The 144,179-nt window shown below is 43.6% G+C and overlaps 1 protein-coding gene across 2 annotated transcripts; it reads left to right on the top strand.

Annotated features, from left to right (window-relative positions):
* The first annotated feature begins 24,572 nt into the window (after positions 1-24,572).
* On the top strand, positions 24,573-136,063 carry Creb3l2 (cAMP responsive element binding protein 3 like 2). Of its 2 annotated transcripts, none has more exons than XM_042677247.1 (12): positions 24,573-24,982; positions 84,111-84,327; positions 100,470-100,645; positions 102,997-103,084; positions 106,085-106,269; positions 109,035-109,181; positions 111,113-111,171; positions 112,292-112,360; positions 128,128-128,227; positions 128,500-128,626; positions 130,177-130,393; positions 132,703-136,063. In XM_042677247.1, exons 1-12 carry the CDS (start codon positions 24,881-24,883, stop codon positions 132,776-132,778), a joined length of 1,563 nt encoding a protein of 520 aa, XP_042533181.1. In that variant the 5' UTR covers positions 24,573-24,880; the 3' UTR covers positions 132,779-136,063. The 2 variants fall into 2 exon arrangements, with proteins under 2 accessions (XP_042533181.1, XP_042533182.1); XM_042677248.1 differs by lacking the exon at positions 24,573-24,982 and adding an exon at positions 83,977-83,994.
* The last annotated feature ends 8,116 nt before the right edge of the window (positions 136,064-144,179 follow it).

Here is a 144,179-nt window from a genome sequence, read left to right as displayed (position 1 = left end):
AAAATCCTTTCCCACTTTTGCGTCATTACTTCTGTTTTCTTTGTTTGTAACAAGTGGCCAGATGTGATATATTGGAACTTCCCACTCCACCCCCAGTGAGACCTCTGGACCAGAGTCTCCAGTTACAGATAGATCCAAGAGCAAACGAACTCGCCAAGGAAGAACCCTCACAGGCTCTGCTCTCTCGGAGCCATTTTCTTGTTCAAACTGTGCAGCAGATCCCAAACATTGGAGAAGCCTAGGCTCTCCAGCTTCCGACATTTCCAAACATCCAGTCACCAAGTGGAGCTTGCATCCAAGACCTGGAGCCCAGCGAATCTCTGCCTTCTGTTGGGATGGGGGATGGCTGCCCTCACATCTACTCATTTTTATTTTCTACCTTAAGTCCATAATTTACAGGGAGTGTTTTCACAGTTATAAATCGAGGACAAAAAGATTTCCTCTTACAACAACAAGTTAAAAAGACAAGGCCTAATGGAATCTGCAGCGTGTGCTCCCTTGAAGGCTTGGGTTGAAGTATTAAGTTCGTGGAGCTCAGGTGTCCTAGCCCACTCTGGTCTAAGATGAAAAGAATGGGGTGCAATCTTCCTATGAGGATCAGAGAACATCCTTCTCCACAGAAAAGCCAGTTTACCCTTTGGTGGGCATCAGTGTGACTCACACCTGTAATCCTAGCCACTCTGGAGACTGAGGTCTGAGGATCTGGTTTCAAGGCCAGCCTAGACAGAGAAGTCCATGAAATATCTCTAACTCACCAGCAAAATGTCAGAAGTAGAAGTATGGCAAAAGTGGTAGAGCACTGGCCTTGAGAGAAAAAGCTGAGTGTGAGGCCTTGAGTTCAAGCCCCAGTATTGACACACAAAAATAAATAAAAATACAATCCAACAGGGGTAAATTTTATCAGTGATCTTGATGTGTACCTGTTGAAGAAAGATTTTTGGAAGATTCAGGCGAGGAATATAACTGAACCAGCCTGGAGAGAAATGCTGTGCAGAATAAGCCCTTTAAAAAAAAAATTTGGTGCTGCTAATGGGGCTTGAACTCAGGGCCTAGGCACTGTTTCTTAGCATTTTTTTGTTTTTGCTAAAGGCTGATACTCTACTACTTGAGCCATAGCTCTATTTCTAGAGAATTTTGCTGGTTAATTGGATATATGAGTCTCATGGACTTTTCTGCTTGGGCTAGGTTTGAACTTGTATCCTCAGATCTCAGCCTCCTAAGTCCTTAGGATTATAGGTCTAAGCCACCAATGACTGACTAGCCTACACAGTTCCATGTGTCAGAGCAACTACTCTTCAGGGTTTATCTTCATATACCCCTGCTTTGAAGCTAGGAACATCATAAATAAATAAGTGTACAAAGCAGAGAATAGGAACAAAAAATCACTTTCAAATGGGATTGTACTTCTGATTTTTAAAATTAATCATGGTATCATTTGTTCAACCTCTCTTATCATATGAGCAGCACAGATTAAACTACATATCAGGCTGACAAAATTCTCAGAGTTTGACAACATGCCCTGTCGGAGAGGCTGTGGGAAAGCAGACCTGCTCAGGCTGCATTGATGGAAATGCAAAGTACTTCAACCCTCATGGAGGGAAATTTGGCAATGCTGAGTAAAATCACATATGCATGTATTCATTGATCCAGAAATCTCTGCTCTGGGAATTCATCATTGATGTACATTTGCAAAAGCATAAAATCATGTGTGTGCAAACGATTCGTTTTATAAATTATTCATGCTTTTGAAACACTCCAACAAATCCAGAAAGGATCACCTGCCAGACACCATTTTTCTGAACCCATACCTTCAGTTAGTCCATTCCAGTTACCTTCAGTTAGTCCATTCCAGTTTGATTAAACCAGCTGTTACCTCTTGGTAAGGGTCTGACTTGTGTGGGCATGAACTTACCATTGTACTTTCTTTGCCAACAAATATATTTGCTCAGATGCATTGTTTAGTGGTAAATAATCTCAACACACTTGACATTCATAAATCTGCTGGTAGAAGTTTGCTGGGAGCAAGTAAGGAAAATCTATAGCAAAATGCTTTATTTGGTGAGGGCACATACCGTCCGCTCTATGTTAGAAGAGTTCTCAGAAGGTCACTCCAGAGCTAATGAAATGATGGAGGTTAAGCAAGAAATAAGACTATATCTGCTGTCATCTTATTGAGTGCCAAGAGGTAGTGCTAGACGACTAGCTTTGGCGAGGATAGATAAAATCTCTGCTGCTTTGTTGGTACATTTAGCAAGCGCCATGGTGGGTGAGTGCAGATGTCAGCCGACACCTGTGAGATAGGTCATCATTTTCATAGAGCACCAACTTCATGGTAGATGTCATCTGGGTGCCATTTGTGTGGGAGGAGTCTGTCTTCACATTGTGTCCATTGTATCCATTGTGATAGGTCCATTTCTTATACAATTGCATGACTAGGAAGGCACTAACCATGAGTTAGCCTTGATGTTGACTTTAGACAACTTCTTCCTTCATTCCATGTGGACCACCAGTGATACCACCCACACATGATCAGTGGGAAGACATTACTGAAGGCAGTTCCAGTGCCGAAGCCACTGGTGTTGCCCTTAGTACATACCCAAGAACTCTAGACTTTGAATGAATTTTATAAATATCCTGCAGTATTAGCAGAAAAAAACTACAGTATAAAAATCACCTAATGGTGATTTTTTCATATTACTGTTTCACAAAATGTTCACCAGGATCACCAGGAGCATCTGATTTAAAAAAAAAAAAGCTGCAGTGGCTGGTAATTAATTAATCCTGGAGTATGTTCCAGATATTAAGAAGAAACTTCCAATCTTTACTAGCCATACAACGGACAAGGGTCTCATATCTAAAATATACTTGGAACTCAAAAAATTAAACCACCCAACAACAAATCCTCAAAGAAACAACTGCCCAATAAGTAAGTGGGCGAAAGACTTAAAGAGAAGCTTCTCTGAAGAAGAAAGAAGGATGGCCAATAGACACATGAAGAAATACTCAACATCCCTAGCCATAAAAGAAATGCAAATCAAAACAACATTGAGATATCACCCCACTCCAGTTAGAACAGCAAAAATCAAGAACTCTAACAACAACAGATGCTGGAGGGGATGTGGACAGAAAGGAACCTTACTTCATTGTTGGTGGGAATGTAAACTTGTTCAACCACTTTGGAAAGCAGTATGGAGGTTCCTCAAAAGACTTCACATAGAGCTCCCCTATGACCCAGCAATCCCACTTTTGGGTATTTACCCTAATGTTTACAAAAAAGACCACACTAAAGCTACCAGCACAACTATGTTTATTGCAGCATTATTTACCATAGCTAAGATCTGGAACCAACCCAGATGCCCCTCAGTAGATGAATGGATCAAGAAAATGTGGTATATATACACAATGGAATTCTATGCCTCCATCAGAAAGAATGACATTTCCCCATTTGTTAGGAAATGGAAAGGCTTGGAAAAAATTATATTAAGTGAAGTAAGCCAGGCCCAAAGAAACATAGGTCCCATGGTTTCCCTTATTTGCAATATCTAGTATAGGTATGAGTCAAGCGGAAAAAGTCAGATAATGTGATGTTAGGAAAACGAACCCTCAAATATGTATTTTAATGTTTTTGTTTCTTTCATGCATGTGTTTCTAACGCATTTATAAGATTATTTCTTTGTTGCTTTGTATGTCCCTCCCCCACAGTGTAACCCCCGCTTTCGCTATATTTGATGTCAGTATAACATGTGGAGGAGATGGGGACAAACAAGTCGTTTAAGGATTCAGGTGGACCTGTTGCAACAATGAGAAGTACAAAATGTCATGTCAAAACCAGCTTTACAATGTTGGTGTGTGTGGGGGGAGGGGGTATGATTGGGTGGGGGGGAGGGGGGAGGCTGGGAAGGGAGGTGAAGGGTAAACAAAGGAGGAGGCTGCAATGCTTGGTAAGAAATGTATGCATTATCCTGCCCATGTAATTGTAACCCCTCTGTACAGTATGTTCTCAAATAAAATAAAATTTAAAAAAATAAAAAATAAAATCAAAACAAAGAAAAAAAAAAAAGAAGAAACTTCCATTGAAAAAAACAAGAGAGAGGCAGAGAAAGAGGTCACTCAACAGTGGCTATGGCTCTGTTTAGTGGCACATCGTCTCTGGCCACAGAGTGAAGGACACAGCAGACATAAATTGCCTTTCTCCTTCCTTTCACACTCCTGTCAGTGATCCTTGTTTACTGAATCAGCTCTACGTGCTTTTAAGACAATTACAACATACTTTATCTGACATTTTGAATCATCGTGAGCATGAAGATTTGAATCTGTAACACAGATCCTTGTTATTACCAGTAATGAAATTTGCCAGTGCCCTTAGAATATTCTGTACAAAACAAGTTAGTAGGAGTGGTTTTAAGGATGAGGAGGACAAAATAGATCCCACATTCTTAAAATAGATTACACCATTATCCACCCACATAAGGTGAGTGAACAAAGAAATGTCAGTATTAGAAAATATAGTGAAGGGGGCTGGGAAGGTGGCTCAGTGGTAGAGCGCTTGCCTTGCATGCATGAGGCCCTGGGTTCGATTCCTCAGCACCACATAAGCAGAAAAAAAAGCCGGAAGTGGTGCTATGGCTCAAGTGGTAGAGCGCTAGCCTTGATCTGAAGAGCTGAGGGACAGCGCCCAGGCCCAGAGCTCAGGCCCCACGACCGGACCCCCCCCTCCCAAAAAAAAAGAAAGTGTAGTGAAGAAGACAGAACAGTGGCCTGGAGAAAGGAGACACAAGAGAGGATGGTCCTGCACTGGGACCTTCTTAGATTAGACAAAGCTTTTCTCTGTCACTCAACAAATACATGTGCAGAAGAATAATTAAAAATGAAGTCATCTTGGTGCTAACAGTTTAGACCTCTTTCATTAGTTATCTTTTTCCTTTTCTGAGAGGATCAAAGCCAATGATAAGAGCTCTTTAATGCTCTCCTTAGTGTATTTTCATAGGAGACCAAGTCCAGTCAGTTTTTAGATGGTTGAACAAATTCGTATGCCACCAATAATATTCAGAGTATGCTAATTTCATGTCAATTTCTCTAGCCCTAAATATTGTCTATCCAAAGTGGCTAGCACTTGTAATCCTGGCTACTTGGGAAGCTAGCAACAGGAGGTCTGCAGTTTGAGGTCAGGTAGAAAAGTGAGAGAGAGAGAGAGAGACCCCCATTTCAACCCATAGTTTGGCATAATGGCACACATCTCTCAATCTAGCTGCATAAGAGGCTGAAAATGAGAGGTCAGGTTCCAGAGTAACCCAAGCAGAAAATTCTGAGGTGAAGAAAGAAATAGAAAGAAAGAACAAAGGGCTGGGAAGGTGGCTCAGTGGTAGAGTGCTTGCCTTGCATGCATGAGGCCCTGGGTTCGATTCCTCAGCACCACATAAGCAAAAAAGAAAAAGCCGGAAGTGGCGCTGTGGCTCAAGTGGGAGAGCGCTAGCCTTGAGCTGAAGAGCTGAGGGACAGCACCCAGGCCCAGAGTTCAGGCCCCACAACTGGACCCAAAAAAAAAAAAACAACAAAAAAAGAAAGAACAAAAAAAAGAAATTAAGAAAGAAAGAAAGAGAGAAATAGAGAGAAAGGAAGGCAGAAAAGAAAAGGAAGGAAGGAAGGATGGATGGAAGAAAAAAAGGAAGGAAAGAAAGGGAAGTAAGAAAAAGAAAGGAAGAGAAGGAAGGAAGGAAAGGAAGGAAGGAAGGAAGGAAGGAAGGAAGGGAAAAGAAGGAAAGAAAGAGAAAGGAAGGCAGGAAAGAAAAGGAAGGAAGGACGGAAGGAAAGAAAGGGAAGTAAGAAAAAGAAAGGAAGAGAAGGAAGGAAGGAAAGAAAGAAAGGAAAGAGAAAAAGAAAGGAAGAGCATGAAGGAAGGAAGAAAAATTTGAGACTACATCTCAAGGGAAAGAAGCTGACATGATGGTACAAGTCTGTCATCTTAGCTATGACAGGAAGCCTAAAATAGGTGGATCAAAGTCTAGACACATGCCTGGGCAAAATCAAGACCATATCTCAAAAATAACCAACACAGAAAAGAGCTCAAGAGTAGAATCCTTACCTAGAAGTAACAAGGCCCTGAGTTCAAACCCCAATACCTCACAGAAATTTTAGATAGCTTAAAAAGAAAACTTTGGCCAGCTATAGTTATTCATCATTTATAGAATTTTGAGGAAAAAAAAGCAGAAACAATTTAGAAGGGTTCTTTTTCTACTTGTACCATAGCCCTTGAGCTTTTCTATCCAAAGGTCATGGAAGAAGACAAAATGGTAGGGAAGTGGGGGAGGGAAAGGATAGTGGGAGATAAACAAAGGAGGGGGTAACAATGCCCAACACAAAAGGTACTCATTACCTTACTGATGTAACTGTAACCTCTCTGTATAGCATCTTTACAAGAAAATAACTTTTTTTTTTTTTTTTACAAAAGACAAAATGCATGCAGGTGTTAACAGATAATCAGATAATAACTGACACATCCTGAACTAAAACTGAACATACAAGAAAATAGAGAAATACAGGATGCGGAAAAGCAACTCCTGGGAGCTCAGAGCCAGCCAGGCACAGCAGTGGGCTGACTCCTAAGGCCAAGGATAGAAAGGCATGAGGGAAGGATCAGTGTGAATGAAGAAGGAAGAAGACACGGAGAGAATGCACAGCAAGCCATCCAACTGGCCACTGCAGAGCTATTACATGCCCATTAGTTTTCCATGACTGTGAAGGTAACACCCAACTTGTAAAGAGGAAGGATTTAGTGTTAGCTCTTAGTTTGGGAGATGTCTGTCCATTATGGATTGACCCCATTGGTTTGGGCCTCTGGCGCTCATTATGGAAGAGCATGCTGCATGGGCATCCTGACATTGCTTACCTCATAGTGGAAGAGATAAGAAGAGGGACCAGAGTCCCATTGGAAAAGGGCACCCCCCCCATCACTGGAGTAGCTGCATTTAGCCACACCTCTTAAAAGGTTCCATCCTCTCCCAGCAGTGACAAACTAGGGTTCAAGACTTTCACACAAACCTTTGAGACCAAGACTATGGCAGATGGTTTGTGTAAAATTAAGATAATTTGTCATCACACTCTGCAGCTTGGCTTCTTCAAGGTTTCTATCTTGTAATGTGATGATCATATTCCACATGCAAGACCCAGACACCCTCCCCAAGCCTGTGGCTTTGGCTATGTTTAAAACACCAATTTTAAGTATAATGCTTGCTTTATTCATGGTAGCCTTAGAAGGCTTCTGTATGGAAGGTGGGCTGGCGGTGAGTGGAGTTTTGGGGGAGTAACTAGGTCATGGGAACACTGTCTTCATCAATGGATCCGTTGATGGAGTCATAATACCATGGCATTATTAGGAGGTGGTGAGTGGAGAGTTAGAAATGGCAAGTCACTCTAGGCATAACTTTGAAGGGCATAGCTTATCCCAGATCTGTCTGTCTGTCTTTCTGTCTGTCTGCCTGTCTGTCTCTGTTTTCTTTTTTTGGGGGGGGGGCCTGAACTCTGGGCCTGGGCACTGTCCCTCAGCTCTTCAGCTCAAGGCTAGCACTCTACCACTTGAGCCACAGCGCCACTTCCGGCTTTTTTTCTTTTTGCTTATGTGGTGCTGAGGAATCGAACCCAGGGCCTCAGGCATGCAAGGCAAGCGCTCTACCACTGAGCCTCCTTCCCAGCCCCTGTCTCTGTTTTCTAGCTGACCCAAGGTGAGCATCTCTGCGCCCCATTCCTCACCTTATCCTCACCAATCAATCAATCCACTAAACCCTGGGTCGGATTCTCCGAAACTTCAAGCCACAATTAGCTTGTATGTCCTTTAAATTATTTCTCTCAGGTATTTGTTACAGCAATAAAAAGTCTGGTTGACATAATTTCTCTGATGATTAGTGACACTGAGCATTTTTTTGATATGCTTGCTAGCCATTTGTATACTTTAAAAAAAAAACAAATTGATCCATCGCTTAGTCTTACTCATGTTATTTGTTTGACATGTTTATTTATTTGCTTATTTATTTTGCTATTGAATTTTTTGCATTTCTTATATATTCTGGATAGTAACTGTCAGATATATGTTTTGTAAATATTATCTCCCATTCTGTAGGCTGTATATTAACTTTTTTTTGTTTTCTTTGCTGTGCAGAAATTGTTTTTCCTTTGGTTTCCAGTTATTTGGAGTCTTTTCCAAAAATTTCATTTAATTTAATATCCTGAAGTGTTCCCTTATGTTTTCGTCGAGTAGTTTGTGTGTGTGTGTGTGTGTGTGTGTGTGTGTGTGTGTGTGTGTGTGTGTGTTTTAGGGTAGCAGGGGAGGGGAGGTAGGTCATGGTGCTTGAACTTAGGGTCCAGACACTGTCCTTGAGCTCTGTTGCTCAAGGCTAGTGCTTTACCGCTTTGAGCCACAGCTCTACTTCCAGTTTTCTGGTGGTTAATCAGACGTAAGAGTCCCATGGACTTTCCTGACCAGGCTGGCTTCAAACCATAATCCTCAGATCTCAGCCTCCTCAGTAGCTAGGATTCCAGGCATGAGCCACCGGCACCTGGCTTTTCTAGTAGTTTTATAGCCTATATTTAACTTATTTGGGGATATATGTTTTGTAGAACTGGTGAAAGAGAGAGAGATACCTTCTACTGTCCTTTAGCAAGGGAAGACCCAATTTGCCTGGCACTGTTTCTGTCTCTGGCATTCATTTATCAGCTGTCACAAATATTCATGTTCAGGTTTCTGTGTAGCCAAAACTTTTCAATCCATGTAAATAGCAAAGAGCATGCATGTTGTATCACCTGGTGAATGTATATTCACTTTTGAAAGACTCTGCCAAGTGTTTTCAAGTGATGGCTCTTTTAGACATTCTCAGTAGAGCAAATGAGTAGTTCTGCATTATCACATCTTCACCAGCACCTGCTCTTGTCAGTGTTCTGAAGTTCAGCCATTTTAACAGGTATACTTAATTTGAAATTCCCTAATAAAATCGGATGTTTATTGTTTTCTTCTGTGCTTGTTTGGCATTGGGGTACCTTCTTTGATAAACAGTTGGTCTGGTCTTTTATCCATTTTTAAAATTGAGTTTTCTTAGTCCTGTGTTTAAGAGGTTTGTTTTTGTTTTTGTTTTTGTTTGGTTGTGGGGCGTGAGCTCTGGGCTTGGGCACTATCCCTCAGCTCTTCAGCTCAAGGTGAGCGCTCTACCGCTTGAGCCACAGCGCTACTTTCAATTTTCTAGTGGTTTATTGGAGATAAGAGTCTCATGGACTTTCCTGCCCGGGCTGACTTTGAACCATGATCCTCAGATCTCAGCCTCCTGAGTAGCTAGGATTACGGGCGTGAGCCACTGGCGCCCGACTTTGTTTAAGAGTATTTTAAAAATATTTTTAACCTTGGTTCTTTGTATTGCACTATTTTTCCACAATCTGTGGTGTTTCTTTTTCTCTTAACAGAGCAGAAGTTTTAAATTTTACTAAGTTCTACTTTTAAGTCAATAGTTTTCATGGATCCCTTTGGTATTATGTCAAGACATTCATCTCCAAATCAAGGCCATCTAGTTTTGCTTTTAGGCTATAATCTAGAAGTCTTATAGTTTTATGTTCTACATTTAGGCCTGCAATCCATTTTAAATTAATTTTAATGTGTAGTCTGAGTCCTATTTTTTTCTTTCCCTTTCCTTCTCTTCCCTTCTCCTCCCTCCCCATCCCTCCCTCCCTCCCTCTCTCCCTCCTTTCCTTCCTTCCTTCCTTCCTTCCTTCCTTCCTTCCTTCCTTCCTTCCTTCCTTCCTTCCTTCCTTCCCTCCTTCTGTCTTTGTGTCTTTCTTCCTGTCTTTCTTTCATTCTTTCTTCTTTCTGATGTGGGTAGACTTGAATTTAGGAATCTTTTCCTTCCCTTCTCTTTCTTCCCCATCTTTTTCTTCCCCATTACATTCTTCTTTTCTCCCTCCTCTTTTCTGTTATTTTCTCATATATTGCTTGCACTTGAGTAAATAACTAGTTTTATCAGCACCATTTGTGAAGACTAACTTTTATCTATTATCTTGCCTTAGTTCCTTGTCAAAGATCAGCTGATGATGTGGGTTTATTTCTGGGCTCTTGTTGCATACTATTGGTCTATGAATCTACTCTTTCACCAATATTTGGTGAAATTTGGTTTCTTACAATTTGGTTTACTATAAAAGTTTATAAGTTTATAGTAAACTTTGAATTCAGCTAGTGTAATTTCTTGGACTTTTGTTTCTCTTCTGTACTCTGTCTTTTACTTTTCATATAAGCTTCAGAATTAGTTTGTCAATTTCCTCAAAAGAACATTTTGAGATTTTGATTAGGATTGTGTTGGGAATAACTTACATCTTTACATCACTGAATGCTTTTTTTCGCTAATTACATGGACCATATCTCTGTGTATTTAAGATTCTTCTTTTTATTTCTTTCATCAGAGTTTTATTATTTTTCTCATATACATCATGTACATTTTTGTTAGCTATAGATGTATCTAATTTTTAGTGCTAATATAAATTGATTTCTTTTAAAAATTAAATTTGAATTGTCTGTTTTTGCTCTACAAGAAAATAGTTGGCAGGATATGGTGGTTCATGCCTACAACCCCCCGCATTCTGGAGCAGCCCAGAATGATTGCACCTCAGCAACAAAAAGCTCCTGAAGTCAAGATTAAACTGAGCTACACAGTAAGATACTCTCCCTTCCCCCCCCAAAAAAAAAGAGGGAAGAAAGAAGAGGACAAGCAAGTATTTTGACTTTTGCTATCATTGCTTGCTAGTTCCAGATCTGGTGTTGATTCCTTTTGACTTGTACATTGACTCACAAAGACAGTTTCATCCCTTCTTTCCCCCACTTGTGTATGTTTTCTTGCATTGGGTTACCCAGAATTTCCTGTAAAATGTCGACTAAGAGGTAGCATCCTTAACTTGTTTCTCCAAGCAAGCACCTATGTTCTCATTAGGTGAATGTTGCATTTGATAGAGGTAATGCATTAGATACAGATTGCACATTAGATATAGTGTATGCCTTGAACAGAGCTTTTTGCAAATGCTCTTGACCAGGATTAGGAAGTTTCCTCTATCACTAGTTTGCTAGTTTTAAGTTTGTTTTTTACTATTAATGGTTTATATTTATTGAATGTATTTTCTGTGTCTAGTGATATGTCGATATGCTTTTTATTCTTGAGTCTGTTGGTGGCATTGATTTTTCCAGTGTCTAGCCAGCTTTTTGTAGGTGGACTAAATCCTGTTTAGTTGTAGTAGATGAGATTTTCAGATCCATTGTTGGGTTTGATTTGTTGCTATTTTCTTGAGGTCTCTGCATTTATGTTCATGACAGATAATAGTGTGCAGTAGTCTTTTCTTGTGATGTTCATATCTGATTTGGTATTACAGTAATAGTCATCTTCTATTTCCTAAAAGCCTGTAGAGAAGCAGAGTGATTTCTCCTTAGGGAAAAAAATCTGGTCCTGTGCTTTCTGTTTTGATTCTATGTTTTAAATAATCTATTCAGATTATTTTCTTTTATGTGTGAGTTTTGCTACCTATATCCCATTTTATCCAATTATCCCATTTTACCCAAGGTTTTCAAACTTGTAAGCATGGTGATTCATAATATTCTATTATTATTGTTATTATTATTATTTCAGTGCTGGAGATTAAACTCAGGGCCTTGAATATGTTAGACACACACTCTACCATTGAGCTACATAAGACTCTGCCCTATGTTATTCCCTTCATGTTCACATAGTCACTAGTGATGATTTCTTTTTCATTTCTGGTGTTACTCGTGTATGTTTTCTCCTTTTTTTATTCTCTCTCTCTCTCTAGCTCACTCACTCTCTCGCTCTTGGTAGGCAAGTGCTTTGCCACTGAGCTACATCTCAGCCCATAATGCATGGTTTCATATTTTTTTTCGGAGTTTAGTGACCTAGAGATTTAGCACGTATTATATATTTGAAAAACCAGCTTTTGGTTTTTATTGGTTTCCTGATCTCGGTTTCATTGATTTCTACTTTCACTTTTATCGTATTATTTTGGCCTTTGATTTATTTATTTTTGTATTCTAGTTCTGCCAAGTGGAAGCTCAGATGATTAATCTTTCTTCTTTTCTTTTATATGCATTTGATACTTTAAACTTACCACCAAGTGCTGCTTTTTTTTCTTTTTATGCCAAAATTTGGGTAGGTTGTATTTTCATGCCATTTAATTTAAGATACTCCACAATTTCTCTTGAGATTTTGGACCCATCTGCTTATTTAAGATGATCTTTTAATCTCAAGTATTTGGATTTTCCTAAATTATATTTGTTATTAATTTCTAGTTTAATTCCATTGTGGCGCAAGGGTATGCTTTGTGTAATTTCTCCTCATCCCAAACGAATGTGGCTCAGAACAAATTTATCATTTTTGAGTGTTTGAGTTTAATATGCATATGTGCCTTTCTGCTATTGGATGATGTATTTTTATAGATGTCAGATAAATCCAGTTGACTGATGGTGCTGTCCAGTTCAACTATATCCTTATTGATTGTCTGCCCACTGAACCAGTCATTACTGATAGAGAAACATTGAAGTTTTCTAATGCAGCCTTGAATTCTTCTTTTCTCCTTTCAGTTTTATCAGTTTTTGTCTTATGTATTTGTTTGGTGGTTTGATGCACAGTAGGAATTATTATGTATTCCCAGAGAACTGACTGACACCTTTCCTTGTGTGTCATGCCTCCTGTGGACCCTGATAATCATCTTTGTTTGGAAGCCTGCTTTGTCTAAAGTGAATGCAGCTACATTCATTTCCTTTTGATTGTGTCAGAGTAGTGTCTTTGCCCATCCTTCAACATTTTAATGTACGTGGTGATCTTTCAAGTGAATTTCTCATAGACAATTTTAATTGTGTCTTATTTTTCTTTTTATCTACTGTGGCAGTTCTTGTCTTTTAATTTTTATATTTAAACCAAGGACATTTGAAGTGATTATTAATATAGACAATCATGTCTACCATGTCTGTTACTGTTTTGTGCCTACCAATTCTTATTCTTTGTTTCTGTTTTGAACTTCCAGTCTTCTGCTGCCTTGGTGACTTGTTTAACTGAGCATTTTACCTGATTCTGTTTTCTCTCCTTCATTAGTAGATCAATTATATTTCTTTGTTAAGAATTTTTTTTTCTTGGTTGGCATTGAGTTTTCTGTATACATTTGCAACTAATAGCCCCCCCCCCCTTCAAATAGCTCTTTATTAGTACTGGGGAAAATAAAAGTATTTTCAATTCCCCTTCCCTTTTCTCACAACATTAAAGTCAGTCATTTTGCTGACCAGTTATTGTCATCACTATCACATAGATGGTTGCTACCATTGTGAGTTTTGATTTTTTTTTTTTTTTTTTTTTTGTCAGTCGTGGGGCCTGAACTCTGGGTCTGGGCGCTGTCCCTCAGCTCTTCAGCTCAAGGTGAGCACTCTACCACTTGAGCCACAGCACCACTTCTGGCTTTTTCTGCTTATGTGGTGCTAAGGAATTGAACCCAGGGCCTCATGCATGCAAGGCGAGCACTCTACCACTGAGCCACCTTCCCAGCCCCCCATTGTGAGTTTTGATCTTTCTCCATGCTTCCATCAGAAAGAATGACATTACCCCATTCGTAAGGAAATGGAAAGACCTGGAAAAAATTATATTAAGTGAAGCAAGCCAGGCCCAAAGAATGTAGGCCCAAAAAATGTAGGTTTCATGGTTTCCCTCATTTGTAATAACTAGAATATGTCTGTGATATTCTTAGCAGGGGATCACAATAGCCCAGTCGCTAAGTACATTGGACCATAGATAATGAAGCATGTCAACATGAACTCCAAGAATTGGAAACAAAAGGTTCTTATTATATCCTGTATGCAGTAATTTCTACTTTTTCCATACTGTTTTTGTTTTCTATATCCTTTGTCTTGTATATAAGATGATCTGGAAGGGAAAAGGAATCACAGAACAGCAGGACAAAGGATGAACTAATGCAACAATGATACTCACTAGAATCTATGTGGGCAATGAACTTTACAACTTGTGGGGAGAGGTGTGGGGAATGGTAAGAAGAAGATGAGGGAGGGGGTAACAGTGTTTAACAAGAAATGTACTCATTACCTTACTTAAGTAACTGGTCTACTGGTAACAAATGTCTTCAAATTTTTTTTCTGAGGGGGAAGTTGGGGCTGGAGCTTGAGCTCTGGATTTGGGTACTGAACCTGAACTAGTGTGCTACCACTTGAGCCCCAGAGCCACTTCCAGCTTTTCTTGGTAATTTATTGGAGATAAGAGTCGCATAGATATTCTTGCCCAGGCTGGCTTCCAACCATGATCCTCAGATCTCAGCCTCCTGAGTAGCTAGGATTACAGGTGTGAGCCACCAGTGCCCCCATCTGTCTTCAATTTTTATTTGTATGAAAAGTATTTTATTCATTTATTTTTTTTTAAAAAAATTGCTGGAAATATATATATGTACATATATATATATACATACACACACATATATATATATTGTGTGTGTGTGTGTGTGTGTGTGTGAGAGAGAGAGAGAGAGAGAGAGAGAGAGAGAGAGAGAGAGAGAGAGAGAGCATGGGGCTTGAACTGAGGTTCTTGCACACACAATTGGCTTGCTTGCTCAGAGCCAGTACTCTACAACTTGCGCCCCTCCTCCTGCCCATATTTATGCTTCCAATGGCTGTGTCTCTACTGAACATGAACACACTTATTTCTTGTCCTTATCCACTTTAAACTTCAATAGAAAAACAATTCCCACTGTATTAGGTGTTGTGTGTTACCCTGAAATCCTTTGAACTATACGAGGGATGTGTATACCATTTTATGTAAGAGAATTGATCATGCCTGGAGTTTTGTATCTGTTAGGGTATCTGAAACAAAGTCCCCATGATACTGAGGGACAACAGTAGTGCATTGCATTGACTGTAAGATGCAAATCAAAGAATAAAAATGGAAAGAGAAACCCTAAAAAAACAAACAAAAATCAACACCAAAAAACCATCACCAGAAATGAATGAAAATAGCCCCCTCTACTGGAGATAATGGTGGCATGGTGATCATAGTGGAAAGTTCTAGAATACAAGCAAATCTTTAGGTATTTTTACACCATTTTCTTCTTGAAAGTATACATTTTTAAAATGAAATGAAATAAAGTGCATATTTTTTAAGTAAAATTAGGTCATAAAAATAGAATCCCTGAAATAGAAAGCAATGAAAATAAATGAACATGATTGTATGTGAAGTAGGAAACAGTGCTGCCAGAAATCTTGCCTTCTGATAGCAGAGGAAAAAGAGAATTTTCCACATCGAGTAACTCGCCATTTTCTCTGTGGATGCCAACTAAATATCAATTTAACTTACTGCTTTGGAAATTACAAAGATTTCTAGCCTCTGTGTCAGGATCCAGGGTCAAAGAAAAATGCTGTATCAAAAGATTCTCCTAGCTCTTCTGTTCATAAGAGGTTTATGAAAGCTATGTTAGGAACAGTGGCAGATTTATGTGTGTGTGTATATATATATATATATATATATATGTGTATATATATATATATATATATATATACAGTATGGATATCTCTATGTAATCTATAAGGATATAATCTATATCTAAATATGTTATTTTATGATTACATAACTTCAAAAACAAAAGAATTTGCCAAGTGACCTTTGAACCTAGAACCCTACATCTTTTCTTTTATCCTTTATTTGCATCAATTAGTTGTACGAGGGAGTTTCATTTTGACCTGTCCACTTAGGCATATAAATAGCAGATCAGACTCAATGCCTCTTAGCATTCTCCCTCACCCTCCTGGCTTTACAAATAAATTTTGTTTTACAATCTGCATTGTTCACAAACTATTTTTGACCCAAAGTATTTTACCCACCTTCGTTCTCTCCATTTGCTTTTCCCTTTCCCAACTCTCTATTTTATATCCCAGTCATATTTCTTTTAGTGTATGCTAATTGTTCAAAGGGTTTTCACCATGGCATCTCACATGTACACCATATTTCACACAAAGATATGCAGCGTTTAATCAGATTGACTCCCTTGCTAACACTTACTTTCCCCATCTCCACTAGCCTTATTATTCAACAGCTTTCGGTGGGTTTTGTTTTGCTCTCTTTATTCACAGATGCAATGTATTTTAGTGCTGTGCTCTCCCTAATGTTCATCCCTCACCCCTCAAGCAATCCCACCATTTGTATACATATAGACAGATACAGAGATATATAATTCACGTATGAGAGAAAACGTGGTACTTTTGTCTTTCTGAACATGGCTTGCTTTAATATGATCATTTCCAGTCCCATCCATTTCCCTGCAAATGACATAACTTCCTTCTTCTTTATGGCTGAATGATATTTTATGGTATACATGTATCACATTTTATTCCATTGTGTACACATACCTCATTTCATTGTGTACATGGACCACATTTTTTATCCACTTATCAATTGTAGGTTTCTCGCTGTTTCTGTAGCTTGGCTATTGTAGCTAATGCAGCAATGAACATGGGTGTGCAAGCCACTGCCATTCCTTCAGATACACACAGCACAATGATGCTGGATAGTTCTCTGTGCTGATGGTTATAGTGGCCACACTGGTTTTACATGTATACGAAGAACATGTAAGGCTCCTTTGCCTCCAGGTCTACCAGCCTACCAGCATGTATGGTTTGTCTTTTTGATGATGGTCATTCTGATTGGGGTGAGAAGAAATCACAATGTTGTTTTAATTTGCATTTTCTAGATAGCCACGAACATTGACTACTTCTTCATGTATTTATTGGCCACTTAGACTATTCTTTCAAGAATTATCTTTTTGCTCCCTTTGCCCATTTATTCATTGGGTTGTTTATTGTTTGGACATTTTTTTGAGCTCCTCTCTGTTCTTATCAATCCCTTGTCAGATGCAAAGAGTTCCTCCATTTGTAGGTTATCTCTTCAGTCCAGTGGCTATCTTATCTGTGGTACAAAAGCTTTGTGGTTTTATGAACCCACTTGTCTATCTTTGCTCTTACTTGATGACTTACTGGAATTCTATTCAGGAAGTTACTGCTCATGCCAGTGTGCACCAGTGCTCCCCTGTCCTTCCTGAAATCCTCTCAAAGTTTCTTTCCACTTTCTGATGTCTTCTTCAATTATTTCTTCAAGGTTTGATAGTTTTCACTAAGATGGAGAGCAAAAGAAGCTCTCCTATTGCTGATTAGAGTATAAAATCTGGGTTTCTATAAAGTGGAACATGCATGTTAATCCCACTGGGTGGATATATCCAAGAGATACGTGGGCAGGAGTTCCACAGCGCAGCCTTCACAAAAGCATTTACAGATGCATACCTCGATAGTCCTTGTAGTTTTGAACTTGGAGCAAACCCCAAATTTATAGATGAATCTATAGATGAACTACAAGTGAGTGGATAGACAGTGATAGAAACAGGTAATAGAATACAGAAAAGAACAAAATGCAAATACAGTTGATTCTCATTCAGGAGAATTTTCACTCTGTACACGTTTGTGGTTGTACAATAAATGGCGTTTTCATTGTCATTCTGTGGGCTCATACAAAGCAGTGACAATTCTGTTACCTGTTCTTCAGGCTCCCAGTGAGGTCAACCATGACTTTTCTGCTTCTGTTCACATTCATTAAACAAAGCCAGGTTTTGTGATCTCTTTAATAAACATTTCCCACATTTTTGTTGGTAATTCTCCAGTATTATACTTGTATAATTATACTTGTATAATACTGAAGAACTATTGTGTTCCTAAGTGCATAAAGACTGAGTGCCTTGTGGGGAAAATATTTTAAATAAGAAGCCATTAAACAGGAACACATAAGTGTGTTCTACTTTTGCTCTTTATTTATTTGTTTTTATTTTTTGTTGGTCGTGGGGCTTGAACTCTGGGCCTGAACACTGTCTATCAGCTCTTCAGCTCAAAGCTAGCGCTCTACCACTTGAGCTACAGTGCCACTTCCGGTTTTCTGGTGGTTTATTGGAGATAAGAGTTTCAGGGACTTTCCTGTCTGGGCTGGCTTTGAACCACAATCCTCAGATGTAGCCTCCTGAGTAGCTAGGATTATAGGCATGAGCCACCAGTGCCCTGCTTGCTCTTTTTTTTTTTTTAAATAAAGAAAAAACATTGCTCACTTCATATTATATGTATATTTATATGTTGGCTTGTTTCCATTTATTGGCCAGATGGTAATATTATCACCAGAAACTCACAGGAACCTAACCTCCCTTTTTCTCAGAAGCCGTATTTCAGTATTGGATAATTTAGTATTTTGGAGACTTCATAGAACATAGCAACTGTGAACCATGAGACTTGAATCTCCGTGAAGTATGGATGAGTGTCATCTGTGGAAAATAAAGTCAGTGGTGGTCCATTTTCCAGACAAGGCATCTGACCCTGAGTAAAAAGCTGCTTATGCCACAACTTAACAGCATATGGAGTGATGGGCCAATCAGAAGGTCCTTGCACTCACAAGTTCCCTAGATAAAACAGAATAGGCAAACAGGATGTCAGAAGTGGGTGGGGTACAACTTTCAGAGGGAAGAGCTGACCCCTATAAAATGACTCTGTCGGAAAGCACATGGCACAAGAGCCTTCCCCAGCACAAGAGAACAAAGTGGGTGGTGTGGAGACAAGAGCCTCTTCTAAGATTCCACCAACCCCCAACAGGTGTCTGTGTTAAAAATTACCTCATAGAAGGATTTTCAAATTGGGGGACAGATTGCTTGATATAACCTTTCTGAGTGTCTCTGCCTACCAGCCACTTGCTCTTGTACAGCTTCCCTTAACCATTCGCATCTTGCTTTCTCTATGTCTCCAAATCCATTCTTTTTTTTTTTAATATTTTATTTGTGAACATACTGTACGGAGGGGTTACAGTTACATGGGCAGGATAATGCGTACATTTCTTACCAAGCATTGCAGCCTCTCCTTTGTTTACCCTTCACATCCCTTCCCAGCCTCCCCCCTCCCCCCCAGTCCCAATCCTTCCCCCCCCTCCCCCCCCCCCCACCGACGTTGTAAAGCTCATTTTGGACATGACAACTTGTACTTCTCATTGTTGCAACAGGTCCACCTGTATCCTTAAATGACTTGTTTTTCCCCATCTCCTCCACAAGTTATACTGACATCAAATATAGTGAAAGCAGGGGTTATACTGTGGGGGAGGGACATACAAAGCAACAAAGAAATAATCTTATAAATGCGTTAGAAACACATGCATGAAAGAAAAAAACATTAAAATACATATCTAAGGGTTCATTTTCCTAACATCACATTATCTGACCTTTTCCGCTTGACTCATACCTATACTAGATATTGCAAATAAGGGAGACCATGGGGCCTATGTTTCTTTGGGCCTGGCTTACTTCGCTTAATATAATTTTTTCCAAGTCTTTCCATTTCCTAACAAATGGGGAAATGTCATTCTTTCTGATGGAGAATTCAATGAATTCAATAGAATTTCATTGTGTATATATACCACATTTTCTGATCCATTCATCTACTGAGGGGCATCTGGGTTGGTTCCAGATCTTAGCTATGGTAAATAATGCTGCAATAAACATAGTTGTGCTGGTAGCTTTAGTGTGATCTTGTTTGTAAACATTTGGGTAAATGCCCAAAAGTGGGATTGCTGGGTCAAAGGGGAGTTCTATGTGGAGTCTTTTGAGGAACCTCCATACTGCTTTCCAAAGTGGTTGAACAAGTTTACATTCCCACCAACAATGCAGTAAGGTTCCCTTCTGTCCGCATCCCCTCCAGCATCTGTTGTTGTTAGAGTTCTTGATTTTTGCCATTCTAACTGGAGTGAGGTGGTATCTCAATGTTGTTTTGATTTGCATTTCTTTTATGGCTAGGGATGTTGAGCATTTCTTCATGTGTCTATTGGCCGTCCTTCTTTCTTCTTCAGAGAAGTTTCTCTTTAAGTCTTTCGCCCACTTGTTTATTGGGCAGTTGTTTCTTTGAGGATCCAAATCCATTCTTTGAATCACCAATGTCTGGATTCCACTCAAGAAATAACTTCTATTGGGAAACAGCATGAGAATATCTTTTTGGTTGATGAAAATGTTCTTTATCTTGACGGGGTGTTGGAAATTACCACCAAACATGAGTCTTGATTTCATTTAATGCCCGCTCACCACTTCCCAGCCATGGCTTCGGGTTTGCATCTGCATTGTCCATCTATCACCACAGGATGGTAGTGTTGCAGAGATGATCAAATTCTGGCTGAAATCTGAGTCCCTGGGAAGTGCTCCGTTTCTGGTTGTGTCCCCTCCAACCTCCTTTAAAGAACCTTTGTCCGCCACGGCCTTCAGCATTTAAGCTCTTTCCTTTCTGGTCCCACTCCTGACCCCCTGTTCCAATTTCCTGAGTACTTGATGCCCATAGTCCTTCACATTGGACCCTCTTAGCTGGATTCAGTGACTGGGAGAAGGTCACACAGAGGAAAGTTCAAGAGAGGAAAAACCAGTTATCTGCACTTGATGTTTCTAGAGGAAAAATCTGAAAACACAGAAAATGTGTGCCGCTAGAGAAATGAAAATGCCTTGTCCCTTTTCACCCACTGGTGATAAGAATGAATTCAATCGATAAGGGAACTCTGGAGGGATTTACAAGATGTATTATTAGGAAGGAAATGTACAAGGTAGAGGTGAGTGTATCATAAACACCAAACTTTCCTATATGTGTGGGTTTGCATAGGGTTCTGAGTAGAAAGAGAAATATGGGAAAGCACATCTCGGCTTTCTGCACTATTTACTTGGGATTGGCTTGGGCATAAGGGATTAATAGGGAAAAAGAAGACTTTCAATAAAAAAGAAATAAGATTCAAATAGTGAGGCACTGGTGGTTCACGCCTGTAATCCTAGCTACGAGGGAAGTTGAGATCTGAGAATCATGGTTCAAAGCTGGCCCAGGCAAGAAAGTCTGAGAAACTTATCTCCACTAAACTACCCAAATAAGCCATTAGAAGATCTGTGTCTCCAGTAGTGCAGTAGAGCCTTCAGCAAAAGCAGCTTAGGGACTGAGAGAGCCCAGGCCCTGAGTTCAAACCCTAGGACAGGCATTTAAAAAAAAGAGATTCAAATAACAATACATGTAACATTTTAGTGTTATTTAAATTGAATATTAACTTGGAAGCATATATATTGTGTACATAGCTGTATACATATATACATATCTTTGTACATATAAATCTAATCTTTTCCTATATGTTTTCTGCATTTTAATGTTATGCCTAGATCTTAACCACATTAAAAGTATACCTGTCTCCTCATCTGTTCTTGCTCTCTCTCTCTCTTTCTCTCTCTCTCTCTCTCACACACACACACACACACACACACACACACAAACATACACACACATTCTTAGTCCAACAGGGTTGTAAAATAGGGGCCTACTAAAATAAAAATTGTTTTCAAACAACCAACTTTCTAAGAGCTCTAAAGAAGGTGTGATAGATGTGGGGGCTGTATCTACTGCAGATTCATGTGAATAGGAACGCACACTCCCTGTGGAGCCTGGTGATGGCGCTGGGGGGACGGTTTTGAAGATGTCCTGAGGACAGATGGCAGGAGTGGAGAATGGCCAGTGACATGGAGCAGTGGCTGCTCCTACCTGTTAGCTCTCTGCTTTCTTGGTGATTCTGCCACCTCTGATCTTGCTAAGAGATCTCTCTTGCTCACCTTTATTTTTAAACTAGATTTTTCAAAGGGTCACCTGGCTCTTTAGGCTTTCAACAGGCTCTGCTGTCAGAAATTGAGGGAAAGAGATGTTTCCTTAATTATAGAGAGAGTGGCTTCACCTGAGTCCTCTGGGGCTGCTCTCTACCAACAAGCCATCTCTATTAAACCCCCAAATAGATGTGCCTTGTAGTGCTTTCCAGTTCTAGCCAGAAGTTGGCAACAGCTCCCCTTATTTCTTCCTAAGGAATGAGAGGTTAGGACTTTGGAATTTCTGTCTCTCTCTCTCTTTTTTTTTTTTTTTTGGTCGTGGGGTTTGAACTCTGGGCCTGGGCGCTGTCCCTCAGCTCTTCAGCTCAAGGCTAGTGCTCTACCATTTGAGCCACAGCACCACTTCTGCTTTTCTGAGTGGTTTATTGGAGAGAAGAGTCTCATGGACTTTCCTAGTTGGGCTGGCTTTGAACCGCAATCCTCAGATCTCAGCCTCCCGAGTAGCTAGGATTAAAGGTAAGAGCCACCAGCACCGGCTTTGGAATCTCTTTTTATTATATATATATATATTTATGATATATATAAATTTATTTATTGTTGGTTGTGGAGTTTAACTAGGGCCTGGGCACTGTCCTTGAGCTCTTTTGCTCAAGGCTAGTACTCTACCACTTTGAGCCACAGCGCCACTTCTGGTTTTCTGGTGGTTAATTGGAGACAAGAGTTTCAAGGACTATACCACCTGGGCTGGCTTCAGACTGTGATCTTCAGATCTTAGCATCCTGGGTAGCTAGGACTATAGGCATGAGTCACCAGCACCTGCCTATGAAAACTTTTATAAAGGAAGGATGTGCTCATAAAGTAGTCTTTCTATTTTAGCAATAAAATAATCTCAAAAGATCCCAGACAGGACAGTAGCATAAATGATAAACTGCTTCTGCTTCTTTTTTTTTTTTTTTTTTTTTTTTTGTCAGTCGTGGGGTTTGAACTCTGGGCTTGGCTCTACTGCTTGAGCCACAGCACCACTTCTGGTTTTCCAGTGGTTTATTGGCGATAAGAGTCTCACGGAATTTCCTGCCTGGGCTGGCTTTGAACCATGATCCTCAGATCTCAGCCTCCTGAGTTGTTAGGATTACAGGCATGAGCCACTGGCACCAAGCAAACTGCTTCTTAAAATCAGCATAGTTCTCAGACATCTGCCTGTCCTCACCCACTAAAAGATTTTCAAAGGAATAAAGTAATACCTAACATGTGAATGTACCATCACAAGAGATAACACCTGGAGCCAGCTGATAAAGGCTCCTTTATATATAAGGTAGGAAAAACTATTTTCAAGATCTATTCCCTGCCAAAGAGGAATCAAAAAGAGGAAGGAAAAAAATCCTACAATTGGGGATTTTTTTTTTTAAAGAATAAATATCTCTCTTTATTCTAAACAGGATGGGCAATCTGGCTCTGTCCATCTCTTAGCCCTCTTTCCCACCACACACTGCCATGTTTATCTTCCTGCCAGTCACCAACACCTGCTTTTCTCTAAATCTCGTTTCACTGAGATGGTGATAAATGGTCACCGATCCAGGAAAGAACTCTGGCTAGTGTTGGGAATATCTGGCCTGTCAGTACTGAGGTTTGAACTCAGGGTCATGTATTTACTAGGTGGGTGTTGTACTACCTGAGCCATGCTTCCAGCTGGACTTTTTGCAAGTTGTTTTGGAAATGGATGGTAGCCAACTTTTCTTCCTTGGCGGACCTCAAAACCACAGTCCTCCAAATCTCAGCCTCCTGCTAGTTAGGGTTATAGTTGTGAGCCGCTGGCATCTGGCTCTGCCTTTTACTTTTCTTGGTGTCAGTTAACAGTTATCAAAACTTGGATGGTCCATTTATATCTTTATTGCCTGACTCTACTCAGATTAAAACTGTATGAATGGAACAACATTAGCTCACTGTTCTAGGTCCTAAAAAAGCACATCATTAGCTCTTATCAAAAATACCTGCTGAGTGATAGAAAAAACAGAATAGGTGAAGCCTATGTTAAAACACGTCAAAAGGGGCAGAAAATATAAAGAACTGACGATGACAGCTAGAATTCCGCTAACATAAGTTGATGTGAAGAGGTCTATTTATATTTGTGTATTTATAATTGATAATCTACCCAAACATATACATATCCACAAGCAAATATACATATATCTGTGTACTTAAAAATATAAACAGGGAAGCCAGACAGTGGCTCGTACCTGTAACCCTAGCAACTCAAGGAGGCTGGATCTGAGGAAGGGGGTTCGAAGACAGCTGGGCAAATTATCTCCAGTTAACCAGTAAAACGCCGGAACTGGAAGTGCGGCTCAAGTGGTTGTGTGCCAATTGTGTGAAATAAAACTACCTATACGCAAGGTTACTCGTAAATATTTCGTATAGTCCTTAAGTCTGCCTTTTCTCAGGAAACTGCCCACTGCACTCTCCCTCCCCTCCTCGGGGTACAGCGTTGATTTCTACGGATTCTCGGGGAGGGCACTGAGCTCGCCCTCCCTCTTTTATAAAAATGTATTCTTGTCGCTAGTTGATTGGCGTTCGCGCCCCAGATTTTATCTCTCATTGGCCTACCTTCCAGTCCATCACTTCCGTGCCCAAGCATTCTATTGGCCCTCTGTAACTGACCTCCGACTGCTGGCCAAGCTGGGGCCGGAGGAGTTCCCCGGTGACGTCAAAGACGTGCCCCGCCCACATTCCGACACCTGGGCGGAGATTTCCCAGGGCCCTGCTTTTGTGGGCGGGGAGAATCGGAGAGAAAGACTTCTGATTGGGTCCTGCGGGCCAGACAGGCATGTGATTGGTCACTGCCTTTGAGGGAGGTGGGGCCGCAGCTGGGCCCTACAGCGAAGCTGGGGAGCCCTGGGGAGTCTCAAAGTTTGTGTCCGGAGCGGCTTTGAGAAGGGATTTTCTTGGGATGCGTGCTGATCTGTTGCCTTCCCTTTGGATGCACATCCCGCGCTAATCCCTGCAGCCTCGGGTCGGACCCTTGCGAAGACTTGGGTCCTCCCGAAATCCTCAGGTCCTGTAGGCAGGCAGGGGACACCCGGAGAAAGAGATCCTAGCGTTTCCACGGCCGCCCCGGCCCTCCGCATCCTCCGCCCGGCCCGGCGCGGCCTCTTCTGCCCTCAGCACCCTCGGCCCCGCGGCTTCCACCCCCATGGAGGTGCTGGAGAGCGGGGAGCAGGGCGTCCTGCAGTGGGACCGCAAGCTGAGCGAGCTGTCGGAGCCTGGGGACCCCGAGGCTCTCATGTACCACACGGTGAGTCCTGGGCGGCGGCGGGGGCTGAGGGGCGTTGACGTGTGTGTGCGTGTGTGTGTGTGTGTGTGTGCGTGTGTGTGTGTGCGCGCGCGCGTGCGTGTGTGCATGTGTGTGTGCGTGTGTGTGCGCGCGCGCGTGTGTTGTCATCGGAGTTGCAGCTGGAGATCTGGGGATATGGGGGTAGGATCCATCTGGAAAAGGGGGCCTGGTCCAGAAATGCAGCCACCTGGGGGAGGGAGAAGGGTCTAGTTGGTATTTGAGCGGTGCAAGTTGAACAGCTGGCGCCTCGAAACTTCCAGACGAGTGCCATTTTTGTATTCCTTTAGTAAATACTCTTCCCTGAAGTAGTTGTTGTTTAAAAACTCTGTAATCTCATTTCCTATTGCTAACGGTACTGTAAGGAGGGGAAAGGGAGTGTGTTTTGAGAATAATGCCTCTGCTTAGTTTGCTCTTTACAAAAATAGGTTCACGAACGGGTTTCAGTTCCACATGTCATTTTTGTTGAGTGCCACGCATCTTAATCAGTGGCACCCCTTCCACCGTGCTCCCCCACTTTCCCAATCCCACCCTTCCCCTCGATTTAGTTCAGACAACTTTATTTTCTAAGAGCTTCTGTCTTTCTAGTTAAAGATGCCTTAGATTTCAGCCTAGTATCTTCACAAAATGAAGGTATAAAAATCAACTTCAGAATGCTTCCTTAGGAACAGATAGCCTGCAATTGAGTACCAGCATGAATAGCTTATTAGCCTGCTCCAGGATTTGTCTTTTTACAAAATCGTTTCTTTACTAGTTTATAAAGAGGTTTCAATTCAATCTATCAGTGTGAGTACAATGCATCTTGATCAGTGTCATCCTTTCCACAGTTCTCCCCATCTCTCCCAACCCCAAACACTCCCTCAGTTTAGTTTGCCTTGCTTTTTGTGGAAAGGTTTTTTTTTTTTTTTTTTTTATTAGCCAAGCTAAAGTAGAATTTTCTTTCCATCTGTTTTATGTCTTTCTTCTTCCTCCTCTCTCCCTGATTACTTTCTGATTTCCATTTTAAACTGTATGCTGTGTCTGGGTGTGTTGGAAATCCTCCTCCACCTAGGAGGGAAGCCTCTTTGGCGTCTTAAACTGTAAGGCCAGGAGATCTGTTTCCTCAGTCTTCTGAGGAAAGGCCCTGCAGACAAGTATGGAAAATCTGAGGTGGCTCCGTTTTTTCAGACTGACTTTCAGCAGGAAGGTGGGGTCAGCTCATGAATTCCTAATTCTGGCTGTGTCCCCAAAGACCTCACCCACCATGCACATTTCTCTGATGAGAGTTTTCAACTTTCTAGGATTAAATTTGCAGAAAGGGGATTTTGTTTCAGAAACCAGCATTGATAACATTACTTTGTTCAAGATCTCATTGAAGTTGGGGGGGGGGGGGGCGGAAGAGGCAGGAGGGAAAAGGGGAGGGAAGGGAGTGAAAAGAGGAGGCCTGGCTATTTTCTTTTGGGGTTCTTTCAATGGGTTACTACCAAGATATTCGAAACTTTTGCAAAATGGCCAGCAGGCTCCACCTCTGGGGTTTTGCTGCTAGCTGACTGTTATTTTGGGAAAAGGGATGGGGCCTCTGTACTGATTCTCACCCCAGCATTTGTGTAGCTGAGAAGGGTTTGTGTTTAAAAAAAAATGCAGTGTTCAGAGCTGAGAGGGTGTGGCAGTTCATGTTGGGGCAAAAGCCAGATGTTCAATGTAGTGATCATATGAGCTTTGCCCATGGAGCGGCTCGGAGGAGACCATGTGGGCTGCATTAGATGTCCAGCCTGCCCTATGAGGAGCTTGGAGCATATTAGCTCACAAATGGCTAGTGATGAGTGGGTGCTCCAGATGTTTTGGTAGACATGAGCTACATCTTAGTTCTTCTCTTTTGCTCTTCAACCTACTGATGCTTTACAAGGGGAAAATGTCTCATCCAGCAGCCATCATGCTCTTTGAGCTGATGGGATGGGTTATGCACTGACACCCATGGGGCTGTTCCTGGACTCAGTGTCTTATACAGGAGATCACAGGTCAGAGTTGGAGATGCTACCTGTGCCTGTCATGAACTTCAGGACAAAGATCTTGGACTGGTTCTAACTAACAACTTCATGAAAAGTTGCAGGGGAGCAGACCTTGTATTCCTTAGGTTGTCTGTTGTGGTAAAGCACTGAATATAGGATTATTTTTCTTCTAATCCTTTTCTTAAAAAAAAAAGGCAATTGTGTTCTCTACTTAGACAAGTGTCTCATTCTGAGCTGTGCACTCGTAAATTGCCCCCCCCCCCATTATTGCTGCTAGTATATGTGTACTCGTATGATAAGAATATATGTTAAAATAAACATTGGATTTAGTAACACAGACAACTGGATGGTATTCCTTTGAGCTAAGGGGGATTTAGCAGAAATGTAAGCATAGGTAACTTTACCCTCTGTTGTTTGACCTCTGTTGGGGTTGAGGTGCAGAGCTGGTTATGATTGCCATTTATCCATGATGTAGAGATGGCCTGGCCTTTGGCTGAATCCCTGTGTGGAAAACAGTGTCCAGATTTTATTATGCATTCATTCAAAGATAGTTATGCTTTCAATTACTACTTGTTGACTATTTTAATATTTATTGACTGTTCTAAGCCCTTGGGATACATAGATGAACAAACTCAAACAAAAATTCCTGACCTTGCAAAGCCTACATGTGTGTGTAGGATGTGTGTGTGCACATGCACACACACATGTGTCCGTGTAGGTATCTGAGTATGTGCACACTTGTAGGCGTTAAGCAGGAGAAAGTTTATAAACAGCAAGTGCGAAATGTAATAGAGAAGTAAGCAATATGCTAGAACTGTGATAGAGAAAGTAAAAGTAGAAAAGCGTATTGGGGATAGAGAATTCAGGACAGAGAAAAGGCGGAGGTAGTATCGAACTGTTGATCAGAGATAACTATCCGGGAAGACATTTGAAGGAGGTGAGTGTTTAGCTGAGCAGGATGAAAAGCCAGGGCAGAACTCGAGGTGAGCACACCTTGACATGAGCTGGTGCTAACTCCAAGTTCTTTCCATTCCTTTGTTTTGGTGAATGATTTTCCTTGTAAAGGAAAGGAGTCTTTTAGGAAAGACTCAGGAAAACTTTTCCGAGTGAGTGGATTGGGCATTGTCCAGGGCAAGGAGAGCCTGGGGGTTGGGGGTAGATTATAAGTTGAACAGATGGTAGCAGATGGAGTGTTTATCACCTGTGAGAGGGGGCCTCCAGCACACGCCTGACCCTCCCCCCACCCCACGGGAGAGCCCCAGTCCTTGGTTGGGTGCTCTACTGTTACATCCTAAAATTTTTTTAATACTTTTGAGATAGGGACCCCACATTCTATTTTGTGTTAATTCCCACAGATTTATTGCTGGTCCAGCTGGGAGATATTATGTAGTGCTTAGTTAAAAAATATGTATATGCCTGATTTATTTATATAAGCCTGATTTATTATATATACATATATATACACACATAAGCTTACATATCCATGTAAGCCTGATTTATAATAAAATCAGGCATATATACATACATATATATATATATATATATATATATATACACATACGTATGTACATACATACATACTGTTCATCTCTCTTAATGGGCCCAATGAGTGAGCCATTTATTTTCTATTCTCATTTTAGATGTAAGAAAACCAAAGCTTAATGCATTTAAGCATCTCAGCTTGGGCCCCAGAGCTGAGTGGTATCATGACCAGGGTTCGAATCCAGCAATATTGCCATATTGCTGTAGAATGGAAGAATCTCAATTTATAAGAAGTATCTAAATGAGAAGAAAATGGGAGAGGAGACGGGTGTTGACACTGCCCAAGAGCAGCTAATGTTTAACTGAGGCTAACAGTGGCCACCTCCACACCTTCTTAGCCTGACTACTTCTAAACACTCCATTTAAGCAAATCTATCACACCTCAGACTTGAAAAAGTAGAGGAATGTTCCAGTTGCCGAAGACTGGGATTCTAATGCCTCTCAGATACCTTCTGTGATCCATCCCATCAGAGACAATGTTTATTCTCTTTTAGGTAAACTTCTTGATCCAGAGAGACAAAGGCTTACTGGAGAGAGGTTTAAAGTCTACAGAATAATGAAGGATAGGGCATGTAGATAGGGCAGTTGTGAACTTGTCATTAGATAACAAATTAGTAAAGACATGGGCTTTCTCTTGAAGCCCTGGAGGTTGAAAGAAGATTGGGAGGCTCATCTAGGTACTGTATCATTTACTATTGTCAAATGTGTACTTCCTGGATATGTTTAGAAAATGAAGAAATTGCAACTCAAAGGTATCATCCAAAACTAGACAAGAGGCTGTTTTCACAGGGGTGGTGTGACAATGGTCTATTAAAACACAACATCTTAGCTGGGCACTGGTGGCTCACGCCATCTCAGAAGGCTCAGATCTGAAGATTGAGGTTTGAAGCCAGCCCAGGCAGGAAAGTCCGTGACATTCTTATCTCCAATAAACTATTCAGAAAAAGACAGAGTGGCACTGTGGCTCAAGGGGTAAAATGCTAGCCTTGAGCAAAAGCAGCTCCAGGGACAGTGCCCAGGCCCTGATTTCAAGCCCCAGTACTGGCACCAACAAACCCCATAAAACCCCCCAAAACCCCATAGCTCAACATCTTTCGAGTTGCTGTGGCCTTGGGTGAACATGGGGGAACTGGCAGTGATTGGCCATGGTGGATGGGAGTGGACAGTAGCTCTAGAGGGACACTATGGGTGATAAACCTTGTGATCTTGCTCACTCCTGATAGCCACACTTAGCCGCCTAGAAGATGATGATTTCTTTCAGTTTTTGCAATGATCATGTTCTTAAAAAAAAAAAAAAAGCAACCATAAGATAGTCTTTGCCAAGATGACAGTTGCGGTTCTGCTTGTATTAAATGTGCTGTCTGTATACAGCCAGTTATTTGTAACATATTTAGTGGTTATGCTGTTCACATATATCTGATCATTTCTTAAACGGGAAATGGCTGATCTCAGATAGTGGTAGGCAGGGAGTGAAGGGCCTGTTCCGCCCGCTGGTATCTGAAGGGGAAGCATCTGGCTCCCACATCCCACACTGATTGCTAAGAAGGAGTTAGCTGATCTCTGGCTGAGGGGCTTCCTCTTCCTCCCAGTGGGCCCAGAGACTGATAGAGTTCCAGTGGGTTATTAAATCTGGGGGTTTGATGTTCCTGCTTGGGGTTATCTATTGTCTCCTGGCTAGGTTCCCAAGGGGGAATAGTTCCTCTTGGGCTGAGAATGTCATTGCTTATGGTCAGCTGACCTCTGCCAGCTGAATGAACACAGAGTTCTAGCAGGACACAGAGTTGTGAAGTATATGGGATTTGTCTTCCAGGCTTTCGTTTGACCTTTCCATAGCCTTGGATCTCAGGCCCCTGGCATTCACTGTGATGTTCTCTTTTCATCTACCCCTTTTCAAGCTTTGCTTACATTGAAGTTTTGTATATCCTGGGTTACTCCTAAATGGACATTTATACTGAGCCATAATTACTCAAAGTCAAGAAGGTGAATTGCTAAATGAAAAATGAAAGGCACTAGCCAGGTAGTTGAAGAACATGGGGAATGGGAGGAGCACCCCCAGCACCCCTGTTACTCCATACACGTGACCCTTCCTCACAAGGCAGCCCTGCACCTATGTTGCTAAGTTATGTTTGATTTAAGAAGTCCCATTGGCTTTGCCAGAAAACAAAAACAGAATAACATGAACAACAACAACAAAATCCCACCCTTGATTCCTTATTGTCTCTGAAATTGTTCTCAGGGTGTTGGGGAAATGACCCAGGCATAATCCTGACAGGGGGGAGGACTGAACATAGTTTTATGTTACAATGTTCCATGGAAACAAGGAGCTTTGGTGTGACAGTGACTCTTGCCGGCAAAACGAGGCATTATATCTACAATAATAATCAAATTTATTATATTTCTTGCAGATACAAGTATCCAAAACACTGACCCAGTTGGGCATATATGAGTCAATGATTACCTTGAGTCACAAGCAACCTAGAAACATAGCCTCTTGTCTGGTTCAGTGATTCCTCCGTGTCTCCAGGGTCTTTGGTTTCATCCATCTGTGTTTTGGAGGATGGATGGATGGAGGAGGTGCAGATTCAAAAAGGACAGTATCTAGGGGAAGAATGGAGTTGTCTAGCCCTGTGTCTCCTTTTTTTTTTTTAGTGATAGAAGACATTTTTCTTAGTAGTCCCCCAGCTGACTTTATTTAGAGTTTTATTTGTAAATGGCCACCTGATTTGTTTGATTAGTCATTTGAAGGTGGAGACTCCCTCGGCAAGGCCATTAGCACAGTGATTTAAGTTGATAGTCCTTAGTCAAAAGATGGGGTTGTGTGGGGTGCCGGTGGCTCAAGCCTGTAATCCTAGTTACTCAGGAGGCTGAGATCTGAGGATTGGGGTTCAAAGCCAGCCTGGGCAGGAACATCCCTGAGACTCTTATCTCCAATAAACCACTAGAAAACCGGAAGTGACACTGTGGCTCAAGCGGTACAATGCTTGCCTTGAGCTGAAGAGGTGCAGGGACAGCGCCCAGGCCCAGAGTTCAGAATTTAAGCCCCATGACTGACCAAAAAAAAGAAAGAAAAAAGATGGAGTTGTTTCATAAACAAAGGTATGTTTGTTTCTCTGAAAGTTGAGCTACCAACTAGAAAAAAAATCCACAATAGTTAGTCCTAAGATCAGAAGAGCAACCCTGAATATTATATTTTCAAAGTGTCATGGACTTTATTTAGCTGTTCTTAGAATTGCCAAATGAAGGAAGACAACAGGGCCTTTCTTCCTGAAATGCATGGAAGGGCTGTTCAGAGAGGTGTGGGCAAAGGTAGAGGATGGTTTTCTGACTCACTGACTAGGACATGGAGAATTAGCAATATTATCTGGACTCTCAGCATCAGGGTCAAATGCCAGGGCTGAAGGTATCTAGCTGAGCCTGTAATCTTGCTCACCATGCAAGACAAGAATGACTTGTTCTGTTTGGTCCACAGCAGGCTGAGAGCTGAATGCCAAATGATTTTTTTTTTTTACCCCCAAAGGAGTTATTTTTCTATTTGCGTGTGGCTGTTCAAATATTGATGAGGCCATGCGTGCCTGTTTGTAACTTGAACTGCCTGTCACAGTTTGGTATGGTTCTAACTTATCTGTTGATGCTATAGGCATATGGCTCTAGACCTTTACTATACATTTGGTATAGTTGAAGCCTATGGTTTGCAAGGCATTGCATAGTCCAGGTAAAGGATCTTGAGAATGAGAGGGAGGTGTCTGTTTCCAGCCCCTGAAATCAAAGTTGAAAGATGAGGCTCTCCATCTTTGGGTTGACCTTTAGCTTACTCATTCTTTTCCTGGCTCACTGGATAGTCTCTGGTTCTCCCAAATGAAGTTCTGAATGAGCTGGAGTTTTTTAGTCCCCCACCTTGAATTGAATTGTTATCAATCACCACTGGGACACAGAGGAAATTATGGCCTATTTTCTCTATGGAGACTATGAGACTTAGAGCAGTAGAGATTAACCCAGCTGAAACACAGCTCCTTAAGGAAAGGAGAGAGGACCTTGTCATTTCTATAACCACCTGGTGCTTAAGTCAAGTGCAAGATGTTCATTATGGATTGAAAACAATTATTTGAAGTATACAGAAGTAGAGCCAAGCAGCTCAGGGCAATCAAGGCAATGGATTCGGTGGGTGGTCCTAAGCTGTGTGTGTGTGTGTGTGTGTGTGTGAGAGAGAGAGAGAGAGAGAGAGAGAGAGAGAGAGAGACAGACAGACAGACAGACAGACAGACAGACAGACAGACAGACAGACTGACTTGAATTTGAACTCAAAGCCTCATGCTTCTAGGCTGGTATTCTATAACTTGAGCCATGGTGCCAGCCCTGTTTTATGATGGTTATTTTCAAGATAATCTTGCAAACATTTCTACTCCTGCTTGCCTCCAGATTACAGATTGTAAAATAGGTAGAATCATGAGTGTGAGCCACCAGGGCCCAGCTTCACTTTTTAAAAAAAATTGCTGGTTCTGGGGCTTGAACTTAGGTACACTGTCCCTGAGCCTCTTTGTGCTCAGGACTAGCTCTCTACCATTGGGCCACAGTTTCACTTTCAGCTTTTAGTGAGTAGTTCATTGGAGATGAGAGTCTCATGGACTTTGCTGCCTGGGCTGGCTTGGAACTGTGATCCTCAGATCTCAGCCTCTTGAGTAGTTAGGGTTATAGGAGTGAGCCATTGGTGCCTGGCTCCATTTCACTTTTTATTTTTGTTTTTTAACTCTAGATTATTGTAAATGTTTCTGCAAATGTGAATATTTAGCATGCTAATAATGAGTAGTTCAGCATCAATATCTCTCTTTTTGTTTAGAGAAGATGACAAAAATGGAATAGTTCTGTAACAATGTTGGTTTCTAGGCACATGGAAAGCAGAGACATTATTTCAGGGCAAATATTTGCACCAAGCAGTCTTAAGGTTCATGGTTCTTTGATGGCCTTGGGCAAATTATTGAAAATAATAGATGGAGTTTTCTACCCTATCTTCTAAGTCAAATGTTTCAGTTTGAGGACGAGAGATCCCAAATTTAGGAGCCTGATCTCATTCTGGAGGCAGAGGGCCTGTAATTACTCTCATGCATCTGTAATTCCTCTCATCCCAGCTTCTCCCTCCTGCTGTAAACACAGGTCTCTGCCTTGAACACATGCTTACCATATGGCCCTGCTGGGTTTTTTTTTTTTTCCTTTTTTGTTGGTGACAGGTTTTCTTACACAAGTGGTGAACAGCTCGGGTCTACTTTCCCTTGATTCCTACTCTGGTCTAGACCCCAGTACTTTGGTTCTTATTGTTGATTACAACATCTCCTTCACTGCTAATTCTAATCATCCTCTCCCTGTCCTTACCTTGCTAGGCCTTGTGAAAATATTTGACAATATTGAACACAGGGTCAATATTTGCTCTGGTTTCCATGGCATTCTGAGAAGCGTGGGTTTTCCTCCATTTGCTTCCTCACTGCCTAAGCCATGCAATTGAATTTGGTAAAAGCATTTGATAATAGTCCTCTCCCTCCCCCCCCCCCCCATTTTTTTTTTAAACTTTATATGCGTTCCTGGCTTCTGTCAACTTGGGTGAAGCTGATTCTTAGATCTCCCTATCTGTTTGTTGTTTGCTGGTGGAGTGCAGGGGCCCTTTGGAATATGACGGAAGAGTCTTCTTGAGGCCACCTTAGCTGTGGAACAGCTCTGGTTGGATAGTTCTTGAATCTTCTCCATGCATTACTCAAAGAAAAGCTGAGGACACTTTGATCCACTGTTATCACTGCACCCCCATTTATCTCAGGGAATGTTTAGTGACTCAGCTCGCCATGTAAACTTCACGGGTCATGGGTCATTCCTGGGGCACAGCTGCTTTTAGCCTCAGTGTTACCCATTAGCTCTGGGGCAGTGTTTTGGCTGGATTTTTGCTTATACTTTGGCTGGGAGACCTTTGTGGAGTTTGATGGTGCTATGTCTGACTTTTTCAGCTGTTTTGAAAGTCAATGCAAAAATCAGACAGAATCTCTTAGATCATGTTCTGTATATTCCTTTGGTTTGTTTATATGACTGCAGTTGGGCTCAGTTAAAATTGCTTCATGTAACTCTCTTCTGCTGTAATGCATTTATCTAAACTTCACTGTGTTATTGAAGGGCTTGGGTTTTTTTTTCCTTTCTTCTCTCTCTCTCTCTCTCTGGGTTTGGGGGTTGGGGGTTAAACTCATACTTGTGCTCTTGCTTGACTTTCTCTGCTTGAGTTGGCAATCTACCACTTGAGCCATACGTCTACTTCTGGCTTTTTTTTTTTTCTGGTTAATTTTTTAAGGAGATAAGAGTCTTGTCAGGTTGATCTGCCTGGGCTGGCTTTGAACTGTGATCCTCCCTTCTCAGTCTCCTGAGTAGCTAGGATTACAGGGATTACAGGTTTGATCTAGCAGCATCTGGCTTTATTTATTTTAAAGAAGAGTTCAAATGGGTTACTCTGAACAATCTTCTCTCTTGTGCGAAGCGCCAGTGCTAACTCTTGAAAGAGGGTTTTTCATTGGGGGATAAAGCATTGTGTTTTGTGAACTCAGTGTAGTACAGTTTAATTCATACTCTAGGTCTCAATTTATCCAGCTATAAAATTCTGCATTTGTTATCACCTGACCCTGAAGTCCCATTTGCATTTCATGCTTTGTGCTCCTACCACTGAATGTCTCCCATGTTTTAAATTTGGCTGTTTACAACAAGGACATTGATCATCCAATAGATTGTGTATTTCATTTAGACTACTCAATTGCAGATGTAGTTTTGCTGCCTCCTCCTCTCCCCCTCCCCCTCTCCCCCCTCCTCTGCCCCCTCCTTCTCCCCTTCCACAAGGTTTTGCTATGTAGTAGAGAAGGCTGGCCTCCAACCCCTTGATCCTCCCCCTCAGCCTCCTAGAACTGGGGTCACACCTCCCCACCCCCACCAACTTGATGTTTTGTAATCTTTACTTTCTGACTTAAAACCTTGTTGAAATAAAACCCAGACAAAAATTTAAAAAAAAAGAAAGAAAGAAAAACAGAGGTAGGAAGCTTAAAAAAAATTAGAAGGGGGGGGAAAAGAACAACCTTTTCAGACTTCTTGGCAAATAAGAAGAGTCTGGGGGAAAAAAATCCACACACACTTTCCTAGTTGTCTGAACGGAAAATCTTGGTTTTTCACATTTCATATCTTGGAAATGTCTCAATAGTTTTTGTGTAAGGGGAAATTCCTTTTGGCTGAGAGAGAGCGCTTGCAGGATTCAAACTGATAGGCTTTTTAGAAAACTTGGAGGAAATAAGATTTGGGGTGAAAGTGCTTCTTCACTGGCCAGTGTGTGTTAAATAGAAATTTAACCTAGGGTTACCCAATAGAGCCTTTTAAAGGTTTAGCCATTAATGCTTTCCTTCTTGCTCTTCTGGTCTTGCACACCCTGGGGAAAACTCACACGTCGGGTTCATCCTCCAATTCCAGGAACTTTGTGAACTACTTTTATGTGTGCCCCAGACAGGCGGATATTTATTATCTACCTTGTGACTCTAGAGATAGCATGTAAATAAATGATTGAATCAGAGGCCATTAAGTCCCTGGTTTTTGTTCTGCATTTGAGTTCGGTTCCAAGCATTTATGCAACACAGAGACTGAAATGGAACATCTACGGGGGGGGGGGGGGGTGAAGAGTTGGGGAACATCACACGGAGTGAGTGGTGTGCAGTAGGGGTTCTTTAGGTGGACCTTGGTGGGGAGAATTAGGAGACACAGATCATGAGAAGTTTATATATTTTTGTGAACTAATTATACATTCTTTTGTAGGCAGAAGAGTGGGAGGCTTTTAATAAGAGGGAAAACAAGAAATGCCTCTTAGAAAGGAACTTTTAGAAAGTAGGTGGTGGGTAGAGTTGATGACCTGCTGGCTCTCCGATTTACCCCTGCAGTAGAACAAGATCCCACGAGGCCTGATCTCTTTAGGGAGGAGCAGGTGCATTAGAAGCTAGATCTGCAGACTTGGTGAGTGGGATTTGGGAGACTTCCTGTTTTCTAACTTGGTAAGCCATTGACCTAGAACAACAATCTTTGGAGAGCAGATGAGTTTGGTACAGAAGATAGTGAGTTCCAGGTCAGACACGGATATATTTTCAGAACACGCTGAAACCACACTTATTACTAAAAGGCTTCTTAGAATCTTGGGTCTGGAGTTCTGGAGACAGGTCTGGATTGAAGATGTACATTTGGGTGTTAGGAGTTTGGTAGAGGAAGAAGTGAAGTCCGGGAGACCATAGGCAGTAGTCATAGCAAGGGGGAAGAATGGGAAACAAAGTCTGAGGATGGAGCTGGGGATGGGGGGGAGGGGGTTTGGCCGTAGGTAAATGTACAATCATTGGAAAAAATAGAGAAAGCCACAAAAATTCCATCACAGGTTCCAAAACAGGGGAGAGATGTTTGAACATGGACTTTAGCTGTCCTCCCAGGACTCTAAGGGCTCATATGCCTGCTAACTCAGGCAGCCATGGATCTTTCCTGGAGTCACAACTATGACACTCTGCCCAGGAAGAAGGGGTGTGTCTCAGTGAGAATATCAACTGCAGAAAGGTAGGAACTGATAGTAGATAGTCAAGGTATTCAACACACACACACACACACACACACACACACACACACACACACACACACACACAGCACTGCTTTGTTTTTCTATCAAGGCTAATATCAGTTCTTAGAACTGGCCTTGGAGTTGGCCATGATGCTTCTGTGATTTTTATAAGGATCTTTTTTTCTTTGTTCTAGCCAGGTTGAGCCTGTCTGTCCCTGACTGGCCACCCAATTTTCCAGTAGGGGTCTCTTGTGTGCATGCATCCTTTGGGGTTCTCAGGCTTTGGGGTATCCAAACACATGGCCGCAGACACATCCTATCAAGTTGAAATTGTTTTTTTTCTTTACTCCTGAGTCTTCCACTGAGAAAATTGGGCACATCTACTAAATGCCAACAAAATGTTGATCACAGAGCCCCGAGGACATTCAAAATTCAATTAACAACAAACAACAAACAAGACAGAAAATAAGCCCAGTTATTGGCTCCAGTTGTATATGAACTAATAGCAGGGGAAGGTAAGGACAGATGACTTTGGGATAAGGATCTGAGCCTGTAGGAGGAATCTGAAAATAAATGACTGGCTTCCAAGAAAATGCTACAGGAAGAGCTTTGGCTTCAGGAAAGGCTATGGCAGCCACATCCTTGCTCTTCTCCTTAGACCCCAGTGCATCTTTCTCTAGTGCGCTCTGTTCCTTCCATGACTGTCTGACTCCCAGAGCCAGGAAGAATAGGGGTGGGAGGAAAAGCTTTCAAGGGCTAAAGATAGAGGTGGCAGGTCAGTGGTACAGGCGGGTGGATTTCTGAGGCTTGATAGAAGCAGATGACTCTTTCTCATGCTTTTTCCTTAAGAAAAAGTCTTATTTGCTGGGCATGGGGTGCACACCAGCAACTGAGGTGACTGAGGCTGGGAGAACATGACTTCTAAGCAGGTTGGGTGCCTAGCATCATCCTGTCTCAAAAGGAAAAGAAAACTTAAAAGGAAAATGTCTTGCGCATTTGAAGCACCTATGGTAAAAGCTTTTCCTAAAAAGTGAAGTTCATTTTTCATTGTTGTTGTTGTCGTTAGTCCTGGGGTTTGAACTCTGTGCTGTCCCTGAGCTCCTTTTTTTTCTCAAGGCTAATGCTCTACCATTTGAACCACAGCACCATTTCCAGCTTTTTCTGTGATTAGTTGGAGATAAAAGAGTCTCCCGGCCTTTCCTGCCTGGGCTGGCTTTGAACCATAATCCTCAGATCCAAGCTTCCTGAGTAGCTAGGATTGCAGGCATGAGGCACTGCATGCCTGGCCTTTGGAGTTCACTTTTTAAAGCAATGTTAGGTGCCTAGCACAATTGAGCAGCCAGCAGAATGCCCATAGGCCAGGACACCCAACACACATGGCCTCCCTATCCCAAACAGGGTTCCAGCATTACGGACTTGTGGGGTATGGCTTCATAGCCGAGGTTAGCTGTGGCAGCTTTTGATTTTACAAATTAGTCACACCAAAGCTTCTCACTGTAGCCAGCACTGGAGTCTTTACACATGTCTCTGTGTGCTTGCTGCTTTGGCTGTATAGTAAGGAAAGCTTGTGGAAAACACTCAGGTGTTTCCATGGAGGACCACTGAGAAGTCAGAGTATTTACTCCCTGCGTCCACTTCCAGATGATTTAGTCCCTTCACACTGCCCTTTGTGAAGGAGGGGGCGGTGGTGGGGAAATACTGTGTTTGGTAATAAAATACTGTGTTTGAGAGCTGTGCCTTTTAACTTTCTGCCCTGAAAGGGAGTTCATTTCAGAGGTACTTCCAGTTATTTTTTTTTATTATTTTTTTCCTTGCTTCTACATGTTTTCTTTCCAGAACTTTCTGTAGCTCATGACCTGTATTTGAGGGGCTCCTGGTAGGTCCCTGGTTCATGAGGCTGAGACTAAACTCAGTGGAGACAGATCTGCCCTGTCTGTGGCTCAGACTATCACTATCCAAAGAGATCCATTGGCCCTGATAATCTTGAGATATGTGTTTTACCTGTGCAATGAGAGAGACAGAAAAGTAGTTGCCAGAAAAATCCTTTGGGGTAGGAACAAGGTGTACTTCAGGTGGAGTGAAAGCCAGGAGAGGTGGGTGGTTGAGGGGACTGAGTTTGGTGGTTTCTGCTTTCTTTCTCCATTGCTTCCTGTGTGCGCTGTGGGATTCTGCATAAGCTCTTGTCTGGGGAGGGGTTGGGAATCAGGCATGTGAAGTCTGTACAACTTCATAGCCATACACAAGTGAGTGCCTCTGCTGGTGCGGTAAGTAAACGATGCTGTTCAAAATGGCGCCTTGAAATAACAGACAAGGTGCATCACAGCAGGTGGAACTGAGCAACTGGTTCCCAGTTATCAGCGACATGGAGGCTGGCATGCCATGCCACACTTGTGAAAGCATCTCTTAGCCACTTCTGGGACCCCATGTCCCAGACACATGGTTGGAATCTAGTAATGTTTGGTGAGGGAATGGATGAATGCAGGAGTGAATCCGGGCTCATAGTCTGATCCTGGTTCTGTCTGTTCTGAGTGTCCTCTAAAGCTGCTCATGAGCACCACCCCCCCACAAATTAATAAATAGAATAAGGCTTTTGTATTATGGCTTAGAAGACATTTAAGTGAACAGAGAACCCAGAAGTTTCTTTGGTTCCTTGTGGAATCCTCTTAATCTCAAAGCTAGATTCTGATTTGCATGACTAATCCACACCTCAAGTTTTCAGGCATCTGCTCCTGGGGAACTGAAAACCTTGATCAGTTTTGTTGGGGGAAGGATGGCAGCAGGTGTTAGCATCTTTTTCAAGTTGCAAGAAGGGGTTGGCTCCTCCCTGTTAGCCCATGGAACAATGATCTATTACTGGACATTGAGATCATTGACATTGTTCTATCTAATATAAATAGCTCTCAGGGGCCAGTTGTGCTCTATTTAGGAATCTAACCCTGAAAGCAATCAGGCTTCAGAATTAGGGAGTAGCTGATGGCTTCTCTATCTGGGTAGCCCTTCCTGTCCCTATTCCCTGGGCTTCTGGAGTGCTTCTGAGAAGCTGTGTAGCGAAGGTGTTGAAGCCACATGCTATCCTATGATGTTGACCTTCAGCTTCAGCCAACCTTGGGCTTTACGAAAAAGTTGACGGAAGCAGAGTTCTGTGAGAGTGACTCCAGAGTCCTTCCTTCCTGAGAGGCAGGCCTCTGTTCTTTGCTTCCTCTTACCTTATCAGTATCCTATCTGACAAGTTTATGGAGATTCTGCCATATTCTACAATATCTTATGGCTTTGGCCAGTGTAGTTTGGCTTTGGGAGGAAGCTGGCAGAATCCGGTGTCTTGAGTCTCAATCTCCCCTGGAAGTAATGAGTTTTTATTTTGAACAAAACAATCCTTGCTGGTAATGGGGCAATGGAAAAGGGAACAGATCCTTCGTGACAGAGGCCAGCAAGTTTTGACAGTTTACCTGGAAGGCCTTCTCTACTTAGCTTCATTGCTGTACAACATTTTGTACTTTCAGAGGCATTTTGATGGCTTTGATCCTTTGTTGGCATGAAGACACCTGCCATGGAAAAGTTTGTTCTTTGTTATTTTCCAACTGAAAAAAAATCCTAGTAAATTGATTTTGCTTTTACTTTTATTGCCCTTTTGAGAGTCAAATTTGCTTTTTTATTATTTACGTAATTTAAAAAAGTAGTTGTACAAAGGGGTTGCAATCCAGCAGGTCACTTTATGAGTATAATGCATTTTGATCCATGCACCCCAGATTTCCTTTTTTTTTTTGTCAGTCATGGGGCCTGATCTTCAGGCCTGGGTGCTGCCCCTCAGCTCTTCAGCTCGAGGTTATTGCTCTACCATTTAAGCCACAGCGCCACTTCCAGCTTTTTTCTGCTTATGTGGTACTGAGGAATCAAACCCAGGGCCTCATGCATGCAAGGCAAGCACTCTACCTTCCCAGCCCCCAGATTTGCTTTTAGAACAACAAAAACTAGGCCGGGCGCCGGTGGCTCACGCCTGTAATCCTAGCTACTCAGGAGGCTGAGATCTGAGAATCGCGGTTCAAAGCCAGCCCTGGCAGAAAAGACCGTGAGACTCCTATCTCCAATAAACCACTAGAAAACCGGAAGTGGCGCTGTAGCTCAAGTGGTAGAGCGCTCGCCTTGAGCTGAAGAGCTGAGGGACAGCGCCCAGGCCCAGAGTTCAAGCCCCATGACCGACAAAAAAAAAAAAAAAAAAAAAAAGAACAACAAAAACTATAGGAAGAGAAATAACCACAAGAACAAAAATATAAAAATCACAAGCATATGCCATTTGGCTTAAAAGCATACTAATTTTAACATCTAAGGGCCTTTTTATGTCGTGAGCTAAGATGTCTTTAGCTTCTTACCACTCACTCCACAAATGCTATGGTAACAGGCTAGCACCAGTTGGACCCAGGATTTTCTGACCTCTACCTTTGCCATCTTTAGCACCTTTTTCTCTTGAGATTAACATCACCTTCCCTGGTGGAAGAAAATGAGAGCGCCAGGCAGGCAGGGATAGTGCCTAACAAAGCTAAGACTTCCTGCGAAGCCTCCTGCAGAATGCCTGTTGTACTTTACTGGCCATTCCTGCCTTCAAGCCTGATCATCTAAAGGAAGGGCAGGATGGCCATGGAGTTGGCCAAGCCATGTCTGCCACCACACTGCAGGATAACATCTCCTCAAGCGTCTTCACTCGTTGGCCTGGTAGGGACATGTGAGTTTGTTGAGCACTGTCCCTTTAATGCACAGATAAGAGAAAGACTCCTTCCTTCCCCCATCTGGTCACTAGACCAGAACTCTCAGGTGCACTTCTCGGTACTCGTAGGCTGGGCTGCTCATGGCCTGGTCTGTCAGCGGTGTCTGGAATGTGAGCAGTCTGTGAAATGCCCTTTATAGGAGGGGACAGTGTCAGGGAACAGACCAAATGTGTATGGGAATCAAAAGCCTGATTATGCCCTCTCAGGAAAAGCAGCAGGCCAACAATAATTCCTGGGCCGTCTCTGAGTACAGGACCTGGAATCTGGCCTCTTGGAACGATTGTAAAGGCTAGGGAAGTGTCAGCCCTGCCCTGGATCAGCGCATGCTCACAAGGCCCACTGCAGCGGCAGTGGCTTGGGGGAGAGAGCAGGGATGTCTGTGAAGCATGAAGGAAGTCTCAGGGGATCCAAGTAGTGGAGCCAGACGGGTGCTTGGAGAAATTGGCCCAGGACCAGAGATTGGTAAAGATGTTTGATTTGTGTCAAAAAAACCACTACCATTTTACATCCTAAACCAGAAAACCCTCTTGCTGTAGTAAAACCATCTCATAGCATTCTTGGAGTGTGACTCAGAGAAGGTGAAGACTGAAACTGACTTGTATGATGCTAAATAGTGCTCTCTGGTGACATGTTCACTCAGACTGAATTACATGCTCACTTATCCACCTGCCTGCCCATCCTGGCCAGTTAGCTCCTCAAGGTTCACTGATTCACTGATTGGGAGGCCAGCGGGGGACCTCCGTATACACGTTGGCCGTCTGTAATATTCTTTTCCTCCTAGGTGATTTCTTTGGGGCCTGGTGTATTTTTCAGCCTATGCTTGTTTCTCCCTTTTCTATTTCCTGGTCCTCTCATATTGCTAATCCTTTTCTACACCCATTTTGGGTTTTATTTGACCTCCTATTTTATGTTATCTTTAAATCACATAATCCTTTTCGAAAACCTGGCAAACGGGAATAAGTCTCAAGAGCATAGACTGGCAGGATCTGAGGGTTGGATCAGTCCAGAACTCCCAGTGTAGTCCCAGTCCTGGAAAGATGAAGAGACATTAACTAGAGTCCCACCGCCCTTTCTCTTCTTCTTCCTTCCTCTCTTTTCCATTGTGTGCCCTTGGCATTCCTCTTTCTTCCTTCCATGCTATTCCCCGCCCCCCGCCCATTTTCTATGGGCTGCTCCCCGCACTTTGGTTCAGTCTTGAACTTAGTGTTTGGAGCTTGTTCTTAGGTTCTCCTGTGTGCTTACAAGGTTGTGAGGTCCAGATGGTGTTCTGAAAGTGTGCATTGTTGTTGTCGTTGTTGGGCCTGGCATTTGAACTCAGGGCCTAATCACAGTTCTTTAGCTTTTCTTGCTCAAGGTGAGTACTCTACCATTTGAGCAACAGCTCCACTTCTGGGTTTTTGGTAGTTTAGTAGAGATAAGAATCTCATGGAAAGCTGGGCACTGGTGGCTCGTGCATAATCCTAGCTACTGTGGAGGCTGAGATCTGAGGATTGTGCTTTGAAGCTAGCTGGGGCAGGAAAGTCCATGAGCCTCTTATCTCCAATTAAATACCAAAGAGCTAGAAGTGGAGCTATGGCTCAAATGCTAGAGCTCTAGCATTGAGCACAAAAGCTCAGGGATAGTGCCTAGACCCTGAGTTCAAGTCCCAGGACAAGCTCAAAAAAAAAACAAATAAAGAGTCTCATGGACTTTCCTGCCCAGGCTGGCCTTGAACCCCAATCCTCAGATCTCAACCTCCTGAGTAACTAGGCTTATACGCTTGAGCCACAGGTGCCTAGCTTCAGGGAGGATTTCTACTGGGGACTGGTGGAAAATTTGTTTCCTGGTTGGCCTTTCTTTGACCCTCATTCCCCTGGTTGAAATACCAAACCCCATCACTTTTGACACCTCCACTAAGAAATCCCACTTTGTCTGTTTTAGGAACCTGATTTGCAGGTTGGCTGATGTGAAACTAGGTTGCAGGTGTTTGTAATGCTTGGGGTAAGTTCTGGGCACCAGTAACTCTTCTCTTCCTCTTTTTCCCATTATGTTGGCTCAGGCTGAGGACTTCACCCCACCAGTGTAGGGCCTTGTCGGCTGGACCACCGGTCACCTCCTTGGCCAACTTGACCATCAAATTTCCTGGGGAACCCACTAGAGCTATGAGCATTCTACTAGGCCATCCTCACTGTCTAGAGCGATGGCGCTGTCTTGTATTTACCTGGAACCTTCAAAATTGTCAGTGCCTGGGATTCTGGTTTAATTGGTTTTAGGGTAAGGCTGGGGCAGCGTCTGGATGGCAGTTCCAAAATGGAACAAGAGTTGAGAACTACTAGTGGCTTGAGCATTATGACATCAAGTATAGCTCACACAAGGCTGCGCTGGCATCCCAAGTGAGCTTGCGCCTCATGCAGAACCTCAGGTCTTCCTCTAGACTGTCCACATCCACAGGTGAACATCAGCAGATCCCCAGATGCTCCCTGTAGGTGTAGCGTTCTGCTGCTCCATTCCTGAGGCCGACTGGACCCTGATTCTCTTAAGGACCCCACGGGCTGAGACTCCATCAAGCAAGACACTTGGCTTCCAGGAGCCCTCATTGACGATGGTTCATTTCTGCATCTGGATTTGACTCCCTGGTCCTCCATTCCTGATTGTTGTCCACTTAGAAATCCCAGCATGTTACAAGGCAAGGGTCTGCTCAGTGTTCTTATTTTAAAATTAGGGTTCAGTGGGATTGTTAGCAACCTGTGTCTTTCGATAGTTTGGCCTGATAGCCTGGGCCCATGGGCTTGCTCAATTAGCCTGGTAGAGTTTGCAAGGAAGTATGATGAAGGAAAATAAAAAAAAAGTAGCATACTGAGCTTGGATCGATGCACAGAAATGACAGGTACAAGGTTCTGGCATCCCTTTCTTCCCCCTGAGAATGCCCTGGCTGGAACGCAGGCTTCCCTTGGCTGACCCCAGTGTTCTCCCAGCTCTGCTCACGCTAGGCTACTCCAAGCAGACAGGACCAATCCCTCAGGTCTGTATTCAAGATAGGATTTACGATGTTTTCCAGGAGTATCATTTTTGCTGCCTCCATGGTAATTCTTGGGTTTTGTTCATGCATCTTTGAGTTCAGAATCACTCTGAGATGCCATCAGAACTCTGTCTCACTCATCCACTTTTGTATCTCTGGGCTTTCTCCTACAGTTGGCAAAATGAGTGCTTTTCTTTTGAGATTGTTGTTCATGATTTTCTTCCTCCCTCTACCCTCCCTCCTTCCCTCCCTTGTTTCCTTCCTTCTCTCCCTTGCTTCCTTCCTCTTTCCTTGCTTCCCTCCCTCCTTCCTTTCTTTCCTTCCCTCCATCCCTTTCCTCCATTCCCTCCCTCCCTTCTCCCCTCCCTCCTTTTCTTCCTTCCCTCCCTCCCATCTCCTTCTCTTCCTTCTTCCCTTCCTTCCCTTCCCTCCTTCCTCTCCTACTCTCTCTCATTTTTAGTGGTACTGTGCTTGAACCCAGGGTCTTATGCTTGCTTGGCAGGGACTCTATCACTTGAGCCATCCCACCAGCGGGTAGGCTATTCAGCTTGACCTCCATGTTATGGCTGGTCAGTCGGTAGCCTACACTTGTTTTCTGTATTTGAAAACAATGAGCTGTGACTAACTAACCTTTAATCACAGCAGGGCTGCTTTTTACCATCTCTTGGACCCCCTGATCTCCTTGTTGATGAAAAGTCAGGAAGATCAGAAGTCAGAAAGGAAAAGAGTGGGCATTTGGTGGGACCAAGAACTGAGTACCTGCCCATAGACTGCAGCAGCAGCAACTTAGCTCAATCACACCTTGCTCCCCACCCCTGGTGTTTGGACTTACAGATGTTCAGAGTTCGAAAGAAGCCATCAGTATAGTTTTTGGGGTTTGTAAAATTTCTTGCTTTTTAAAAAATTACCTTCTTTAAGCATGAATTAGAAGTCTTTGAGGCCATCCAGATAAATCTTGGACTCTACCGAAATTCATGGAAATTTAGCTGATAATCTAATATGTGTAAACTGCGCTCAGATGACCTAGGCCCTGGCACAGACTTCGTATCATAAAAAGATGACTATTTAGCCAGCGCTGGAGGCTCACACCTGTAATCCTAGCTACTCAGGAGGCTAAGATCGAGGATCGTGGTTCAAAGCCAGCCCGGGCAAGAAAGTCTATGAAACTCTTATCTCCAATAAACCACCAGAAAACTGGAAGTGGTGCTGTAGCTCAAGTGGTAGAGCGCTCACCTTGAGCTGAAGAGCTGAGGGATAGCACTCAAGCCCAGAATTCAAGCCCCATGACCAACTAAAAAAAAAAAAAAAAGAAAGATGACTATTTGTGCAACCGTCTGAAATGTGTCTGGAACCAGAACCATAAATGACATCAGGACATTGTATTTGTTTTGTACTGACTGACTTTTAAATTTACTTTTCTGTTATGAAGTCTTTTTAGAGTGAGTTCTCTATCGGCCAATAATTTTGGTCTTTCTATGAAATACCGGGGGTCAGGATGCTTTTCTTTAGGGATTTTGAACTGTTTGAATCCAGTAGTCTCTGGTTTAATTGTATTGCTGCTAGATTTATTTGCTTCATTTTTAGCATGAAGTCATGACAGTGATTGTGGTTTCACAGCGTTGGTACAGGTATTAAATGAGATTACTTACATGGAATCACTTTAGAAAGGTTAGAGGTGCTCCCCAATTGTAATGTATTGTTAATTTCAAATAATAGGACCTGGAATCTTCTTCAATATGTCTTTGTAAGCAAATCAAAATGAAGTTTATTTTGTCAGACATCATATCTTTCTACCCACTTACTTGTCTATCCATCCATCTATCCATCATCCATCTACCCATCTGCCTACCCATCTGTCCTTCACTCCTTCCATTCTTCCCTTGCTCCTTGAAACTGCTATTTAGTTCAATGCCCAGTGGGTTATATACAGAGATTCTTTCCAGAGTCATTGTTTTTGGCCTCATCAGTATCACCTGTTGGGTTTGTAATCACTGTTGGTACATTGCAGTTTCCTGCATGGGCTCTGGTGTCCAATAGGACAGAAATGGAAACGCTGCTCTGTCAGTAGCTTTGCCTCCTTCTAAGCCTTTTCGGTTGTGATTTTGTGTAGACTGGAAGCACTGGGCAGGCACCATTGCAGATCCTACTTCTCCCTTTTGATTTCCATGCAGAAGGAAACTGGCATGGAGGGAGGAGGCAGCCAAGGAGAGGCTAGGTTCAAGGGTAGGTGCTCAGGGAGTGAATTTCTTATGCTACAGCCTCAGTTCCAAAGGACTGAGGAAGGCTCTTGTGGTGACTCTTGACCCTGCGGCCTTTGCCTCTGTTTGCCTGTGGTTGGTTGCATGTGCTGTGGCCATCTCAGAGGCTGCAGGCTGCATAGCTTATGGAACTTGTGATGGTCCTGCATCTCCCTCCGTCTCTTGTCTTCTCTAACTCCCATGCGCCAGGCTTCGTGAAAGCACATGCGACCCCCCCCCCCCCCCCGCCCCTCTGCCCCACAAACACTTTGCTATACATTATTACTTGGGGAGATTAAAACAATACTGGAGATTAAAAAAATACTAGAGTCTGAATCCCACTCAAGACTCAATCCTGATTTCCTGAAATAGGACATAAGAATTCTTAAACTAGTCCCCGGATTAGATATGTATATATATTACCTCAGACTGCAACTGAATGAATTAAAAAAACAAAATAGAGTGATAGATGACTATATCCGTAGATTTGTGATAAGCAAAAACAACAGTGTGCATTGGTAGCATTTAGGTTGCAGGCCTACAGCGTTCACTGTAAAGTTCTTTTGTCTTGGGTGTGATTGACACCATCAGTGAGAACACGGGAAACAACACAGCACCCTCAGATGATTATACCATGCCTCCGGGGTTCAAGGTTATTGGACCGAAGGGTAAAGTGGTGAGCAACCACAGCTATAAGATGCTTACGGCAGGGTGTGGGGCAACCTGGGGCTGAAAGCTACCCTCTCCCCCATAAAGCCTGAGCGCTGAGATGAGAGGGAAGATACCGCACCCCCCTGTGGCCCAGAGACTTATCGGTCAGCACAGCATTGCACAGGCTTGATGGCTGAGCGGCTTGATATTTAGGAAACAACCTAAGGTCCTGGAGAAAAGTAGGTAACACATTCTTGGCTGAGACGATATCTATGTTAAGCTCCAAACTTTGTTTTACTTTTCTTTAAAAAAAAAAAAATATCCTGCCAAGTGAGTACCAGCAGCTCACACCTGTCATCCTAGCTACTCAGGAGGCTAAGGTCTGAGGATCACAGTTCAAAGCCAGCCTGAGCAGGAAAGTCTGTGAGACTCTTATCTCCAGTCAACCACCATAAAACCGGAAGTGGCTCAAGTGGTAGAGTGCTAGCCTGGAGCTGAAGAGCTGAGGGACAGCACCTAGGACCAGAGTTCAAGCCCCATGACTGACAACCGCCCCCCCTCCCCCCCTGCCACCAATAAAAAACAGAAAGACATTATCCCAAATAGTTGTACAATGGGGTTTCAATTCAGCAAATTAGTTTATGAGTACAATGCTACCCCTTCTTTCATTCTCCCTTATCTCTCCCAACTCCACCCATGCCCTCAAGTTACCTGAGTACATTCAAGCCCCGAAGGACCAGAGTCACTTCAGTTGTTCCTGAGGGCCTTTGGTTCATATATTAGCCTAGAAAAGAGATGTTCTGGAAGATGTGACTCCTTCCTTTGAGGTGATGGTTGAGAACATCTGGTTCTCACATAGGGGAGCAGACTTGGAGCCTGAGGGAACACAGAGGGTTGCCTGGCCCTCCTCCCACTCAGCTTCCCTCCCCGTGGCCTGAGCTGAATTGCACTTGGTTGTTGCAGCTGGTTGGAATGCTTTCAAAGGCCTTGCTCTGAGGAAACATCTCTTAATTCCAGCAAATGAATATGGCTTGAAACAGTTTTCCTGAGAGAAGAAGAAAAGCTGTCTTCTGCAACGTTGGATGTTCTTTCACGCTCTGCTCTTGTAGTTTGAGTGTTGAGGCACTGGGAGGGCCAGAGCACTCTCCTTCACCCCTCCAAGGAGAAGCCTGGACAGGAGCCCCTTCTTTACCATGTCTTCTTGCAGTCCAAGGTCCTGCCCTCCCTGAGATGGGCAGAATGGCGTCTCCCCTCCTTCCCACCTCCCCTGACAGAAGCAAAGGCCCTCTGTCCTGCCTGTGAGGCTGGAGAACAAGCCACAAAGGCCCCTTAAGAGAGGGAAATGGAGCCAAAGTCCTGCAGATGTGAGGTTACAGTGTGTCAGCCCGGCCCCAGGGAGCTGCAGCCAGCTTAGAGCAGAGGCCTAAGTAGGGGGCTCATTTGTGGATTCTGGAAAGGAAATACCCGCTGCTGGTGAGAAACTCCAAGTCCCCTTCCTGGGGCCTCTCAGGAGCTCATGGGGAACTCAGTCTGCTCTTGTGGATTTTTCTTGGAACTTAGATAGGATGGAATTCTGGCTGAGTTCTGCATAACCAGTGGCCTTTTGGGATTTCATCTGCAACTTTCTATTTATTTTGTTTCATTTTGTTTTTCTTTATTTTATTATTTATTATTATTTATTTTGGTTGGTCGTGGGTCTTGAACTCTGGGCCTGAGCTCTGTCCTTCAGCTCTTCAACTCAAGGCTAGTGCTCTACCATTTGAGTCTCAGCATCACTTCCGAATTTCTGGTGGCTAATTGGAGATAAGAGTCTCATGGACTTTCTTGCCAAGGTTGGCCTTGAACCACGATCCTCAGATCTCAGTCTCCAGAGTAGCTAGGATTACAGGCATGAGCCACCGGCACCTGGCATTTTACTTTATTTTTATTGTTCCAGCACGGGGCTGTCACTCTCACTTGGCTTTTTCATGTCAGGCTGGTGTTCTACCACTTGAGCTACAGTTCCACATCTGGCTTTTCCCTGGCTAATTGGACTATTTTCTACCCAAGCTGACTTCAGACCTCATTCCCCAGACCTCAGCCTCTTGCAGAGCTAGGATTATAGGTGTGACCTACCAGTGCCTGGCCTCCAACTTTTTTTAGTGTCTCTTCTTATAAAATACAGAGAAATCCTAGTCTCCAGGCCTTGCACTTTCAAAGATTTTGGGGGTAATTCTAGATTTTTAATTCTGAAAACAAGTTTATAAAATACTGGCAATGTTTTCTTTGATTCATCCAGCCTTCTCAGAGGTCTGTGGCTCTCAAAGCATAGTGGTAACATGTCACTGCCTCCATTATCTCCCTCTGGTCAAGGTCTGTCCACTTCAATTCCAGTGTGTAGGATGATAACACCCCTCACTTATCTCTTTGGCCTGGATCTCTCTACAAGATCTGGCTGTCCAGTGGCTAGCTGGTCTTTCCCCTGGCTGTTTTAGAGCCTCTAAAGCGAAGTTTCTCCAAACCTGAATTTATGATGCATCTTCTGTCCACGCCCTGTCTGTCTGTGGCCTGTGTCATACTTAGCTAGGTGGTACCAATGTCTGTCCACTTGGAAAGTTTGGACAACTGGTCTACCCCTCATGTCAGCCTTTTCCCTGACACCTGGCATTCTGTCTGCCACCCAGTCCCGTGGGCCTGCCTTCTTTCCATCTGTTTGGTCACCTCATTAGGGCAAAGCAAACCTGTCTTTTCACTACTTCTATAGGAACGGCTTGTTATAACTCTCCTTGTGTGTATTCAATCCTCTTGTTAAATGTAGAAGGAATCATTTCAAAATGCAAGTCTGCCTATGTCATTGTCATTCTTTAAACTCTTGCTGGCTTTATGTGGCTTTTATGTTGAAAACATAATCCTTCCCAAGGCCAACAGCTCCCTGTATTTAAGTCTTTCTTGGCTAACTGTGCCTTTTTCCTTTCTCCACATTAGGAAATTAATATACTTCCTACTGTGCTCAACATGTAGATCTTCTCCTACAGTTCTTTAAATGTATTCCTTTCTGCCACCGGGCCTTTGCACACTCCATTCCTCTGTCTGGAGCAATCTTCTTAACTTCTTCCCTTTTCTCAGTTAACTAACACCTATTCTTCAGATCTAGCTGAAGCTGTGAACATTCCTTACTCTTAGAGATCTGGATTCCTTCAGAGGAGTTATAACATGCCATACTTCTGGTTTATGAATTTAATTATCTGAATCTCTATAATTCGTATAAGTTCCAATAGAGCAAGGATTTATTTTTTGCTCTCAGTTCTCAGAAATACTAGTGGCAGGAAAGAGAAATTGGGATTATAGATATTTTTATTTATTCCGTTTAAACAAGAACATTGATTTTTTTTAAAATTATGCTTGGCATTATTTCTTTTATTTCAGCTTTTATAATGCAGACATTCCAGCCTCTGATGGATTTCTTCATTTCTCACGTCTAGCCGGTTCTCTCCTCTGTACACTCCCTCACTCCAGCTCCTAAAATGTGTTTGAATTGCTGGAAATCTGTGGAAACTTTGCAGAGTAAACTTTTGGGCAGTTAAACTGTTGGCACGGAGAGGGGAATCGGTCATTTCCAAACATCTCTGTAAAACAAATAGTTGACCAACCCCGTGCAAGTAGAGTTTTAAAGGAGAGGTTTAAGATAGCAAGCACTGTAGAGCTCTGGCTGACAAAGCCCCTGGCCAGTCTCAGCTGTGTGGCACCTCCCCCAGATTCTAAGATCCAGCATAGCCTCTGGGAAGATTCAGTTACTGCAGTTACTGCAGATGGGCTTGTGTGAGGATACCCGCCTTTGCTTTTTGTTGCCTGTGCCCCTCCGAGTAACCCAGCAGATTCCAACTTAGGATAGACATCTTTGTTCTAGCCCTCAGCACCTGGTGAACCTGCACCAAGAGAGCAGGCACTGTGCATCACCCTCTGAAATGTACATACCTGGCTTCAGTGCCGAGCCTTCTTCTTAAAGTTCACCGTGAGCCTGTGGGTTCCCCTACGGCCCATGTCCTTTATACAGACAAACAACTTGTCATGCGGATGTCTAGGGCTGAGTGCATCATTCCCGCCATGGACGCTAAATGGAATTCAAATGATGTGAGGCTTCCATACTGACCTATTTCTTTACATTTCTGATATGGGTGAGAAAAAACAGGAAAAGAGAGAGGAGAGAGAGAGAGAGAGGAAGAGAAGGAGAGAGTACTTTTTCTTACCTATAACTACTTTTCACAGAGGTTCTTTTCATGCTGAAATTTGGCAACACATTTCTGTGTGGGTCCATAAATGTTATAGATATTTTGGTATTGAGTTCAATTTCAGTGCCCAAGGAGTGAAAACTAAGAAACCTACCCTGATTCTGGCTTAATTGGTTTTCTTCTTCCTATCTAGAAAAAAAAATGCAGCTCTTATTGCTCATTAGAGAAGAGTTTTACCTCCTTACAGAAACCAAAAAGCACACCAAAACACATCCCTCAAAAACTCATTATTCATTTCCCTCGTCCACTGTGAACATTTTCTCTGAACATTTCTATTGCATAGCTGTAATTTGGAATCTTTATATGTCATGCTCCTGTGCATTCAGTAATCGAAAAGCTTCCTCACTTAATAATTATGTCAATGTTTAGGGGCTATCTCTTAACTCTTGTGTATGTATTTTGTAGCTTTTTGACACAGTGGCTGGTCACTGTTTTCCATATTTTATTCTTTTAAATATGTTGATTCGTTTTATTTTTTTATTTTGGTGCTCCTTGGGCTTGAACTCAGCCTGGGCACTGTCTCTGAGGTCTTTTTGCTCAAGGCTAGTGCTCTACCACTTTGATAGAGTGGCACTTCCTGTTTTCTGGTAGGTAATTGGAGATAAGAGTCTCACAGACTTTTCCTGCTTGGGCTGGCTTTGAACTGCAATCTTCAGATCTCAGTCTCTTGAGTAGCTAGGATTACAGGCGTGAGCCCCTGGCGCCCAGCTTAGGGGGGCTTGAACTCTGGGCCTGGGCGCTGTCCCTCAGCTCTTCAGCTCAAGGCTAGCACTCCACCACTTGAGCCACAGCACCACTTCCTGCTTTTTCTGATTATGTGGTGCTGAGGAATCGAACCCAGGGCCTCATGCATGGAAGGTAAGCACTCTACCACTGAGCCACCTTCCCAGCCCCTGCCTAGTTTTTTAATTTTTATTCTTGTGCTGGTACAGGGGCTTGGAATCAGGGCCTTGAGCTCTCGCTTTGCTTTTTCTCTCAAGGCTAGTGTTCTATAGTGTTCCACTACTTGAGCCACAGCTTCACTTGAGCTTTTTGCTGGTTATTTGGACATAAAGAGTCTCATGGACTTTTCTTGCCTGGGCTGGTTTTAAATCACGATCCTCAGATCTCAGCCTCCTGAGTAGCTAGGATTATAGGTATGAGCTACAGGTGTCCAGCTTTTATATTAGAAGCAAGGATATCCATTTATAAGCATTTTATGGCTTTTTATGACTCCCCAACAAGTCCAGGATTAAGATAAGACTATATGTTTACATGTTTTATAATGCCAAGAGCCACTCATTGCAGTAGGTTATGATTACGTGCAGTGAAGACTTGAGTTCTATGTGCCCTAACAGGTCACAACAGTGTCACACAAGGAGTTTGTCGGTGTGTCAATTCTTATATTTCTCCCCCCCACACAAAATTTTATTTTAGCATAAGTCAAAGTCTAGAAATAAGTGGGCCACATTGAGCTTTGTGTAGACTCGATTTTTATTTTTTTCTTCAAATTTGTATCTAGCTGTCAGAATTCATGCAGGGACTAAGTTCGTAGTGCTATTGGAAGCTTGTGGGTACTCCTGGGTGTACTACATGGAGGCACTGAGGGATAGGACAAGTGTGTGTGTGTGTGTGTGTGTGTGTGTGTGTGTGTGTGTGTGTGTGTGTGTGTGCGCGCGCATGCACACGCGTGCTGTGTGGATGGTTGTTCTGGAATAGCAAGAGTAGAAAGTTGTTCTTAGAACAAGGCACACGCTGTGGGCTCCAGACATTCTTTCTGGCTAGAGGATACAAAAGTGGTGTTTAACGGGCCGCTGGCCCGTCGCCCACCCTCCAGCCCTGTGGAATGTGCTCCGTCTGGGCCTCACTCCCAGCCAGCCAGCTCAGGCACTGACTCAGGCAGGGAGGCCCGGGGCCTGGGCCTCTCCTACCAAAAGAAAAAAGGAATCTGTTTTGTAGACCGGTTTCCCACCTAGGCCCCGGTGCTCCCCACTCCGAGAACTGCACGGCTAACAGGGAGGCCCATTGCTGTTTCGCTTCACTCTGGATGCAAAATTGAGAAATGAGAGTTCAAGAAACTTGGGTAGAGAGGCGTTCCCTCGTTTCCCTCGTGAGAAGATGTGACATGGGGGTTGGTTCCAACTTCTGTGGGTTTTGGCCCATGCTCTGTTTCTGAGAGAGAGAAAGAATGTTCTAAAATGAGACACTTTATTGTGGAGGATTTATTTCAGTTATTTCAAGAGGAATTCCATCACTTATGGCGCCTTTATCGCAATAAGAAATAGGAATACTAACTTTTGTGAGTTGTTGCATCTAATTCTTACATTTGAGTTAGGTACCATTTCTTGCTCCATTTGACAGGTGAGGAAACGTACCTCCTTCAAGCGGGTAACTACCTTGTCTTTTAGGTGAATTCCTAAATCCAGAGCTGGATGAGCTTCTGCGGCTCTCACAACCCAGGAACAGAGCCTTTGAGGCAAAAGATTTGTAGGAAGAGAAAGAAAAGGGCTGGGAAGGTGGCTCAGTGGTAGAGTGCTTGCCTTACATGCATGAGGCCCTGAGTTCGATTCCTCAGTACCACATAAGCAGAAAAAGCCAGAAGTGACACTGTGGCTCAAGCAGTAGAACACTAGCCTTGAGCTGAAGAACTGAGGGACAGCGCCCAGGCCCACAGTTCAGACCCCACGACTGACCAAGAAAGGGGGGGGGGGAGAAAGAGGAGAGAAGAGAAAGAGTAGGAGAGAGAGGATAGAGGAGAGAGAAAGGAGCAGAGAGATATGGGAGAGGGAGAGAGAAGGGAAAGAGAGGGAGAGAAGAGAGGAAGAAGAGAGGGGAGAAGATAGAGACACAGAGAGAATACTCTGAGCCCTGTAAAACTGTGCTTCTTAGGTTACAGCAGTTAAAAATTATAAAAATTAATTTGTTTTTGATCTTAAACGTCTTCTTCGGAAAAATTCCAACCTTGAGGAAAGTCATAAAGACAATATATTAATTATTGTCATAAAGACAATATATCCTTCAGCTAAATTCATCAGTTGCTAAATTTGATCATATTTGCTTGTCTCTTTCTTGTTGACCCTTTGAAAGCAAGTTGAGACATTGAACGTAGCAAGAATCTTTGAAGAACAATAATGATTTCCCAAGCAACCTCAGCAAGTCACGATGCTTTCACACACTCACAATCATATGCCACTACTATCTAAAATATCTGTGTTAAAAAATGCCCTAACTGTCCCTCACATATCCTTTGCAGCTTCCTCTTTCTTTAAAAAAATACGATAGGCAAAGATCAGGCAATGCTTTCCCGATTTGTAATCTTGATATCATGCTGCTTCTCTTCGTGACAGGGACATTCTGCTTTGGCTGAGTCACAAGCCCATGGGTCTTGCTAGAGTTGCAGGCTGTAATGCCCTGGTTCTCCTGACCAAGCCAGCCTCATCTCCTTCCACAACACCTGCCGTGATTGGGCACTGCTTCAGTTTTTCTTCTTTCCTGCCTTACCCTTTCCTTTTCCTTCTTTTCTCTTCCTACTTTTCTTCTTCTCCAGCCCTCCCCTTCCTCTTCTGTTTGCCGACCCCGGTCATGCCACACAGAGACTTTTGTTTGACTTCTGTGTTCTTATATGCTATAAAGGCTGAGAGAAATTAATAGCCAGCTATTTCAAGATGTGAGCAGGGGAGGGCAGGAAGAGATGGGTGCTCTGAGCTGGGATAGGAGTCGCAGTTAGGTGAATTGGAAAGAGAGTGGACTTCAGCTAGACAAGCAGGCTAAGATGGCGAGCCTTTACTGACTAGTTGTGTGATCTTGAGAACATTAGATCGCTCCCTAGTCTTGTGTTCTTTACCCATACAAATGGGAAGAGTCAGCTGTCCACCTTGTGGCCTTGTATTGAGAATTAGGAATAATGCATATTCAAGCACAGATCCTGGCACAAGGTTGTTGCTCAGGACTCAGTGCCCACTGGGTCCTTACACAGCCTCCCAACGAGTGTGTTAAGTGTGAGAGCAGGGGGAGTCCCATGTAGGTGTAGGTGGAAGTTTACACAGGTGGCCATCCAGAGGCTGAGCTTTGGGACAAAGGTCAGGAAAGACCTCCTGCTATTAGAGAGAAACTTGTAAGGTAGCTACCAATAATCAGAAGCAGGGGCTGAAGGGCTGGGACTGAGACTCAAGGGGGAGGCCTTAAATTCGGTCCCTAGTATCATAAACAAATTACTATTGCTGCTACTACTACTACTACTACTACTACTAACAATAAAGTGGGGGCTGAAGCAAAACACCTACCAGAAGACATGGTGCTTGGCTTCGGAAGGGACTCCAGGGGCCAGAACCAACTGGCCAGCAGGTTCAAGTAAAAGCAAGGCACCTTGATGCTGAGCTTTCTTGATATTTCTTGTACAGCATTCACATTAAGAAGGTCCTGGGCAAAGAAGAGGCAGCCGTGGGAGGAAGGCTGATGCTCACACTCAGCCTGGCATTTATTCCACGTTCCGATCAGTTAGTGGTATGATGACCATGATTACACCCAGGGGCACTTTACTTTCTGTGCCCTTGGCCTGCAGTTAGGATAATCTTCACTAGTAGTTGATGATACCTTCATTAGGAACTTGAAAGCCAAACTGCTGGGCCCTGATCTAATTTACTCCCCTCCAAGTCCGTTTATTGAGGCTATCCGAGGTGAGTGTCAAGGAGCCGGCACATGGCTTAAACATAGCTCTGGAGGTAGGTTGCAAGTCCAAGATCTGATCATGATGGGGCTGGTGAGGGCTGTCTCCTGGTGATATATTGCTGTTTCCTTGCTATGTCTTCACGTGGAGTGTGGTAAGAGGAAGAAGGTGAGAAAAGAGGGAGATGGGAAGAGGGATGGAGAGAGAGAGGGAGAAGGAGAGGTAAGGTAGTACCGAGGATTGAACTCCAGACCTTGATCTAACTACATTCCCAGACCTTTGCTTGTTTTAATTTGTTTTCTGGATAGTCTCCTGTTTTTACCTGGGCTGCCCTCAGATGGTCATCCTCTTAATCTTGACCTCCTGAGTGGCTGGGATTAGTGAAGTGTTCCACCACACCTAGCTTGCTTTTGCAATAAGATCTCAGTGTCCCTGGTACAGCCTGAATTGCAATTTTCCCTATATCTGCCTCATTATAAAATGAGCATACATGTATTTGTGTACGTGTGTGTATATGCCATGTATTTTCAGGTAGACTACATTCATTTATGGAAAAATGGTCAGTTGTGTGAGGAAGGTAAGGTAACCGGAGTTGTGGGGCCCAGTTTACTGTCGGGTCCTTTGACTCTGGTTTGGACTGACCCGCTTTTAAAATACCAGCACCTGGACACATTTCTCATCTGGCTCATTTCCCCTGCTGGGTAATCTCAGTAACAGAGCTAGACTGTAGTCATTACTGGCTTGTGATTCACTGTAATCTGCAGAAAAGCATAGCATCTAAAAAATTTGTTAGGCAGTGTGTTTATATCACACAGTATTGATTTCCTGCCTGGTCTGCTCCTGGTTTTCCTCCTGCTGTGAGTGCAGCAGGTGTAAAGACAGCAGTTACCTGGGTTTTCTGGATGGCTTAAAATTCTTGCATTTAATGAGTCAATAGCCTGAGGTGCCTCAGTGCCTATGTGGAGTTCATGAAAGGATAATGAAACAGGAAAATTTTACTGTCAAAATAGGTGTTTGGTTTAGAGTGTTCTGAAAGAATTGCTGGTGGATTAAAAAGTTTCTTATCCCTGTTAATTTTAAAGAGATACGAGGGACTCTTTAGACCTACAGGTTTATTTCTGATGAACACAGATTGTGATAAATTCTTACTTTGATGTCATCATTTGTTTATTCTTTTATTTGTCTTATTTGAACAGATGTGATAATTATTGTCCTAAACAATGAGCAAAATAAGGTTTCAAAAGAAAATACAGCAAAACAAAAAAAGGACAATGACATTCAATTTTAAGTTTACAAACAAACTAAGTAATGCCTGGACGTAATTACTTCTGTATCAACACCATGGGATGAGAGGATTTCCAGAAGCCCCAAGGAGAAATTAGGTGAACTCCATGATCAGACATAAATTATAAAGTTAGGAGAAAATTTCATTTCAATCTACTATAAACAACAACAACAAAAAATGATGAACAACAAAGATGGCAGGAATGTTAGTGGCAATCAATATCAATAAGCTCAGAATTCAGGCTCATGTATGCAAAAGATAGAAGGATGAGTGTTTTTCTTAGCACATCTATGACAGTAAGATGGGTGGTTAGAAAGAAACCTGTGGGAGGAGTGCAGAACTTAAGTATGAGGTGCCTGGAAATGGGAGGAGGGAGTGCGGTATTGATTTTTGAAAAGGGAGATGTCTGACCTTGATACTTGGACATTGCATCAAGCTGATTATTTATAAGTCCTTTGTGGTTAGCAAGAAGACAACATTAAAGGTTAGAATGGACTTGTAAAAGCTGGACAAGAGAGAAGAGCCTGTGGCTTAGTTTGCAGGATGGGAGGGGATCTTCAGAAGTGCTCTGCTTTTCTTGCCAGAAAATTGGAAGACCATTTACTAAGACTTTCATGCGTTTGGTAGGTTTGGGACTAGGAAAGGAAATGAAGCAGAGTATTAGTATGAATGAGATAAAGAAGGCAAGAGACCTGAAGCTGCGATAGACTAAGGATGTCACATGTCGCTGTCTATATTCAAGATCACCTTGCTAAACCAAATTTAACAACATCTTAATAAGATCATACACCATGATCTGGTTGGTTTCATTCCTGGAATGTAAGGATGGTTCAACACTATGCAAATCAATCATTGTGAAATAGCAGATTAACAAAAAACAACAAAACCTCCAAACCAAAAACGAATTAGGAAATCTGAATATGCTGACCCAGTGTGAGAAAGCCTGTGTATGAGTGATGGGGATGTATGTGGTGATGGGGTAGGTGGGGATTCAGTTTTTGAATAAATATTGCACAGTGCCCACTTGGTGCCAGGTGTTGTATTCTGAAGGCTGAGGAAACAGACAAAAGGCAAACACACAAAGGTTCCAGCCTCCATCTGTGAGGAGCTGACATGTAGTAAGGAGACAGGAAGCCAGCACAAAAACATGGAATTTCCCTAGAGGTGGTGCGTAGTTCTGGGGTGAAGGAAGGCTGTGTAAGTTGGGTGCTGCATTGCCATAATGCAGAATAGCTGGGAACGCCTCTGGTACTATAGGTGGTGAAGATGCCATTGAGCCAGATGGTTGGAGCAAGCGGTTTCCAAGGGTAAGAGGTGGCTCTGACAAGGCTGAATGCTCCTGGATCTGGGGGCTGGGTGGAGAGAGGGAGGGGGGAGAGAGAAAGAGAGAGGAGAGAGAGAGAGGGAGGTGGAATTGGCACTAGAAAATTCAGCTACAAGCCAGCTGTTCACCCTAATGAGAGTAGAGGAGGGACATGATCCGAGAAGAAACACTAAGAGTCCTCGCTGACCTTCAAATGTATAACAGCAACAGTCTCCAGTTTCTCAAATTATCACCATCCTGTAAAAGTTACATTGGAGGGATAGCAGACCGGGAAGACGGGCAATGGGATTGGATGGGTTTCAGGGTTTATGGAGTCAAAGGTGTTTCTCAGTAGAAAAGTCCTGTGATATAGAAAAGTTAGGAGCATGTGGCTCACGAGACCAAGTGAGGGAGACCCGGCTATAGTGCTGGGAAGGCTTGGGGGAAGTCTTTCAAGAAATAGAAAAAACCCAAGAATTTTCAGGGACAGAGCCTAGAGACTGCTGGCCAAAGTGCTGGTGGAGAGGCTGGGGAGAAGTGCCCTTGGGCAAGAGAAGTAAAGGTTTCACAGCGCTGAGCTGGTGGTGTGGCTCAGCCAAAGAGTGCTTACCTTGCATGCTCTGACTCTCGTACTCTCTCTCGCTCCCTCCCTCTCTTTTCTTCTCTCTTCCTCCCTCTCTCACTCACTCTCTTTGCTTCTACCATTGTCTTCTCTCCTCCTCTCTCCCCTTCCTATCTCCTCTCAGAAACACTTTGGTCCAAGACAAAATTAGAAAAATACAAAATGATGATCAAAACTCATCATGTGTTTTTGATGAATTCTCGTTTCCCTGGTTACTCTCTCCTCTCTGTTGTGTTCTGTATATGTATGTACATATATGTATTTATTTTTTGCACTGTATTTTAAGTTTGCCCTCCCATAAAAGGTCTGTGTTATAAGCCCAGAATTTATTATTCCTTTGAGGCAGTGTTACGTAATGTGAAATTCATTAACTGTGTAACTAGACAGATGGTGGCTTAACATCTAGCTTCTAGCACGTCCAAACTACGTGACCTTGACCAGTTACTTACACTCTCTTCAATCTTTGTTTACTGCTGTATAGAATGGGTCTAATCATATTGACTTAATGGGGTAGTGTGAGAACTCAGTATAATTTGAACTATGCTTTTTTTACTGGTTGTTAAAATCACCTAGTAAATGCTGTCATAAGTGGAAGTTACCTGGCTTACTCTTGTTTTTGTTAGCGGATTACAATGGAAATGTAAAGAAATGGCAACTATAAAAACTAGGGAGAGGGAACATGGAAGAATAGACCTTGAAGATGTAAAGCAAAGAGTGTGGGAGCAGGAAGTTATTGAGATGTTTTATTACTCGCTTTTCTACCACATTTGTAAACCAGTAATAAAATTGCTCAAAATTTACTAGCTATGACACCTGCTTTCCTGGATTTTACTAAGGATAGTTTAACTTGCTCTACAACCATGATTTTCATCCTGAATTCCTTCAGCCTAGTTTGTGAACTGTTTGCGTCATTTGTGCACGTGTTCCAAACAGGATTGTGTATAATAAATCATGATACACCTTGGTATCTTAAAATAAGCCACATAGGTTAGCCCATAATTCTGTGGACCAGTAGTTTGTATTGAGCTCGGGGGAGGGGAGGCATTTCTGCTTCTGGGCTTAGCTGAGTTTACTCGTGAGTCAGTTGCTGGCTAGTAGCTAGCTCTGTTTAGTGGGTGCCTGGTAGTCAGCTGAAGTAATGGAGGGAGTAGGGACTGGACTGTGGGGCTCTCATTGAACAGACTAGTCATTGCTTATTCAGATAGCAGCTCAGGCTTCCAAGAAAAAGCAGAAATGCTGAGGACTTTGAAGGCCTAGTTTGGGAAGTTGGACACTGTCACTGCCACCACATTCTGGTATCGTAAGCGAGGAGTAAGGACTCTTTATGGAAAAGGGCTGCAAAGTATTTAGGCCATTTCTAACAAGGCTTTCCAAATGGAGATTCTCACTGGCAAGTCAATTCTTCTCCTTTGGATTTTTTTTTTAATCTCAAGTGTCATCAAATTTAGTTTTAGTCCTCATTTTTGTTATGTTTTGGGCCTTAAATATTCCTCAAAGAAGAGAATGTAGCACTAATGGTGAAACCTTTAGGGGGTGTGGCCTAGTGCTCATTGGCACCATGTCACTGAAGAGATGATGGGATTCTAGTCTCTCTCTCTCTCTCTCTCCCTCTCTCTCTCTCTCTCTCTCTTTCTCTCCCTCTCTCTCTCTCCTTCCCTCCCTCCCTCCCTCCATCCTTCCCTCTTTCTCTCTCTCCCTCTCTCTTTCTCCCTCCCTCTCTCTCTCTCTCTCTCTCTCTCATATCTCTGTTCTCCTCCTCCTCCTCTTCTTCTTCCTCCTGAGGTGAGTAATTTCACCTTCTTTGTGCTCCTGCCATGATGTACTTCCTTGCCACAGGCCCCAAAGCAACAGGGCCAAGCTGCCATGGACTGAAACCTCTGAGATTGTGAACCAAAATAAATCTTCCTTCTTATAAACTGATTGTCTCAGCTATTTTTTACATGGGCATATATTAAGTTTTACACAGTAAGAGGTTTCAGTGTCACATTTCCACACATGTGTAATAGCCCAGGTATTTTTGTCATAGCTAATCAATTTGGCATTCTGAAGACCAGAAAGAGATGCTTCAGATCTCATATCCCTTCTCATGTAGTGACATCTCAAGTTTGTAAAGTACCAAACCAAAGAATTGACCCTGGTCCCGCTAAACATTCATGGATTTCATCCCTGCCCAGATGTGTTCATTGTGTATTGAGCAGTGGCCCAATGGAGTGTAATATCAGCTGGGTGAGCTGGCTGGGGGTTGCTTGGGTGGCACTAGCTCAGAAGCAGCCCATTCGCTGTCTTTAATGCAGAAGGTATGACATAAGCCTTCTCCCTGCTCTCTGGATCTCTGGGAACAGTTGCACACTGACTGCATTGTAGCAGATGCTCAGTAGAGAAGTGAGTTCCTCAAATAGCAGTATTTAATCTCTCCCTCACATGTTCTCAAGTGCTGGGTTGGTTTGAGGATTTATTTTTCTGATCATTTTGAAGGAATATAAAAATTTTTTCAACTTATTTCATTAATCTGCTTAAGAATATAAATTTTGATCATTCCCCCCAGAACCCAGATTTAAGATCTCAATAGTCATGTTTGAGTCTCAAACTTAACTGGGTTTGCTTTTACTAGCATTATTTATTCTTTTTTGTCGGTCATGGGGCTTGAACTCTGGCTGTCCCTCAGCTCTTCAGCTCAAAGCTAGCACTCTACCACTTGAGCCACAGTGCCATTTCCGATTTTCTGAGTCTCAAGGACTTTCCTGCCCAGGCTGGCTTTGAACCATGATTCTCAGATCTCAGCCTCCTGAGTAGCTAGGATTGCAGATGTGAGCCACTGGTGCCTGGCTTACTATTATTTTTTTAAATCCACATCTCACACTTAATAATACTCTACATTTATACACAAATTTCATGTTAAAATTAACACAAAAGACAAACTGTTGAGGATAAATATTTGCACTGGCAACTGCATCCTGTAGTGGGCACTGCTGTCCCCGATCCTCGCATCTTAAATCATCAAGGAAGTAGTAAATGTAGCGTGGTACCCATCTCCGTGTCTAGAGCTGAGCTGGGACTCTGTTTCCAGCCCAACTGGCCAGAAGAAAGTCATCTGTTGCTGCCTGGGTTTCTTTGCTGGTGGAGAGCAAGCTCTCCCCAGGGCTTCAAAATTAGAACTCATGACCATATTTCTTTATCGTTCAGCTGCTCTCCTGAACAGGTGTCTCTGTGTGTGTATGGTGGTGGTTTTGCCTTCCATTTGGGTCACTTGTGAGATGAACGGTGGTCACAGAGAAGGTGGAATGTTTTGTGGCACTGCCCAGACCATTGATTACTTACTGCCTAAGGAGGGTCTGCTTGAGTGTCAGATGTGTCAGCCATCTCCAGGCCTAAGAGCAGAGTTGTTTTTTTTTTTTTTCTTTTGATTTCACACTTGTGAGGCAGGTGCTCTGCCACTGAAGCCCTGGTGCCACTCCCAATGTTTACTTTTAAGGGGGGGGGGGCGCGCGGCGGCTCGATACTGGGTTTTGGACTCAGGGTTTATACACTATCACTTGAACCATGCTTCTAGCTTGGCTTTTTCTGGTTTATCGGAAATGGAGTCTTGTAGACTTTTCTGCCCTGGGTGGCTTTGAACCGTGATTCTCCAGGTCTTAGTCTCTTGAGTAGTTAGATTACAGCTGTGATTCATGGATGCCTGACTCCTAGGGCAGTACTTTCCCAGGGAATGTATTGCACATGAATTTTATCTCAGTGTTCTAACTGTATGGGACCATTTAAGTCTGTTGCTCATGGCCTCACTCTGTATGTCTGGGAACACAGATTTTCTCAATTATCTTCTGGACTGTAAATTCAACTCTATCCCCATGGTGGCCTGACCCCAGGAAATGGCAGGAGCATGCAGAGAAGAGGAGAGGTCGGAGATCGGAGATTTGCCTGTTGTCCTTAGGGACTGTGGAGGTTAAACATAATGATGACCTGGTCTTAGAAGAAAACTCAGAAGTGACTGGTTCAGTGTAATGCTTCCTTAGGACTTTAGTGAGCCACATAGCTGCAGTGCTGGGAATTCTCTCAGGACTGAGAGTTAGTCAGAACTCATCTGAAGTGTTTTTGCTCATTCATGAATGGCTTGGCAGAGGGAAGTAATAAATGCACAGTATTTGCTAGTAGTCTTATAGAACCAGCCATTTTCTTCCATCTCTCCTTCCCTCCCTCCCTCCTTGCGCCTCTCTCCCTTCTTCTTTTCCTTGTTGTTTGTTTTCTTGAGACTGGCTATATAGCCCAGTTTAGCCTCAAACTCATGATCCTCGGCTTCTGGAGTTCTGGGATTACAGAAATGTACCATCACTGCTGGCTGCTCAGCCATCTTTCTTGAAAGAAAGCTTGTAACCTTTCCCAGCAGTCTGAAGTATGTGCTTTTTTCAGCTTGCTTTTAGGAGAGGGGGTCCTGGTTTTATTTGTAAATTCCATTTCTTTTTAAATAAACAGAGGCCAAGACTTTTTATGTGTGAATATAATACCTATAAATATTTAGCTCTGTGAAGCTTTACTGATTAGAAGTCTGAGTGGATCTCAGGGGTTGTCTGTTTAATTTTTTTCCCCAGCTCTTTATTTTAAATCATCTCCTCATAAGAATGATGTGTGAATGGCACGTTGGAAGTGGCGGTGACCTCACGCATGTCTCTTGGCTTGATGAATGTTTTTGGACCTAATGCCTGATGTTGGTGGCAGGGCTTAAGGGGAGATGAGTGAGAGCCTGGGAGGAACTAATCACACCATTGTCACTGGCCTCTACCCATCGGCCCCTACTGCTCGTTGGTATATGTAAACATCGGTGAACGCATGTGTTCTTTCTGTGCCTGCTGGATGGCTTTTTACTCTGTGAAGATAAAGGGCAAGAATGTCGACTGGATATCCAGAGAGGAAGTGGTTATGTGTATGCAGCCACTCACAGAAAGGCCTATGGAAGGGAATTTGAGGTCAGGATGATTGGATTATCATGACTGCCAGTGATTTGTTTCTACGTTAAAATGGAGAGATGATAGGGAGTAGAGGAAGGCCACCCTTGAGGATTTTGTTGGATGCTAAAGAATTCAGATTCCCAATGAGGGATTGAGATGGGCCGTCCTGACATCTCACAGGAAACCGGCTGGCTGCAGTTGAAGAACAGTTTTCTGAGTCTGGGCTCCGTGATTTGGTCTGTGGAGTGACTAAGTAGCCTTTGTTGAGACGATGTCTGCAGCCTTCTTTCTCCTCCTGTCCAGGCTGAGGGATTGTCCTGGGTTGTCTGAGACTTCAGGGTGTTCCAGGACCGTGCACTTGAGATAGTCTGGGACAAACTGGGGTACTCGGTTGCACTGTTTTCTAGCATTCCTCTCTCTCTTTCTCTCTCTCTCTCTCTCTCTCTCTCTCTCTCTCTCTCTCTCTCTCTCTCTCTCTCTCTCGTGTTCTCACTGATGTCTAAACAAGCTGGGGTGGGGGGAGGAGGTCGCTCCAAATCTTCCACCTATTTCTACCGTTATGAATAAACTTTATCCTTGGGACATCTGGAGAGACTGGCTAAACAAAATGATTCCATTTTAAGAACTTAAAGGTGGACGTGTGCCAGGGTCTCACACCTGAAATCCTAGCAGCTCAGGAGGCTGAGATCCGAGGATCGTGGTTGGAAGCCAGCAGAAAAATCTATGAGATGCTGATCACCGGTTAACCAGTGAAAAGCCAGAAGTGAAATTGTGGCTCAAATGGCAGAACACTAGACTTGAGCAAAAAAGGTCCAAGAATAGTGCTCAGGCCTTGAGTTTAAGCCCCAGGGATCAGCATCCCCTCTCCCCCCCAAAATCACACAAAACAAAACAAAAAACCCTAAAAACTTCAGGATGCTTTTTAACTAAAACTTAAGGGTGCTTTTTGGACAGTTTGGACATAAGTAAGTTCAAGCTATCTTTAAGGCTGATGGATATTTTTTCACAATTTTTGCTTTTTGCAAAACAACCACAACAAAAGAGTACCTTTCTATATGCTGAAAGTTTTCTGAGATCGTGGCAGTTAGAGCAAGGGTCCCACAAACATCTGGAGGTGACTCCAAGCCCACAAGCCCTGCCTGCCTCACATCTGCTTCTGAGTGGTTATTTACTCTCCCTGCCATGGAAGGGCAGCTCAGGATTACATCCCTGGGATAATGAGAGTTTGGGGACAAAAATGATACACAATTGGAGGAAAAGGTAAGTAAGCACACAGATCCTACGCTTTGATCTACGTCATGGGTCAGTTCCAATGGTCATTTTGTTGATTCCTTGTGCACAAGTGTCTCAGCTGCCAGTGTCTCCTTACGTTGGCCAAGCTTCAAAATACCAGGCAGAGAAGCCCAGGCAAGGGCCACCCAAGATTTCCATCTCCTTTCTCTGTGAACAAGGATGTGGTTTCTTCTCCCTGTGATTCATCAGCAAAGTTGTTTGCTTTTTGGGCCTGAAGTTCACAAAGCCCCTCTGCTTTCTCCTCCTGACGAGGTCGCACACCTGTGTGGTATTTCTGGCTGGTGTGCAAACCCCATGATGATATTTTTTTCCCCCTTTGCAAAGGTCTTCATTGTTTGACTAACTGTTGGAGACTCTTTCCTTAGCTTCCTTATCTAGCTGCCAGCTGTTGATTGGCTAATTCACATCAAGCGTTGCCTAGGAACCGCCACAGGAACCAGGATAAGAGAAAACATTGTTTTTCTTCTGTATTACATTTTCTTTCTTTCTTTCTTTCTTTCTTTCTTTCTTTCTTTCTTTCTTTCTTTCTTTCTTTCTTTCTTTCTTTCTTTCTTTTTTTCTTTCTTTCTTTCTTTCTTTTTTTCTTTCTTTCTGTCTGTCTGTCTTTCTTTCTTTCTTCTTTTTTCTCTTTTCCTTCCTTCCTTTTTCTTTCTGTCAATTTTTCTTTTCTTCCTTCCTTCCCTCCCTCCTGTCCTTCCCTTCCTTTATCCCTTTCCCTTTCCCTTTCCCTCCATTTCCTTCTCCTCCCCTCCCCTCCCCTCCCTTCCCTCTTTTTGTCCCCTCCTCCTCTTCTCCCTCCTCCTCCTGAAAGTACTAGAGCTTGAACTCAAGGCTACATGCTCTTCCTTGGCCTTTTTACTCAGACAGTACTCTGTCATCTGAGCCATAGCACCACTTTTTTGAGTAGTTTATTGGAGATAAGTCTCACAGATTTTCCTGCCTGGGCTAGCTTTGAACTGCAATCCTCAGTCTCAGACTCCTGAGTAGCTAGGATGACAGGCATGGGCCCTCAGTAACTGGCAACAACTGCTTCCTGATCAGAAATGTATACCTTGCATGGCCTTCAAATGTAGAGCAGCAAAGTATAACAGGGATTATGGGATAGACGGGGGACGAACTTCCCATGCTCACATTCTGAGATAGTCTCAATCTTTTCATGGTCACATTCACAGACTCCCCCATCCCTCCTCCACAATCCCACATCCACCACCCCTCAGCTCTTCCCTTCTGGGAGAGTTTTGTGTTAAAGGTAGTGGGCCCTTGTTAAGGATATTAACACACGCACACACACACACACACACACACACACACACACACACACACACACACACACACACACACACAAAACACAACACAAAAATCCCAGAAGCTGATTTTAGACACTATTTTTCGTCATCAGTTCCTTGGACCTCAGCCGGACTGGAGTCTGCCTGGGAGTGAGAAGGCCGGTGGCAGCACTTAGTCACACAGAAGGAATGTGTTATTGTCGAGTGGCTGTTAGTCAGCTGGTGATAAGCTGTTTTGCTGCACAGTACCATCAGCAGTGAACCCTGTTTAAAGTCAAACACAGCAACTTGCTGGAACCCATTCTCTAACCCGGAAGCCTATTGTTTCCCAGGAAATAAATCAGGATGGAGACCACAGACACCAAGGACATAGGAAAAAGTCATATGAGGGGATGGAAATATTCTTAAACCCTTCCCAGACTAAGGTGGACAGTGGACTTGGGGGTCAGAGGAAAAGTCGGCAGATCCTGAGAGTCAGCAAATATTTGCTAACCACTTCCCATTCAGGAACCAGGCTGTCCTAGTGTGGTGGGATGGAGGGACAAACGGACATCCTTTTGAATTTGAGTAGGGCAGGAGTCTGATAATAAAAGCCAGAACAGATAAGCTATTTTCAGATAATGACAAAAGCAGTGGAGATGATATAAAACTGCGTCTCCATCCCTCCAGCAGAGTCATAGACAGCACCTTTCTGAGCTGGCATTTGGATTGGAAGTCTGAGAAAATAAGGGACAGAAGGGCCATCAGCTCAGCATGGGGGATATTGGGAAGGAGACTTGAGTTTGTGGTTGACGTGGTAAACAGAAATCAAAACACAAGGAGAGCCTTCTGTGTCTTTAGATGATGAATCAGTTCCACATTAGGAGAATCATTTCCAAGTTTCCCAGATGGCTTCTATTGCCTTTTTGGGGAATGCCTACCAGTGTATTCATGACAATGAGTGTTTTTTTTTAAAACTTTTTTTTCTCACAGATAGTAGTAGATGGGGGTTACATTGCATTTCAAATTTTATTTTTGAAATATGGCAATGACATAGTTCCAGTCCTAGAGGAGTAAGAAAGTATGTCTTAAGGAAGTGGAACTATAGCTCCAAGTGGTAGAGCACTGGCCTTGAGTTCCAAGATAGTGCTCAGACCCTGAGTCCAAGCCCCAGGACTGATGAAAAGAAAAGAAAAAATGTTCTAACAGTGCTATTATTGGTGTATTTTTCCAGTCATTTTTTCATATACAATTTTAGATAATAGCTCTGTCAATGGATGACAGGCACTGCACCATACTTCCGGGAACACCGGAAGTGCAGATGTTAATAGCTAAGTCTGTTCTTTTCATTTGCGCTAGTATGTCCTATTCAGACACTGTTATTATCACTGAAAGGGGAGTGAATAATGAATGAGGGAAAATAGACAGCATTGTTCTGTGTGTGTTTCTGTCTAGAGGTGTCTTATTTAATATGTGTTGTTGGTTGGTTAAGTATAGCCAAGAACGCTATACCTCTTTCTTGAACAGAGATGATCTAGCACTTGGAGCTTGTAAGACAAGTCTTCCTGCTTGAGGAACAGAAGACTCAATACTGCGCTAGGAGGCCATTTCACATGGCAGAATCATGAACAAAAAGCACAAAGATAGGAACACCATGGTACTAAATAGAGCATGAAAAGGACATTTGTTGACAGTATAGGAGCTGGAACTAGGCAGAGCTGGAACTAGCTGGAATGTGTTTATTAGAGGACTCAATTTTTTTTCTCCGCTTTGCATGGAAATCACAAGTGGCTATGGAACTGCCGTAAGTATCATTTGGGCGTATATGGAGTTTGTAAATAATCAGGATCATTATACTCCCCTCGTCACTAGCAATATTTGTTTTCACCAAATCTTGAGTGTCTCGCTGTGGACGTGACCCTGAAGTTAGTGATACCTTTATCATTTCTCTTCATTCCCACTACAATCAGTTCACATCTTGGAAGAAGCACCAATAGGGTGCACCTTAGAATCATGAGGTGGGTAAGAAAGAGTCCTCTGTCTCCAAAGAGGGTAGTGGTATGATTTATGAGGGACATTAGCATTTGTAGGTTTCTTAGAGGTGGTTTTATTTTCCCAGAAAAAGACACAGATATAAGTTGATAGTAATCATACTTAACTCTCTGAAAGGACTGCTGGGCATTTTGCCACCTACCTCAAAGCCCAGAGTGAATTTTGATCAATTCTTTGATATGTGCCTGCTTGGTGAGAATAAATATCCCATCTGAAAACAGTTGCTCCCATGTGCAACGGTGTCCTATATTTTCACCATGGGGAATGGTGAAAGGGAGATAAATTGATTCTGATTCCCTGCCTTTACCCCTTTTGTAGCTGTGCAACTTTGGGAAGTTGTAGAACTTGATTGGATTTTTGTTTTCTTATCAGTAAATGAATATAATAATTACTGAATCTCTGTGTCTGTTGTTAAGATTTAATAAAATAATATGGTTAACTACTTTCCTCAGTCTACTCCTGATGCTAGATCTATGTTGACAAGGTGTTCATTAATGGTTCCTTAGGGGAAATCAGTGAGCATTCTTGACACTACTCTTTTCTTCCCCAGCAAGTATGCCTGAGACTATCTCCCAAGATGAGTGTGTAAGCTAATGCTACTACTTAAATTTTTGTTTTTGTCATTCATAGGACTTGAATTTAGGGCCCAGATTCTGTCCCTGAGCTGTTCTGATCGAGGCTAGTATTCTTGAGTCACAGCTCCACTTCCGGTTTTCAGTTTTCTGGTGGTTAACTGGAGCTAAGAGTCTCACGGACTTTCCTGCCCAGACTGGCTTTGAACCACGATCCTCAGATCTTCTGAGGATCTCCTGAGTAGCTAGGATTACAGACATAAGCTACCTGTGCTCAGCTTCACTATTTACTTTGATTCTTCCAAAACACATTTTATTCTGGTATCAGAAGCACAAATATTCCATAGTAAACATTAATGAAAACTCCCTTTGATAATTTTTCTGATCTTGAATGGAGTGTTGCTAAGTTTCATGTATGTGTCAGCTATTGAGTAAGGGAGTAGAAGAGGCTTGGTAGATAGGACATACTCAGGCTAAAAAAAAAAAAAAAAGTGGTGTGGAAAAGATGCTGGTTTCTGGCTGGAACCCGTCCCATCCTAGGGAAAGTGCAGAAGGACAAAGTGGTGTATACCAAAGGATGTTGAAACTAAAGAGAGTCTTCCCAAGTCTGAGTTACTGGAAGAGAAGCAAGCTTCCCTTTCTCCTGATAATTTTGTAATTAAATGAGAACATCTGGTCTTCTGTAATATGTAAGTTTTGAGATTCAGCTTACAGCTAACCATGACACAGTTTCCAGAATGTTCCTTTCTGAAGCTTCTGTGCAGTTAGTGGGTGCAACTCGACTTCGTGGAGTGCTCTAATACAATTATTATCAACCTCAGATTGGCCAAGATGATGGGCTCAGCAGTCTCATTGCTGAACTCCTGTCCAAGTGGCTCTTTCTCTCTGAACTTTGATAGCTGGTGTCTGACTGCGAGAAAATGATATTTGTATTGGCTTGGCCTTTGAGATTACCCTGAGATCATGATCTCTGTACCCTGATGGGAGCCTTAGACTTCTTTCTCACCTGGGGCTAGACGTGCTTTCGCCTGTAATATGTTTGGGAGTTTTCTTTTTTGTGACTGTCTCATTGTGTTTCCAATTATATTTGTGTGTGCTACCCATAAATCTTTTTCACACTCATGGATGTGGAGCCATGCCCAGCCATCCTGCTGGTTTTCATTGTCATTTCTACAACTCCTGGGATGGCCAGCTGCTCATTGTTTTGTATAGGCTACAGAACCAAGACCGCACAATGCATCTGATACAGCTTTCTAGAAGCCTGCAGCTGAAGGATAGTCGGATTCTTACGAGACTTTCAGGACTGCACTGTATTCCTGCTGTCGATTCAATAGGAAGATTCAAACTAGGAATTTTGTGTGTTGATTCAGGCACCTTTTTGAATAGCCAAGAAGACACTCATAAAGATCAGTACTTAGCCAGATTGCTAGTGGCTCTCACCTATAATCCCATCTACTCAGGAAGCTAAGATCTGAGAATCTCGGTTAAAAGCCAGCACAGATAAACAGATCTCCGAGGTTCTTGTATCTGGTTGACCAGCCAAAGGCTAGAAGTACTCAAGACACATTGTATTCATAAACTGCTCTGATGAATGGCAACTCCTTTGTACAACTACTTAAAGATAATAAAAATATTATATTAAAAAATCTGGAAGTAGAGGTATGGCTCGAGTGGTAGAGCACCAGGATAGGACACAGAATATGGAGGCCTAAAGTCAGTGAGCGAAGCAGCAGTGTGGTTGTACGAGGTTTCTGGTGTCAGGTGAGGAGGAGGCATTGTTTTGTAGAGGGTGGGTAGAGAAGTACTTTGCTCATCTGTGCAGCAAGAAAGCAGAGAGGGTGGCCCTGGAAGGGCGTCTGTAGGGAGGAAAGGCTGGGAGCCTCAGGAGCTAGTAGACAGCCAACTCAAACAGGCCAGAGGGAGCCTGGCACACTGTAAACCTCCTGTAAAGACAGGGCGGAGAGAGGAAGCGGATATGGATGATCTTGTAGTAATGCCACCAGCCAAGCTAAGCTGTGACTAGTCTTAAGTTAGGGTATCTTAGGTAAATGTGTCCACTTGTAGTTTTTTTTAAAAAAATTCTTCCTTCCTTCCTTTAACTTGGCCTTGACCTAGACCATCAGAGTAAAAAAAAAAGGAATACTCAAACCTAGACTAGGGAAGAACAGACCTGTGGGGTCCGGAGGTGAAGTCCTATCCGCTATTTTACATGGTAGCCTGACTTCTCAGAAGCATGAGGAGAGAGGAGAGACACGCATCAGGTTCAAGGAACCAGTCCACAAAGGAGAAGCCCAGAACCACACTCCAGTTGGCAATGGCTGTGAAGATCCCTGACTCTCACATTCCTCTTTGGGACTTACCCGTGGGGTGGACGCAAAGAAGAGAGAGTATGAGCAAGGATGTAGACAGGCATTTGGCCAGTTGCTGGTGGTGTTGGTTTTCTGCTCCTCTGTGCCTTAGCTTGCTAGAATTGATATGGAGAGTCATCTTAGACTGGGTGGCTTAGGCAAGGGCGATTTGTTTCTCACAGATGGAGAAGCCAGAAATCTGAGATCGAGGTCCCACAGCATGATTGGATTCTAGTGAGAGTTCTCCTGCCTGCCTTCTCATTGTCGAGAGAGGTGGGTGTGGGGTCTTAATCATGGTGAGGGCCCAATCCTCATGACTCACCTAAACCTAAGCACCTCCTACAGGAACCATCTCCAGAATAGCAGTATGAGGAGGTTGGAGCCTCAACATAGGAATTTGGGGACCACCACAGTTCAGTGGATAGCAGTACCTAATAAGTTACACACACAAACACACACACAAATACACACAGTGGCCTATGTGTGTGTGCCTTGCATTTACAATGGCGTAGCTGGCTCCCGGGCCCAGAGCTTTGGTGTCACTGTGGCACAAAGTGTGGCTGCAACTCGAGGTCCTCTTTCAGGTTCATGTGGTCAGAAGTGCATCTGGACAATGTGGTGCCTTACTTTTTCCAGAGAGAGCTCTCTGACTTCTATGCCTTATTTTATGGGAGGCTCCTGATGATGTCAGACTCACTCAGGATAAGTTTCCTTTTGACAAACTCAAAGTCAGTTGAGTTGGGACCTTAATTACAGCAACAAAATCTCCTTCACCACAATGGGAGCAGCCCTGAAGGGAGTACCTCATTCATGTTGCACACACCATACTCAAGGGAACAGGGCTACCTTGGGCCCAGCTTAGAATTCAACCTGCTCTTGCAGGTAAGTGAGAGTGAGTGCCAGGGCTTGTCAGTTTTCTCCATGAAAGCAGATAGACTAAACAGATTGTAATTTGGTAGGGGGGGGGGAGGAAGGGAGGGGCGGGAGGGAGAAGCAGGATCAAAAGTATTATTTTAGGTACTTACATCTAAAATAAATAGAGCCCCAAGTCATGAGAGAATAGATATCCCTAAGGACAATCTAAATATAAAAGCATGATTATAGCAGCTCAAGGTGACAATTTGGACTTATACCCTTTGTTAATAGAATATTGTGGGATGCTGTTTTGGTGTTTACCATTGAGAATGAGGCTGAAAGAGTCAAACAGCCAAAAGGCTCAATAGCCATGGACAGATGATCATATAAAATAATATTCTATGAAATGAATGCCCAAGAAAAGGAAACAAGAGACTTTTTTTTTTGGTCATGGGGCTTGAACTCTGGGTTTGGGTGCTTTCCCTGCGTTCTTCAGCTAAAGGCGAGCACTCTACTGCTTGAGCCACAGCGCCACTTCTGGTTTTCTAGTGGTTTATTGGAGATAAGAGTCTCACCGAGTTTCCTGTCTGGGCTGGCTTTGAACCGAGATCCTCAGATCTCAGCCTCCTGAGTAGCTAGGATTACAGGCGTGAGCCACCAGCGCCCGGCAAGAGACATTTCTTTAGTTGCCATTGTTGCTGCTTTTGTTTTCTTTTCCTTTTGTCTTGTTTGTTAGTTTGTATTTGGGAGGGTGAACAGGTGATACTCATTAGACACTAAGTGGAAAATGAATTGGATATTTTATGGGTGAGGATGAGAGGGAAAGACTAGGAAAGAGCGATGGAAGAGGTGACATGGTTCAAAAAGAATTGCACTGAAGACTCATTTGAGTCCTAGATGCTACTAACAAGGGGAGGCAAAATTAGGAAGTTTCTGCTCATGTAACTTTTAAAGTATCGGAGGGAAAAAAATTAGTGATTTGTGTTGCCACTGCCCTATTAGTCAGTATTTTCAGCTGAATGTCCTGGTGGGCTACTTATATATTTAATAGGAACCATGTAACCAATGTTTGTCTTCAGGCAGAAAATGTGGCCTCAAGTCTGTTGCCTTTACTATTCCCCCATGACTGTTTAAACTAGGTCTAATTTAATTAAATTAAATGGGGTCAGCTTTTATTTTTTTATTCTTCAGTGCTGAGGTTCAAACCCAGCACCTTATACAGGCTAAGAGAGTTGTATCTCCAGCCCTTATATTCCAGTATTTTATAGATAATTGTCTTTCTTATCATTGGAACTACAGAGAATGCAGTTTTTCTAATTTAGATATGGATTATGGATCATTCTATGTATTAACAAATAGCTTCTACAATAACATTTAAAATAGCTATACTTTATGTATATATATATATCCCTGTATGTATGTTTCCAAAAGTGATTTACTTTATGTTATTTATACTTTAGATATTCTTTATGTTATTTAAACAGTTTTTTGTGGGTTTTCTTTTTTGGGGGGTATGTGTGGGGTGTAGGTGTGCACGTGTGCATGCATGCATACATATGCATGCACACCAATACTGGGGCTTGAACTCAGGGCCTGTATGCTGTTTGTTAGCTTTTTATGCTCTAAGGCTAGTGATCTACCACTTGAACCACAGCTCCACTTCTGGTTTTCTAGTAGTTAATTGAATCTAAGAGTCAAATAGACTTTCCTGCCTGGGCTGACTTTGAGTCTGAATCCAGAGATCTTAGCTTCTTAAGTAGCTACTCTTACAGGTGCAAGCTACTGACAATAGTCTTATGTGGGCTATTTAAAACCTCTTATAGGTGAGCAGGTAACAAGTCACATTTCTCTACTCTGTTCAGTAAACTGGCCTTTGTGATCCTGATCCTGTGTTTTTGAAAGTCCACCACTCCAATATTCATTGATTCAATGCTTGCTGCTGGCAAAAAGGCCAAACTTGTGCTTTATGTTTACTTTTTCCCTGGTGGGTTCCCAAGGCTACTTGTAGCATTTTTAAATACCTCTTTTGTGAGCTAGCAGCCCTAATAAACAAACCACTTTGTTGAGACTGGGAGTATTAGCACTGGCACAGTTTCCCCGTTTTACTGTGTGTTGCAGACATCACCAGGCCTCGAGGTGGTCCGGCTGCACCTCATGTCTACACACAGACTCTGTGTGAAGCATTGGGACTTGCTGTTTTTCTTTCCCTTTCCTAAATGGTCCTGCTAGTGGCATAAAAAAAAAAAAAAAAAAAAAAGTTTAAACAACGGCAAGCAAGGGATTAGTGTAAAGCCTAAATTCGAAAAGTTAGTTGGAGCTTTAACCTATTAGAAACCTGATGTAACCAAGGAAAAGAGTTACCTTCCGTGTTAGGATGGATGGGGAAAAGGCTCTTGGGGAGTGGTGGTCATTGGGTAGGAGGAAGCTGCCTCACCCACTGAGGCTGGTCATCAGACAGCTTTGTGCTCTATCCTGCACTGCACGCTGATAATGACAGGAGAGCCACCAAAGAACCAGATTTAATGTGTTGATCCCTTGTGGTTTAGCCAAATCTGTTTTTGAACGTTTTAAATCACTTTTGAAAGCATACATACAGGGAAAGTTTTGGTTGTGATCATGGTGGGAAGAGGGTTGTTTTGCATCTTGTGTCTGGGGACCCTGGAATGTATAGGTCAGACCTCATCAGTGAAAAAAAATCACCTTGACTCAAATACTCACATTGCCTACTTGAGCACCTCTGGAAATTTCAGAATGTTTTGCTTGTTTCCAAGGGAGAAAACGTGAAACCATGGTCTTATATTGTCTAGTTCTATCTCTCCATTTTTCGCGAGAGGTTCTACATATCTGAGATGAGCAGGATCTTGGTTGGTGTTTGGGAATATGGGTCAGGAAAAAGTAGTAATTGATACTTTGAGTCTGCTTTCTCTCCATTTCAACTTGGCAAGCGCAAGTTGAGTCATTTATTTACGGATACAAGCCTGCTGGATTGTTTGTCTCCCAGACCAGCTGTGGAGAGGGTGGAAATCATCCAGTACTGTCCAGCTGTTAGCTCAGCCATCCTCAGGGGGGTAGATGCATTGCCAAAAGTGTCTCAGAAAAGGTCAAAAAGAGGGAGTTATGGGGAACACTGACTCAGACTTCAGATTTGTTTTCAGGCTATTTTATTCCCTTAGCTGTGAATGGAAGCAGAGGCCACCTACAACACAACTGCTCTCTAAGTGGGAGCGGGGGGGGGTGGGGGACTTGCCAGACCAGCTGGTTGCACCCCCTTTGTGTTGTATTCCAAGAAGAGTCCTGAAGAAGTCCAGCGAGTTGCCTGGGGATGCGGACTTCTTACATGATTTATTGTGAGGCTCTGTTGGCTGACTTTCTAAAGTATTCCCCCATCCCACCAACTCATTACATCATTGCATCATTGCATCATTCAAACCATATGTACTTTCTGAGATGATTGGCTTTGTGGTTATGGGAAAAGAATATTTTAGGCCTAGAAGGCAAATGTTTCCCATTCATGCTGCAGTAAGCAGTTATCCATCGCTTGTTAAATCATGAAAAAAATAAATTCAGAAGCACTGATCTACATTGTCTTACGGAGAAGATCCTCAAGTAAGCTGATTGGTAACAGGTCTTAACTTGTGGTGGTTTTATGAGTTTTTCAGAGGGATTCTAGAAAATATTTTCTTTGCTTGTTATAAAAGCCTTACTCAGATCACTAGATTCAATTTATGTTATGACCTCTTTTTTTTTCTTTGTCATCAGTATTAGATACCCTCCAACACTACCAAGGTAAAATAAGAGGGACAGTAGGACTAAATGATAGGACATAACCACTAATGGCGAAAGCACCGAGAAGGATGCTGAGGCTCAGAGAAAAGTCTGAGAACTTCAACATACCCATTTGGGAAGGATTTAGTGGCTACTGTTTTGAATGAGGATAAAGAACTTTGAGTGTGACTAGATGTTTTCTCAACGAAGATATTCCATTTTACTCTCTTTGTGCCATTCTCTTTTGTTTGGGGAGCCTGAGGGGAGGGCTTTTAGTTTTTATTTCTTGAAAACTCTAACAAGGACTTATTTTTGTATAACAGAGTTAAAGTATGGTGAAATGGAAAAGAGGGAGAAACATTTCCTACTTCCCACATAGGAAGTGGAAGTGAAAGACTCAAAATGGCAGCTATAGCTTTTATACTTTCCTGAGCTGGGCAAAAACACGTCATCATGCCAGTCTAGTGAATCCTCATCTTTAGACAATGGTTTCCTTTGGGTAAGATGGGTGAGGTCCACTTAAGTCACAGGTAACTTTTTTGGCAGACATGCCTTTTATGATTCCCGTTTCTCCCATTTGTAAAGAGTTCCCAGGGCAGGGAATGAGTTGTAATATTCAACGTGCATCTTATGAAACTAGGAAAATGGAGGGGAGAGGTTGGGAGAGAATGATGAAAGGGGTGACATGGATCCAGTCGCACTTACTTATCATCTATTTATTGAATGGTCATTCCTTTGTACAATTACTTAAAGGTTATATACGTATATATTTTATATATAACATGTATCTGTTATATATACATATATTATATATAATATATATTTAATTGTTCCTAGATCTTCTGGTCCTTTTTGCCATCATTCCACTAAGGCAGAAGCTTGGTAATTCAGTTTAAGCTGGCCAGTTCCTTTATCAAAGTTAGGGTGAGGGTTTGCATAAATTCATATTTACAAAATCAATAAAGGGCAGCTTGGATGAATCAGAGCATTCTGAAGAAATACAAAGGTTTCCCATGTACTGTTTGTCTCCACATTGTTGTTTGTCTCCACACGTGCATAACCATCCCCAGTTATCCACATCTTGCACCAGAATGATCCATTTCTTACAGCTGAAAGAAGATGACACATCATTTCCACCCAAAGGAGTTTATACTAGGCTTCACTCTTGGCCATGTAGATTCAGTGGCTTGGGACAAATGTATAACCACCTGTATTCAACATTATAAAATCATACAGAGTAGTGCCTTACCCTGATAATTCTCCATTCCTTCTACTTGTCCCTATCCATCCCTCAAAGTAACTCTTTTAACAAAACATAGACTATATCCTACTGATGGATTTATAGGAGGGCGCCTTTAAATAGCATCTTTTGATGTCTTTATAATTTATTACTTATCAAAATAGACATGTTTCCCGGGGTAGGGATTTTAAAAGACATTCTGTTTCTGCCTGTCAGATTTCTGTAAAACAAATATCACGGCCCCAAAGCAAAATAAAACCCAAGAAACATTCCTCCCAAACTCCAGACTTCTTTTGTAATAAGATCTCTGCTTATCCATTTTTTTTTTACTTAAAGAAATACATAAATGCATGTAAATGTTAGGGTCAGAAACAAATTGGGCATATTTGACATTTTTTTTTGTAATGAGTTTTGATTTGTGAGCCTTTTTCTTTCTCTCTTTTGAGTCTTTTTCTTAATACGTAGACAAAGTCGCTTTATTCTTCCTGGTTAGCCTCTGGCACTTGTGTAAGAACTTCTCAGGTCTAAGGCCATAGGGAGTTCCTTTCTCTCCCTGCAGGGGTTGGAGGAGGGCAGGTTGGTGGCCTCCAGAGTCTTGGGGCTCCATCCCGAGCTACACAGAACTGTGTTTTGTTGGAGGGAGACGTTGGTTTCTTAAGTGAGCTTGAGGTGTGTCCTCTAAATCATTTCTTGTCAGCTCGCCCCACCACATTCCCTGCTTTGGTGGCTGCAATCTTTGAGTGGTTTGTGCTCCACTCAGGCTTCTAGTTACAGTTTTTGATTTTGAAATACAAAGGCCTCTTCTGCCTAAACGCCATCTTGTTAGCCGGAGGCTCATGGCAAAGGTGATCCTGTTTTCCAGATTTGGAGGTGGAGCATGGGGCTGGAGACCAAGATGGATGCAAGGTTCAGACTGGACTCAGTTCTGCATTCCTCCCATCTGAACCCCAGCACCCACTGTGCCTCAAGAGCAGGGGTCAGAGGGGCAAATAAAACAAACCCATAATGGAGTAAGAGGGCCTCTCCCCTCCTCCTCCCAAGTAGAAAAGCTTTTGTAGCTCCCTTTTGTCGCCTTTGACATTTTGGAGAATTATAGGGTATTGTAGCAGAATGGGTGGTTAGCTCTGCCCTGTCACTGTTGAGTATGATTACTACTATCCCTGCTGGCAGGGCTCAAACTCAGATGCATAGATTCCCCTCCTCCCATTCAAGACATACTGCAAGAGTTGGGTCCTTGAATCCGTGAGAGGTGATAATCTATGAATCTAGTTTAAAATCCACTCTACCACCTCATCAGCACAAGCACACACATCCACACCTAGCACGTGCATAGTTCTAGAGAGAAGGAAACTAAGTCCCCGGGAGTTGAGTGACATCCAGTGGGGTATAGTGCTAAGACTAGAATTTACATCTTTGCTCGTTCCATCTCTACCTTCCACCAAAGAGGTCTGCTGGGCTGATGCCAGGTAGCACAAAGCCTTAGAAGGTACCTAATGGGCACCTTCTGTGGGACACAGGACCGGAACACCAGGTAACTTGTTTCATGGAGAGGGACTGTCCTCTGTGTTCATGACAGACCTTTCTTCATCTTTGGAAAGAGGATGTTGGGTGCTTCAAAAGGGCTAGATTTCCAGCTGAGTCATAGAGTTGATAAGGCTGACTGATAAAATATTTAGGTAAGATGGAGATGAAAAGCATATCAAAGAAAATTAAAAGTATGTCAAATTAAGAGAGGCTTACTCTAAGTCTCTCTCTGTCCAGGGAAGATCAATCTAGGTCATCTAGGATTATTTTATAGGGTAAATAAATTTGTTTTCATCTGCAGTTGTTTCCTAGTGGGTAAAAAGGAAATATCAGAGATGAAATATCAACCTTTATTGTTTTGTTAATTTGTAAAATTGCTATCCAGTGAGGTGTGAGGTGTGTGTGTGTGTGTGTGTGTATGTGTGTGTATGTGTGTGTGTATATACCAATATGTGCCAGTACTGGGGCTTGATCTCAGGGCCTTACCCTTTCTTGTTTAAAGCTGGCTCTGTATCACTTGAGCCACAGCTTCACTAACAGTTTTTTGGTGGTTAGTTGGAGATGAATTTAAGGACTTTTCTGCCTGGACTGGATTCAAACCTCAGTTCTTACTTAGCCTCCTGAGTAGCTCGGATTACAGGCATGAACCACCAGCCTGGCATTTAATCCTGTCTACATCCTCATGAGTGAGCATCAGCCTCCTGTCTTGCAGTTGTTAAAACTCTTGAATCAAGTGCTAGCAACTAATATATAATCCTAGCCACTAGAAAGGTTGAATCAGGAGGATTAAGGTTCAAGGTCATCCTAAGCCTAAAAGTCCTCAAAATTACATCTCCACAGAGGGAAGCTGGACAAGATGACATGAGACTATTATCCCAGCAACTGTGGGATATGCTTGTATGAGAAGCAAGACAATATCTAAAAAATAATCATCAAAAAATAAAACAAACATATCTGGAGATGTGGTTCAAGTGGTAAACTGCCAGCCTTATTAAGCTCAAGGCCCTGAGTTCAAGCCCAGAACAAAACAAACCCTCTCCATGCAACTGGGTAGTGAGGCTCCAATGCCTCTTTCCTAGGACCAAGCAATGTGGGAAAGTCCAACTAATTTGACATAAGAGGATTGTATTTAATGGTCTCCCTATAGCTGACTGGAATCTCAGAATGTGGGTTGAAAACAAACTTTCCTGGAATGTTGTGACCCTCGAATAAGAAGTACTTTCTAAACTCATAAAGCTTGATTAAACCATTAGAGAGAATGGGCAAAATGGTATCGTTCCATTCTCTTGAAAGAACTAAAGTACGGGGCTGGGAAGGTGGCTCAGTGGTAGAGCACTTGCCTTGCATGCTCGAGGCCCTGGGTTCGATTCCTCAGCACCACATAAGGAAAAAGCCGGTAGTAGCACTGTGGTTCAAGTGGTAGAGTGCTAGCCTTGAGCTGAAGAGCTGAGGGACAGTGCCCAGGCCCAGAGTTCAGGCCCCATGACTGGACCCCCCCCCCCCCACCCCGCAAAAAAAAGAAAGAACTAAAGTACATTTTTTATAATCTTTGAGTATTTTACTAAAGTGCTTGCAGGATCTAAGAAAACCTCTCCTTTTGAGGATAACTTTGTTCCTTTCTCCGGTTTCTGGCCACCAGGACCAGAATGCTTGTTTCTGGCTGGTATGATGATGAGCTGGTACTGACCCAAAACCTGTACCAGCACTGGCAGTTGCTCTTTTCTGCTGAGTCCCGGAACCCACAGCTTCTAAAGAGACCCAGACGGAGCCCTTTGGCTGGGCTGAATCTCCGTGTCTGGTGGTACTGGATGAGCACTTTCTAAGCCCTGGTCCTCCTCGGTGCTTATCTGTGCTTAAGTCCCCAAGTAGGTGGGCGGGCACAGTTGATCCTTGCTCGTGTGGAGATTCTTTTCTGCAGAGGGGACTGTCATCATCATGTACTTGATAACAACTGTGGGATTCTTTCAGGACTGCCTGTCATTAGGGCTAAATTGTTTCATAACATGATAATTGCTGTATTATCCAAAGTAGAGGGAGCCTGGGGAAGGTGAGCAGAGCTTGAGATAGTTTATTATTGGTTATCCAGGGATGTTCATGAAAACATTCATTAGTGCTTCTCAGGAGAGAGAGAACTATGCCAGCAGCCAAGCCAGTCCTAGGCAGCTTTGCTTCGCTTCCAGATAGAGCAGAATTCCAGAAGGCTGACAGAACGGGCCAGTGTTTGTAACCCAGGCGGCAGGATTGTGGTTTGGAACTGGAGGGACTGTGAGTTCAGTCCTTGCCTTTGCATTTTACTCTCTGTTCTTTTTCCTTTTGTGGTTTTAATTTGGGTCTTCAGAGGCACTCCATTGAACACTGCAAAGCATCCTGTTGGACAGGCTCTGAAGAGATGCTTGGGAATGTGACACTGACTTCCGACTCTGGTGTAATTAGGAAATCTGCTGCTAACCTCAGTCTTGCTGTGGCTCCTTTCCTTGCTTGGTTAGCAGCTTTACTTGGGAGTTGGTTAGACATGAAAGCTCTTGGGCTCTGCCTAGCAGCTTTACTTGGGAGTTGGTTAGACATGAAGGCTCTTGGGCTCTGCCTAGACCTATGTCTTAAGATTTCCCCCATGTAGTCCATATGTATGTATCTAGAGATTTGAGTCACCAGCCCAAACAGTAGTGGATCTGGGAAAGAGCTTTCTGTCTTATCTATCTTGCCTTCCTAGTGTCTTTCTAAAGTTAACATTTGGTAACTACAAAATCAGAACTTTCCTCCCACGTGGGCTTATTTGGACTTCTAGGGACTGTGTTAACTACTAGGGCTAAAAGATTATGAAGAGGGGTAATGAGTGGAGTGGAGGTGACCTTCAATGACTGACAGAGGAAGTGAGAACAGATGGCTGATGGTGATCTTCTGTATGGAAATGCACTGTCTGGAGACACTTTTGTCTTTAGACCCTGGGGAGTTTACTGGCATCTAGTGGACAGAGACCAAGGATGCTGCTAAACATCTCAATATACAGTACAACAGCCCCACCCTGAGAAGAATTCCCTAGTCCACTATGTCAGTTACTTAGGTTGAGAAATGCTCTTCTGCAGATCCTTGCACCACAGGTGCATGGGCCTTTGGTTCCTTCAGAGTAGGGCAGTAGAACAAGAGATCTAGAAATCCCAGGGATTATCAACTATTCCTGCCTCATGTCCATAGCATATGGATGGATGGGAAGTTCATGATATTGGAGAGAGAGAGTGAGAGTAAATAAGGAGATAATGGGAAAACTAGATAGGAACAAAGTCCAGGCAGTAGAAGAATACAGAGAACCTGACTCTTGAGTGTTTTCTGTCACTCTAAGAAATGCCTAAGATGATCAACTTATGAAGGGAAATTCTTTTAGCTTCCTATTTGGGGGACATTAGCCTATAGTTGGCTCTGTGCTTTAGGCAAGGCAGCACAGTATGGGATAGGGGGAAGGCTCATAGAAGAGCATGACTGTCCACCTCCTGGTTGAAAAGTGACCCCGAGAAAAAGAAAGAGACAAGGATCCTACAGACCTCATGAAGGGCACACCCCCAGTGTCCTGATAATCTCCCACTAGCCCCACCCAACCTTTATGTAAGAGGTAATAGGTCCTGAAGGTCTGGATAATAATACCATAGGCTAGAGACCAAGACTCTTAACACATGGACCGGTGGGGTGATTCCAAATCTAGACTATTGCACTGCCTCTGATGCCTTTGATCTTGGCTGTAATCACACCTGATGCTTTGAGATTGGGGGACAGCTTCTTCACAGACACTGCCAGTGGGGAATGTGGCAGATCCGGACAGCATCATCCCCCAGGGACTCACACTGTCCTCCATCCACACTCTTGTCAGTGTGTTTCAGCCATTCTTCTCCTCGAGAAGCGGAGCCTATTTTCCTAACCCATGAGCCCTGGTTTGTGACTTCCTTTGGAGGCTATGGAGGTGGTGGTGTCATGTGACTTCTGGAAACCACTCAGATGTTTTATCAATCACAGAACCTTTCTGTGCCCACAAGAGGAAGCCCAGCCTGACCCAGTCAGCTGCCCGGGCCAGCCCCATCTTCAGCTCACCCTCCATCCAGCTCAATGAGGCTGTATCAGGAAACCCCAGTGAAATCAGCTCATTCAACCAGCCTAACCACAGATGAGCAAGGAATAATAAATCAGGGCTATTTTAAGCATTAAACTTGTGGTTTGCTGACAGAAATAGACAAATGGATATTATATGTAAGTGACTTTACATAGTGAAGTGCTGGATGTTTTTTGCTTCAGAGGATGTGCGTAGAGTACGGATCAGGTGATGGTTAAGGGAAACTCAGTTGTTCTTCTGTTGTTTCTTGCAGCACTTCTCCGAACTTCTGGATGAATTTTCCCAGAATGTCTTGGGTCAGCTCCTGAATGACCCTTTCCTCTCGGAGAAGAGCGTGTCGATGGAAGTGGAGCCATCTCCTACATCCCCAGCACCTCTCATCCAAGCTGAGCACAGCTACTCCCTGTGCGAGGAGCCCCGGGCCCAGTCACCTTTCACCCACACGGCCACCAGCGACAGCTTCAATGATGGTAAAAATGCAAAGCCGGGAAACACATGGGACATGGGTCTCTTGGATTGTAACTCCTTCAGAGGGTAGAGTGTGGGCCATGTTAGCATCGGTTCCCACATTAGCTACATACCTTCTGTGTGTAAGACCTGGTAATAGGCTGTGGGAAATACTGAGACTCAGGAGGTATTTCTCCCTACTAGGCTGTGTCCCTGTAAAATTGCTGTAACTGGATGATGGTAATTACTTTCTATGATCCTGTGGCTTGGGTCACAGAGTAGACATTTTCAAATCAGCCTGTGTTCTCTTGGTAATAATTCCTATAGGTCCAGTAAGTCTATTGTTTCAAGAGATCACATCGTTTTTTGTTTTTTTGTTTTTTTCTGATAAAGGATTTTTCTTTGACTGCGGTTAATCTTAGGAGCTTCTTAGGCTGGAATGTTCCAATCCTAGAATGTTCCATGGACCTCGTTTGTCTGGGATTGTGATGAACATTCTTAGACTTCTCTTGGTTATTTAATCATGTTCATCAGCAATGTCATGAGTAAGGTATTGTTGAAGTTCTGTTTTTCTAATTTTAGATTTCTTGAAGTGTTTTGATTATTATTCTATAGGTCTTTAATTGGTATATGTTCCACCTTCCAAATTTTCCAAGGCAGATATATGCATTTCTTATTGAAGTGTTTTGTTTTCTTAGAGTGAGAGCTAGATACTTTAAGTTCTTAGAATAGGTTCTGAAGAATCTATTCTCAGTACCATATATGACTTCTTCACAGGAGAATGCCGGGCTGGGGAATCTTGCTGACTTAATTTTCTTCTGGGTTTTGAGCAGCTTTGATCGTGCCACTACTTCAGATCGAACACAGGGCCTCGCCCACTCACATGACTGGCACTATACACTTGAACCACACCTCCAGTTGCCTCCTCCTCCTTACACTGTGCATGCATGGCAGATTATTCTGTTGATGGCTTCTTCGTACAGAGCAAGTTTCTTCATGCTTGCTTTCAGTTAAAGGCCAATGCCTCTCCTTCTTGAATTAGCATAAGGAGGTGCTTCTCAGAGCTACTACAGTCCTCAAAGGAACACAATTCTCAGGCCAAGAAACTATCCTACCTTGGGATAGAGAATGTTATGGGTATTAAAACTTCTCTTGGATACATTTCTTCTTTGAGTAAGTTGCCCTAATACACAGGCCGGGAAATGGGGCCTCATGATCTCAGTGAAAGGAATGCTGAGAATCTGTTAGTGGATTCTTTCATGACTAGACCCAGATAAAGCCTTAATCTTATGTTCAGATTATTTGTTTTTCTGATGAAAATTTAAGTGCACGATACTTACTCCTTCTCTATAGATGTCAGCTTTTCTCCTAACCTCAGATCAGAATGAGATGCAGTACATGGAAGGCTCCTCAGAAGACAAAGAACTGAAATCACTAAAGGACATAGAGTTGCTTAGAGAACTCAAAGCATGTCTACATCTTAGCATTTCACCAAATCATTTTCTTCTTCCATGCCATATGTCTCTTCTCCTTTTGTCTTCTTCCTCCTGTTCTCCTTTTGCCTCCTCCTCTCCTTTCTTCCTCTGCTTCTGTTCTCCTGTTTCTTCTCCTTTTTATCTGTTTTCCCCAATCCCTCCTGCTATTTGGTCCTGCTTCTTCCTCAGGTTCCTTTCTGATACAGGAATGGCGCCACAGCCTGGTGCCCGGAATCCTCAGAATGAGGGATCCACTGTAATACCTTTTCTGACTTAGCCAGGGAAGTGATTTTGCTGGTTACATGGGACAGCACTGAGCCATTGTGGTGAGCGACTGTACAAAAAGGGGACTAGGCAAATAGCAGTCAGCAGGGATCACTGGGTGCCAACCTGGAAGCTGACTTCCACATCTCTCCTCAGTGATGTCCAGTAGGTGACCTTTGTCCATGTCTGAACTCCTTCACTTCATATTGTAACCACTCATTCACCACGAAGTTCTTGAGTTCACATGTCAGGTACTATAGCAAATCAAAGGACAAACATTTGCTCATTGCTCTCACAGAATGTATCAAGTGGGGAAGGATTAGAATTGTATAATTAGTGGTTAAAGTTATGTGCTGTACAGGCACACCTTGTTTCAGATTTTTCACACTCACTACCAGTGATTACTTAACTTTCCTAACACACAGCTTCGTTGCCAATTACCTTATGTCTTCTTTGAGGATTTGGTATGATAGTATATTTCAATGAATGAGCCCATGACCTGGCTTCTGTTACAACTGTGATTATTTGAATCCAACCTGAGGTATTCAGGAAGGCTTTGGAGAGGATTTCTCAATTTATCAACCCACATTCTACAATGAACGGTAGTGGGTGCCTAGCTCTTCAACTTATAATAGCTTGCTCTCTGTTAGTTTGTTCTTTATGTGTCGGTCAGATTTAGTAAATCTGCTTTACGTTTTAATTCTCTGGAGGCAGATATGAACTACGATCCAGGAGGAACTGCTTTCTGAGGACTGATGGATGGAAAAATCTTTTTAGATAGTGGTTAAGGTACTTTACACAGCTATCATGCTCAGATGTGATCTGAAGATGGTTCAATATTTACCTTTTCATATTACTTCCCTGTTACAGAATCCCCGATGACTTCCCGTTGTTTTTTATGATGAAGCTGAGCTCATGCCCATGGGTTGGCAGGCCTTTGGGAGCTGATCTGATCACCCTTCCCAGCCTTCGTCCTGTTACTGCTGTCCATTTGGTTCTAGCATTGGCTCTTCCACTCTACATCCTTTCTTCATACTCTTCTCTCTCCTTGGAAGTACCCATCACCCTGTCTGCATCCTCCACTCACCCCTCCCATCTAGAAGTGGCCACCTTTCATACTAGTTCCATCCTACCTTGCTGCTACTTGCAAAGGGATGATTATGATTACACTTGTATGCTTGTATTTTGGGGGCGTCTATAGGGTTATTGGTTCTCTTTTATATGTTGAGTTGACTGAGAACAAGTAGAACTCTGAGTCTGACACCTAGCCCTGTGCTTGCTGTTGAATGTGTCCACCCAACATTTATTTCATCACATCACCTGTGGAACAGAAGAAGGTATGGAAGACTGAGCGCATTCCTGTGCTGATGGGGTGATGGGGGATGCCTAGTCTGCTCTCCCTGTCCCATCTTTTCCCGTGCAGATACATGGCAGCAGTATGTAATCAAGATGGTAGCTCTTGGCTGCTAGTCAGTGTCCTGTACAGAATCAAGCACAGTGCAGACAGAAGTGGGTGTCTTAAAAATGCCTGATGGTTCATTTTTTAAATCAAATTCCATAGTTCCTCTTTTGAGTAGTAGCCTCATCAATGGCAGTCAGTCATACATATGCAGCAAAATAGAAAAGCAATAGGGAGTTTCTGGGGAGGTGAGAGTTAGAAATTTGAATGAGGATAAACCTTCTATTGAAGGTGACATTAGCAAAGATCAGCAGAAGAGGAGGGCAAGAACCACCTGTATATCTCAGGAGAAAGATTTTAGGTAGTGGGATCAGCAGGTGCAAAGGCCCTTTGAGCAGAAGTAATAAACACTAATATATTGATGCCCGGTTTGTGTTCAGATAACTCATATCTGTTCAGCAGCCTCACTGTTCTAGAGTTCACAGGTTGGAGATGGCCTAATTAGATTAGCTCAGCAGACTGACTTTTCCTTTTAATTCCACATACATATTTTGAGGCCTTCCTGTGTGAATGGCACTGTTTTAGGTACTTGCGGGACACAGTAGTGAAACTTAGATCCGGTTGATAGAAGCTAAGTTCAGTGAAAATACTTTGTATCCAGATACCCAGTCAGACAGAATGTGAGCTGTGTCCCAAGAGGAAATCAAGCCGGAAATTCCCAGGAGTGAAAGTGCACTCATTGAGGATCCCAGGAAAGGTGGATGGATGAGGCAGAATTTCATGTAGTCCTTGGAGCATGGCCTCGAGTTAGTCCCAGTGGGAACGGCTGGAGGAAAGCAGATGGAGAACAGGACCCAAACATTCAGGGTTCCTTCCTTTTCTGTCACTAGTTGTTTTTTTGTTTTGTTTTGTTTTGGTCATTGTTGTTGTTTTGTGCTAGTCCTATGGCACGACCTCCAGACATGGGCTTCTTTGCTCAAAGTTAGCACTCTACCACTGAGCTATACCCCTACTTCCAGCTATTTGGGTGGTTCACTGGAGACAAGAGTCTCATGGATTTTCTTGCCTGGGGTGGCTTTGAACCGCTAGCCTCAAGATCTCAGTCTCCAGACTAGCTAGGATTGTACGTGTGAGCTACCAGCACCTGGCCTGTTACTAGTTTTTAATTTTTGTTTTAGCCAGTGTAAATGAACAGATCGGAGTCATGGATAGATGTCTATGGCAGGTAGGGCGAGGGGAAATAGTAGTACTTCTTTTACAGGAAGCTTTTCTTATCGTGAGGGCAAAGCACATACTGTTCAGTTCCCCAGCTTGCACCTTGTTCTGTTTTTGATTGTGTGTCTCTAACAGGCTGACCTGGTCATTTTCTGGGAAGATGCAGACTGGGTTAGGTAGAGCTCACAAAGGGTTTCTGGTCCATAGTCCATCTTTGTGAATGTCCTGATATTTTCTCTGAGCAAAAACTACTTTCCTAGGCCGGCAAAGGCATTTTTATAAGTAGGGGATAACCAATAGGGAAGGGAAACTGTTTGAGATATATGATATCGAAGTGGAGGGTGAACTGAGCGCTAGTGGCTCATTCCTGATTCCTAGCTTCTCAGGCTAAGATCTGAGGATCCAGGTATGAAGCCAGTCCATGCAGATAAATCTGAGAGACTCTTAAATCAACCAGCAAAAAGTTAGAACTGGAGGTGGAACTCAAGTGGTAGAGCACCAGACTTGAGTTAAAAGGCTCAGGAAGAGTGTGAGGCCCTGAGTTCAAGCCCCAGTACTCTCAAAAGAACCAGCACAAAAAGTTAAGGTGAATGAACAAAGGAGCAACTTGCCCAGCAAAGCATCATCTAGGTTCTGGCTTCAATTGTGTTTCTGACTTTTGATAATAGGCAAGTATTTGGGAAGAGAAATTATTTTATTCATTTGAGTACCATCTTGCATTCTTCTTAAAAGGTGAACAAAAGCAACCCTTCCCAAATGCAAGAGCCCTCTCAAAGCAGATAACCACCCAATGAAGAAGTATGACTGCTCTTCAGGCAATATGGAAATATATACCATTTAGAGTAGCTGTTTGCATTAAATCTGATGTTCTTATCTCTTGACAGTAGCCTAGGCAAAACTGAGTCCTTGCCTCTAGTGAAGGATACTTGGGTTTTCTGTCTCTTTTTAACTTAAATCAAAACTAATTCTTCTGAAATTGCCTCTAAGCCTGAAACTAAGTGGTAAGACACAGAGACAAATAGATAGAGAATTAGTGTATTAGAATTTTTTTATCTTTTCTCTTGTTCTCCCCTTTTTTTCTTTGTCCTTCATACTATAACCCTTCTCTTTCTTCCTCTCTTCCTTCCTTATTGTTTCTTAATTTCCCCCAATCTATTCCACTCTCTTCTTGAACCCCACAGCAATCATAAATTACAGGGTAAATGTAGATGTTCATAGCCTATCATTTTCTCACAAACCTCAGACAGATCCTAAAATGGTATATACAAAATCTGGGACTATCTCTAGTTGTTAATTTTTTTTTTTTTTTTGGTAAGAGGCTTTATAACTTTCTTTAGGTTCTTGTAAGATTTGGTGGCCAAAAAAAAAAAAAGGGGGTGGTGGTGGAGAGAAACACTAGTCTATGATTATGTAGATGACATCCATTTCTGGGCTGGCTGTGACAGGGGGCTTTTCTGCAAATCCCAGAGCTAAAGAACTTCACGTAGTTCACACAAGCGTGAGGTCTCAGAACATGGCTCACCCCAAGAGACCGCCGCCACACGCCTGCCCATCTCACTTCATGGTAAGCAGATGCTGGGCTTCCCATTCTACTGATTAGCATAAACAGTAAAAAAAAAAAAAAAGAATAAAAAATGAAGAGGTGAAAAGAGATCAGCAGAAATATCCCAGGAAAATGCTTAGGAGTATCTTAGGCTTTGAGGAATACAAACTTATGCATGAATGACTGAAGTCTTATGCCTTACTCCATGGAGGATATCATTATTACAACTAGTTTTTGTCATTTCCTCTGTAATTAAATTGGGATGGTAGAGTTAGGCATGGTAGCTCACGCCTATAATCCTAGCTACCCAGGCTGAAATCTGAGGATTGAGGTTAGAAGCCAGTGGATGGGAACAAATCCAAGAAACTCTTAAGCAGTGAATAGCCAGTTAGGGAGGTATGGCTCATGTGGTAGAGCTCCCCTTGAGTTAAAAAAAGCTAAAGGAAAGTACCCTGGCCCTGAATTCAAGCCCAAGTAATGGCACAAAAACAAACAGAAATCTAAAGCAAAATAAAAAAATAAACTGGGATGCTAGGTGCGTGTTGCTTAGCTTTCTGTTATCCTAAGATAGCCAGTTTTTAAAGGGTAAAAGGCTTAGTTTGTTCACATTTCTACAAGTTTCTTTACCTTGGGTCTGTGATGAGGCAGCATTTCGTGAGATGCCAGAAAGTTAAAAAGAGCAAGTGAAGGAGACCATTTTCCCATAATTCCCTTCTGATCATGCCCAGTGACCTGAACCCGTGATGCCTACCTCTTAGAGTCATGGCAGGCTGGGGACTGAGCATCTAACATTGGGGACTTTGGGAGATGCTTAATAGCCAAGCTATAGCACTAAGTATGTTTCTGCTTTATTCTTTAATTTCAGTGTTTTCCCCAAAGAAGAAACTTCATGATACTAGACTAAGTCATTCAGAGAAAATTAGACATGTCCCCTAAGATGTTATATAAACAGAGGTTCAAAAAATAGAGTATCAACAGACTTTAATACCAAATAGAGTAATATGGATTGATCTGCACTGGCATGAGTCAAGGTAACTGTATTTGGGATGCAGGACATTAATAAGGAACTATCTTTCTCCTGACAAATCTTTTGGGGGCTTCTTGGGCTGTCAAGGGCCCAGGACAGCAAAGCAGGCTGACTTAGATGTGGAAATGAAAGTGGTCTTCTGTAAGCGTCAGGTGAGCAGGTGGTGCTGGTGTGGAGTCACGGGGCATTCATAAATGGGACTGGCTGGAGGAGAGCAGGGACTTGATTATTCAGGGCCACAGGAGCAAGGTGGGTTTCAGAGATTCAGAGGAGAGGGTAAAGGCCTGTGGTTGACCTCACCAGAACCGGGAAGGGCTGCATTGATAAAGGTTATCTGGGGAGCCAGGGGTAGATACCAAATCTGAATGACAAAGAGCATGGATTTGGAACTGATTAGAGAAACCAGCAGCAGGATTAGCACAGGGTTGCTTGTGCTGGGAACCGGGTTAGGGGTGAGTCATAGGGGACTTAGGGTTCTGCTTCAGTGTTGGAAGGGTCTGGAGGTTGACGTATTGCCAGGAAGTGGCAGCTGAAAGGCGTCACAGAGACGAGAGGAAGAGCTGTATGTTCATCGCATCGAATTTGAGATGGCCATAAGAGCATCGATGGTCTGAGTCATCTTAGAGGGCCAGCAGGTTCAGGAGTGGAAAAGGAGGATGTGTTCATCACTGACCCACAAACTGGGTCCCCTGCCATGGGTGGGCTGAGAAGAGGACCTTGTCCTGGTTGGTTTAGAAAAGCAGAGAAGCACAGCTAAAACAGATAGCGCTGTTTCCCTTAAAATCAATACAGAGCTGAGCGCTGACGGCTTACACCTGTAATCCTAGCTACTCAGGAGGCTAAGCTCTGAAGACCATGGTTTAAAGCCAGCTCCAGCAGGAAAAGCCGTGAAACTCTCATCTCCAAGTAACCACCAGAAAACCGGATATGGTGCTGTGGCTCAAGTAGTAGAGCGCTAGCCTTGAGCTGAAGAGATGAGGAACAGCACCCAGACCCAGAGTTCAAGCCCCACAACTGACAGAAAAAGAAAAGAAAAGAAAAGAAAAAATCAGTAGAGCAAAATAATGACCGCTTTGTCTGCCTAGCCAGGACAATGTTAGAATAATATAAGAAGCAATGGTCTCCACCATTTAGCAATGAGAATGACAATAATCACGAAGGAGAGGTATAACTTCAGTGAAGAAAAAGAAAGCATCCGTGAGTTTCATGCACATGTGTATACTAGAAATCAGTCATTTATTCCAGGGATATTTATTTGATTCATGTTCGTTCATTTAGTTTGTACAGAGGGGTTCTCATTCCACATAGTAATTTGTAAGTACAGTGCATCTTGGTCAGTGTCGCCCCTCCCATGGCTCTGTCCCTGTCTCCCAACCTCATTCATACCTGTAGACATACCTGATTCCACTTTTGCACACGCATATTGAGGATGAGCACTGTGTCCACCCACCCTTCCTCTCTCCAGTGGTCTCAGTTTGTGTGCTAGACACAGTGCCCCATGAGAGAACTGGAGATGTTGCAGCACTGCTGAGAGAAGTCTTAACCTCCAGAATCAAACCGTGTGCATTCAAATACAGGCTGTGCCAGTGACCCATAGTGTGATCTTGGGTGAGTAGCTTAATGTATGTGCCCCACTTGCCTGAGCTTTAAAATGAGAGTAATAATAGTATAGCATATAGCGTGGTTGTAGTGCTTAAATGAGTTAATACTGACCTAATTCTTAATGCTTAAATCAGGGTCTGTCCATTTTCAGGCACTGAATAATTATTAGCTAGTATTGTTACTGCATTTGTGCAGACTCCATCCCTTGGGCAGACACACCTCTAACTTTCAACTTGTAGGCTGACACATTCAACACAATTCTTGTTCTGCCTCTTCCTGCTTACCAGATTCCAGAACCTTTTTTTTCTTTTCTTTTCTTTTTGTTTTTTGTTTTTTTGCCAGTCCTGGGGCTTGAACTCAGGGCCTGGGTACTGTCCCTGAGCTTCTTTTGCTCAAGGCTAACATGCTACCACTTGAGTCACGGCACCATTTGTATCTTTTACTGTGCATGTGGTACTGAGGAATCGAACCCAGGGCTTCCTGCATGCTAGGCAAGCACTCTACCACTAAGCCACCTTCCCAGCCCCCTATTTTTCTTTAAAGATCAAGATTTGTCTATTTCTTTGAAAATATTCAAAGGGGAAAAAAAACAAAACAAATGTTAAGGATTTGGAAGAGGCATATCTATCTATCTATCTATCTATCTATCTATCTATCTATCTATCTATCTATCTATCTATCTCTATATGTATATATGTAATTTACAAAAATGTCTTCACATCAGCATCAGTGGTTTGTATGTATTTTTATCATATAAGTGGCATTTGTACCATAATTTCTCTTTTTAAGAATGTCTGCCAACTGTATGTAATGTGTGTGTGTGTGTGTGTGTATGAAATCTCAGTTCATTGTTGACTCTTTTCTCTCCCCGTCCTTGGTTTTTATTGAGTGTAGTTGTCTAGCAGTGGGTTTGGAAGATCTGCATTTGGTGTTGCTTCTGGTTTGGTTTCTGTCCCATTTGATCTTCCTGAGTGGTTGTCTGAGCGTTGAGCTTCTTTGCTCTGGGACGTTAAAGGACAGACCACAGACAGTGGCTCCTTTCCATCTTCCTGCCCCTAGCTAAGGGCAGTGCTGACGAGATGGGACATTTGAGTCTGACCTTTAACAGGAAGCTGTTTGTACAAAATCAAATGATTTGAGCGTAGGGCTCATTCTCCTATTGCATAGTAAACTGCTAAATTTATTGGGGCAGTTTCTTATCTGACATGAACCTTTCAAGGTGTGTAAATATAACTCAAGAACACTTTTTTTTAACTTATTTTAAAGCTTCTGGGTTTAGAAGTGAACAAATATAGTGTATCTACAGATTCTTGGCCTTAAAGTTGAACAAATTGTTCAAATGGCTAAGGATAATTCTAGTTCTAAGTCTCAGTAGACCTTCCGATCTTTGTTCCAATAATATTAAACTACAAAAATAAGATCCTGAGTAAAGTTTTAATACTCATTCCTTCACTCAGTCTTTTGTTGCCCGCTCCTACCTCCATACACACACACCTCAAAGGTTACATTTGTCCTTTGTTTTCTCTGATTTGATATTTATTTCCACTAGGGACGAGGGTACAAGCCAACACCCACTGGTTTGGAATGAAAGCTCTTTTCTCTAATTTCAGTTACTGTAACCTTTCAATGAGTCCAAGTCCAAGTCCAAGCCTCCAACTTCCCAGTCAATACACCAAATGTGTTACCAGAAAGTGAAGAACAGCTAAACCATCTCTTGGTCCTTGTGCCTGGTGAGAGAAGCATTCAGACAGGACTCAAACGTAAGCAAGCTCATGATAGGAAAGTTTACTGGGAAAAAAAAAACATGGCCAAGAAAAAGAGCACATGGCATAGATAAGTGATAGGAGATGGCCCTGGAGCCTATTGCCGCCATCTTGGTTGTATTCCTCCTTACAGAGCTTGGCTTTGGGATAAATCGAGCAGGGAGTCCTTGGAGATGGCTGGTCTCCTTTCTGTTTCCTGTGAGAGGAAACAGAAAGAGGATTGTCCTGTCTTTATTTCCTCATTCTTTTCTAGCCTCCTGCCCCGATTTCGTTGTCAAGTAGTTTGGGTTTATCACAGAACTCATCCATCTGCAAGTTCTATAGATCATAATTCCCCGATTGGTTGCTTTTCTACTAACTCCCCTCAGTATCATTAAAATGCTGTTCTCACCAAACTACTTACTAGCCAACTCCCTAAATCTGAAATCATTTACTTTGTGAAGTAACCTGCTAGTATGTCTAGCTAGTATGGATATGATCCATCGCTGATGGTTTATAGGAGTTATTTTGGGAATAAATTGATACAGGCAGCTGCGTTGGAATAGATCCTTGGGTAATAGAATTCCTTGCTCTTAGCCTGCTAGCTATGTCATTGCATAACAAACCATCCCCCACCTCGATTCCTGAAATAAACACCATTGTATTATTACACCTCACCCGTCTATTTGTTGCAGGGGTTTTCTGGCTGGTCCATATTTGGATTTTGCTAGGTTCAGTTGCATTCATTCGCATCTCTAAGCCCAGCAGTGAATTGACTGTATCTTGGCTGAGCTCCGCTTGGGAAGCATCCAGCTGTTTCTGTGATGCTTCCTCTGTAATCAGTAGATTATCCTGGCACTCCTTCTCATGGTAATGATGACACCAACATAAGATAGTCCTTAACAAGCTAGAATCTACAATGTGTTAAGAAATGAATATGCTGGCCTACATGAAGTCACATAGTAAAGTAGAGGATACTGAAAAGTCACGTGACAAAAGGCATAGATAGAGAACTGATCAGATATACAACTTATTTGCATATACTAAGGTGTCTCTTGCTCAGCCCAGGGACCCTGAAGAGGCCTGTCTAGTCCTTGGAGTTTCTAGCCAATAACGGCCACCCTGAAGCATAAAGTAGAGCAGAGAGGAGCAAACTATATCCATGGGTGATTATGTAGGGACAAGAGTTGTACTATAAAGTGTTATCAGATAAGGTTTAAAAAAAAACTCTTGAGTGTTCTGAATCTTCCTCTTGGTGTATTACTGATTTTGGCATGTTTTCTTTGTCCTTTTTCTTGAACTTGCTACACAAGTAGCATATTATTGTGCCTAGATTTTTCCCTTGATGGTATATACCTTTCCTTGGTTATTAAAGAAGCTTTGTAAATGTAGTGTCTATATAAACGTATTACTGAATGACTACACTGCCATGCACTTAGCCTTTCTCTTGTTGTTTAATATTCTGGTTATTTCCATTGTTTTGTGATGGTAAATAATGACTCAGAGTGTTCCACTCTGGGCAGAAAATTCCAAGAGACTCCTTCTCCAAAATAACCAGGAAAAAGCTGGGCTGCAAGCTTGGCTCTAGTGGTAGAGCACCAGCTAAGCAAGCAAGCCACGCAAGAATGTAAGTTCCTGAGTTCAAGTCCCTCTTCAATTAAAGAAAAGAATATAGGCCGTCCTGACTTATGTTATGAATATGCCTATGCTTTGAGAATGGTTTCACTAGATTGAGAGCACCAGTTTCATCATTTAATTCGTGTTTCATATTTACTTTTGCTGTGTGTGTGTGTGTGTGTGTGTGTGTGTGTGTGTGCATGTATATGTGAATTAAGTGGGAGCACAGTCATCTTGATTATTATGTGGGGATCTATCTCAGGATTTCCTGGTAATTGGAACACTTAAAGCTGTTCCTTTACTGTTCCTTTCATTATTCACAGTGGCCATATTTCATCTTGTTCTCTGTCTTCCAGCCACTGCCAGGTATAGATAGTTCTCATTTTGGGCAACTTGTATGTATTCCTTTCAAGAAGTAGAGACATCGACGCCTTACTTCAGAGCCAAGAAGGTGCCATCTGTGTTCTCTGCCTCTCTGTTTCTTGCCCACTCTGCCCGAAGCTCTCCTCTGCATGGATCTCCCTGGCTCTGGGTAGCCTCCTGGTTCTTAGCCTCTTGGAGAAGCAGTAGTTGGCCTTTGGCCCTTGGTCCCGATTGCTTCTCTAAGCTGAATTGGACGCCTATCTAGCCAGAGAATTCTGCACCAAGCATGTGTAGTCTCTTTCTTCTGGCCGCCATCAGAAGACCCCTTGTTCTCTCCCTGCCCGCCCTGGGCTGGAACATTGCCCACACCCATCACACCACATAGTCAGCAGCTTACAGATCTCATTCTCAAAGGAAAAGTCTCACGTTGTGAATGCTTTTTGTATGCAATTATAATCTTTGTGAACTTAATCTTTAAGTAGCTGTTCCCTCCCTTCCCTGTATTGTACCTTTACAGAATGAAAGGGGTGTCAGATTGTGTGTGTGTGTGTGAGAGAGAGAGAGAAAGAGAGAGAGAGAGAGAGGACACAGAGAGAGGACAGAGAGAGAGGAGAGAGAGAGGAGAGAGGAAACAGAGGAGACAGAGGAGAGAGAGAGAGAGAGAGAGAGAGAGAGAGAGAGAGAGAGAGAGAGAGAGAGAGAGCCAGCCCATGGATGCTAGTCCTGGGGCTTGAACTCAGGGCCTGGGTACTATCCCTCAACCTTTATATTCAAGGCTAGCACTCTCCCACTTGAGCTCTGGCTCCAGTTCTGTCTTTCTGGTAGTTAACTGGAAATAAGATTAGCATAGACTTTCCTGCCTGGGTTGGTTTCTAACCACAATCCTCACATCTCATCCTCCTGAGTAGCTAGGATTACAGGTGTGAGCCACTAATACAGAGCCAGGAGTCAGATTCTTGAGTGAATTTCATAAACAGCTTTATTCTCTGGAGGATCCTCTGGGCAGGTAGGGTATCTTTAAAGTTCCCCATAAAAGCATAAGAACATATCTTGGGTTTCTTTATACTTCATTTTATGATGCCTCATTTCATTAAAACTGGTCTCAGGTGGGGGTGGTCATCTTTCCTTATTCCCTGTCTCCAGCCTCCTTGATTTTCCATTCTTGTCCTCTGCCTGCTTTTCTGGGGTGGGGCTGGAGTTCTATCCCTGAAGTAACTTGGTGCCGTTGAAGTTTCTAAAAGAATGTGTGTTAGTCAGCAGAGGGGCTGTGGCGGATCTCCCTGTCCGGTCATTCTCTATACCACAGCTCAGTGACAATCAGGAAAACTTTGGCAACACGAGGAGACTGAGACTCACCCAGACCCTCTCCTTTTCCTGGATGAGTATTTTGTCCATTTCAGCGAAAGATACATGTCTGTTTCACACTCTGAAGTCCTCCAAACAGCTGAACAAAGTTGGGAAATCTGGGTGGGTTTAAGACATGGGTGGAAAGGCAGAAGAATACAAAAAGAAAAAATTGTGAAGCCATAGTAATCAAAATAGCTTGGTACTGGCATAAGAACAGAGCTCAGGACCAATGGAATAGAATTGAAAACCCAGAAATGAACCTACAGACCTATAGCCAACTAATCTTCCATAAGGGAGCTAAAATAATAGAATGGAAGAAAGACAGCCTCTTCAGTAAATGGTGCTGGTAAAATTGGTTAACTACTTGTAGAAAACTAAAACTAGATCCTTATATATCACCCTGCACCAGAATCAACTCTAAATGGATCAAAGACCTCAGAGTCAAAGCTGACACTCTGAAAACATTACAGGATGGAATAGGAGAAACCCTAGGCCTCCTTGGCTCAGGCCGAAATTTTCTTAATAGAGACCCGGAAACACAACAAATCAAAGAAAGGTTGGACAAATGGGATTGCATGAAGTTGCAGAGCTTCTGCATGGCAAAGGACATAGCTAGCAAGATCAATAGAAAGCCTAGAAAGCCCACAGATTGGGAGAAGATCTTCACTAGCCATACAACGGACAAGGGTCTCATATCTAAAATATACTTGGAACTCAAAAAATTAAATCCCCCAACAACAAATCCTCAAAGAAACAACTGCCCAATAAATAAGTGGGCTAAAGACTTGAAGAGAAACTTCTCTGAAGAAGAAAGAAGGATGGCCAATAGACACATGAAAAAATGTTCAGCATCCCTAGCCATAAAAGAAATGCAAATCAAAACAACATTGAGATATCACCTCACCCCAGTTAGAACGGCAAAAATCAAGAACTCTAACAACAACAGATGCTGGAGGGGATGTGGACAGAAGAGAACCTTACTTCATTGTTGGTGGGAATGTAAACTTGTTCAACCACTTTGGAAAGCATTATGGAGGTTCCTCAGAAGACTTCACATAGAGCTCCCCTATGACCCAGCAATCCCACTTTTGGGCATTTACCCAAATGTTTACAAACAAGACCACACTAAAGCTACCAGCACAACTATGTTTATTGCAGCATTATTTACCATAGCTAAGATCTGGAACCAACCCAGATGCCCCTCAGTAGATGAATGGATCAAGAAAATGTGGTATATATACACAATGGAATTCTATGCCTCCATCAGAAAGAATGACATTGCCCCATTTGTTAGGAAATGGAAAAACTTGGAAAAAATTATATTAAGTGAAGCAAGCCAAGCCCAAAGAAACATAGGTCCCATGGTTTCCCTTATTTGCAATATCTAGTATATGTATGAGTCAAGCAGAAAAGGTCAGATAATGTGATGTTAGGAAAATGAACCCTTAGATATGTATTTAAATGTTTTTTTCTTTCATGCATTTGTTTCAAACTCATTTATAAGATAATTTCTTTGTAGCTTTGTATGTCCCTCCCCCACAGTATAACCCCTGCTTTCACTATATTTGATGTCGGTATAATTTGTGGAGGAGATGGGGGAAAACAAGTCGTTTAAGGATACAGGTGGACCCGATGCAACTATGAGAAGTACAAGTTGTCATGTCCAAAACGAACTTTACAACTTGGGTGGGAGGGGATGACGGGGGGGGGGGGGGGGGGGGGGAGGCTGGGAAGGGATGTGAAGGGTAAACAAAGGAGGAGGCTGCAATGCTTGATAAGAAATGTACTCATTGTCTTGCCCATGTAATTGTAACCCCTCTGTAAAGTATGTTCACAAAAAATTAAAATTAAAATTAAAAAAAAATTGTATGCTTGGGACATGGGGAATCCTCTGTGTGGAGACCTTGCTTGGTAACCATTTTGCCTCTTGTTTTTTTCTTGTGTATATTTATTTTGAGTAGATAGCACGGCGACTTGGTTTGAAAACTCCAAATGCATAACTTAACTACACATCAAACAATTTCCCATGGTTCCATCCCTCACCTACCTGGCCTCTTTCCCGCCCTGCCCATGAAGCAAGGTCTCTCCACTCTGTCATCCTTCCACGGTTTCTTCAGCCATATAGCATGCAAGCATATGCAAGCAGACTTCGACTTCTTGTTTGCCTACTTGTTTTTGTTCTAGTACTGGGGCTTGAACTCAGGACTCCACATTCTTACTTGGCGTTTTTGCCCAAGATGAGTGCTTTATTGATTGAGCCACACTTCTGCTTCCTAATTAGATATTCAGATCTCACTGACTTTTCTCCCCTGGGCTGGCTTTGAACCACAATCCTCATATCTCAGTCTCCTGAGTAACTAGGATTACAGGCCTGAGGCACTGGTCCCTGGCTACCATTCATTTCTTTGTTTCTCTTCCCTCCTGAATATTCCTTTTGTCTATTTTTCTTTGCCTCTTGGCAGTCCTTCCTTGGAGCTTTGTTCGAGGAGGTGGGTCAGTAGTCATCCGTTTTGGTTATATCAAATACCTGAACAAGTTCTCATGCACACGCCTCTTATTTTTCTTCCACAGAGGAGGTGGAAAGTGAGAAATGGTTTCTGTCCACTGACTTCCCTTCAGCCACCATCAAGACTGAGCCGATTACGGAGGAGCAGCCCCCAGGCCTGGTTCCCTCGGTCACTCTAACCATCACAGCCATCTCCGCCCCTTTTGAGAAGGAAGAACCCCATCTGGAAATCAATACTGGGGTATGCTGTATTCCCCCCACCCCACCCCCCATATAAACAGGTTGGATCAGAAGATACAGATTTCTACTCTCAAGGCATTTATTCTCTGGGTTTTAAATATTCAAGGTATGCATGAAAATATCAAGAATAGATTGCCGGGCGCCAGTGGCTCACGCCTGTAATCCTAGCTACTCGGGAAGCTGAGATCTGAGGATCTCGGTTCAAAGCCAGCCCATGCAGGAACATCTGTGAAACACTTATCTCCAATAAAACCACTAGAAAACTGGAAGTGGCACTGTAGCTCAAGTGGTAGAGTGCTCACCTTGAGCTGAAGAGCTGAGGGACACCCAGGCCCAGAGTTCAAGCCCCACGATCAACCAAAAAAAAAAAAATACATTGACTGGTGTTGGTATTAGTTATATGACATTGTCCACAAAATACAAAGGCTTGTGGGTGGGAGATGGGAAGAGATGGGAAGGAGGAGGCAACAATGCTTGGTAAGAAATGTACTCATTATCTTGCCCATGTAATTGTAACCCCTCTGTACGGTATTTTCACAATCAAAAAAAAAATACAAAGGCTTTGTCCAGGAAAATTAGTAACAAGGCTAATTTCATTTTTCTTTGGTTGATACTACAAAATGAAAAATTCATCCAGATGAATATTTATGATGAAAGAAAACAGATTCCTCATGGTATTTTTTTTTGAGCTAGTGAGTGAGGAATAGTTAAGATAATGGTTGAGGATGGGCCTGACATGGTGGTCTATTGTTTGCAGTCCCAGCTACTCAGAAATCAGGAGGATTGCAGTCTAGCCTGGGTGAAAAAGTTAGCATAGAGCCAATCTCCACAAACAAGCTGAGTGATAGCACATGCCTATAAATCCCAGTTATTTGGGAGGTTCAGGTGGGATGACTTTTAGGTAAAGACAAAAGGACTAGAGGTGTTACTCAAGTGGCAGAGGACTTTTCTTGCAAGTGTAAGGTCCAAGAGTTCAAATTTCAGTACTGCCCACAATAGATAATGGCTGAATCCCTACCTTAGAGTACCACTAGGGGGTGCTAGTTTCTATGTCCTGTTTTGCTTTTCGTGTGCGGTGCTGAGTTGCCCTTAGCAAATTAAGGCATTTTCCTTCCTGTGGGTTCATTTTGTGTCGTCTCTGAAAAAGTATGAGAACTCAGGAATCTCTTTCTTGGCCAACATCATGGCCTACAGCAAGTAGGCGTTTTCTCCGAGTATTTCCTGTGTGTGAACTTGGAACAGAATCATGCTTGTATATCTTCTGGTCCTAGCTTTCCTCTAAGCTCAGAGCCTCAGGTTCTAAACAGTGACTGTAGTAAGAGTCATCATGTCCCATGCCCTGTGAGCTAGATGTAGCATCTGTCTGTTCTGGGCCTCTGTACAGCCACAGCCTCCTGTATCCTCCGCTCCTCTTTAAGTAAATGCAGGGTGATGGACGGAGAACCCCAAAGCGGCCTCTGGTACCTTTTCTTGGTAGATCCCTGGCTCTCTTTAGTGTATTAGTCTCCTTAGACCAGAAAACTTTAAGCAGCAGTGTAGGTAACATAGCTTAAGCATAGTGCCCTGTGTGTCCGTCACTGCTCTTTCCCTGTGGGATATCTCATGGTTGGATGTCATTGGTTGCTAGGAGAAAAGGGTGTGGCTTAATCAGAACACAGTACTGTAGTGCAAGACAGACTGGAGGTCTGTGACCCTTTAACATTGTGCCAGAGTATTTTTGTCATTGGACTCCCACAAAACCAGTAGAGGAAAGCAGTGATAAGTGAGCTTGAGCTTTTAATTAACTCATTAGTTTAGTGTTGTACTGCAACTTGAACTCAGGGCCTCACATCTTGCTCCACTCTTTCCACTCACTTGAGCCATACTTTCACTTCTACCTTTCTGCTGATTCATCAGAGATAAGAGTTGGATTTGTCTGCCCTGACTGGCTTTGAACATCCATCCTCAGATTTCAGCCTCCTGAGTAGCTAGGATTACAGGCGTGACTCAATGGAACTTGGCAGCCTTGAGCTTTCTTATGATGATATCTTGAGGGCTCCATCAGCTGAAATGTCAGGCTTGGAAGATAGAAGAAAAATAAGAACTAGAATAACCCCAGTCAAAAAAGCAGTGCTTGGGGCTGGGATGTAGCTCAGTGGCAAAGCGCTTGCCTAGCAAGTGCAACGTCCTGGGTTCGATCCCCAGTACCAAAAAAGAAAAGACAAAAAAATACAGTTAAAAAAAAAAAACCAAAAAAGCAGTGCTTGCAGAGTCAAGTCTGGTCTGAGAGGAAGCAAATAGTAAAGAGCTTGCCTCTGTTTCTTTAAGGTTGGTGTTTGTTTTTAAGAATGATGTTTGAAATTCTTCCTGCAGGTTGATTCCTCATGCCAGACAATCATCCCTAAGATTAAGCTGGAGCCTCACGAAGTGGATCAGTTCCTTAACTTCTCTCCTAAAGAAGGTATGGCCTTTCTTTTTCTATCCCACGTGGTCTGTCTGAAGAGAAGCAGAACTTAGGTAAGAATGCTGGGCTCCTTGGCACTGTGGGTGTCAGTGTCCAGAGCTGCTCAGCTCTTTAAAACTTTCATCCCAAGAAAATATTTTGAAAGTGAAATATTAGTCCCCGTCTAGCTTAATTTCCAGTTAAGTGTTACTGTGCTTTGAATCATAGCTAGAAGGAGAATCTGCAATAGCTTCTGGTCCCTAGCAGCACTGGCTTCATCAAAATAACTCAAGTTTCCATCCTTTGTAAATTGGATGTATAATCTGTTTGCTAAGCTTTTTGTTTTTTTGTTTTTTGGTTTTGGTTTTGTTGTTTTTTTTTGTACTGATACTGGAGCTTAAACTCGGGGCCTGGGTCCTCTGTCCTTTAGAATTTTTACTCAGAGTTGATGCTCTACCATGTAAACCACACCTCCACTTCTCCCTTTGTGCTGGTTTCTTGGAAATAAGAATCTCTTGTACTTTCCTGCCCAGACTGGCATTGAACTGCAATCCTCAGATCTCAGCCCCCTGAGTAATTAGGATTACAGGCATGAGCCACTGGTACCCAGCTTCTATGTGAGGTTTTAAATGTTGACTTTGGATGACAGCACACAGATCCCCTTCCTACATAGCGATGCTTCTGGCCTCAGATTATGTGTATCTTTAAGCTTTTTCCTGACATCCATTATTCTACCCATCAGTAGAGACCATCTCCCTCTTTCCTCTCCTGTGAATCCTGTTGTTGGGATTCTGGATGCAGACCCCTGGGTCTCAGAGGGTCTGGGGATGCTTTCTGTGTCTCGATTATCCACATGCTTCTGCTGGGATACCAAATGCCCCACCTCTGTGCCCGAGTTCATCACATGACCTCCCTCTCCCTTGATATCTTCAATACAGGTTCATCGTGTGGTCAACAAAGTAGAAATTACTAGAAAGGTGTATTAATGTGCACCCATTGTTTATAAGCAGGGCTCATGGAACTATAATCTTATCTCTGTTCCCTCAGAAATAACTCCAGATTTGATTGGTGGGGATTTAATCAGTGTTGGCCCTTTATTTACCTCCACTGATCTGAATAGGAAGGGTAGACATTTTAAAATTCACAATATCGACGAATATCAACATTGAGGCATTATTCCTTGGTGTTGAACAATAAACATGAATGCCTTCTAACTTTAGATTCTGCTTAAAAGTAATTCCCTTTTTCTATGGCATCGGTTATCACTATCAACTGCATCTTGTTCTTTTTAAGTTCATGTTGTGTTATGATTCAGACAGTAGGATAACCCGATGATGGGTTTAGAATCTAGAGTCAATGGAGGAGGGCTGTTTCAAGAATCAAGAAGAGAGCAGTCTTTCCTCATTACCCTGGACAAAGAGAGATAAGGACATTCAATATCCTTGAATGCAGGAGAGTTTGTAGACCATCCTCAGTACTTCAAGTAACCCAAGAGTGTCATTTCACACGATGTTTAGAAATCAGATCCTGAAGCACTAGTTTCTGGATGGGCTGCTCTCCATGCATGGAGAAGGTTCAAGTTTGTGTCTCTGGCTTTTCCTGTCATTTTCATTTCTTTCTTTTGTGGAGTTCCCCCTGCTTGGGAAAGAGCAAAGTATCCGAATAACTTGGGCTTTGGCCAAGTGAGCTCTTGGTAGTCTTGAAATTCTTACTAGTTATTAGGAAAGTACGTGTACTGTATGGTATGAAGCTCCTGATTGGCTAGGCTACTTTCTGTATTTTTGTTCTTCCTGATCATCAATTACTATGCATTCATGGCTATGAGGAAAACTCATAGAATACCTGCTTTCTAGCAAACCACATGTATAGTTAAAGCACAGCTGCTAGTTCAAATGTTAGGAATTGAGAAAATGGGTTTACTTTAGAATATTCTTTGGCTTGAAGAATTCCTATAGATACTAAGATGCGCAGGGAACTCTTCTGAGGAAAAGGAAAAGAAAAAGCAGCTGGAGTGGGGGTGGGGGAGGAAGGTATTAAAAAAAGAGAAGGGTGTAAGGCAGAGGCCTGCTGAGGACCTGGGAAGGGGGTGGCTAAGAGAGACACCCCCTCTTGTGACCGCTGATAGGTCTTTCTGTCAGACCCTTGGCTGCCTGCCTGTTTGTCATCAACATGGGCAGTGGTGGGTGTGGTCATTTTTCTTAGGTCAGTCGTTGGATTAGAAATGTTTCTTCCCATCAGTAGAGCCCTGAGAAGCCTCCACTTGGAGAAAGGCAGGGCGTGGGGTGAGACACCTCCCACTGAGCTAGCCCAGCTGTCTGTAAGGCCAGCAGGCACCCGGCCTGCCAGAGCGCTCCTCTCCCAGAGCTCTATCTCCCTTGGTTCAGTAATGAGGCCTGGGCACAATGGACCTCTTCAGCCACTGTTCAGAAAAAGAGAGAGGGGGCCCTGAGAGTGCCTTTGTCCAGGTAGGAGCCACACGGGGTTCTTCCATCAAAGCCTAGCCCTTCTGCCTTGCAGGTGTCTCCCTGACACCCACAAGGTGTCATCCGTCCTGGCAGAGTATAGCAGTGCCCCTCCCCCCCAGGAAAGGCTTTGGGGGTGAGCAGGCTCCAGGCCAGGCCTGCTCCCCTCAACGAAGGAGCTTTTCTCCAAGGACTCCACAGGGGCTCCAAGGTTTGCTGTTTTTCCTCAAAGATTTTCTTTTAAATGCATACTCCATTAGCATGAGTTACAAGTCAGACTATCAAAAAAAATCCACAGTGAATAAATCTTGCCAACCGTGGTCACATCACCCCCAAATTTCTCCCTGTCAGCTGGGTATCATCCCCTTCCTAGCGCCTTGGGTTTGTTCCCCGTGTCTCTTTCTGCAGAACGGGAATGCAGTTCTCATCCCGTGCATAGTGGCTTCACCCCGTCCCCGACTAGGTCAGCTCGGGGAGCCAACACAGGTGTTTAACCAGCGCCCCAAGTCCTGCCACGCCACGCTACAGGGGGGTGAAATGACGCTCTTTTCCTCAGCCTCCGTGGACCAGCTGCACCTGCCACCAACTCCTCCCAGCAGTCACAGCAGCGACTCCGAGGGCAGCCTGAGCCCCAACCCACGCCTGCACCCCTTTGGCCTGCCTCAGACCCACAGTCCTGCCAGAGCCGTGCCCCGCGCCCCATCCGCCCTGTCCACCTCTCCCCTCCTCACAGCGCCCCACGTGAGTATCCGCTGAGCCTTTGCAAAGAGACTGGAACCCTCTCAGTGTGGCATCTACCCTTCTAGGAAGTTTCTGGTAAACGTTTCGCTTATATGGAAGTGTTTTCTGTTTTGTAGGGCTGTCATAAAATAACCAAGATGGGATCAGTTATTTAAAAACAAGAAAAGAGGTTTATTTGGGCTTGGAGGTTTGTGCATGAGAAAGTGTGAGAGCATCTTCTCGGCCTTGTGGCGAGGGTCACCTACTGCTCCGTGCTTGGTGGAGAAGCAGAAGGATGCGGGCAGAGGCACAGGAAGATATAAGCAGGAGAGATGAGGGGTCGGTGACTCCCCCTCTGTAACGGTCCACTCCAGCCCTGCGAGACCTACCTTCCTCCCATGAGAAAGGCACCCATCCCCCTCCTCTCCATCTCCCCTCTCAGCACAGCCCCATTGAGCCTCAACAGGAGCTGTGTTCAAACCATCGAGCGCCAACAACCCTCAACGTTATTAAACTGCTGCCCACAAATCTCAACCTGGCCCCCAAATTCTCTTCCTTTTCTTCCGCTCACTTCCAGTCTTGACTTGTAGTTCCATGTTCCAAAGCTACAAGCATGAGGGATCAAATTGTGTTCTTTTCTCTGCAGAATTATACCATACATATTGAGTTCTTAAGATATGTCATAGGAAATGTCTTTCATATTTCAGATAAACAACCTTGAAGAATGTACACATCTCTCTGGGATTAAGTTCTTTGGTGCCTAAAGCTCAAACACATAATTTAAATACATAACTTAAATTTGGGTTTTGTGGGGTTTTTTTTTTTTGGTCATTCATGGAGCTTGATCTTGGGCCTGGGCGCTGTCCCTGAGCTCTTGGGCTCAAAGTGAGCACTCTACCACTTAAGCCACAGCACCACTTCTGGTTTTCTGGTAGTTAATTGGAGGTAAGAGTCCCATGGACTTTCCTGTTGGGGGGGGGCTTTGAACCAAGGCCCTCAGATCTCAGCCTCCTGAGTAGCTAGGATTAAGGTGTAAGCCACTGGCACCTGGCAACTTAATTTTTTTAAGTGTGGGGTGACTATTTCTAGTGCTGGTACTGGGACTTGAACTCAAGGCCTCACGCTGTCGCTTGGGTTCTTCAATCAAAGCGAGCATTCTACCACTTGAGCCATATTTCCACCTCCAGTGTTACATGGAGATGAGTCTCACAGATTTGTCTGCCCTCACATCTCAGCCTCCTGAGTAGCTAGGATTCGAGGAGTGGATTACCAGCACCTGACATGAACCTAGCCAATTTTTTTTTTGTGTGTGGGGGGAGGTGGAGTGAATAAAATAGTATTTTATTTTTAATTTTTTTATCATTAAGTAGTTGTACAAAGGAGTTGGCCACTTAACAAAGCAGTTTATGAAGACAATATGTCTTGATCAATGTCAACCCTTTCAACATTCTCACCTAACCTTTTGCTCCCTAAACTGCCCAAATAGCTTATATCATATACATCTGTATGCCTTCATGGACCATTCCATACTATGTATTTATGGAGGAAATCTGTCTCATGTCATACCCATGTATGTTTTCCTATGTCTACCTACCTGTGTAGGCTTTCAGCCCTAACATCTCCACTCAATATCAACACCCACACTGTGTCAAGAGCTTCTTTATGACTGTTGGAAGAGGCATCTATTACTTCTCAGAATGCAGTGGTGCTGTTTTCTTGGAAGCAAACCATTGCCTTTTCTGTCAGAATGCCTGAATCTAAGTCTTATCACCTACTCTAAGCCTTCCCACAGCCCACAAATGCATACCTCCTGTTTTAAAGCACGTTTAGGATAGTATAGTTTACCATCTCTCATCCTTTCTTGGGTATCAGTTCAGCTCAGGGTCTGGATCAGACGCCACTTGAGAGGCGGAGTTCGTTTGCAGTCTTCCTTCTTGTTTGCAGCCTTCACTGAGTCTGGTAGAGGATGCAGTTGTGTGGATATACGTGGGTCATTCCATCCTGGGCTAAATGAGATGAGTTCCAATTCTCACCCTCATTGCTGATGGTCAGCCCAGGACTGCCGTGGAAGTGGTCTGCAGGTGTTTCTCTGGGCCATCGAGCCTTTTAGCTAGAAGAGGGGGTGTGGAGCAATCCTGGTATGGATAGAAGTAGAACATCAAAGCTTTTGTACAATACAAAGCTCCAGCTGGATCTTCCATTGCTCCTAGGCTACGAAGTCTCCAGGGATGGGGATATGGAGTCTGTATTTTTACTTTTGTTTTTTCTTTTTTACGGTGTGGGTACTGGGACTTGAAGTCAGGGCCTGGGCGCTGTCCCTGGTCTTTTTCACTCAAGGCTAGCACTCTGCCACTTGAGCTATTGCTCCACTTCTGGCTTTTTTTTTCTTGGTTAATTGGAGATAAAAGTCCTGTCGATATGTCTGCTCAGGCTGGGTTTGAAGCGAGATCCTTAGATTCTAGCCTCCTGACTAGCTAGAATGACAGGCATGCAGAACCAGTGCTGGCTCATGGTTTTACTTTAGAAATGAGAGAGATAGCAGAATGGGGGCCTCTTCACCCTTCCTGCTGCACTAGCATTCTTGGATTAAGAAGCCCAAGGTAAGAAGTGAGGCTTCTCTGAATCCCTGCATTTCACAGGCCCCATGTCTCACCTGGAGAGCAGGGAATGCCCATCCCTGCGTTGTTAGCCGGCCGCTGGGACAGGTTCTTGCCACTCTCCTATGGAAGTTCTTGAGCGCACCGGGTTCATCCCTGTGACCTTGCTCTGCCCTGTGGTCTACCCAGAAACTGCAGGGATCTGGCCCACTGGTCCTGACCGAGGAGGAGAAGAGGACCCTGATTGCGGAGGGCTATCCCATCCCCACCAAACTGCCCCTCACCAAGTCCGAGGAGAAGGCCCTGAAGAAGATCCGGAGGAAAATCAAGAACAAGGTAAGCCGTTCACAGCGAGGCACTTCTGTGAGACAGTGGGAAGGAGCCAGTCCTCCCGCTCTTCCTCCCACCCAAGAGCCAGCGCTGGCGGACACAGCTCTGTCCACCACGAAGACCTAGACCAGCTCACCCACCTTGTCTTCCTCCAGCTCCTTCCATCCCTTGGAGTCTTGGACTCCCAAAGTAGCGTACATACCCCTAGCTACCCAAGGACCCACTCCACGGTAGGCCTTCCATTTATACTCATTTTTCAAAGTCTCAGCCCTCTAAGTTTCACATTTATGATGGATATAACATATATATAATTTATGAATGTATATATGTATTAGTGGTGCTTATTTGCCTTTTTTTGGTGGTAATAGTGCTGGGGTTTTGAACTCATGCTAGCTAGGCAGCCAAGGCTCATTCCAAGCCAAATTTTTTTTTAAATAATTTTTTTTATTGTCAAGGTGATGTACAGAGGGGTTACAGTTACATAAGAAAGGTAATAAGTACATTTCTTACCAAACTTGTTACCCTTTCCTTCGTTTTTCTCCTACTGCCCCTCCCCCTCCCCTCAAGTTGTACAGATCATTTGCAACATAGTGTCTTGTGAGTATCGCTGTTGCAGTGGTTTCCTCCTCGTCCTTTGTCTCACCATTTTGTTGTTCCCCTTCCCTTTCCTAATTCAAATAAACGTATATACAATACCAGGGCACCAACATCAAATACAGTGACAACAGGGGATACACCCTAGGGGGAAGAACATACGAAAGAAACAAATCACATAGTACATTAACAACAACAACAACGAGAAACCCCTTGTGTCCATGTCTTGGAGTTCATTTTGCTTAGCATCATCTTATATGGTCATATGTACCTAGCTGTTGTGCTCTTCTGCTTATCTTCCTAGCTGGATTTTTTTTTTTTTTTTGTGAGGAAGTGGCACTGAGGTTTAGAACTCAGGGCCTCATGCATGCTTGTGTATCTTGCTTGTTTAGCTAGTGCTCTACCACTTGAGCCACACCTTAAACCCTGCCTTTTGTTGATTATTTTGGAACTAGAGTTTCATGGACTTTTCTGCCAGGGCTAGCTTTGAACTGTAATCGCCTGGGAGCTACCAGCTCCTAGCCAGATTCTTTTCTTTTCCTTCCTGCCTTCCTGCCTTCCTTCCTTCCTTCCTTTTTTTCTTTTCTTCCTTGTTTCCTTCCTTTCTCTTTTCTCTTATTCTTTCTCTCTTTCTTCTTTCTTTCTTCCCTCCCTCCCTCCCTCTCTCCCTCCCTCCCTCCCTCCCTCCCTTTCTTCCTTCCTCCCTTCCTTCCTTCCTTCCTTCCTTCTTTCTCTCTCTTTCTCTGTCTGTCTGTCTCTTTCTCTCTCTCTCTCTCTCCCCCTCTCTCTGTCTCTCCCTTTCCCTTCCCCCCCCCCTCTGTTTCATAATGGAAAAAAATCTCTTGTCATCTGATCTCTTCTCCGGGCTCAGCCATTGCTTAGTCCTCAGCCTTGCAGGATTGAGCAGGACTGACTGACGGGACCAATGCACAAGAAAGCAGGAAGGAAGAGGCAAAGGCAGCAAAAGGCAAGAGTAAAGGGAATACTACTCTTCATCCATGTGCAGAACTAGCACATGTGCCTGTCTGTGCCCAGTTGGCTTTATTTGATCTAGATGGAGCGCTCTTCCACCTAGAAAGCCCTCACCTTTCAGAGGTCATCTATCTGGTTTGGGACCTACAAGTTTGTTTGAGCTTCTGGACAGTGCCTTTTTCCAAGGCCAGAGCTGATGGAGCCTGATAGTGATTCCTGATTGAGCTGACAAGTTAAACAAGCCAGAAGTGGGCACAGAATTGAGCAGGCCTTGCTGATTTCTATGTTAACTGCCTCCTGTCTTCCATCCACACAAAACTGGTTTGCGTACTGCGTTGGCAATTCATCCAGTTCTCTTCCTTGTTTCTCAGATTTCTGCGCAGGAGAGTCGAAGAAAGAAGAAAGAATACATGGACAGCTTAGAGAAAAAGTAAGCCTTCTAACCCCGGGCTGGGCTGATTGGGATGTAGGTACTGGGTCTGTGGGAGGAAAAGAGTTCCCCCTGCTTCTTGAGTCCCTTGAAAGCCTGCATTGGATCCACTGTGCTTTGCCTGCCACCTAGTGGTCATTTGGGGTGGTTAGAATACTAGAAAGAAGGAAAACTGATGTCTTAGACATTAGAACCACAGGATCAGCCCAGGACCACCCCTTGCAGTCCTTGGAGGCTTTCTTTCAAGCAAGTACAAATATTGACATTCCCGAAACGTCGCAGAGGAGGCATGCTGCTTCTGCTGAGTCCAAGAGAGCCGTGCTGTGTAGCCGGGTCAGGAGCCTGGCGTCAGTGCTTCATGCTTGATCATTTCTGACCACTGTAATTCATGCTGCAGGACAGTGACTTTCTGCAAAAAGAACACTTGAAGGCACGCTTTGATTTTCTGAAAAGCCCGGACCACCAGGAGGCTTGTTTGAAAAAAGATGAATTCAATACAATTTTTATTAGCCTGAGAAGAAAAAAAAATTTCTCTAGCAGACGAGTTTATACAATTTCAAATGAGAAAGAAGCCTCAGACCCAGAAATGAGTCATTCTGTGTACCCATGGAAAGGAGCAGTTGGTGGATTCCAATTGATTCTAGAAGTATTGACTATTTGGCATGAACATAGCCCCATTCTGTCCCGTCACTTATAAAGGCAATCAGGGCCCAGTATTTCTCTGAGAAACTTTCTGCCTCTGTTGGGTACGTGAGCTGCAGATCCCCCTTCTTTGTTCTGGTTCCCTGTTGTCCCCAACCTACACTTGTGGCTTTGTAAGCCATGGCTGGCCTGGGAGCACAGCCCATAGCTCCAGATGCCCGTAAAGCAGAGGAGGAGAATGAGGACAATGGGGAAAAACTGAGAAGCAACAGGCGATGACACCCTGAAAGAGTTCCACGTGTCTGATCACCCCCAGTTACCTCCCCTTACTGAGGTCTGGCTACCTCCCCATTGTCTTCTTTAGTCTTTTCACCCCTTTCCAATTCCGTTGGACGGGCCTGTCTCTGTCCTCTCCCTTCCTTTCCGATCCTCCCTGCTGGCTGTATGGTAGATCATTGATCTCCTTGCTCCTTTATAGGGTGGAGTCCTGTTCCACTGAGAACCTGGAGCTTCGGAAGAAGGTGGAGGTTCTGGAGAACACCAACCGGTGAGTGGCCCTGTGCTGACAGCCAAGGAGCCTGCTGGGGGGGCGGGGGTGAGGGTGGGGAAGGGAAGAGGGAAGGAAAATGGGAGGGGCCGCACTAAAGGTGTGACTGTGTCTCTCGGCTCAGGATGGCTGTGCGGCTCAGGATGGCTGTGCTGCACCTACCCGTTCCTGCTCCTTGGGCCACCCCATGCACACGCGTGCACACATGTATGTGTGCATACACACACAGTAAACCTACTCTCACGTGAACACACTGGGTAAAACACACATGCTATTTACTTTTATCCTAAAAAATAATACAGAATTGATGGGGAAGCATGACAATAATTCTTATAAGGAGCTTAATAAAAGGTAGAGGAGGCTCCCTGCCATATAAGCAGGGAGGGAGGGGGAGAAGGGAGGGCTCCCAAAGAGTGAGCAATGAGAGAGTTCAGGAGAGTCTGGGAACAGAGTAAGGTCTGTGAGTCAGACTCTTCTGAAAATGGCACTCAACTCAGGGCTGAGCAAGGGGGCATCGCCCACTTCAGTGTCACTTAATTTTAGCCACAGACCCTTTGTTAGTTGAAAAGAGAGCAGCAAATCAGGTTTCAGAACTTGTGTGTGTGTGTGTGTGTGTGTGTGTGTGTGTGTGAGTGTGTGTGTGTGTGTGTGTTTACTGAATTAAGGAATTGCATTTCAAACCAATCTGGAGAAACTGCTGGACTGAGTTCAGGGTTCTTTGAGCACTTGTGCCAGGCTCTGTGGCAGCCGCTGAGCAGACATCATGAACTCACTTAGCCCTGTGAGATGGGGCTGTTATTTTATTCCCATGATGAAAGAGACAGCAGAGACTCTGAGCCTGGCCATGACTCACCCAGGGTCACCGGACAGGAGCTAGAGCTCTTTACTCTCAGACATCCCCACACAGGAGAAGCATATGCAGGTGTAACTCAGAGCCATAGAATGTGTCATTATGCACGTAGAGCACTCCAAAAAATGGAACTATTTGTTAATCCAAGAATCCTGTCACCCTTATTGTTACAGGTCTGACAAATCAAGTAGCAAAAAACAGATTTGGGTGGAGGTAGGAAAATACTGATTAATAATTTTAGGGCCGGGCACAGGTGGCTCACCCCTGTAATCCTAGCTACTCAGGAGGCTGAGATCTGAGGATGGTGGTTCAAAGCCAGCCTGAGCAAGGAAAGTGTGTGAGACTCTTAATCTCCAATTAACCACCAGAAAACCAGAAGTAGCGCTGTGGTTCCAAGTGGTAGAGCGCTCGCCTTGAGCCAAATTGCTCAAGTCCCAGGCCCCAAGTTCAAGCCCCACAATGGACAAAATAATATTTATTATGATTATTATATCATTTTATTATGTTTATGTTTATTATTATTTAAATCTCAGCATTATTGGCTGATAACAGTTTTGAAGAGGTTAGGGTGGGGATCTAGCTAAATCCCTTTGCATGTTGTGAGAGGTGACCGTGCAGTTGGCATCCACTTCCTGAATCTCTACGGTTTACTGCTCAAACAGCAGGCTAAGGTACAATGAAGTTGAGCTCCCATGGATGGGAATATTGGATCCCCTGGTGGTTTCCGAGGCCAGTGTGGGTTCTGGTTTCACTGCTCACCTTTGGACATCAGTCTCCAGAGATGCCATCTCTGCTCTGTCTCTCTTGACTGCATTGTGGACAGGTTTCCTGAGGCTTTTCTTATTCTCTGGACCCTGCTCCAGAGAACCTGTGGAATCCTGTGCAGATAGGAGTCCCTAAAAGCTACCCTGACCCTTACAGCTGTGGAAGCCCTATGTTTATAAGTAGGAAAAGTCTTGGCCATGAGTTGGGATAAAGGAGCAGAGGAATCATTAAAAATAATCTAGTTTGGGTCCAGGCTTGATTTTTGACTAGAAGCTCTGCTGCTAAGACTTGCCATGGCCACACGGGGGCAGCAGAGTCACAGCAGGGTGGTAGTAGAGCCTAGAGGGTACCTGTGAGGAAGGAGGGCCCACAGGGCCATATGGCCTGGGAAAAGCACCTCCCTTTCCCTTTCTAGCTAACTGTGCGGTGTCTTGTCTGTTTATTCTTGGACTATCTTGAAAATCTTTATTTTCAATTGTTGGCTTAAATTATATGTGTGTGTGTATCTATCTACCTATCTATCTTCAAACTGGTTGATAACACTCATTACTTAAACCTTTATCCTAGAGAATCTCTTCTGTATCTTTGCTTATGTTCCAGCAAAGAACTCAGTCTGTCACCCTGTACTTTCTACAGTCCCAGAACCCTGCCCTGCCATTTAGCACCGCAATCCCAATGTATTCACCATAGACTATATTGTCTTTGCTTTAGCTTTCTGGTATAAATTCTTCACAGGCTCCTTTTCTACCAAGCGCTACAGGAAAACTGGCTTTCTGACTACCAGCACTTCTTCAGTAATTGCAGGCAGATCAGTCTTGAAGGGTTTTAGAACTATAAGATTGAGTCATATCTTCAATTATTAGCAGAATATTTTCCCAAATTAAACTTTTGTTAGCGAATTTGAGAGTAAGATATCTCTACAAGATGTAGATTTCATTTCTGTTGGGTATATCTACTCCCTAGTGGTAGTTCTGAGGGACAGTGCCCAGTTCTGAGGTGGTAGTTCTGGTTTTGATTTTTTTTTGGTGGGGGGGGTCCGGTTGTGGGGCCTGAACTCAGCCTGGGCGCTGTCCCTCAGCTCTTCAGCTCAAGGCTAGCACTCTACCACTTGAGCCACAGTGCCACTTCCGACTTTTTTTTTTCCGCTTATGTGGTGCTGAGGAATCGAACCCAGGGCCTCATGCATGCAAGGCAAGCGCTCTACCACTGAGCCACCTTCCCAGCCCCATGGTTTTGATTTTCTGAGGAGCCTTCATGTTGGTTTCTTTGTTTGCATATTGGTTGTACTAGTTTATATATCAACAGTCCACAAAGTGTCTCTTTTCTCCACATCTTTGAGAACACCTTGTAATTCAGTCTCTGATAAAATCTCTCCTAACAGGTGTGAGAGGATGGTTTGTTACAATTTGACTTGTATTTCTCTGATGATTAGTGATGGTGGGTGCCTTGTCATGTTCTTTATTTTATTTCTTTCTTTATTTTTTTTTTGTCAGTTGTGGGGCCTGAACTCTGGGCCTGGGCGCTGTCCCTCAGCTCTTCAGCTCAAGGCTAGCACTTGAGCCACAGTGCCACTTCTGGCTTTTTCTGCTTATGTGGTGCTGAGGAATCGAACTCAGGGCCTCATGCAAGTGAGGCAAGCATCTACCACTGAGCCACCTTCCCAGCCTCGTTGTCATGTTCTTAATCACGGTTTTTATATCTTGTCTCTTCAGGTCCTTTGCCCACATTTTAATTTTAATTTTTTGCTGTTGAATTGTATGAGTTTCTTCTATATTTTGGTTGTCAATTGTTTATGGTTATATGGTTTATAAATATTTTCTATAATACCTAGGCTACTACTTGATTTTATTGTCTCTTTAGCTGTGTAGACACTTTTGAGTTTGATTCAGTCCCCGTTGTTTTCTTTTATATTTTCCTTAATTTAAGATGCACGTATAATATATGCCCATTTACAAATTTTAAAACCAGGCTGTTAAAGCAGGGAAAGGCTCTGGGCAGTCAGTGGTGTCAGCCTAGCTACTCCAGAGACTGAGATCTGAGGATCAACGTTTGAAGCTAACCAGGGCAGGAAGTCTGTGATGCTCTTTTCTCCAATTAATTGCCAGAAAACTGGAAGTGGCGCTATGGCTCAAAGTGGTAGAGCGCTCGCCTTGAGCAGAAAAAGCTTAGGGATAGTGCACAGGCCCTGAGTTCAAGCCCCAGGACGGACAAAAAATGAGAAACAGGGAAAGAGTTTTTGTTTGTTAATTTTGTTTATTTCATTGCTTGCAGTTTTATTGAGGTGTATTTGACAGATAAAAGTCATATTTTTTTACAGTCTATAGTGTCATGATTTGATCTATGTGTATATTGTAAAGTGATTACCACAGTCGAGTGAATTAACATACCCAACAACTTGGCATTGTTCCCTGTTACTCTTTCCCTCCCTCCCTTCCTCCCAGTGAAAAGGTTTAAGATTTACTGTCTTGGCACAAGTATGCATGCAGCATTAGTAATTATAGCCACTTGCTATACATTTGATCCATAGGACTTACTCATTTTACAGCTGAAACTATGTCTCCTTTGAACTAATGTCTCTCCATTGCCCGCCCCACTTCCTAGCTCCTGGAAGCTACTTTCTAATCTCTTATTTCTGTTTTTTTATTTTTATTATAAAGATACTGTACAGAGGGGTTAGTACATGAGCAGGGTAATGAGGCCATTTCCTATCGAGCATTGTTACCTCCTCCTTTGGTTTTCCCTTATCATTCCTTCCCTCCCTACTTCCTGCTCCCCAAAGTTATAAAGTTCATTTTCCAACATAGTACCTTGTACATCGCATTGTTACAATGGGTCATCCTGTATCCTTATTTCAGCATTTTGTTATTTCCCTTCCCCTCCCCGAATTAGAAAAATGTATATACAAGATGCAGGACACTGGGATCAAATACAGTGACAACAGGGGTTATACCATGGGGTAAGAACATACAAAAGAAACAAAAAAAAATCACACAGTACATTATAAGTACATTAAAAAGAACAGCAAGAAAGATAAAATCTCTTGTGTCCCTATCTTGGGGTTCATTTTGCTTGGCATCAGCTTATATGGTCATATGTACATAGCCTTTGACCTTTTCTGCTTGTCCTAGATATCTACTAGTTATTGCAGATAAGGGAAACCATGGGACCTATGTTTCTTTGGGCCTGGCTTACTTCACTCAATATAATTTTTTCCCAAGTCTTTCCATTTCCTAACAAATGGGGCAGTGTCATTCTTTCTGATGGAGGCATAGAATTCCATTACACACACACACACACATCACATTTTCTTGATCCATTCATCTACTGAGGGGTATCTGGGTTGGTTCCATATCTTAACTATGGTAAATAATGCTGCAATAAACATAGTTGTGGGGGCTGGGAAGGTGGCTCAGTGGTAGAGTGCTTGCCTTGCATGCCTGAGGCCCTGGGTTCGATTCCTCAGCACCACATAAGCAAAAAGAAAAAAAGCCGGAAGTGGCGCTGTGGCTCAAGTGGTAGAGCGCTAGCCTTGAGCTGAAGAGCTGAGGGACAGCGCCCAGGCCCAGAGTTCAGGCCCCACGACCGGACCCAAAAAAAAAAAAAAAGAAACCATAGTTGTGCTGGTAACTTTAGTATGGCCTTGTTTGTGATTGTTTGGGTAAATGTCTAAAAGTGGGATTGGTGGGTCATAAGGGAGCTCTATGTGGAGTCTTTTGAGGAACCTCCATACTGCTTTCCAAAGTGGTTGAACAAGTTTACTCTCCCACCAGCACTGCATTAGAGTTCCCTTCTGGCCATATCCCCTCCAGCATCTGTTGTTACTAGAGTTCTTGATTTTAGCCATTGTAACTGGGGTGAGGTAGAATCTCAGTGTTGTTTTGATTTGCATTTCTTTTATGGCTAGAGAAGTTGAACATTTCTTCATGTGTCTATTGGCCATTCCTATTTCCTCTTCAGAGCAGTCTCTCTTTAAGTCTTTGGCCTATTTATTTATTGGGCAGTTGTTTCTTTGAGGATTTGTTGTTGGAGGATTTAATTTTTTGAGTTCCAGGTATATTTTAGATATGAGACCCTTGTCTGTTGTATGGCTAGTGAAGATCTTACTCTCCCAATCCATGGGCTTTCTATTGATCTTGCTAGCTGTGTCCTTTGCCATGCAGAAGCTCTGCAGTGTCATGCAATCCCATTTGTCCAACCTCTCTTTGATTTGTTGTGTTTCTGGGTCTTTATTTAGAAAATTTCGGCCTGTGCCAAGGAACCCTAGAGTTTCTCCTATTCCTTCCTGTAATATTTTCAGGGTGTCTGCTTTTACTTGAGGTCTTTGATCCGTTTGGAGTTGATTCCGATGCAGGGTGATATATAAGGATCTAGCTTATTTACCAATTTTGCCAGCACCATTTTTTGTTAGTTGTGGGGCTTGAGCTCTGGGCCTGGGTGCTGTCCCTCAGCTCTTCAGCTCAAGGTGAGCACTCTACCACTTGAGTTACAGTGCCACTTCTGGCTTTTTGAGTGGTTAACTGGAGATAAGAGTCTCATGGGCTTTCCTGCCTGGGCTGGCGTTGAACCACAATCCTTAGATCTCAGCCTCCTGAGTAGCTACAATTATAGGCATGAGCCACCAGTGCCCAGCTTATTTCTGAGTTTGACCTTTTTTTTTTCTTTTCAGATCGCCACATAAGTGATAGCATACAGTCTTTGTCTCTGTCTGGCTTCTTTGCCTTATAAAACCAGGCACATTTGTCATTGCTGCAGTGTCTCTTCGCTGGGAGCCTCTGCGGGGACTCCCTGCAGTGCCTGAATATTCCATGCTTACTTCTTGGTCTTCAAACTCACTTCTCCTGATGGGCAACTTCTTCACATGGTCACGGCTGACCCTTGGTGTGCTGCGATCTTCCCGTGGGTAATTTGTGCAGAAGCTCCTAGGATTATCGTGCCTGAGACCTGTGACTGTTCATTACCTCAGCTTGAGAGACAAATGAGTAGGAATAGGTCACGGGCCTCCAGGCCCTCCTCCTTCTTCTCCCCTGCCTGCCTCCTGTTTCCTATCGAGAGCTTCTCCTTATTCAGAGGACACCACAGTGTCCAGAATGACCGCAGGGTTTAAGCCCTCAGCTCCTCTGCCCCAAAGCTGGCTGGAGAGTACTGGTCGCTGGGGAGCAGGGTAAAGGGAGACGCGTGGACACGTACTCATTGTTGGACACACAATTACACGCTGCTTGAACTAAACACAGGGCTGGGCTGAACACACACCGAGCTGTATGGGTGCTGCTTTTTGATGCCTTCCGCATTAGTATTCTTTGGGCACAGCTGGACAAAAGTAGAAGTGACTGCAGTATGTGGATAGGTTCCTGGGTGACAGAAGTAGGTGGGAAGCCTGGGGTGCCATTGTTTCCTGCCACAGGAAAGGGGGCTAGGTATTTCATCACTGAGCAAATGAAGGGCAAATGGTAGCTCTGGGCATTTTCCCAGTGCTGGACTACCAGAGCGTGGTCTGCAGGGCTTCTTCTGTCTCTCCAGACCAACGGTCAGGGTCATGTGATAAGTTGATTTGAATCTGTTTGCACTGGACTCATCAGTGAGCTTCTGGCATCGTATTGGAGAAGATTCTTTTCTCTGAGCTTGGGAACAACACGGTGGGGATAGCCTCGTCACCCCTCTTCCTTTCTTCTGAGAACCTCTTCAAGCCCCATTGGCAGTGTGAATTCCCCTTCCTTCTTCCATTGCTTACTGCACAGCATCAAGATGTGTGTAAGACAGCAGTGAGATGGTCTGTTGAAGGTGCTTCTTCCTGAGCTCCGGCGGGAGGTCGGTTGGGCTCTTCCACTGTCCAGGTGTCCTCTCCCCTCCTCTGAGCTCATCGCTGTGCTCTGGGCTGGAAGCTCTTGTCTGGCCCCGCTCTCGGCTCAGTCCTGACACACCCTGTTCTTTCCTCCCTTTTATCCTTGTCTTCTTCCTAAGCGAGGCACAGAGTGTTTCCAACCCCTGGGTTTTCGCTGTGTGTTCCTCTCATGACCTGCTTTATTGTTCTGCCGCTACAGGGCTGTGAGCTGAGCTGCCCTCTCCCAAGCCGGATGTGGGCAGAAGCTTCGGGACTTAGACTTGAAATGGACTTTAGAGAGTTCTGTCTTATGTAATTGCTGTCTTTTAAAAGAGGAGAGGCTGAGGCCCAGTGAGGTTAAAGGAAGAATGAGGGCTAGGATTCAGATGCTGGCTTCTCAGTCTGATGCTTAGCTCCCCTCCCCACCCAAGGCCTGTGGCCCTCCCTCCTTTCACCTTGCAAGGGGCGACATTTGGCGTGGATGAGAGGGCCCTTGCTGGACAGGCCCTCGGTGTTTGAGAGGACCTGGCCCTGGCTCTGTCCTGGCCACACCCTCTCTGTGGGATGAATAATCAGCAGGGCCAAAGAGCTACCATGCCCCTTCTAGATCATTCCTTATACTTGGAATCCCAGGAATCTTGGACCCAAGAGCCTTAGCCCCTTTCCAGGGTCTGTGTGGATTTCTATCCCAAGTCTGCTTTCTGAAGGGTAAACTGAGCGGCCGCCGGGTACCCACAGCCTGTGGTGGCCGCACACAGGAGAGCTGTGTAGCGAGGTGTATGAGGCGTGATTTCATGTGGTCTTATTGTGGAAGATGGAGATGACGACGGAGATTTCCTGCAGCCAAGACAGAAGACTGGTCTTCATGGCACAGCACCCAGTGGGAGCACCTGGTGGGAGCACCCGGTGGGAGCACAGCGTGTCTGCCTCCCTCCTCAGCCCACCCTGGTCCAGGATGGATCCGAATGGATGCTCGCTGGGGTTCTGTGACGCCGCGAAGCCCTCCGCCTGGAAGAACCCACTGCTTCTGCAGCAAGCAGTCAATAAGCGTGATTGTTCTTTACTCACGGGGAGATATTACTTCATCTCTCCAGGTTACCAGCTTCGGAAGCCACCTGAGAAGGGGCTCCTGACAAAGGGCAGACAGGGCCTTTCCATGTTGGCATGCTCAGCTGAACAACTACTGAGCTCTCTGCAGGGCTTCAGAAGACCCAGAGAAGCCTGTCCCTCCCTCCCTCTCTCCCCTGGGGAGCAGGCCAGAGCCCCACCCAGGGATGGGGAGACAAGGTGGACAGGCTGAAGCCTGCGGTAGGTCTGTTTATGCCAATGCATTGTGGGAGTCCAAGGAGCCTACACTCACAGCTAAGCCTAGAGACCGCAGGGGCTGATGGATCCCTGTGGGCTCTCCCAGCCAATCTCAGCCCAGCTGACTTCACAGCCCACTCAGGCTTCATGATCTGGCATTTGGGGATTGTTACTATTGTTCCAGGTACTCCCGTAAGGATGTGAAAAGTTCCTTCATGTCTCAAGGAGGCCGATGAACCCAGAAAGGGACGTGTACACACATGAACACATATGAGCATGTACACAGACTGTTACAGCTGTGTTACAGATTTGACAGAAAGAACAGGCTGTGTGCTGTTGGGTCGGCTGGGGAGAGGTACCCACAGAAAGGGGTGAAGGGACAGAGGGTGACTCTGGTCCAGAAATAGAATAATGAGACTGATTGAAATTGTTTTAAGAAGTGAGGAGGGAGGGTAGGGGAGCGGTTGAAGGGATGAGGTTGGTGATGTACATTGTATGCATTTGCGGAAATGTCACCGGACGGGAACGTCCTCCTCCCTTCATACTAACGTATGCTAATAAAAGTCTTATTGCACAAAAATATTTGATCATAGATATGTACATAGAGAAGGCTGAGGGAGGAGTTCCCGACACCGCAAGTAACTGGAAACCATAGTTGGTTGTATTTTTCCTAGGACCTGGCTTCTGACTCAGGTAGAGAATTGGATTCTTGAATGCTCAGTTTTACCTCCAGCACTTATATGACTTTCTTCCCTCTCTCTCTTGTAAACAAAGGAAATGACAGGAAACAAGATGAAACCAGACCCGAAGGTAAAATATGAGGCTGCTGATGCAGCTCCCGGTGGCTGTGAAATTGTGTCTCTCACTCTTGGATGCTTTCGAATGTTTTGCCCGGTTTCCTTTGATATGCCTCGCAAGATACGGGGTGAGGCTTTATTTTGGGCAAGGCTGGCAGCTGCCTTCTGCTGCTCTTTTGCGAGGAGCTATGTGAGGATAGCCACGACGTTTATTTTTACATCTCACCATAGGACACAGTCCACATTTTCAATCAAGTGTTGGACACTGAAATTTTAACACGTGAAACGTCTGTTGGCCCAGTTAAACGCATGCTGGAAGAGTATGCCTTTCTCTAAATTAAGACCTTGTTCCCAGAAGCTCAGGAATTCATTAAGCCATAATTAGCCATCATCATTGATGATTAAAAAAAAAAAAACAACAGTAAGAAAGGGAAAGTGGATCCTCAGCTATGAAGACACCATTAGGTATGGCCTGTGCTTGACTTTTCAGAATTTTTGGTTTTTTGTGTGTTGTGTTTTGTTTGGGGCCCGAACTGGGGCTTGAACTCAGAGCCGGAGCCCTTCTCTCTTAACATTTCCCCTCAAGGATGGCACCCTATTACTGAGGCCACAGCTCTACTTCTGGCTTTTTGGTGGTACATTGGAGATAAGAGTCACACGAACTTTCCTTCCTGGGCTGGCTTCAAAGTGCCATTCTCAGATCTCAGCCTCCTGAGTAGCTAGCTAGGATTATAAGCCACCAGTGCTGGGAACGAGCTTTAGTTTTAAAATAATGTTTCCATTTTATCAGCTGGCTATCTTTTCTTCATTCAGCCCTTCATACAAGCAGGGTGGTGGCTCTCCTCCATATTTTCAATGCTGCAGGTGGCGACGCCTGTCTCAAGGACATCAGAGAAAGGACCATGTCATAGAGGTTGGAGGTCATGGACTTTCCAGTGGAGAGGACTTACTTAGTATCTGTCGTCAGGGACTTCACAAAGCACAGAAGTCCCAGGAGAAGTGATTCTCCAGTGATTCTGAGGACTGGTGTGGGCAAGGGAGCTAATGTTTTCACAGAATTGATCTAACTTGATTAGGAGCACTTAGCAACAGTACTGAGGTGTTGACTCAGGCCTCTCCACCTGTAGGGTTCTGTTTCTTTGTACACTAGTTTATCAGGCCTTAACATCCACTTTTCTTTTTTCTTTTTTTGGCATCTGACAGAGGGTCAGGTCTTATCTTTTCTACTTTTTCTAAGTTAAGCCTGTCGTTGACTTCTGACCCCTGAAGTGTAGGGCAAGGGAGCATTCCAGGTTCTTTTGTTGATCACCTGCATTGTGTCTCTGGTATATCTAAGAGGTACCAATCCTTATGGTTTTTATTTGTTTTCTTACTACAACTTTGTTAGTTGTATCTCGTTGTCATTGGGCTGGGTGTAGTCCTGGCTCTTTATGTGCCTGTGTGTTTGCTTAGCTCCTCCTACTGTGGCTTGGTCCTTTTTAATGGTCACATTTTCATATCTAATGACGAGTATTAAATATCTCTCCATTGAGCTATAATAATATAATGTTCATGTGACTGGATTTGCAAAAAAATCTATTTAAGAAGTATTTGGTTGGTCATTGTATTAGATCATTGTCTGAGGTACTGTGCTTCTACTTAGAAGTTCTGTGACTGAGACAATTGTTTAGTGTTTTAATATATGCAGTTCCTACCTGGGGGCTAGTGGCTCACATCGTGATCCTAGCTACTCAGAAGACTGAGATCTGAGGATCCCAGTTCAGAGCTAGCCCAGGCAAGTAAACCAGAAGACTATTAAATCCACTTAGCCAGCAAAAAACAAAAACAAAAAAACAGAAGTGGAAGTATGACTCAAGTAGTAGAGTACCAACTGTAAGTGAAACAGCTCATCAAGAGTACAAGGCCTTGGTCTGGGAAGTTGTCTCTGTGGTAGAGTGCTTGCCTTGCATGCGTAAGGCCCTGGGTTGGATTCCTTAGCAGCATACAAGCAAAAAAAGCTGGAAGTGGGTGCTGTAGCTCAAATGGTAGGGCACTAGTCTTAATTTGAAGAGCTGAGAGACAGTACCCAGGCTCCAAGTTAACCCCTATGACTGACAAAACAAAACAAAAAGAGTGCAAAGCCTTGAGTTCAAGCCCTGGTAATGGCATATGTATGTGTGTGTCTATGCACACACACACACACACACATACACACATAAACGTATATTTAATTCCAAGAACTCAATCACTATTAATTTTATGAGATTTTGAATACATATGAATTTCCCAGACTATTTGATCATAAGAACCTATTTAAACATTGGGCGTGGTAGATGGGTCAGACTTAAATGCCCTTCCTACATTTTGCACATGTGTCTAGGTGGGGCATCAGGGTTTCTTTCCTTAAACCGAAGCCTTCATTAATTCATGGGATGAATGATCTTGCTTCCTTAAATTCAAATTACTCCACAAGACAACGTTAGAGTTCAGACTTTAAAGACCAGGCATGGAGCTGGGGTGGGTAGAGAAGTGTGGCATATTTGCTAGTAAGCAGAGACTGTTGGTTAAAAAAAAAAACATCTTCTGGCTCTGGAGCCAAGATACCAGGGCCCTGGTACCATCTGGAAAAAGGCCCAGCTCACCGAAGGCTGGGTACAGAGAGGTTTCCCACTCCTCTACACAACACAGAGCAACCCACTTGACTCTGGAGAGAGGCTCTGGAGATGCTGCTTGAGTGTTTTCATTTCCACCATGAGTTCATTTTACCTTCACCAAGCCATGCACGCAAACACACAGCAAACAGCACATTATCAATCACTGTGGCATCCCACCCAAATCCCCAACTGCAAAATACGTATTTTAAAACTATGTGTTTGCTCATCTTAAAGGGCTGGATTACAAACTGTGAGAAATCAAGGACCATTAAACGACTATTTTTCATTTGCCATGGAATCAGCATATAATCATCTGAGTTTGCGAAAGCTGTGCATGCGAATGCCAAGCGAAGCACTCTACATTAGTGAGCACAGAGCTTTTCCTGCTGTCTCCAGTGGGAAAACGGTTCCAGACTTGTAGCACGTTGTACCTGGAGCTGAGTGGGACAGGGAATGTGTCTTATCTTCACCTTGGGCATTCCTGAGTGGGCTTGAGGAGGGGCTGACCTGCTGAGAGTCTCTTTACAGGAGAGACCGCAGTGCCTTCTGGGATGGTAGGGAATGGAGAATGAGCTCCACCATCTCCCCAGAAATCAGAAGAGGACGGGGAAGCCAAGTACTGCATGCAATTTGTTTTCTCAGCATTTCACACTCTAAATTAGACCAGGCAAGGAGCCAGAGATGGGCAGAGAGGAAGTGTGGAATGTTTGCTGGTCAACAGGGACTATTGGTTTAAAAAGAAGAAGAAGAATTAAATAGAAAAAGGATGGTTTCACTGTCAAATCACCTTAAGACTTGGGAGCGAAAACAACATCTGGAAAGACCCCCATCTGATGGAAGGAGGGCCCTGCCCACTCCTTCACAGAAGACAGCCGAGCTGCAGCACGCTGAGACCAGCAGGCGTGTCCTGTGCAGAGCTGAAATGCCCCGCAGAAGCTGCAGCCATCACGTGAAGGAGTGGCTCTTAAGCAGACCAAGGAAGGAGAGAAGACTCTTAGCATAGCTTAGCCGGCAGCTAAGAACTGATATCATGGAAGATGATGGTGTGTGTACCATAGGGTCTGATCTGGGCACTCACCTGTCTGTGTCTGCCCTGGGACTTCCGGAGATGCCAGCAGAGAGAACCTAGCAAGGGCTTGGGGGGCTGGAATCCCAGATGTTGTAAGTCCAGCCTGGGCTGAGCCAGTCTAATCTGGATTCTGTGAGAAAGGACGTTACTCAGGAAGTAGCTGGGCTCGATGACTCAGCTTTCATAGTGTTAAAAGGGTACCAGGCACTGGGCACTGGTGGCTCATACCTGTGATCCTAGCTACTGAGGAGGCTGCGATCTGAGGATCGCAGTTGGAAGCCAGGCTGAGAAGGAAAGTCCATGAGACTCTTATCTCCAGTTAACCATGAAAATGCTGGAAGCAGAGCTTTGGCTCAAATAGTAGAGTGCTTGAGCAAAAAAGCTCAGTGACAGCATCCTAGGCTCTGATTTCAAGCCCCAGGACTGACACTGACACACACACACACACACACACACACGCACGCACGCACGCACGCACGGGCACCATGCTGATGGGAGGAGGAATGTGTTGTAGAGAAATCCTGGGAGAAGAGAAAAAATGTTTGATCCAGGGAATAATAATGGTACTGCATCATCAGACCATTTGGCTGGAAACTTAAAACAATTTTTTACCTATAAGTAGTCGTACAAAGAGTCTTATCAATTCACGAGTGCGACATACCTTGGTTACCTGCTCCATTGGTCTTCCCCATCTCTCCCACCAACGTTTTTTCTTTCAGCAGGATTGGAAATAGTCATGCCATCATTATTTCTCAGCCTCGAATAACATATAGAATGCTTTCCAAACCTATCCTACTTTATATATGCAAACATAAATCAAGTGTAACCTACATGCCATCATACTTCTATATAATCAGAAACAAAAGAAATAATTGTACAACTGAGCACACAAAAAGGCTTCCCACCTTAAACAAATTAAATTAATGATACAGATTATTGTGCTGAAAGATTCTGCTTTCTTAAAATTATTCCAAGGCAGAAGTGTGGCATGGTTGGGCCCACGCAGGGGTTTATGACTACAGTAGGCTCCCACTGTCTGTGCAGGGCCGCTGTAATTCTCCAACCATTCTTATCCATTTAAAACTAGTCAAAGCAAAATCATTCTTAAGGCCACGCTGCCCTTCATTTGCTTAAATGGAGAGAACTTCCTGCATTTGTATTTGCTAGGGGAGAAGTTGCAAACCCTGGAAAAACCTGCTTGTGTTTGCGGCCTTCGATCACTCTTGAGGAGACAGTGATGAGAAGCAAGTTAGCCATGACAGGCCAGAGTTCTGCAAACAGGTGATTTGCTAGTGTTTTCTAGCAGATGTGGCTCTCTAATATGGCGTCACTAGATGGATTTCTTTTTTTTCTGAGAATCACTGAAACTCAAGAAACAGCATCTGCTGGTAAACTGTACTTTGCAAAAGAGGTATGAGAGTGGGGAGTGGTGTCAGCTCTTTACATAATGCCTTTTGCAGAATTCCTCCAAGATGCTCTCATGTGTGAGGGTGTGTTGTCAGACTCCTGGCAACGCCTTGCTGTCACGGACTGATGTAGAGTTTTGTCTCTGTTCTTTCTGTGTCTGATGTCATATAGAGCATAGGAAGTTGTCTTCGTCCTTAAACCTTTCCCTTTTAAGGGGATGCAGAATTGCCCAACCTGGAAGAGAAACTAATTTATTCTACCATTTTCTGTCATTTCCTGGAGAAAGATCATTGTGTTTCACAGACTTGCTTTCCAAGATTCCAATTCCATATATTCCAAAACTGTCAGTTTCCTGTCTTTGGATGATTTGCTCCTGTGTGTGTTGTCTGTCTGTCTTGGTTGTCTGTCCTCTCTCTCTCTCTCTCTCTCCATCGTCCATCTCCTATCCAAATGTCTGTTTTTCGTGGTGGTGATGTTGCCATTTTCAGTCATAGCTACCCTCGCTGCCCCTCTGGTGGTCGTTTCCCTTTCCTCTTTGCATTTTTCCTCTAAGTCTTCATCCATGTTTCTCACCCAAGCCTCCTTTAATTACCGCCACCTCCAGTTGTTCAGGCTGCCGTAGGGAAAATATCAGAAGCTGAACAACAGCTTTATAAACAGTAGGAATTTGTTTCTCATGGGTCTGGAGATTGGGAAATCCAAGACGAAGGTGCTGGCAGCTTTTGGTACCTGGTGAGATTGAGGCTGTTTCCGGCTTTACAGGAAGCTCCTTCTACCTGTGTCCTCACATGCAGCCCCTTGTGAGGGGCCAATCGTGGGCCACCTCCCAAAGACACCTCTGCGACCATCGCATTGGGAGTTAGAATGTAAGGTAGGAACTGGGAGCAGGGCATGAACTTGCTGAACAGATTCACCGTCCAACATCCAGCCAGCATGTAACCTTTTCTTTCTTCTCAAAGGCAGAGATAAACACGTCTCAGCCTGTCAGGGGCCATTTGGAGCACTCTCCTCTTGCTCAGAGCAGTACAAGAACAGGGCAAGCCAATGTCCTGTGTGGAGGGTCAGCAAAGGGAAGGCCATCCCCCATGTCCTTTTTCTGACCTTTCCTTGTCACCATTGGCAGGACTCTCCTTCAGCAACTCCAGAAGCTTCAGACTTTGGTGATGGGGAAGGTTTCTCGCACCTGCAAGTTGGCAGGCACGCAGACTGGTACCTGCCTTATGGTAAGTTTCCCCAAAGAATGATCCAGTGACTCGCCCCTGGCCAGCACCTTGTTTCCCTGGGTCTCCCACCTTGCGGCTACACAGGCGATGCAGCCTGCTCCCAGGCTGTTTCTCTAGATACCTCCAGATGCATGTGACCAGAGAGTGCATTTTGTCTCCTGATAGATGGCCCAGTTCTCCCCACCCCCCATTATCCTGGATGTGGGCTGTCTATAGATCAACCTTTCGGAGCCTGGGGCTCACAGCTCCCATGTCCTCTCCCCTCCCTCCAGGTGGTTGTGCTGTGTTTTGCTGTTGCATTCGGCAGCTTCTTTCAAGGCTATGGACCCTATCCTTCTGCGACCAAGATGGCTCTGCCCAACCAGCACTCCTTGTCAGAGCCATACGCAGCCTCTGTCGGTAAGAGAGCACCCAGCTACTTGAGAGATAACTTGGTTTGTTTCTTTGGATCTAAGTCTCCCAGCTTTCTGGAGTCTTTTGTAAAAGTCGGTAAAAATGGCAGAAGTGGAGCTTTTCCATTTGCACATGACAGGCTCCGGGGTAAGGTTGCTGTCTGCTGTGTACCCCCACCCCCACCCCTTTTCTTTCTTTCATGCCAATAGTAGGGCTTGAACTCAGGGCCAGAGCACTGTCCTCTAGCTTTTTCCCTCTAAACTCTACCACTTGAGCCACACTACCACTTCTGGCTTTTTGCTGGTTAATCAGAGAGAAGAGTCTCATAGACTGTTCTAGCCAGGGTGACTTCAAATTGCAATCCTCAGATCTCAGCCTCCTGAATAACTAGGATTTCAGGTGTGCGCCTTCGGCACCTGGCGCTGTTTCCCATGTCCCTTACCTACCATGCTGGAGCAGCACTGAAAAATCCCCCAGACCCTCCAAGAGCACCATTTGCAAGCTGCTCTCTAGTCTCTGTTCCTCGGTAAATTGACACCCCGTTCTTGAACTCTGATAAGGGATGCATGTGGGTTTGAGGAGGGGGCAGGATAAGAACACTGAGCCTTCTGTGACATTTTAAGAAAGCGCCTGTGTTTCTGCCTCCACTTTGGGAATTGGGAATTGTGTGTTACCATCATAAGAGTTTATAAAATGAAACAAAAGGCTCTGTCTTACAAAACATTAGGCCCAAGAGTTAGAATTTGGAGACTCGGGTGTTATATGAGAAGTGTGTAATAATCTCATGTAGACCAAGGATCTTTTGAAGTTTAGGAAATAGAAGGGTGATGGGTCAGGCATGGGGTTTGGAGGAAGTGAGTTTGAAGTAGGGACAGTTTTGCCATTCTGGAGCATCGGTACTCTGCACCGGGCAGGTGTATGACTGTCAGATAACAGAAGCACTGGAATTCCAATACAAGAAATTTCAAGACCTGTAGGGAAATCGTTTCCCCAAAGGGAGATCTGTCTAGCTATTGAAAGCCAGTAGAATCATAGTTTCTGGGAAAATTGCTACAGGACCATCTAGCTAGGTGACCGACTGTCCTATGGAAAAAAAGATTGTCTCTGTCCTCTGATTGATGGCTTTGCTTTCGCATCTTCCTTCCAGATTCCGATTGAAAATGCCCTGAGCTTTCATCTCCCTCCTCATTAGAGAATGCTTCCTATTTTAGCTGGGTCTGGACTTCCCCAAGTTCTTGTCTCCCCTTTTGCATGAATTGTTTCCCTTGAGGTGCTTATGGGTAGGCAAGGAATGGAGTTGCAATCTCAAAGTAAGTTTGTGGCTTCATGTTTATTTGCTTTTTCGTTGCTGTTTTTTTTTCCTAGTGCTGTATAATTGGTATAATTTTTCAATGCAGAAACACTGAAACCCTGAAGCCTTTACAGAAAGCCAGATCCGACTGGTACTATTTGTCCTGGGCAACCAGAATACAATTGCCCTGGGGTTGGGGAGTAAAAGGATATGTTTGTCTCCTGTGGGCTTTTGCTGACACCTTGTTTCTTTGCTCTGTTCTCAGTGAGATCCAGGAACCTGCTGATCTATGAGGAGCATTCTTCCCTGGAGGAGCCATCCAGCCAGGCCTCAAATGGGGAGCTTGGGGGCTGGGACAGAGGCTCTGCCCTGTTCAGGGCATCAGCACTGGAGCCCCTGCCAGACATGGAACTTACTCATTTCATTATCTCAAATGAGACCAGCTTGGAGAAGTCCGTGCTGTTGGAGCTGCAGCAGCACCTGTAAGTCCTGCGCATGCGCATCAGGCTCCTTTAGTGGCTGGTGATAGGCTGAGGGCTACCTGACGTGGGGGTCTGAACTCAGGCCCAGCTTGCTCCTCGTCTTGGCTCTCTGAGCACCCACATCCAGGATCTGGCGCTGAGGAGAGTCCATTGCTGGGCACTGGCTACCTTGAGCTCCACAGCCTCAGCCTGGAGCTGGTGGCTGTGGCCCAAGGAATGGGCCCTTCAAAGGCCACATTGTAAACATTCAGCTCAGCCTGCTTGCTATGCAAATGCACCTTCAAGGCCACTTCCCAGAGAGCTGGGTACAAGTGGCTCATGCCACTGCAATCCTAGCAAGATCTGAGGATCTTGCTTCAAAGCCAGCATGGGAGGAAAGTCTGTGAGACTCTAATCTCCAATTAACCACCAGAAAACCAGAAGTGGTGCTGTGACTCAAAGTGGTAGAGTGCTAGCCTTGAGCAAAAGAGCTCAGGGACAGTGCCCAGGCCCTGAGTTCAAGCCCCGCAACGGACAAAAACATAAAAAGACCACTTCCATTGGGTAGCTCCCTCCCAACCAGAAAGTGAGTGTCAGGCTGCACATCATTATGTATTTCTATGTCAGCTCACACAAATGAAGCATCCTTTATTTGAAAATAAAGCTTGAGGCCAGAGTCTTCTTTAGATTTCGAAGCCTATCAGGTTTTAAAATGCTTGCATATACATCCAGAGATTATATTAGGGATGGGACCAAAGTTTCCTTATAAAATTCATCTGTCTTTCCTGTGCACCTGCTGCACACAGCCTGGTCTGTTAACCCAGCGTTGGTAGTGAGCCTTTGTTTTGACTGTGACTGGTCACAGGAGGTCAGGTGTGGCGTTTCCCACTGGTGGCATCCTGTTGGCACAGGGCCCTGGAGCATTCCAGTATTTCATTGCACTTTTGAATCGGAGATGCTCAACCTGTATAAACCTAGAAGTTTCCATTGAGGGACAGCACTGTTGTATGTATGTATGTATGTGTGCCCATATGGAAAAGAATCTAAATTTGATTCCCAGTTTTCCAGGCGTTGGCTTTCTTAGTTGTGGGAGATAAAGGCTGACATGAGCACAAGGCCTTGTTTTTGTAGGGGAGGTACCTGGGTACCTGGCTGTGGTCCAGTGCAGGAAGGACTGTGTGCATACACTGGGAGATGTATAGTCTGTGGTGAATGGGTAGCAGTTTAGCTGGTCTGTGATCGTGAACACAGACATGAGGATGTTCCAAGTCCAGTGGGAAAGATTTCATTGTAGATTCTTCACTTTCTTTCCTTAGCCTCGAATAAGAAGGTGATACATAATTACATGGACTTTTATATGTATACAGTGCATATGTATATTTAATATTTGCTAATGCTTACTATTTGAGCCTTTGGTAGCCTAAATATGCTACCATATGAATCCTCTTGACTTCTCTCAAACAGTAAGACATAATTTTTTTACCATCACGGGTGAAATCTGGAGCAACCACTGGAACCTCTGGAAGACTCACCTATGATACCATGATCTGTTTCTCGTGGTAGAGCCTTCCTAAGACTCATCTGAAAGCTGGGAGACTCTGGGGCTGGTACACAATTTGACAATAATTTGTTTCCTCTCATACATTTAATGTTATTTCAAATTATTTTGCTTAAAGAAAAGTCTTTATCTGGATGAGTAGCTCCTCTAGACCAGGGGTCAGCTCATATCCTTTTATTGTCTACTTCCCCAAATTTATCATAGGACTATGTATCCATAGAAAATATATATACTTTTTGTTTGGTGCTGGTCTTGGAGCTTAAACTTGGGGCCGAGGCGCTGTCATGAGCTTTGTTGATCAAGGCTAGCACTCGACCACTTGAGCCATAGTTCCACTTCCGGCTCTTGTTGTGTGGGGGGAGTGGTTCACTGAACCTGAGAGTCTCACAGACTTTCCTGTCCCAGCTGGCTTTGAACTATGATCCTCAGATCTTAAGCCTCCTGAGAAGCTAGGATTACAGGTGTCAGCCACTGGTACCCAATCGTAAGTAGAATAATTTAAAGCAATTTATAAGCAGTCAATATGGAACCATAATGTATCTTCCCTGGGCTATTTCGGCTGTCTCAAATAAGGATAAAGACAGGAGTGTAGGTGAATGAATGGGCTGGTAGCCAGAGATTTGGGGAGCAAAGAATAACTAACCACTAGGAGGATAGAAGACAAGAAGCCCATGTGGGTCAGCCCACATGGAAGGATGATATCACACGATGGCACATGAGACTTGTCACTAGCAGTGACTAATGGTTCTTTCTCCTTCCCCTGTCTTCACAGGGTCAGCGCCAAACTGGAGGGGAATGAAACTCTCAAAGTGGTAGAACTGGAGAGAAGAGTGAACACCACCTTCTAGTGATGCTTTCTCCATCTCCCTTCTTCCCCTAACTCTCCCGTGACTTCCCCAAATCACCTCTGTCACTAGCTTTTCCTCTTTGCCATTGGAGGCTGAAGAGCAGGGGGATGAGTGTTAGTGGCTCGGGATGGGAGGCCGGCCTGGGGTTCTGCTTGTGTGTCTGCCGCTCGCTCTCATGGAGAAGGGAGCCAGTGCCTCTCCCTCCCTTTTCTCTCACTGCCATAGGAAATTGTTTCAGGTAGGGGTGGCAGGCGGATGGGACAAGCAGGCTTGTTGCCATCCATCGTGCCCAAAGACACTGCCTGATTCTCCCCCCCTCGGAGATCGTCCCCTCTTGGAAGAAGAGATGACTTTTATTCAGTTGACGTCGCAGACCCTAGTTCCATGCCTGCTTGGATTTGGCAAAGCACTGATTCTGGTTCTCCCTTGTTCCCACTAGGCCTCTAGTGTGATTGCTCCCCTCTGCCCTGGGTGTGCCAGGGCCTCACATCAGGACCCTCCCTCCACGCTGCCTTCCAGTACCCGTGGGGCAGACAGAGAGGGGGCTTCCTTTGCAAACTCAGGCCGCAAGTGCAATGCCTGAAGGCATCATCAGGCTTTTCTCCTCCAGGCCGACCTGCCCATCATATTGCTTGTAGGACCTCCCTCATTTGCTTCCCAATAAGGACCTTAGTTGTACCTCCCTGGCTTCCCCTCCCCACGTGTAAATAGTATTTATTAGCTTACTGAGGCTCCCCGCCCGTGACCCCACTGAAGTGACTCAGTGTCCCCCTCCCTCCACGGTAGCCAGGTCTCCCGTGGCAGTGGAGCGTGGCTGTGAGTGCCTCAGTTCTCCCAGATGATTTGTTTGTTTGTTTCCTTCTCTCTCTCTTTCTCTCTTTTAAATGGGAGGCCTAGGAAGTAATTATTACTGAGAAGTTCCCTGAAGCCTGTGTCTCCCTCGTGGATGGACTAAGAAGGAATGATAGAGCGATGGCTTGCTCAGAGCCGGGGCTCTGTGGCCTGTTGCTTTCTCTCTCCAGAGAGACAAGAAGAAGCAGAGAAGCTCTGTCTCTGTCAGCAGGCATGGCTGACAGCTTGTCCTCCACACCTGCCAGGCCTTTCCTCCCTGTACCCTGCCTTCCCTCTGCCCGCCTTAACCAAGGGGACGTCGGAGCATCCGCTGTCTTGACCTTTCTGTAGTCAGGTCTGGCTACTTTGCAGCTCACCCAAAGAGACATAACCTAATCCCCAACCTACTTTTTATTTTTGTTTGAAATGATTAAAAGTAACTTTTATAGTGAAAATCTTTCCTCTTTCATACAAAGAAGAAATGGAAATTGCCTTTTTATTGTATTAGATAGAAGACTCCCTTGACGTGTTTCCCCTCCCCCCCCCCCCCCAGTTTGTAAAAGACTTTGTATAGGAAATATGCTTACATTTTCTATTTTATTTTAGTAACAGCTGAAGGGCCTTTAGCTTTGGCTTCTATTTCTGTCTCTGTCCCTCTGTCTCTGTCTCTCGTACACACACACACACACACACACACACACACACACACACACACACATACAGCATTATCACCACCATCATCATCTAACCGTCTACTGGTCATTGGAGCCTCCATTAAGAGAGGTTACACCCACACCAGGCCTTCCTTTCCATATGACAGACAGGATTTGGTATCACTAGCTTTTTGCCCTCAGCCCCCACTAGTGGTTTCCTACGTCATCAGCCTGGATCCATTTGGAGACACGGTGGGGAGTGGTCTTCCCACACTTGTGGGGAAGGTTCCTGACTAGGAAGAAAACTTAGCTGCTCATGCTGTGTGTCCGAGTCACGGCAGGACTCCTGTGGGCTGACAGCTCTGCCGTCCCTCCCTTACATGGACCAGGACAGGACAGGCTGGGACATCTGGGCTGGTGGGGTAGAGAGGGCGCTGGGCACCTCTGCTTCTGCTTCTCATTTCCCTGCACTCCATTTTCTCGGGCGCTTGGTCTTCTTGTATCTGGCTCCTGTCCCACAGACCGCAGTTGATTCATGTCCTCTGTAAAATGCCAGGTCCCTGTCGCACATAGACCATCAGTGGGACACCCCCCTCTCCCCAGAAGGCAAGAACCCCAGAATTAAATAGTCCTAGGAAAATGGGAAAAGGTAAGGAGCAGAAGTGAGGTTATGGATCAGCCCATCTGACGGTTGCAATTGAACCAAACAGGGTTATAAGTCACCTGAAAATAGCCCTGGTAGAAACTCCGCTCTTGAATGAGGAGGGAGAAGGAAAAGGAAACGCCTGGCCTTAGTTCTTAGTTCTTTGAGGATTTAATTTTTGTCTTTTGTAGGATATCACTCTCTCTACATCCAGCAGGACATTTTCTCTGGAAAAGCTTGTTCCAGCACAGAATCTGTAACTGGAGACATGGGACATGAGCCAGAGAACTCAATGGCCCTGTAAGAGGGTTTCCAAGAGCAGGTGTTGCTATTTTAAGAAGAAAACCTCTGCCCTCCACCCCTGGTTTGGGTGTGAGAAAGGCGAATGGAGCCTTGAAGCTCAGGAGGTCACAGAAGTGTCACCTAACACCAGATTGGTTCCACATCATTTAGGAGGTGTGTTTGCTTTCTGGTCAAAGGTTAAGCCCCCAATATGAGCAGATTGTTTTTATTTTTCCACTGTGGAACCAGACCTGCAGACCAGTGAATAATTCATGATTCACTCTGAAGATAACCGTGAATTCAGAGAGAGAGCTTGAACTTAAATTTAGAAAAAAAATGAAACTATTTGAGAAACCAGAAGCCAACACACTAAATCTGCTTGTTCTAAGATTTCCCATCATGTGCACCGGTATTCCCTCTTTTCTTGCTTCGATTACAATGGACTGGAGCTGAGTAACCCCTCCCCTGGCCTGCGATGGTTCTGTTTTACAACTCCCACCTCTGTGCTATGACTTGGACCCCATAAATGAGAGGCCTCAGTTCCAGTGTGGAGAAAGACAGTGAAGGATTAGGACTCTGGTGTCTGTCTCGCTCCCAGAAAGAGAGTGTTCTGTAAAATCCTGACACCTGAGCTGAGTTGCTCCTCTCCTGGCAGGAGGTGGAGGTGGGCCTTGTTGCCAAAATTAGATAACCTTTGGGTTATTAGAAAGGAGTTTGATTTAGAGAACTCATTTGAAGATTGGAAAAGTAGCTTTCAGTTCAACATATTTACCAATCCAACTATGAATACCAGATTCCAGATTACTTATTCATTCATTCTTTTCTTCTTGGACTTTTCAGGGTTCTTTTTTCTTCTTATTGTTTTGTTTTGTTTTCTTTGGGCTTGAACTCAGGGCCTGGGTGTGGTCCCTGAGCTTTTGCTCTACCACTTTGAGCCACAGTGCCATTCTCTGCTTTTTGCTAGTTAATTGAAGATAAGAGTTTCATGGATTTTCCTGCTCAGGTTGGCTTTGAACTAGGATCCTCAGATCTGAGCCTCCTGAGTAGCTAGGATCACAGGCGTGAGCCACCGGTACCTGGTGACCTGGTGACTTTTTAGTTTTAATAAGGAAGGACCTGCCTGAGGCCCTAGGAAATGCTGGGAAATAAGAGGGAACCTTATTCTTGAATTGACTGAGGAAACCTCAAGTTAAGCAGTAGTTATTCAAAAGACTTAAGTACTAGTTCTGTGTCTCTGTCTCTGTCTCTGTCTCTGTCTCTTCGGTCTGTCTCTCTTACTCATGTACATTCCTCTTAGGTACTCAATTGTGTCTCACATGTGCCTTACATTTGAATCCAGGATGACTGAGGAAGTCCTCATCCCTGGGAAATGTTATATATAGCTTTATAGAGTTAGATTGAAGTGAATTTTGGGGGGAATGGGAAAAGAAACTTTTCCAAAGGCTCAAAATCAGTTTCCTAGGAGTGAACCGTTATTAGATTTGTACATCTGGAGCAAAGAAACAGAGCTATATCCATTAGGAAAATCCCATTCCCCATTTTGTAGAGGAGCAATCACATCACAAAAATGGTCAGCCAGGATTAAAGGCCTGTTAAATCCTCCCTGCCCAGCATTTTCTGAGTGCAAAGGAACCTGGCCCATTGGAGGATTAAAGCTCCCTACCTCTGGGGTCAAGGGATCAGCCCTTAACCCCAGGAAAGGAAAGCTGTTTGACTATTTGGGGCAACCTGAAATTCAGGAATGCCTTATTTTGGTCTTGGTTTCTATAAGGAAGTGAAATAATATTTCTTGAAGACATACCAAGGTGTTGAATAATGTGTTGAATATATTTTAAGTCTTTTTAATTTGGTGGATACAGAAATAAGGGTGACAGGCTACTATGAGATGGGTAAAGAACTCTGGGATTTGGGTACAGCCATTTGTAAGACAGGTTAAGCAGGTTCCTCTGGGAGGGCACTGCTAACCCTTCAGGCTTCCCCCACCCCTGTTACCCCCCTATACACACATTGCTTGGTTCTGGAGCCTTCTGCCGGAGTGGCCTCCACATGGTCTTCTCTGGCCATCCAGGCTTCTCTGAGTTTTCAGTGAGCAGGCTTTGCACCCGGGTAAAAAGGAAGCCAAGGGTTTCAGCTTCCTTTTGTTGCTCCATCCTTTACTCACCGCCAGCTGAGTGGGATCATAAACTTCTTTTCTTTTTGCACCCATGGCCTACACTGCCTCAAAGATCTCCCTTTCAGATAAAGTCCGGGGAAAGCCAGCGCTCTGGGATGCACCATGAGCTTGCCTTTGCTACACAGTGGTGAACAGACCTTGGACTTGTAATCACGAGCCAGCTTTACTGTCTATACTGACAGCCAAGCTTTCTTCTGTCTTGTAACACACTATATAGCTCCACAGCGTTTAAATCTGAGTGCGTTGTGAGTCTGTCACCTGTCCTACTGCTGTTTTTATGGCCTCTTATTCTTTATTATAGCTAAGTAAATACCAAAAAAAAAAGCTTTGTAGAATTCTTGTACTTAGTTGAAAAAAAAATAAATTGTCATTGTAATGCATTTGTATTTCCATTTCTTGCAAATAAATATTTTTTTCTTAAATAGTAAAATGTTGCCCCATCTTTAAAACTCTGGTAACCTGGTTTTAAAAGTGCTTTGCCTTTCTTGTGAGCCTGGATTTGTGCATGTGTGCCTAACTATTGTTTCCTGATTATTTAGCCAAACGGCAAGAAGAGACACAACTGGCAATTTGCCTGTGATGTTTTGCTCAGTTGGAGGAATATTGGGGAATGTAATTGTTCTTTGTAGGCAGGGACAGGAAGAGACAGTTTTCTCTAGAGAGTCACTCAGCCGCCCTGTTGTTTGCCATATCTCCTACAACTATTCCCTAACTAGATTCCCAAAGTCTGCGGATTTGATTTTCTTTCCCTGTGTCTGACTGCTCAGGGAGAGGATGTTCTGGCCTTGAGCCAGACAAGAATTTTCCTTCTTCGTGTGAGCTTTTGTGGAGGAGGCTGGACGCAGATTCATGCTCCAGAAATTCTGATGAAATGGTGAATAAAGGTCAATGCACTCGAGCAAAATAATCTTCGTTCTATTGCGCCCTGAATCCAAATGTAATTTTCTCCACTCAGAGAGAGTGAGGGATTCGTTTAGTCTCAGAAATAGTGCCCCAGGATGTTAGACTACAGACATGAACCAGGCTTTCCTGGAAAGAAGCAAAGTGTGTGTGTATATATATATATTTATTTATATATATATATATATTTATATATTTTTCCCCTCTTCTCTCAGATCAGCATGTCTCATGCTCATGCTACTTCTGGGTTTGGGGTACACGTATCTCCTTTCCCTCTGAGCAACTTGCCCTTTGCTGCTTCTGTTGCTACACAAGGGGCTGGCTTTTCCTGGCCAAAGAGCCTATGACATAGAAGGCTTCTGCCCGGCATTCTGATTCTGCCTAACCATTGGTATATTGACCTGAGAACGTTAATCTTTGTTTTGTTTTTATTTTTTAATTATCTCCAAGTAGTTGTGCAAAGAGGTTTCAATGCAACATGTCAATTTTGAGTACAATGGTTCTTGATCACTATCACCCTGTCTGTTATGTTGTAAACCCTCCTTTAAAAAAATTATTTTCTTAAAGATGCTGTACAGAGAGGTTACAGTTACATCAGTAAGGTGATGGGTACATTTCTTGTCAAGCATTATTACCCCCTCCTTTGTTTTTCTCCTACTATCCCTCCCCTCCCCACCATCCCCCATCCCGAGTTGTAAAGTTCATTTCCAGTGTAGTGTCTTGTGAGTATCATTGTTGCAATGGGTCATCCTGTGTCCTTGTTTCAGCGTATTGTTATTGTCCTTCCCCTCTCCAAATTAGATAAATGTATATACAAGATGCAAGGTACCACAATCAAATACAGTGGCAATAGGGATATACCATAGAAGGAAGAACATACAACAGAAACAAAAAACAATCACATAGTACATTAAAAACAATAAAGAAAAACCTCTTGTGTCCATATCTTGGGGTTCATTTGGCTTAGCATCATCTTCTATGGTCATATGTACATAGCTTTTGAACTTTTCTGCTCATCTAATAAGATTATCTTTGTCATATACTCATTGTTGCAAATAAGGGGACCTATATTTCTTTGGGTCTGGCTTACTTCACTTAATATGATTTTTCCCCCAGGTCTTTCCATTTCATAACAAATGGGGCAGTGTCATTCTTTCTGATGGAAGCATAGAATATGTGTATATATATACATACATATATATATATATATATATATATACACACACACATACCACATTTTCTTGATCCATTCATCTACTGAGGGGCATCTAGGTTGGTTCTCTATGTTAGCTATGGTGAATAATACCACTCTAGAAAACAGTATGGAGGTTCCTCAAAAGACAACACATGCATAGAGCTCCCTTATGGCCCAGCAATCCTACTTCTGGGAATTTACCCCAATGATCACAAACAAGGCCATACCAAAGCTACCAGCACAACTATGTTTTATCACATAGTTTTATGTGATAAAACTATGTTTTATTCACCATAGTTAAGCTATGGAACCCCTCCTTTCTGTTGGCTGTATTTCTGATGCTTTTGACAGCTAGGCCCTTGCTGGTTTGGGAGGGACCACCCTTGCCAGTGCTTAACAATTCCTGGCTTACAACACACCTGTCCTATGCAAACCCAACCCCCCTTGCATCTGGCCCTTCCCCCCTCCCCAGTCACCTCTCCTCATCCCTCCGGGGCCCAGTACCATGACATGACATGGCCCTTCATCCTAGGAGCTGGGAATGAGGAGCTCTCTTTTCAATGGCAATGATTTGCTGATTCCTTGGCCTTATATAATAAAACCTGAATTTATATAATAAATGCATATTCCTTGGACACCCGGGCTTTCATAGATGAGCCTGTTGTGATGAGGTTGATAGGATACAAACTTAAGATCTCATTTCACCCCAGTTGTCATTTCTGTTCAAGAGATAAGTGAGACCTATAGAGAATAGTGTGGCCTGTGTCAAGGAAAGGAAAGCAAGTGTATAAACTCTTAGTCCTGTGTTAATGAATACTGAATGATGCTGCTGCCAGGAAGTCTCAGGACAGAGTGTGGTGAAAACCAGGTAGGGTTCTGGAAATGAAGTTTATCTCTTGCACTAGTTGCACCATTAACCTGGTGGGCTTGAAAATGGAAACACTCCTTGAGGAGCTGTTGTACATTATTGGTGACCTTAATTCCTTCGAAAATTTTAGAGAAGGCATTTCAAAGTTAAAGAAATGGGCTCACACAAGAACAAGAGCAAGTGCCCATGGCTCACACCTGTAATGCTAGCTGCTCAGGAGGCTGAGATCTGAGGATCATGATTCAAAGCCAGATTAACTACTGAAGAAGTCAAAAGTAGAGCTGCTATGGCTCAAGTGGTACAGCTCTAGCCTTAAGCAAAAAAGGTCAGGGATAGCACCCAGGCCATCCAGTCAAGCCCCAGGACTACCCCCCTCCAAAAAAATAAATAGTAATAAATAGTAAGAGACTTGCTCAAGTCCATACAGAAAATTTGCAGTGAACAAGAGTCTTGTGAAAATGAAGGCATTAACATGGATCAGAGAGCTTGCAAACCCTCAGTGGATGCACAGGTAATTCTGTTTTTAGTCATTTAAAAATAGTTGTTTATTAAAGATGATTTATAGTTAATATCTTTATATTTGTTGAATATGTTTATATTTATTATGAGCCTTTCTATTTAATGTATTTTAAATTACTCACGCAGTTAGTTGATATGTTTAATTTATTTATTTAATTGTGTATGACTAATGTATTTAATAATTGTTTGTTTGTTAATGATTGTCCTTTGCTCAGGAAATAGACATGTATCGGGCTCCCCGTTAGGTTACACAGTGAGCGAATGAAGGATTGAATCACAAACCAGGCTAGGCAATGGTGGCTCATGTCTGTAATCCTAGTTACTCAGGAGGCTGAAATCTGAGGATCACAGTTTGAAGCCAACCTGGGCAGAGACTCTGATCTACAATTAATTACCCAAAAGCCAGAAATGTCACTGTACCTCTTTGTGGTTAAAGGGCTAGCCTTGAGCAAAACAGCTCAGAGAGAGTGCTCAGCCTTGAATTCAAACCAACAAACAAACAAAAAACAAACAGCTGGGAATGTGGCTTACTGGTGCAGTGCTTGCCTAGCACTCTTGAAGCCCAGGGTTCCATTCCTCAGCATCACATCAACAGAAAAAGCCGGAAGTGGTGCTGTGGCTCAAAGTGGTAGAGTGCTAGCCTTGAGCAAAAGAAGCTCAGGGACAGTGCCCAGGCCCTGAGTTCAACTCCCACGACCAACAACAAATCACAAACCAGCTATCCTGACTCCCATCTGAGTTACTTATGCCTCCTCTGGGTGGAGGAAAGACCTTCTCACTTTCCAAGTCACCCTTTAGCCTGCATTGCAATTGCACGGACTCACGTACGATGCCTTTACCATCAGCTTTTTCTTAGTAGTTTCAGGATCCAGTTTTAACCCAGGATTTCAGACAACCCTAAAGGCACCTGCCTTTACAGACAAGGAAAAGCAGGGAGGCCGTTCCTCTCTGTTATTTCCTGATCTGTAGTCCACGTGACCATTCGGGAGGCTGATGGCATCTGCCAGAACTGGGCAGGTTACACAAGATGATGTGGTCCCCCTACAGACACAGCTGCTGCTAGCTCTTTTGGCAATTGGAAAGCAGAGTTCTGGCCCCAGGCGGAGGCCCCATGTGTTCCCTTCCTCCCTCTAGGCTGTTGTTTTTACATGGAGGGACAAAAATACTCATTGAGGAATACCATGAGAGCTGCCAGAGAGGCTGTTTTGCTGTTCTCTGAGAAGTCTGTTTCAAAATGTTTGATGTTTCTGAAATGAAAAGTATTTGGGGATCAGGGCTGCCAGTGTTTATAACTAATGCCCTTCTCAGTATCCCTGAAAAACAGATGGGAATGGGCAGAAGAGAATGTCCACATGCCTGGCCTGGTAAAAAGGAGGGAGAGGCGGGGGAACAAAGCTCCCAAAAGACAAACTGCAAATGTGAAGCCATCGATCTGCCAGCGCCCTGGGGTAGAAGGGGGACCCAGTCCTCAGGATGTTTCCTTTCTTGGTTTGGCCATCACTGAAATGATGTTGATGGTTGACCTACAGCTTTTAAAGCAGAGCTTGAAATGGTTTCCATTGTACATGGATGCAGAAAAGACAGTAGAGCTGCAATGGTGTTTGCAATGTCATACAAGTAATTCTATGCAATTGTACTCCAGTACTTGACCTGGGACTTAAGCTTAAGCAAGGAAAGCCAGGCAGACTTACAGAGAGCATTACGGCATACCACGGAAAGGAAAGAGCTGAGGATAATATGCTGGTAGAAGCACTGACCAAAAAAAATTTCCTCTAATACAATTAAATTAAAAGCATTCTTACAGTGACATTGCACCTAGCATTTTTTAAAAAAATAGAGTACTAATAAGCTTTTATTGAAAAATACCGGCCCATTCTTCTCTTTTCCACCCATAAGTCCTCCGTCTTGGAAGGGACCAACTTTAGTTTCTTCTTGCATTTATAAGTCTGAGTAATGTGTTTATGCTGCTAATACCTGATCTATCTGTTTTAAAGTCTTTTATTAATGTCTTACTATGATATGTAGAAATCTTACCAACTGCAACACACATCTCTCTTCTTTATTTAATCAATTAATTATATGAGAACACTACAGCATTCTCACTAATATAATGATAAAATGTTTCCTGCTTTAGCATGTATTATTTGAGGGCCAGGTTGCCTTCTTTGTGTAAATTTTCTTCTTTGCCAGGAGGTGAAGTTGTCTCATTTTTCTACTTGTTTAGCATATGTATACATGTGTACTATTTAATGTGTAGAAATATTAAATTATTTATAATATGTAAGTAGATATAATATTAGTTGATCTGAGCAGTTATTTTATTAATGTGAGTGCCTACTAATATTACATTCTTGGTCTCATGAAATGGAGAATCTATGAATATTCTTATTTTCTTCTTTGCAGACACTCCTCAAGGGAATCTCTGGTTGCCTGCATCAACCCATTTCCTTTCTTTACAGCTGTCATTCTGGGACTGCCTTTCTTTTTTCTTTCTTTCTTTCTTTTTTTTTTTGTTGGTCATGGGGCTTGAACTCTGGGCCTGAGCACTGTCCCTCAGCTCTTCAGCTCAAGGCTAGTGCTCTTCCATTTGAGCCAAAGCCCTACTTCTGGTTTTCTTGTGGTTTATTGGAGATAAGAGTCTCATGGAGTTTCCTGCCTGGGCTGGCTTTGAATTTTGATCCTCAGATCTTAGCCTCCTGAGTAGCTAGGATGACAGGCATGAGCCACTGATGCTGGGCTAGGATTGCCTTTCACTATTTTGCCCCACCTTGTTTTTCTGTCTTGGAATTTCTGTGTTCTGAATCAAAACCTTTCTTCTTTTTTTTTTTTCTTGTCAGTTTCTTCCCTTGTTTTGCTGGGATGTATTCTGTAGCTGCTACCTAAGAAAAGACTCATTTGTGGGAAATCACTTGACTCTTGTAAGGTTCATTGTTTTATCCACCTTTAATATGCTGTTAATAGTTTGGCTGAGTCTAGAAATTTGTAAAGGAAAAATATTCCTTCAGAATTTTAAAGTAATTATCCTATCATCTTTTAGTTTCTAACACTATTGTCAAGAAGTATAATATTATTATTCTGATTCCTGTTTCTGATGACTTATAAAGGGTTGTTCTGTTTTGTTGTTTGGCTTAATGTAGTAGATTTTTTTTTCTTTTTCTTCTGAAGGCTCATGTTCTGTAGTTCTGGGGATATTTTTGAATAGTTTGATTAATTTTCTTATTTTTTTATAATTTTCTTTTTTGTAATTCTGCTAAAATTTTGCATGTGATTTTAAAATATTTCAAAACTCATTTTTTTGTTCTCCAGTTTTTTTTCGGGGGGGGGGGGAGTTGGTCCT

This window comes from Dipodomys spectabilis, unplaced genomic scaffold (genome assembly GCF_019054845.1).
Source record: "Dipodomys spectabilis isolate Male_0828 unplaced genomic scaffold, ASM1905484v1 ptg000034l, whole genome shotgun sequence".
NCBI classification, from domain to species: domain Eukaryota; kingdom Metazoa; phylum Chordata; class Mammalia; order Rodentia; family Heteromyidae; genus Dipodomys; species Dipodomys spectabilis.
Note: the sequence above shows the minus strand (reverse complement) of the source record. Positions and strands in the feature narration are given on the sequence as shown.

Coding starts and splice junctions, on each gene's coding strand:
- Creb3l2 (XM_042677247.1), top strand. CDS start 24,881: ATGGAGGTGCTGGAGAGCGGGGAGCAGGGCGTCCTGCAGTGGGACCGC. Junction 84,328..100,469: donor CAGCGACAGCTTCAATGATG/GTAAAAATGCAA, acceptor TTTCTTCCACAG/AGGAGGTGGAAAGTGAGAAA. Junction 128,627..130,176: donor GCCATACGCAGCCTCTGTCG/GTAAGAGAGCAC, acceptor CTCTGTTCTCAG/TGAGATCCAGGAACCTGCTG.